We start from the raw sequence: 108,654 nt of genomic DNA, 5'->3' as shown, positions 1-108,654 counted from the left end.
TGCACGGGAAGGCAGTTCACCCATTGACTCGTTCACGAACGGGAAAGTCAGGATTCGTTCCCTCACTGATTCGTTCTCGCAATGAACTGGAAATGCAAATCACTCACTGACTCGTTCACTCACAGATCCATTCAGTTAGTCAACGGGAAATGCAATTCACAACTCGTTCGTGAACGGGAAGTTACGTCATTTTCTTCTTCGTTTTGATTTACGGCAAGGTGGCAACAGCTTCAATGCGCATTACTGACACTTACTGGTTGAAGTCATATGAACTGAAAAAAGAACCAATCACTTTAGGAAGTAATTTGTTCACTCTCGTTCACTGAAAGAAATTCGTTCTTTTGAACGTATCCTTCACTCACGAGCCAACACTATGCCAAACTGGCCGCCGCGCCCCATGAAATGGAAAAAAAAACAAAACAACAACAGGTGAATTCTACTGTTTAACTCAAATTCCATCAACGCAATATAAAATAGAATGACAGGTTTGGACTAATGAGGGCAGAAAGAAAATTTTCAGCTTGATTTCTTGACTTCATTGATCACGTTTGAAATGTTGACAGCATTACCTGCGACATTTATTTTCAAAAACAAAAACAGTAAGACACTGAGTGACACTTTTTTCACAATGCAGCTACCTACTTTGTGATGGTACATATGTTCTAAGATTTTTCTATTGAAAAAACTGTGCCTTCGTCTTAACAAAGGTTGGGAAAGCCTGCTGCACTGCATTTGTACTGATCAATGATGTTGATGGTCACTATAATGCAGGAGTATCAAATTCTAGTCCTTCTTTCTCAATGACCCTTGTTACTTTTTTTTTATTTTTATCTAGCTAAAATCTTGTTGACTTTCACAAGCCAACACCATCTTCGCATGTTTTTCTCTGGGACCTGATCATCTTTCTTCTTTCTTGTCGTTTGTCCTACAGGGACGGATGAAGATGTAGTCCTCATGCTGCTGGCGGCGCGTAGCAACGATCAGAGGCAGCAAATAAAGGAGGCGTACAAAACCGCCTACGGAAAGGTGAAGCTAGTTAATGGAAAGCCGAGGGACCGACGAGGGGAGAGGTGTTGGGGCGGTTTGGGGAGTGGACAAGTCTATGTTTTTCAAATGATATTACAAATGCTACAAAACCAATAAAACAAATTTGGATTCTTAAACTGATTTTTTAAAATTTGTTAGGTACCCTTGTATATGTTTTTTTATCAAGTCAAAAACGTAATGTATTTTTTTTTTAAATGTAATTAAAAAGTAATATGTTATGAGGCACCGCGAGTCAGTGCCTTTAAGCGCTCAGGTTGCGAAAGTCACATGACCAAACCCAGAAAAAGATGACCCGTGATTGGTCACCACCTGAGCGCTTGGGCGCTGTCACGTTATTCTCAACAAGTGCCAATACAAGGCAACATGAGATGAGATGGCTGAAAACGAGTGGATTTTGCTCCTTAATTCATATTTCACAAACCCAATAATAATCTGAATGCCATGAATAGACAAGCAGGGTGACATAGAACATAACATTGTCAAGAAAGTGTTTGACGTGACTTCTCCTTTAAGTTAGTGATGTTCCAAATAAAACACAATCCAGTTCGATCCAAATGCAATTATTTCCAAAACATCATCAATCGTTCTGCTCCCACAGGATCTGGTCAACGCTCTCAAGTCGGAGCTCGGGGGTCTATTTGAGAGTCTCATCGTGGCCCTGATGACTCCCCCTGTCTTGTACGACGCCATGCTGCTGCACAAGGCCATCAAGGTAACTCTCAAGTCATCAATTTGAACTAGGGTGGGGGAAAAAATGGCAATTGCTAACAGATGACACACATGCCTTCAAAATGCTCCCAAAATAAATGAACCGAGGACTATAAAGCTGATTTAATAACATCATAAATGTTACCTCTATTTTCAAAAACCAACACATTAAAGGTAATGCAAGATTTTACCTTTAACATTTTGGGGTGACTGATGACACATTTCATTTTCAATTTTTGTTGGTTCAATCTGTGCCGTAAGAAATGTAGCATTTCTTTTAGCAAACCAGCAATAGCGTGTCAACCACGGTGATCATCGCATTCTTCATCACCCAACAGCCAGTGAAAATAAATGCATTGCCAAAAAGCTTTCAAAAAATGCTGTGCTAATGATGGTGAAATGCATAATAATAATACCGGGGCTGACGCTGTCAGTCGGCTATTTACACCTAATGAAACGTGCCCGCGACAAGTGGGAATATGCACACTTTGTTGTTTATGCTTGACATCGATTCAGAGTAAAAAGCACTCACTGAAAATGAGCAGTCAATAGATTAGCATTCTTTCAAAAGCGCAAGATGTTCTATTTGGGCTTTTTATAATCTGCCATTGAGCTAAAACACAATAGATTACTACTCATTACGATTCTTCCAGGAAGCTCCACATGTAAAATCAATGTTATGCATATTACACACTGTTGTATTTGTATCAAGATGTATAATTATCAGATATTATAATGTACTACTGTTGAGGCTGAGAGCTGCTACTTGGGCCCTGATTAATGCAAAGGGATTCAAGTTGTATACACACTGCTGAAATACTGCATTTGCTCATATTACTTTGAATGATGTTATTATTGACAATTATCATTGATCGCTATTATCAAGATGCAATGCTTTGTTTTTCAGGATTTCTACAAGTCTTTCCATTTTCCAATGCTCACTTTCTACAACATTCCTAGACAATCACATATCGCACATTGAGAGAGAAAATAAAATGCAATTAAAATTCAAAATTGCCCAGCCCTAATATATGGGGTATTCACACTACGCTTACTTTCTCGGCAGATGCGGATCTCTAGGGTTAGCATCAAGCAGCTACACGACACATCATAACAGAGGCTTTGAGATGAGTGTGAAAAGAGTTAATTAAACACACAAAAGCTGCGATTGAGGGTGTTCCGGGTCGCCGTGGCAACCCGACTCGCTCACACAAAACGGGAAACCAACGAAAAATGTATTATCCTTTTCTTTTGTTCTAATAACGCTGGAGCCATAAAAACCACACCAATAGCTTCTTGATGATTCTTTCTTCTTGCACCGCAGGGCGTCGGGACTGACGATGACGTGTTGATTGAGATCTTGGCCTCCAGGAACAGTCAACGCCTTCGAGATATCGTTACGGTCTACGAGAAAGGTGAATGGATCGATCAGCGTGTGCTTTTACCACCATTAGCGGTGAATTATTGAGCCATTGGGACATCAACCAACACTGAGCATGAAAAAAGATCACTAGTAGTCAAACATTCATGTAGTAAGCGTAATTAGTAATCAGAACGCCTGTCGATGAAGTTAAAAAAAAATATTGATCATGTTACTTTCAAGGCATTTTTTTTCTGAACTGAGGCATGATCTACAAATGTAAGAAACATGACCAGCAAAAAAATAAACTGAATGTTGTGTAATGAGAATAAATTCAAAATACAATGAAATCCAACTATTTGCAGGATGGAAAGTGACCGAGTTCTTCCACAAATAGCAGAACTCCATTAAATATTTCTTTGTAATTGGGTATAGATGGAAACAAAGAACTCATTTTGTCTCAGTAGAGCTGCTAAACTCGTTTCAAATTGTTTCCTTGGCATCAAGATGCCACATTGTAAAGGAAAATGCAGAAAAAGAAGGATGATAAAATTACCAGGGGGAAAATCTGTAATATAATACTATAATAATCTTATCTTGCAGAGTTTGGCAGCAAGCTGGAGAAGGACATCTGCAGTGACACATCAGGATACTACCAGAGACTGCTGGTCATCCTCCTGCAGGTAAAGTCTATTTGAAACATTCCAAAGACGTGAAGGTTGAAATGCCTTTTTGTATTCACATTTACGTGAGGTCGCAATATAAGAAAATAAGGAATTTTCAAGTCAAATAAAGAATAAAACCCATAATAAAATCAAGTTGTAATTTTTTTAACAAAAAGATTTTCTACTTAAAGTATTTTATGATGCTTGTTCTTTGTCTGTGGTTGTGCCAAAAAGGGAAGGCGAGAGGAGGGAGTCAATGAGCCAAACATCAGCAATGATGCAAAGGTAGGAAGCAAAAATGATCATTATCTGTATTCCCCACGCACGCACGCACGTACACACGCACACGCACACACAAGGCAGGTGTTGCTGCAGGCTCACAGAAGCACGGTCTCCTGGGAAATGTTGTTCTTATGTGGCTGGAACATTCGCACTGTGGAAATTGTCTTTCCGTGGAATGGAGAGGAAAAAGTAAATGTAGTGAGGAAATAAAACAAATGTGCTTAGCTACCAATGTGTTTAGTCTACAATGATTTCAAACATTAAAACCAATTTTGAGAATTATTATCTAACACAGTGATAGGCAACTGAAACCACTCTCTGCAATTTAAATTTTTTACAAAATACTGGGAATTTTTTTTAAATGAATTTGCATGAAGAATACTGATGAGCGCAATTGCAGCAACACCTGCTGCTTTGTCATTAATAACTCAGAAGTTGTAATCACCAAAGCTGATTTACCGTGACCACAGGACTTGTATGCAGCGGGCGAGGGCAAGTTTGGCACAGATGAGGAGAAATTCATCAACATTCTTGGAAATAGAAGCGCAGAACATCTCTGTAAAGGTGAGAGCAGATTTATGAAACGACGGCTCAATGTTTAACTTGGAATCGCAGGTTCTGGGCTACTCTTCATTCATGGATTTTGTAAAATAACTTCATTCACACTGAAAGGGAAATCCTCTTGAATCCTGCTTTTCGTGCCTACAGAAAGCAATGGTAGAGATGCTATTAAAACATACCTAGGACATCTTGGATATGGTATTCGTACATCACAGATGAAGCTGGATAACTATTGTAAAAAATGTGTTTGTACGTACAGTGTTTGACGCCTACAAGAAACTGTGCGGTTCAGACATCGAGAACAGCATTGAAGGCGAGACCACGGGAAATTTGGAGAACTTGCTGCTGGCTGTCGGTATGACATTTTTCATCATTAATATTAATGACGTTTGCATGACTCACTAAAATATTTGTTTTCCTCGACAGTGAAATGCACCCGCAGCATTCCCTCTTTTTTTGCTGAGTCGCTGTACAGATCAATGAGGGTAGGGTGTGTGTACTTTCTATAATGTTATTGGTTTTTTTCCCCACGTAATTACGCAGCAAAGCAATTCCAGCTGAATGGATTAATTGGAGGACGTGTTCCCCATGCTACTTTTAGTGGACAGATAACCCAACACTCGGGAATTTAGCTCAATTTCATTACTGACACATTTACTTTGCATCATTAGCGATCATGGCGCTAGGTTCACACACACTCGCTGGAAACTTCATCAGCAACATAACTGTACAAGGTAGGGTTTCAATGAAGAATCATACTCTATATTATATTCTTAAAGTGGCATTGAGGTTTATAATTAAGGTTTTAAACCAGGGTTGGGATTTCAATAGTAAAGTTCAAGACAATTATTATGCTGCCAAATTAGAGTTTCATGACTTGGTTGGGGCTTCAGTGTAGGGCACAAGCGATGGATGGATGGATGGATGGATGGATGGATGGATGGATGGATGGATGGATGGATGGATGGATAGATGGATAGATAGATAGAGATTGATCGATCGCTCTCGATCTTCTAAATGTGTGTGTGTGTTTGTATTTTCTGCAGCGTGCCGGGACGGATGACGACACCCTGATGAGAGTCCTGGTGTCCAGGAGTGAGGAAGACATGTTAGACATCGTAGCCTGTTTCAAGGAAAAGTATAGAGCCTCGCTCTACAACACTATTCAGGTACGGTATGCTTCTTGAACTATACATGTCATGTGAAAAATTATAAAATAATACATGCACACACACACACACCAAGCCAGGGTTGAGTTTTAAAGTTAGGGTTTTTATTGTTATATTATTATTTTTCATATTTTTTATAATTTTATTATAATTTTATACTTAATTAATTTATGGTTCCAAGGCAGGGTTATGGTTTCAGGTTAAGGTTTCAAATGAAGATTTCTATTTGGTACAATTGCTCCAAATAAGTCCAGACAGCATATACTGTGAGCATATCCATTTCTATAAACAAGCCCATACATATCCTGTAGATAAGTCCATAAAAGCAGAGTGATGACAAACATTCCTCTTCAGCAGCTCTGCTTAGGTTTAAGATGGAAACACGCACGCACTCACACACAGATTGCAAGAGAGAGTCAGAGAGAGAGAAGAAGAGACAGAGAGATGCAATTTGCGTAAACACTTTGCTCTAAGGATGAGCTGATTCTTTTCAAACATGGAGGAGCCCGACATAATCCTCAGAGTGGAACATCCATCAGCAAAGTCAGCGGGCTTATCACTTCCTCGCTGATGTTATGCTCTTCAAGCAGCAAATATATTTGTGTGGCAGCACGGCCGAAAGTGGTTTGTTTGGCCGCCTCACAGCCTGGAGCTTTCGTTCCATTATCTTCTCCTGTGTGTGGAGTTTGTTCACTCTCAGGTACTCCAGTTTCCTCCCACATTGCAAAAAACCTCAAGTTAGGGTTTAAGACAAGTGGTATTGAGCCCACATTTTAAGGCATCGAGTACCACTGCACAACATTAAGTAGGAGCTATATTGTGGCAGTTTGATGGGATGAGAGTTTCAAATTGGGGTTTCAAACCACGTTTAGGGTTTGAGATTAGGGTCTTGAAATTATGGTTTTAAAACTGGGTTGGTGTTTCAAATTAGGGTTTCCAGTTTCAAGTCAGGGTTCTGGTGACAAAAGTCAGAACAACCCAAAATTTTTGTTTACAGGTTTACCCAATTCAAAGGTAAACATTTTGACTAAAATTGTATGTTTCTGTGTGTTTGTGCGCCCGTGCATCCATGTGTGCATGTGTAGGAGGACACAACGGGCGCCTACCGGAAGTGTTTGCTGTATCTTTGTGGCTCCAGAGACTGAGCCAAGCTGGCTACCTGACCACAAAAACAAAATCATCAACAAAACACAAAGAAAACACTCCTGATTACTTCCCCACACACATTCACTGAGTTAGCTATTGTAGGACTTGGAGGGAGAAAAAGTTAATAAAAGTTTGTTGTGTGTGCTACTGTCTGACTTGGACGGGGAAACCGTGATAAAAGCTTGTTGTGTGTGCTATTGTCTAACTTGGAGGGGGGGAATTAATAAAAGTTTGTTGTGTGTGTGCTTGTGAAATTATTTTGTTGTTGTTGTGTTAAGTAAAGTTAGGGTTTCAGAACATAGAGGTTTTAAAATGGGTACTAGAAAGAGAGAGAGAGAGAGAGAGAGAAAGAGAGAGAGAGAGAGAGAGAGAGAGAGAGAGAGAGAGAGACCAAAAATCGTAACTGTGGCGTTTAGTTGTCAGTTTTATTGAATTTTCCAACCCAATGATTACAATGTTGTTCAAAATCAGTGCTCCTCAGTGTCACTCAGATTGCTTTCATTAAGGCTTTTCCTGTGGGGTTGAACTGCCAGTGAGGAGGCCAGGTGTTTTTGATGCTTGTACGTTCCTTTAACAGGTTGTAATATTCTGCCACTTTCGGATAACGCTCTGGAGACAATCTGGAAAATGAATAGAAGATTGAAAAAACGTGTTTCTCAATTTCACCTAGTCAGTCGTTGACATATTTACCTATAATAGAAGAGAAAGGCAATAGATGGAAAAACACATACATCAGACAAGGAAAATGTCTTTCCTGACATGAAAGGTCCTGTTGACTGCAAGAGACAACAATTGTTACATACTTATGTACAGTAAATAGTCAGTCCCGATTGACCGCTTGAGGCTTGGATGGAACTGACGCTAGCAGAGGCACATCAAGGCAAAGCGCCCGTAAAACACGCCTGCGGTAGCCATTACGACATAAAGCCACACACTACCCAGCTGGGAGAAGGTGCACAGACGCTACCATCGCCAGCAAATGCACACAGCCACCTACAAAGCAACTCCGCTGGAGAAAGACCAAAATAGGCAGAGCCCAATATGGAAAACAGACAAAGAGACCAATGCCATCAGCTAGGAGAAGACGCACAGACGCAACCATCGCTAGCGGAGGCACACGGCCGTCATACCACGCACAAACCGACAAAGCGAGATGAGGAGTGTTCATCTTCACCTCCTTCCTATATCTTTCCCACAGCTTGACCTCTTGGCGTAACTCCTCGTGGATTTCTCCCATTGCAGAGTCATATTCCTCTTTTTTAGGTACCTTGGATGAGTGGTGGATTATGGCTACTGTAGAATCATGTTAGGGATGTGAGAATTTGAGTCATAGCTCCATAGAAGATGAAATGTACCATAAATAGAATCAAGTCTGGCAGATGTCACAGACAAAAAAAAAACCCAAAACTAGCCTACTTGACTTCTGAAAGAGCACGGTGCCTTCCATCATGCGCTGATACATCATGGCCTGCTCCGCAGAGCAGGTCGGGATCAACTGGTTTCCTTGCTCCTTGAACTGGTTCTGTGATTAAAACAGACCAGCCCATGTTGGCCCATGCCAACAGTCTCAAATTTGTTGACTTGCATGCTTAACATTTACCTCCAGGTACAAGCAGGCGCTTAAGGACTCGTTCAAGATTCGGTCTCCATGTCTGAAGGCAGGAACCTAGAGCAAACATAAGACTTTTAAAGTACACAGTTTCAAGTGAAATTTCAGGATAAGACCAGAATGCACTGTAATTCGTTTGAGTAATTTCACCCTCACGTCTTCAAGCAAACAAGGCAGGTTCGCATTGAAATTCGGTGAACATATATAGTCTGATCCCTCTTTAAACTGAAAGATGCAATTTTCTGAGCCTCCAGTTGCCCATCCTAATGTTGTTGTTGTATTTTTATTAATGTGCATTAAAAATGCATTTTTTTTAGATCGATATAATGAACTTACTTGTCCTCTGGGGTTAATTGCCATGAGCTCTGGGGTTCTGTGTGCCATATTGGTGACGGAGAGCCTTTTCTGGTGGTATCCATGTAGGTTCTTCTCCGCGAGAGCGATCATCACCATCCAGCACGGAGGAGACCCGGAGCACCACAGCAGAGACATGTTTTTGGCCATGGCTTCACTCTGGATAACTACGTGGAGCGTCAACGCTGACTAGTCTGTCACAGGTCAAAACTTGGTTAGCTTGTTTGTGTGATCAAACAAATGGCACGCTTCATTTGTTATTCTATGATCGTTTTTTTGTGAAACAGGCTCAACATCATTACGTTTTTTATTTGTTATAGTGAAAACGGGGTGCAGGTTAAAACTTAATAAATCAGTTCATCTTTGGAAATGGCACAAAAAATTTACTTGCATCTTTTTCAAAACATGAAGAAGGAACTCATCAACTGAAGACCTTTCTAGTTCTTATTAAACATTTGCTCTAAGCAAACATTTGCACTTACACAACATCACTTCAGGTGTGCCTGTGGTGTCAAAATCTCAAGTTCTTTTTAATTACAGGAATCTTAAGACACGCTGAAAACACGCCATGCTCCACTTTCAATTGTCACTCAAAAAACATTGTGGTTCTAGCTCAGGGATAGGCAACTAGCTTTTAACTGAAGCAAAAAAAAAATGTATAGAAAAAAAAAATATACACACATACACTTATTGTACGAACTTCTTTCAGTCTATGAAACCATATGGAGTATACACATACTATCAGCAACATGTCTATTTACTTTCAGCTATAAGCTAAATATTAGTTTGGTATGTGCATTTGTGAGTTTACTCACTATTTTAGTCCCAGTTCAACTTGATAGCTCAACGTTGAACATATTTAGTCAATTCGGGTCCGGAGCCGCACCAGTTCAAAGGCTGATGATGACCAAGGCAGGCTGAATAGTCCTGGCTCCAGAGTGCAATTTGAGGCGGAGCTCAATGTGGGGTGGACCTAAACGTTTGAATCCACCTACACGGTTGATCACCTTTTTTTTTCTTTACTATTCTTTTTTTGTTAGCTATTGAAAATTACATATGCTCACCAAAGTGTGTTCAGGGGTCATAGAAATCATGTCGCTATGTCTAACCATGAGTGTCTAACCATTGGGTTCAAAAGTTGTGTTCAAAAGATGACCTCCACATAGATATGAGTGTTATGGGTGTAGTACCACATGAAGGGAAGTGTAGGTCAAATTAACCCTCACAGAATTAAATGTAAAATATCACGACCTATAAACAAGCTTACGTAAAGTGTTTGTTTGCGTATCTTGGTGACTGATGAAAGAAAACAGACAGACATGACAGAAACAGCACCGAAGCTGCAGGGAGGTTGTGCAGTCTTTGCTTCTTTAAGTCAGCCAGGCAGAGACAAATCGATATGAGGTTTTCAGGAGTTGACGTGGGCCTAAGGTTGAGCCCCATTCTTTTGAAATTATAAGTGATGTCTGTAAAATTATTTTAAATGGACAAATTGTGATGAGTCCATCCAATGACTTCCACCAAATATGGAGTGAACAGAAGAGGGCGTGGACAGACTTCTTATTTAAAAGTGTTTTTTTAAGGCATGAGTTATTACATTGTTTCTCAAAATTGTAAGGGTAAAAAAATTAAAACTGTTTTCATTTTCCTGATCAAAAATACATAAAACAAGCTTATTAGTAAATACGTTTAAAACTCCAACCCTAATTTGAAACCCTACTTTGAAGCCTTAAGCCTAGTTTCAAACCCTAAAATAAAACCTTAGCCCTCGCTAAGGATTTAAACTAACACAACAAAGAAAAGACTCGACAATAATTACAAGCTGAAAGAAAACTTTATTCACTGTTTACAGATTGAAGAAAGAAGAGCCGATCTCCTACAAATTGGATCCTGTCTCTTATGCTAGAACCAAATTCCTAAGCCACAAAAATTAGCAAACATATATCCAAAAGCCTTTTAAATTCCTTTCTCAGTAAAAGTTACCCAGGGATATGTTTGTGTTTGCTTTGTTGCTGTATCGACAAATAATGTGGGTAATTATTATTATTCAAACCAAATGCATAAAAAAGCAAAAGCACTTACGAGCTCGTGTATAACCTGGATAAAAATGGGTGGCTAAACACTATGTAAATCGAATCAGGTCCATTACCTATGTCAATGTAATACAACCATTCTAAATGCATTTTATTTATATATCTCAATGTTTAATTGAAATACTACAGTGGTACCTTGACTTAGTTTGTTCTGGGACTGAGCTTGTAAGTTATTTTACTTGAAATCCTAAAATTTTTGTTGCAACACAAATCAAAATAATTAACCAAGCAACGGCTCGTAATTTTAAGTTGGGTCACTTGTACTGTCAAAGTACCACTGTAGCACAAACAGAAGCTAACTGTTGAGGAAAAGATTTCTTAAAAATGAGAGAAATTAGTTCAACTCAAGATGAGCTTTTGATCCAAACAGTTGTAAAGGTTACAGCGGCCTAGTTTATTTTGTTGGTACAAGTTTGGCAGTTTCAGACGCTAGCCAGGCACTCCCTTGTCAACCATAAAATGTCATTTTCTTGGATTTCCCTCATGTATTTTGTTTTTCCACGTCAAAATCACGTATTGTATCAGGGACAAATTGTTGAGTTTTTGTTTTGTTTAAACATCAACAGCAACTAGCCTGTACACATATAAGTGATGAGTCAGCAAGACATGTTAGCGTCCAATGTACAAAATGAAGAAAAACAAAGTGGAATACATTCTGTTGTTCCAGCTCACTATTAGTTAAATGTATCCATGGAGTAATAATTACAAAGAATGGATAACTAGAAAAAAATATTAGTGGGACAATCCTGAGATCGACTGTACTGCAAAAACATAAATTTGGCTTGAGAATATGTCACCTCTTGTCGTTCAATGTTAATTCACCAAAACACATACATGTTGACGAAATAATAAAGCAAAGAAATTTTAAAAGAAAGTAATTTCTCAAAAATAGTCATAAGGGACACATTTCGGCTTTTGATTGATTTGTGTGTGTACTGATTGTTTATCTGTGATTGTTCTCCATTTGAGTCATCAAAAAACCAGATGCTAAGGTTTATTGGAGGGATTGGATGTTGTTTTACTAACATAAAAAAAGCTTACGTGTTTTTCTTTACACAGCCACATTTTTTCATTATTGACATCTAATTAGTCATGCCAAATGTTTGATTTTACACAGGAAAAGTCACTCTTTGGTTCAACTGTACTCTGTTTTTTTATGTAAATGCAAAGAAAAGAGCTCGGAGGGAAGTTTAAACGCACCGAAATAAAACTGCTGACTTGTTTTTAAATGGTTTAAATATCTTTGTGAACTGAAGAAATTGATAGTTTTTTGGTCCATGTGGCGAGCTCAAGTACTGTCACGAATGTGGAAAATTTGAACATAATCTGAATAAAACAGTAAACTGTGTCGAAACAGGTTCGAAACTCGTTGTGCTCATCCAATGAATCTATCGCAACAAATAAAATAAAGACAAAATGCAGACAAAACAATTTCATCAACATCAGTTGAGTGTGAAGTCAAATTTCATCGTGGAGTGTGGGGTAATATTTGCAGCAGAATAAATTGAGCATACAGCTCTAGCAAAAAAAGGGCTCCTCTAAAAATATTCTGGCAAAGTTCATAAACCTTGAAAATGGCGTAAGCACATAGCAGGGCAAACGGTCCCTTTAAAAAGCCGCAAATGCCAACATGAAAGGCAACCAGTCTTTTTGCAAATGAGCCCCAAAATCCACAAGGATCACGTTACTTTGTGTATTATTGTAAACATTTATGTAAAAGCCATGCTAGCTCCAGTTGGTCCATTTTTTTTTTTTATCTTGTTGATACCAACATGCTGCAAACATAACTTTTTCTGTCGCCCTCAAAAACAAGGAAGCAAACATTAGCAGGTCCTTTATCAATCAATGTGTCGTTACCTTCCCATGGCTGCTTAGCCACTGTTGTTGTCCTCAAGAAAATGTTGCAGTCCCTTTTGGATTTTTGGGTTCTAAGAAATGTAAGCAGTTCGGTGGCAGCCCATGGATGTCTAGCAGGAAGGATGATAATGACACTCCCAAAGTGCTCAGAAAGTTCTTCATTGTGTCACGAAAATTCTGTTTTTGAGAATAGTTTACTTCAGTGTCTTACAAGAACAAACAACATAAAATATACAAAAATCAAGACCTAAGTCATATTTTTCTAGACGTCAAAACCGTTACACGAATGTTTGTAGAACAGTAAATACAGACTAAGCTTGCCACGAATAGCAAAAGATTAGGAATAAATGATGCCACCCATGTTTGAATTCAAAATCATTTTGATCTCATTTTACATTATTGCCCTAAAAAGAAATGGCTTGCAAAAGATTTAATTGAGAAACTTTCCCCTAAATTGCGCATATACACCCTGCAAAACTTGTTAAATGGCTGCGTGAACAGTGCAGCCACTGAAGGTTTTATTACCTAATATCGATCCAAACAATCGAATGTCCAATGAATCTATGTCAAAAAATAAAATAAAGATAAAGTGCAGACAACTCACCTTTTTTTTCCTTTTTTTAGTTCCAGTGAAGATCATGGCAGCTGCAAGATAAACATGAGAGAATTATACTTGGGCATCATGTTTCAAATGTGCATCAATATTTGCTCATGAAATTTGGGAGTAGAGTAGCTCAACTGGAAAGTGTTAGAAAAAAATAAATAAACAATGATTCCTCGCGGACTCAGTGAGGATTTCGTTTAGCCTTTAATCTGCTATTAGCCTTGGGAAAAACATGTCACTCTATATTTGGACAGCTACAAGCTAATAGTCTTTCCTTGTATTAATGAAAAACAGGTATCACAAGAATATTAGTCAACACAGGTTGGAAATGACAAAAATTTAAAAAAAAAATCAAACATTAAAAATAATAAACTAGAAATGAAAATCAGAAAAAAACATTCATCCATCCATTATCTGTAACACTTGTTCCCATGGGAGCCAATCGCAGGGGACACAGAGATGAACAATCATCCGCACTTGCACTCACACCTCCGGGCAATTTGGAGAGCTCAATCGACCTAGCAAGCATTTTTTTTGGGAGGAAACCCACGCAGGCACAGGGAGAACATGCAGAATCTGCTCAGGGAGGGCCGGAGGTGGAATTGAACCCACACCCTCCGAACTGTGAGGCGGACATGCTAACCAGTGTTTCACTGTGCCACATCAAAATCAAACATTAAAAATAGAAATGAAAATCAGAAAAAACAAGTTCTACTTTCTATAGAATATGGTTATACGTAGTGTTTGAAGAAAATATTGGTGTTATGAAAAAAAAAAACCTGCACTTTTACAAAAAAGTCATAATGCTACAAAAAATGATATAACATGGGAAAAGGCAAAATTTGTAGCACACATCCGCAGCAAAGTCTGTTTAATACTGCGGTTTTGCGAAGGCTAGAGCTGTAGTTCTCTTGGTACTTCTTCTTCTTTGCAGTCCAAAATTCAATGCATAAACATAAAAACACAATCATTTGGCTGCACGCGGACGTGTTCTCATTTATCTTTACGATGTTAAATGACACGAAGGCTCACTGAGTCATATGCATCATTTATGGAGTGTGAGTGTGTGTGTGTGTGTTTAATTCAATAGGACATTTCCATATTGGTCATGTAAAATGGCCCCCCTGGCTCTATGGAACTCACAACACAACATCAAGTTATACGAAATAGGATTCATGCAAAACAAAAGAAAGACAGAAAGAAAAATAGAAATGTCCTCATGCAGCGTTTACATAAAAAAAAAAAAAATCAAGACATGATTATGATTCTCACCATAATGTCACTTGCAAGAGAAGAAAGCCTAAAAAAAGCTTGAGTAAAGAATCAAGGTCAGTTTGAGGAAAGAGAGATAGGAGGATTAATTGCATAGAAAAGGATGATTAGAGGCTGGAACAATAAAATAAAATGACCAAAAAATGTAATGCTCCCAGAATATTCTTTTGTTATTACGGAAAAGAAAAAATGTTTAAAAAAAAGTCAAGAACATCACAAGAAAAGTCATATTTTTACATTTAACAGAAAGGTTAGTAGCAAAAGGTGGAAAATATCTATAATTTTACAAAACAAAAAGCCAGGTCGACGATTGTGCAGCAAAAAATATGATTTTGTGAGAATTTGTGTCTGATTTCTACATAAAAAAGTTGTAATTTTGCAGGTTGTCTTAAAAGAAAATTCACACATATAATGTTGGATTGTTTTGTAGATAAATGACAATTAAGTTAAAGCATTTTAACTTCAATATTGTCAGAATATGACATGTAAAAGTCAATATGTTGAGAAAATAATATAGTAGATAACATACTGCAGGGAAAAACAATGTTGGAATGAACTCAGCATTACGAGACATAATGTCATACTTGAGCGGAAAAAAGAAATGTTATTAAATCAGTCACGACTGCCCCAGTCAGAATGGATTTTTAATGTCTATCGCCATCAATGATGGTGAATGAATTATTTCATATTTTTAGTGAAAGAATTCTATTGGCAAAAAGACAGATCCATGTTGTAAGAAGATGTTCTTTGAGCCCAAAAATGCTATCAGACATAGCAAAAGAAGTACCTGTCGGGAGCCACAAGAAAATGTGGGCTCTCGGTCACCAGTCGATGTGCCTCGGAGGAGCCGAGGCCCGTGGGAACCTGTTCATGGTATCGTACGTTGGGATGCTAGCACAGGAACAACAACATTAACGACCATACACAGAAATAATAAAAAAATAATAATTAAAAAACATTTTGGGATTAAAACAAGGCGATCATTAGGCCAGAGAGCAAAACATGAAAAGGCAAGCGTCACCCAATTAAGCACTGCCACTGAAAAACACTCTCTACTTTCTTTTTATTTTCCCTTTCAAACTTGATGCCATGAACTGAAAAAAAAAGTGTTGTAATACAAAAAAGTGTGGCTTAAAAGAACTATTTAATTTCATACACCTTTTCATCTACAAACCCTGTCTCTCTTATGATGAACTGTGGACATTAAGAGACATTACATGTTTTGCTCTCTGCCTGAATTTCTGGGCTCATATTCAATCGTTGAGTATTAAAAAAAAAACACACATGCAGTTATTTATTAATTTTTGGGGTGAAATTAAAAAGGAAAAGAAAAGAAGCACAATCCCAAGCGTTTTGCCATGCTTGCCTCTCTGGGAACAAAAGGATCAGGTGCACATTCATTGGATTTTGGCTGACTCTAAACAAGAGGAAACAATAATTTGATGACACCGTGTTGCAGCTCTGCCACCTCGCAAACAATAAAGAACATTCAGCAGCAACCAAAAGTGAAGGACAGAATTACAAGAATTCCTTAGAGCACTATTTTATGTTATGTTCATGTTTTCTTCCCATTGGCAGTTATGCACTGCCTTTGATTGCTTCACAAGATGAGCATAAGAGAGAAAATTGCAGGATCTGGAAAACATTGCATACTCAAAAAACAAAACTAATCCAGATACATAAATGTGCGACTATGCAGCTTTACACTGTCACTTGAATTCCCGCTAAAATCAACAGCCGTCATCTGCTTTAAGTTGGTACCAGAGCCTTTGATTCCCTCAAAAGTCAAAATGAAGGCAGGTGAATGAATACAAGCTCTGAATAGTGCTATGTGCTTTTTGTCATTCAATTGAAACCCTGGAAAAAGTAATAAGCTAAAATGTGCAGTACAGTCTACTGAGAAAAAGTTAAGCGTGTTGAGTGCGAATGTGCGTGTGCATGCTACCGCCACCATATTGCATGCATTGGACTACCAACGAGCGTATTTACCTGGTCACGGGGGGGTTTAGGATGCCTTGTGGGGGCTCGCTATGATAACCATTATTACCACTTCCCATACTGAAAACAAAACATTGCATACAAACAAAAGCATGAAAGATGTGCGATGAAACATGTGGCATGCTTGTGATCCTTGTCAATGGGGGCACCATTTTCTTTTGTATTATTTACAGCAATGCGCATTTAAGCTTTTGTAAGGTCACAATTGCGAGAGCCCTTTAGTGAAAGCCGAGGGACACCCCAAAAACCAGCACCGACAATTAGTAGTTGTAAACTCTTCAATAGTTAAAAGCAGAAATGGGTGATTCATGGCAAAACATAACAAACAAATGTTATATGGAATGCACCAGGAAGTAATCTTCCCCCTCCTCCCGTTTACAAAAGGAACATGCCTTCCAAGTCACAGTATCTTTGTAAAGTGCAGAGTGCCAAGAGGAAGAGGAGATGTCAAAAGCAAAAAAAGAGAGGATGAAGGATGAGCCGGATGATGGAAATAGTAGAAATGGTTATCACAAAGTAAAATGCCAAGTCCCGGAAACGGAGGAACTATGTGGAAGGAGGAAATAAAAGCAGGAAGAAAGCGTTAGGGTTGGACAAAAGAAGCTTGAAAACAAAACGTCAATCTAATTTCCTTCTCGAACTATTGCTGGAAAGCAGCAGTTGTAACCCTCCTGTTATTTCGCTGGTCAAATTGAGCCCTTAGTTGAAAGTTTTTGGGAAACTATTTAATTCTGGACTGGCGAATTCAAGGCCGTTTCTCTCAACAAAAGACATCTTAGGTTAAAAGACAAATCATTTTGAAAAAATACTGGGAAAAAAAAATCTGTGAATATGAGTTGGGTAGTGGTGGCAGAGGAAACGTTTATAATAGAATACTATATTTATTTATTATAATTTTTTTTCCATCAAGGGGCCCCGCCAAGTGTAGTCGTAGGAGTTGTCCATCCCTGATTAGGATCGTTAACTTGCGAATCACATTTAACATATCTAGAAAACAAACCTAACAGGAGGGTTCAAGAGGAACTAGCAGTCAAACAGTAAGCATTTTGAATACGCATTTTTACTAGGAGGTACGGGTTACAAAAACAAATAACAAAAAGGCAGCAAAAACACCTACTCGTCATAAACGTCCTCCGTGTCCATCCTGCGGTAGAACTTGGCCAGCTTGACAGCAAACACGATGCTTGGGATGAGGAAGAGCGTACTGCAGCCCAGACCCATCCAGAACACATTCTGCACAAAAAAACATCCATTAGTATCTGCAATTAAATTTCATTTAGATGTGGGAGTGGGAACATTTTCAATTGTTTTTTTTTTTCCAGAAAATTTGATGAGATAGACTACCTACATGACTACGAAACCTTTTATCATCACACTTGAAAGGAAAAGCATATTAATTTTCAGCCCCCCAAATGAAAAAAATGCCATATTAAATTTTAGCCCCCACAATTGACACTTAATTTTTTTTCACACTCACTCACGTTTTCTGTGGCACAACTTTAAGAAACCGTGGTATTTTTATCTCATTTTAGAAGAATATAATATTAATTTTCACAGCCCCACAAAACATTTGAAAATTGGCAAATTCAGGTTTTCACACCCCAAGATTTTCACAAAGTTTTAAAATGGCCGCATCCCAGGTAACTTATTTATGTTCTAATGTAATTTGAAAATCTAGTCATATATACCTTTTGTAATCTCCAGATTGATTAAAACATTTTTTTTCTTTTTAAATTGCACTCCTTAAAACCATAATCTATCCTACACTCTAGGAATACATTTTTTTTTTTTAGTTTTTGGAACTATATATTCACTAGTATCTCATTTGAAAACACATGTATTGCATGTATATTTACCATAGAGTCCACCAGGAAGCTGCAGGTAAAAATTTCCGCTGTGTCCAGCACATTGCTGAAAGGCTTGCATGGCGCCACCTCCATTGCCAGCTGCATCAAGGTGATACATAAACAGAACAGTGTATTGCATATAAACAGTAGTAATGTTATTACATATTATCAGTGTGCTATTACAGTCTTATGACTTACTGATGTCTTGACCCACTCTATGTATTGATGGAAGTAACCCACAATGGTTGATGCGTATTTTGTGCTCTCCTGAAGGGGAAAACATTTGTTTGAAATTAGAAATGACATTAATACGGAATATCATGTCTGTAATGGGAGTCATGTTGTTACCTGATTAATAAGATGCGTTGCATTATGGGAAATGAGATACTGGGTTGCGTTGATGGCGTCTAGTATAGCTAAGACTTTGTTCTGTGGACAAGAAACAAATTGAGAGGCGAGAGATTCATTCTCATGTTTGACTTTTTGCCCATTACTGCGGGACTATCGGACATCTTTTTTGAATTTGGCTGGGTGTTTAGCTCGCTGACTTACTGGCAGGTCTGAGGCCGTTCTCTCCAGGAACCTCATGTTCTGGTTAAGTGAGCTCTTCAAGGGAAACAAAGCAGAATGGACAATCATTGAGCGTCAGGGCCAAACATCAAAGCGTGAGCTACACCTGGATTATGGTGAGTCAGCAAAAACCATCAAAAGTGACCATATTTGTGATATGTCACAGCACACATGCAGAAGGATTCAGAATGAAAAGAGCCCTCTTAAAAGTTGAGCATCCATTTTCTATACCGCTTATCCAGTCGGATAACGATTGGTTTTATTGGTAAACTGATGAGGACATGCGCTATGTAAAAATGGATGCATGTGGAAAAGATTAAATGGATTATGGTCCTTGCAACTAATTGAGGCAACGGCCACTAGTTGAGGAAATAAGGTGGCTGTGACATAAATAAAATAAGTGACCTTCACTTTCAAAGAGGAGGAAAGCAAAATGTCAAACCGCTGATTGACAAAGGATACTTGTTGGCATTTTGGACACAAAGTCATTCAATACGACACTTCAAAGCAGTGTGTCCCAACCAAGACACATTTTACATAAGAAAATCTCACGGCACAGCAAACAAAACTAAATTCACACAAAAAAATACAGTGCTTCCCTCTTCTAATGAGTGACTTGACTAATCGCGTCGCCTTTTTCCTTTTTTAAGCAAAAACAGCTTAGTTATGAGTGGTCCAGTGAATTCCTCAATAAGATATTGAGAAGATTTGAGATATGTTGTAAATTAGAGTTTTCTGAGCTATTAAAATTGAAATGGTTGTGGATAGGAGTCACTGCTTCGAAGGATTTACACCAAGACACACATAGAAGCATAAAAACACACACAGACACACAGGCGAAACCCACATTGTGATTGTATCCTTTAAAATGAGATACATTTTTTCAGGTGTGCCATCAGAAAAACACAAACCACTCTAGTAACCAGTTTACACCATGTAGTGCAGTTCAGAATCGCTTGTTTGACCTCCGCCAAGCACAAAAAATACACAAATAAGTGTGTAACCGAGTAAACAAAAAAAAATGACATGCTACCTGCACCACTTGTTGCAAACAACGCTTCTACATTGCACAAAGTGACAAAATGACAAAAACACATGATGAACACACCCATGTGCTTGCTTACCCTGGCTCTAACATATTTCTTGAAAATAGAAAACAAGCATAAAGATGTACATTGAAACAGATGGTGTGTCTTCTTAAAAAGCCCAACAGCTCATTTAAAATGTGAAATGTCAACATAACTAAATAAAGAACGGAGGGGCTGCAAATGGCGATGGCAAATGGGCGTGGCTCAAGTGGGAGACTTACCATGGCCTGCTGCATGGGGACCACCTGGTGGCTGTGGATCTGTCGCACGGTGCCCGCGTGACCTTTCAGAGACGTTTGCAGAGGACCTCGAGGCTGGATCAAACGCAAAAAACATACACACCTTGTTAGACATTACAGTGTTGGTAATATGGCGGCATCGGATCGCCGCATATTTTGCATTGTTATACTAAATGGTGATTGATTCTAATGTCATTATCTGTCGTTGCATTTGTTTCTGCTGTAAACAGCAAACAATTTTCCTAAATAAGGCCCTGAATGTAATTCTCCGCCTTATAGAACACCAAGATCTCAATTCATCAAGTATTTTGTTTGTTTGTCTCACAACTGTATACAAGTAGTAATTGTTGATTTCATGCAAAGCCCTACTAGGCCAGGCAGAGATGCTCCAGCGGAGACGTATTCAACATGAATAATTGAACTAAACGGACAAACGAGCGGGGTGTTAAATACCATCAGGTCTGTCTGAGCTTCCAGCTCTTTGGCAAATGAGAGCAGGTCCACCACTGTGACGCCTTTGTTGACCTGCGGGAGAGAAACCACATTTATACGATTTAGTTACACTTCATTCACACAAAATTTAATTTGAAGATCAATTCGAGGAATGTGCACAGAATTTTTGTCAATTAGAAAAGCTATGAATCTCATTTTGAGAGTAATGCGTCACCTCTTCCAGGTAATCTGCGTAGTTTATTTCCGACAGACCCGCTTCGGAGAAATCCAGAAGGTTCTGCTTGCTCTCTGCTTCCAGTAAGATGATCCCTCTCAGGTCAATCTTCACGCTGCTCAAAAGTGTTACCATGTCCGCTGTGAACTGTCAACAGAGAAAACAAGCCCATCATAAAAAAAGCGTAAATGTTTTATTTACTAAGCTGTAGAAGCTTTTAGGGAGAGTATAAAATAAATACGTTAGACAAACAAATTGTGGAACTAACTTTATTGGGTACACTTTCAACGAGCTACAAGTTGAAAATCAAAAATCCGATAATTGTGAATATAAACATTGAAAAAATGAAAATGGAAATGTGTTGTTTCCCACCCACATGTCTTCAGGGCATAATTTCAAGCTGAATCGTACGGTGCAATAGCACAAATTATCAGTAAATAAATATTTGTATTTTAATGTCCTATTAAATTCTTTCGGAATTTGAATGCCACATTTACATATGTTTTGAGATTTAACATTGAGATTTAACATATTTATATTTGTATTCATTCATGTATATATATTTATTTTACAAATTCTGCAAATTCAACATTAATAAAACAAAATTCTAAATGTTTTTCCTGCTTTTACTAGAGTTTCTACTACTGATAAATTAGTACAACAAATTACAAAATATTAAATTCAAATATCTATATCTTGTGTCCCTTGAAAGGAGATACTTCATGATTATTTGTAGTAGTATCGGATATCATCAATTACTATTAATTTTCACTTATTATTACCATTATCATTCTCACATTAAAGCAATGCCCCCGGGCCACATGTATTTATATTGATAAGATTCACAAATCAATTAAAAAAAACAGCTGTATAGCAGAGTGGTAAGAACCCATGTTGCATTCACTGACCATTGTGGTGTTGAGGAAAGATGATACATTAAAAACTTTGTCTAGGCGCAGGGCGGAGTAGATGCCTTTGTTTTCTTTGCAAGTGCTGCAAGACACACACATAGGGGACTATTAGTCAAAGCATTTGCTGCCACCCAGTGAACATATCAGGAAGTGTCTAATACACACTTTAGCGTCTTGACAGGAAGTTTATTCTAACCACTGATGCATGAAGTCTGCACAGTGTAAATCTGACTTCTGGTTTACACCACTATGTCATGTATGTGGCTTTAAATGGACACAATGGAGCTCAACATGTTTGGGAAACAAGGAATGATCTCACACAGCTCCATAGGAAAAAAAAAAAAAAAAATCTTTTACTCCCCCTCCTCTGAGGTAACAAAAACCCTCCACTGTACACATTATAGTGTACCAGACTAATGCTAGAAATATTACTAATCAAAAGTCAGGAGAAAGTCATTTCTGGTTAAGTCACGTGTATGTAGAAGTATATATTTTTGAAAATCAACACTTCATATTTTCACCTGTACAAGCTCTCTGCCGTGAGATCTAGCTCTGAGTCGTTGTACAAGTACCCCGGGATGAAGTTCCTCCATTCAGGATTCACCAGGTATGGAGCGTCCACCACCTGGAGGGGTTGGAAAGCAGTAAGGGGAGTGAATGGTGACAACCAATCACATTTAATAGTGTTAAAATATCGTAATGGTTGGTCACTTGAGCACTGGCCTTAAAAAGTTCCTTGGTGTGAAACGGCTCGCAGATGAGCTTCTCCATGTTGCCACCCACCAGGAAGATGATGGTCAGCAGGCCCATCAGAATCCAGGAGAAGATGAAGCTGAAACCCACGCCACTGGCAACCAGGAGACACATGAGTGAATCAAGAGTAATGAAGAAGCAGGGGAACGAGTTTTAAAATGGGGCATCATATTTCTAGAACCCCAGTATTTTTTATTTCAAGTGGTGTCAGTCAATATTAGTAGCGGTGCTATTTTTTTAATGTCCAACAAACAGCTTTCAGTCAAAAGTTGGAATATTTTTTTAATATGCAGAATTACTTTTAAGGCCAACTGAAGAATGTTTTTGTTACTCGTATCAGAAGTAGGGATTCGTTTTTCAACATGGTCTCTTTGTTTTAGGCCTAATAGCACTATTTATTTTTTCTTTTGTTAGAAATGTCAGTATCAACAGTGTCAGTGAGGCTACTTTTTTCAGAATTACATTTTAATATTTATTTTCTTAGAAGTGGTGTCAAAAATGGGGATCCCTTTAAAAACATGGATTACACTCATGTCAAATGAAAATATTTTTTGGGTGTAGTATAAACATGTAGGATTCGGGTAAACAAAGTATAGATTTCAGTTTCTTTTTATGGTTATGTCCAATAAGGCAAGTTTTTAATTCGAGATGTTATCAGAAGTGAGGATCTATTTCTTACGCCATGAGCATGGTGCCTCCCGTGTTGGAGATGCAGCCTCGTGTAGTTGGCGAGGCGTGCTTGTCATATCCTAGTGTGCCGCACAGTAAGCCCAGGTAGTTGAAGGCCAGCACCAGTACCAGAATGCAGCACAAAGACACGCAACCCGTCCACCTGATGCACCCACATGCAAGGTGCAAGGAAATAGGATCATTGAAATGCAACATGCACAGATCAACCTCCATTTGTGCTATAGTTAACATGGATGCAAGTAGTTATTTTTTAACTGTTTATTTCCACCCATCCATTCTCTGAACCATCATCACAAGGGTCGCGGGACTATTTATCCATTTTAATTATTTTTATATGTTAATCAAGCATCCTTTCAATTTGGGTAATCTTTCACACACTGATGACACAAACAGCAGCGGTCTGACCTGTAGAAGTCCAGCTTGTCAATTTCAGGGTACTGGTCCTCAATCTTGGCGTGGACGTGGCTGATGAAGATGGTGAACTTGGACAAGGAGTTTTGTACGGGCAACACTTTGGACAGGTTGCCTATGTTTTCACCGATGTTGTCCACTAAACTCTGCATTGCTAATACAGATTCAGTGAAAGCAAAATACAAGTTTTAGTGTACATAAAAATCAATCACATAAATTTCAAAACTTTCAAAAATCCCAACTTTTTTTTTTTTTTTACTTACGTTCAACAACAGGGCGGGTCTGTACCATCACCATGTAAGGCGTGTCGTTCAAGGATGCGTAACCCTAAACGACGAAACAATTATTATTTTTTTTCTTAAATGCATATTTTTATGTTCTTTTCCCCAGAGGTTATCAACAACATCAATGTCAAATAATGATAAAATAAAGACTTTCCATTCACCTTGTTGATGACGGTGCTGAGGTCTGTTTTTAACACATCATTCATCTTCTCCAACTGAGCATTTACGTTGGGAAGCTGAAATGATAAAAAATACAATAGCCACACATGTCGTTTGGGCGATTGCACTGTATTCAATCAAACATTCATTGATTAACAAAGCAAACAAAAATTCATTGAGCCTTATTTCTGTGAAATTTTGTTTGTTATATAAACACCAAAATACATATATTGAATTAATGTTGAATGGAATTGCATTATTTAAATGACAATAAATTATCAATGCAGGATAAAACTGTGCTATTAAACATAAAACGTCATTAGCGTTGGATTCATTTTAGTTAATTAAATGCAAAAAACTGCACGGAATGCTCTGTAAACACAAAAGGTAATTCCGGCTAAATAAATTAGGGTATCTAAACAAACAAAAACAATTGTTTGTTCATTTTTGTACACTCACTTGACGATATTCTAGAGATATTTCTTTAAAATGAAGGTCAACATTTGTTTTCAAATGTTAACAAATACATGTATTTTAAGAAATAGAACTGATTCATAAAACATACAAATATTTAATCAATATTCATAATTAATAATACATTTAATTAAAAATACACACATACTACATGATGAATCAAATGTTTAAAAAAAATCTACAATTCAAGAACGTTATATATTTTGGATCAACGTTGACACCTAATACATAAATCTGTTTAAAATGTGTATGCTTGGTACCCGTGTGAAGTTGGCGCTGATGTGCAGCTGCTCGAGGGACTGGCGAATGCCCCGGCACAGCTGGGCCGAGGTGGCATCTGACTCTTCATCGTGGCAACCGGGGTCGTTGAGGGAGCGCTTGATGTTGGCCCGGACCAGGCTCAGGTTAAAGTCGAGCTTGCCCGTGGCCTCCTGCAGCACTTGCAAGGACACGCTCACATTCTCCAGGGCCTCCTTAGTTTCACGCATGGCTGCAGAATGAGAGCACCATGTTAATATTACAAGATGAAAATATTTAGCTAGCTAACTAACCTATCGTTTATAAAAAAAAAATAAAGTTGCTCATTTAAATTGCTACCATGTTAGAATCTTCCATCCATTACTTTCTGTAGAGTTAATTCTCACTTCTAAGGGTAAATTTAAAAATGTCTTCATTGTCTTTAAGATATTTTTGGGGGCTTTAAATATAAATAAATGATCTATTTTAGGGAGGTCATATTTTGGCAAACTAATGTTCTGGCTATCGTGCTAGTCGTTGAGGATAAACTAAAAGATTAACTATCCAGCGAGCAAGTTTTAGAAAGTGAATGGAATAATTAACTCTGCCTCTTCATAAACAACCACTCTTAGAATAGTGCTAGTGCATGGGCATCGGAGTGAATTCCGGGGTGCGGCCTGCAGCTCAACTCAACACGCACCCTCCATCTTTAAATCAATAACTACCTATATCGATATAGTTATCTTGTTTTTATCTGTTTCACTAGCCATCTCTAAATCTATCTCTTCATCTATCTTTCTTGACCATATTTCAGGCTAGGTAGGCTAGCGAGTCAATCAGACATCTTGCTATTGATGTATTTTAACCATTACAGTATCGTTACATCTTTAAAGAAGTATTGACATATTGTTTATTGTTGCACTATATATCTGTATACTATGCAGCCCATGTCCTTTTATTTTATTATTTATTTATTCAAAATTATTTTATGTCTTCAAGGTACGTCTTTGTGTAAAAACAAAAAATTATAAATCTTCCCAGCAACTACTTGGACGAGAATGTTATGAAAAATAACATTTTAATAGCTTTCAAATGAGATGCAAATCTTTGTTCCTGTCCTTGTACATGGGGCAATTAAAAGTTTAAAAGCACCAGGGGACACAACAAGCGAGCGAAGGGTAGGAAAACGACAAACTCGCCCTTTGGGGGACATTTTATAATGGGATTGGGGCATGCATGAGTCCTCTCGCATTCTTGAATGTACTCAGCATGCAGGGAAAAAGGAAAAAACAGGAACTGACGTTGATATTTTTCAGATTCATTATTCATAAAATTGAATTAAAACTGCACCAAGCAGAAATTCTCAAGCTAAGTTTTCACTATCTATCATTCCATCTCCCATTGGGTCAATGTATATTCAAATTAAAAATGCTAAAATCATCATCAATATCCAAAAGCGTATCCTTTATTGACAAAATGTTGCCCAAATCCCACTGAGAATCTATCTGGGCAGAAGAAAGCAAGAAGCTAACTTGAAGCTGACTTCATCTTCCCTCAATCGAACAGCACACACAAAAAGCTCGTGAGTCCTCGCATCTCCTACTCCTACTCCTTCGCGTCACACAACACAAAGAGATGCATGATACCAGTGACAGAAGATGGAAATTGAAGTCTCTAAATTACAGTCTCTATTTATAGACTTGATAAGCTTGTGCAAAGTGCAGTTTTAATGTTCAAATGGGTCTTTAATTCGACATAAGGGGGCCATGAAGGGGGACTGAGGGTTGAGGTTCTGGGGAGGGCACACCACCAGGGGAAAACCAGACTTGAGGTTCAATTGGGGGTGGTGGTTCAATTCCTTTTACCTTTAATGGCTCGGTCGATTTTCACTTTACAACAATCCACCGAAATGAAAGAAAAGCAAAAAACAAGAGGCTAAACTATGACATCATCAAAATGTTATCACAGAATCATTAACTGATTTTGATTATAGCAGGCACCATTTGTTACTTAAAAAACACACAACAATCTCTATAGTTACTTTATTTTAGTTACTTCTTTTTAGTTACTTCCATTATTAAAAAAATCCCTTCACTTTTTTATTACATGCGATTTTTTTCACTATTCAGTTTATTTTAAACTTGATTCTTATTTATTGATTCACTTGATTTCTTCATTGTTTCATTACTTTTCATTATTTTACTATTTTACTTTTAATCTTTGTTTTTATTTCACTAGATTTTGTATTACTTTGGGTAATTTGTCTATTAAAAATTGTTTCATTCAAGAATTTAACTTGATACTTTTGTCAATACTAACTACATAATATATTAAAAATATATGTTATTAATTATTCTGTAAGATTTTTAATTATTAATTATTTTAGTTTTTTACATTAGCTTTTCAATTATTTTACATTTTAGTGAAAAAACTTATTTAGAATATTTTACCAGATTTGTATTTATTATTTTAACAGTTTTCCCACAATTTGACCTGCTTTTTAAATCATTATTTTACATGATAGTAAATAAAAAAAAAAAATCCTTGCTTTTTTTTTTAATATATTTTTTAAATAGATTGAATCTATTATTTTACTTGATACTGGTTCATTATTTTTACTTATTTTACTACTGTAGATGGGGTTTTTTTTCCCATTGTATATATTTGAGTATTTGTGTTTAGATGAATTCTCTTCACCATCCCTTCACAAAAAGAATACGACTTTATTTGTATTGCTGCCATCCTGATGGTATCACTACAGGATATGAAACTGGGAGCTCATACGCACCTCCTGCCATTTTAAGCCCGGCGTCCAAAGCCGGGTGCACCTCCTTATCCAACGCGTCACGTATCCTTCCACCTAATAGCGGACCTATGTCTGTGCAGCAAAAGGAAATAACCAGATATTAAAAGAAAACACAATACAGAAGGTCATCAACAGATAATCTTTTTGCAGTGCTGTATGAGTTTCAGTTGATATAATCAGGAACAAAAAGAAAGAAAGAAAGAAGAACATTTTGGCAAACATCTTGGCTTTAGGTATATGTTCTTGATAATTAACTATAAAGTAAAAATGATCACAAATATTTATAGTAGGCAAGGAATCAAACATATTTGGAAAACTCAAGTTAAATTGGCTGCCTTGCTGAAAGGCTCCAAAATGTTGTTGCTTTTGACTTTTTAAGGATTAGATGAAAAATTCTTAAAAATAAGGAATCAAATCATATTTTGGGATATCATTCCAAGGTATTGCTTATGTTTTCAGTAGTAATTTAGAATCATTGTAATGTGTGGTTATGTGGCTTGCCACTAGAGGGTGGAGTTAGACAAGGAGGGGACTTACTCTCCACATCGTGGAGGACTTGGTTTTTGGCGATGGCATACTGTGAGGTGAGGTAATCGATTTGCTGCAAAAAGGAAGCACAAACAAACGTGTACTGTACATGACTATGTATTTAAGAGGTACCGAACACCACTCAACAGCGCAAAAAGCATATAAAATTCAACCCCTGACAACAGTTTCAACGTGGATCAAATACAAGCGGACATACGAAAATTCTCAAGGACCCATGTGTGAAAGTGAACATTTTCATTTAATGACTTGAAATACGGTGTATAATTTTTAGCATGGCAGGATACAGAAAAAGCCTCGAAAATGCGCGTCAGAAAAACAAGAAGTTGGTTATTTTAAAAGTTTGGATATTGGGTATTTTTAATAGGATTTCAAATCCCAGGGCTAGAGTCCTATAACGGCAATTTTCCAAATGAAACCTGATCGAAAGCAGGTTACGTCATTTATCGCAGCCGGAACATGGAGTCAAACTTAATTTTGAGAAAGTGTAGTGAACCTGTCAAAGTTGTCATCCTACCATTGGCGTGTCGTTGGCGAAGGTGTGCAGGTCCCTCATGTTGCTGTTCACCAGACGTCGGATGTTCTTGACCTGAGCGCTGAGAGTCTGGTTGGCAGCGTATGCGCACAACACACCAATCCTGGCAAAAAAAACAATGACAACACACTGCCTGTGAGTGGGAGCAAGCAAGCCCCAGTACGTCATCACCTCTACAGTCTGCACGCGCACAATGAGCCGAACATTAGCCTCTTTCAGGCAGTTAGGGTTAGCAAATTTGCTGCATAATAAAAGATCCATCATTTATGTGCTTGTCCCTTTCACGCAGAACCCCATTTCCGCCCCAAAAAGCAGTATGCATCTATTACAGTGTTTTATTCTGAAACCTTGTCATCACATATAAAGGAAACTTGCAGTCCTTTTGCCCTCATCAGGCAGACCCGAGCGGCTCGTCTCAGGCTTAATTAGCTCCGGCAACATCAAGGCGACGGCAGCCCATAATATTAAGCTGCTTTCATGACTCACCTTCAATCCCTGCAGAATTGTCAGCTCAGCAGCTCACAGCTAGGACGAGATATATACGTGTATTTATATATTAAGCGTGTGTACATGTTTCCGAGCGCACAAGTTGCAAACGTCCAACTTTGATCATCTTGAATCTTATGGAAGGATGTAAAGACGATTGTGTTTTTCTCTCCGAAGGGGTACACAATGTGCAAAGCGAGGCCCGCGCCTTTCTTCTGTTGTTAATGAGTGTACAAAGCGCATTTCATCTTTTCCAGTCCTGAGATGAACACCCTGCAGGAAAATCCCCGTCTTCCCCTCTGTGTTTACAATCCCATTCATGCAACGTGTATAATCCTGTAGATGCTGTCGCCGTTCAGTCAGGGTGAAACCAAACAGGTGCCTTGTAACTCAGATCATCTGAATCATCCGCCTATCTCCTTTTGGGTGTCAAAACTCTACACACCCCTGTTGGAATGCCAGGTTTTTGTGCAAAAAATTAAACCAGAGGTAGCGGGACTGGATGGAGCAATTGGAACTTGATGCTCTCTATATCTGCCAGTTTAACACGTGCACTCGTCTAGGATTCATACATAGACAATTTAATAACTGATTTAAAATAGATGTGAGGATATAATTGAACTATCTCTCAATCGACCATTCAAAATGTCTACAGGAAATAAGAAATTAATTATTAAGTCACAAAATTAAGTCTTCTTGTCCTTGCCAAATCATCCACTAGAGGGGGCAACATTTACCTCCACCAATTTAAGAGAGGCTATGCAATTCCTGTTTGAAATCAGAGCCAACAGATCCATGTAAGTCAGAAAATGAAGAAGAAGGAGGGCATCAAACTCGTGTGAATGTAGGCCACTATTATGAATTGACACGGTCTGCCGGTTCTGAAGCTCGTAGCCAAGCTGACAATGGCCTGCATTCAGCAGCCCGGCTCCCCTCCCTGCTTTCACTAGAATGGAAGTAAACCTCCATCATCATCTGTACACAAGACAATAACGAGCACAGCCACACGGACAGTGCAGACCTCTGCCAAGGCTGGCTTTCACAAAGAAAGGTTTTCAACAATAAATCCCCCATTTGCCAAGATACCATCACTGTCACAGGCTTGCATTTCTCCCTGAGGGAAATGAATGGAGGAAGAGTTTCATATTCAGGTAAACACATCAAAACTGTTAGTCTCGACAATAATATAAAATCTACTGAGTGACCAATAAACCTTACTACAATTTCAGACTCGCATGTAGAAACATGTATGGTTATACCGTACGTGTAATGAGTTTATCTTTTTTTTTTCTCCACCTATTCCCATTGAAAATAGAGTTGGCGGCAAATGGCGTCACGCCGCCCCTCGTTAGTATTCCCATTGACGCCATTTTACCTTAACAGCGCTCAACGAGTGAAACCACTAAGTTTGACCCGAAATACTTTCAACAAGTTTTCTTTTTTAAAAACAAGTGCAGTCAGCCGCTTTGAAGCTGAGAGAAAGAGAAAAGTAATCCCCAAAGAAAAGGATTGTTGGAGTCAGAGATGGAAGAGAGCGCAAAAGTCAAAGCAGCTTTTTCGTTCCGGGTTCCTCTTAATCGCAGACTCAAGAAATAAAAGAAGGATCAAATCGACAGTATATTCTATAGTGGCGCTATTTATAGAGACAGAAATCTTCCCGGCCAAGAGAGATGAAAGATCATCGCTTATCCGTCACCTACTGGATGGCGCTCTCAACATTCACTTTTAGAATTTGTTTCATGAAATCGTACAGGTTACTTTAGATTTGTTGGTGTCAAATATGAATCATCAAAACATACTTGATCGATGATTGTAAACAAAATCCTATGCATGTTCTTTTTAATTCATTTTTATCAAGGGTCATCAACCTTTTTGAAAGTGAGTGCTAGTAGGCTAGCAATATACGTGTGAGACTTTATAAGATTGCCGTCACTGAAAAGCATGAACAGAAAACTACGGATGGCTCTTTTTTGCTTCACTGTGCTCTCCCACCCCCCTGTCTCGCCAGCACACTCCCTTTTCCTGCTATCATCCTTTATATTCTCCTCTCTGCAACTATTTTCTGCCTACGCTTGGACCCCTTGCGGGCGTCATTTAGTAGATTTCACCGCCTCCTGTTAGTCAATTTATCACGTTGTGAGTCACTGGAAGATGTTTGTCCTGCATTTGCACGCACAAATGACCATTCATGTGCAACGCTAACATCTTATTGGAATCTTTCATGCACTATTGTGTGATTGCCGATACCATTTCCACTTCCCAAGACCTGTACTTGTTTTTTTTATTGGGGAAAATTAAAACAGACCCATTCACATGAGCTCATTCAGGACACCTTCTGAGCTACTTTTCACCAATTTCTTTTTTTTGTGATATTAAAATAATAATAGTAATGTCATAGTTTGATGTTCATCTTGGATTACTACGGGGTTCAATGGAGGAGGCATTTAATGGATTTGAGGATGGGCAGGTGGCGTCGACATTATCATTAATTAGACCCCCGTAGGATTGTTGTGGTAGGGGGTTCGCCTAACTCGTCATGCTGCGACCTTTTGCGCTAATGGTGTTAGACAGCCCTCGACTAAAATAGAGTGTGGAAATGCATGCTGGGTAACAACGTGAGACAAGTTGTCTTTTGACGCATTTGCAAAAATAACAACAGTAACGTTGATGTCATTACGGTCTAGTTGTTTGAATTTCTTCAGTCATAAGAGGCAAATTAAAGCAGAAATTGGGTTGTGCAATTTGCACATAACCACTATATTCAATATATGCTCAAATCTGGATATTTTTGGAATATTTTTGGCACAAGTAAATATAAAACATTTACTTCTATGTGAGAATGTGGACATTCCGCATGGTTTCGTATGCATATCCACTGCATGTACTGTACTCTTGGGATTAAACCATTCCAAAGTGTGCAAACACATTCATATGGATTTTCTGTTCCAAAACCATTCCATCTTTCTGTCTATAAAAATAAAGAGATACTATGCAGTCACATGGACGGCCATCCTGATCCATTTGCTGCTGCTAAAGCATTCCAAAATGTTTACACTCATACAAACAACATACTGATGTAGTTTTTGGTATTAAACTAAAATATGCCCACTCACACTAACTCATTTGGATTGTAAAATGTCCATCCTCATCAATTATGTATAACCTGCATGGGTATGCAGTTTTTGGTTCTAAAAAGTTCCAAAATAGCACACGAACATAATCGAGTATACTAGTAGTAGCTTGACTCATGCATTTAATTCGTAACCGAGCCTGTAACTCAATGGATTTAATTTATCCATTCCAGTCAGGTGTTGGAGTCAATATACTTGAGTGGTGGCATAGTTGAAGCTCGCAACTCACATTTTGTCTCACGAAGTTAAAAAAAAAAAAGAAAGACTGCCTGTAGCTTGAAAAATGTTTAAATTCCACATCCATACACACTGGTAATGTGTTCTGGTGCCTTTTTGTCAGTGGGAAAAGAAAGTGTTGCCATGGCAATGCGGCAGGGGTGTATTTACTTTGACATGAGCTGACTTTCCTCCGTGATTGGAAAGAGTCTGACTTATTGGAAATTCCAAAGCACGACCAGCAGACACCAGGGAGCGTCATTACTTATTAAATCTCCCCAGTGACCGGAGGAGACGCTGGAGTGAAAGGAGGACCAAAACCAACCTCAAGGCGCCTTTTTTATTTTTTAATCATCCCCACTTCAGACTTTGAATCAAATTAAATCTAGATAGAACCAGAAACACCAAGAGTAAAAGTGCATGGTGGCCAGATGAGTAAAACTTGAATTTCTTTACATTCCACTGAATTATGTAATCAGTGTCTGTTAAGGACAATAATGTAGAATGCTATTGTTCCACATTAAAAAAAAAAAATTGTTGCACTTGATATTTTTTGGGAGACTGGAACAGATTAATGGCATTTCCATTTCAAAGGGGAAAGAAGATTTGAGATACTAAAGTAAATAATAAAAAGTAAAGTAAATCCCTACATGGATTATAATTTTGGAAAGTTTTACAACCATAAAATGTATGTGCTTATATGTAAATGTGGACATTTTTGTGACATTTTAGCACCCCAAAATGCAGCGCTGTGTAATTCTGTGGATACTCTGTGACGGTTTAGTGTCGAAAGACTTGCACTTGACGTGCGCTGTTTGTACGCCATATACTTGGCACACTCACGTGATGACCAGCGAGGTGGAGAAGAGCAGCGTTCCCAGCAGGCCTCGTCGACAGTCGGCGTTCTTCCTCTGCCGCTGGTGCATCTCGCCGCCGCAGTTGTCGCAGCAGCGGCACAGGCAGAAGAAGAGGCCCACCACAGGCACCAGGACGGTGAACAGGACACCCACCGCCGCACATACCAGGAATCCCACCTCGTAGTAGAGCGCCTGGGGGAGTGAGTCAGGGATGACAGTCAAGGAGGTGCCATTGAGTTGTAAGGAGGTGCCATTGAGTTGTGTACAAGAAGAGTGGTTCAGCACCATCCAGGTTTAGGATTATTTGTTGGAATGGTTTAGCACCTATTGTTGTTATGCAAATACGGACGTTGTATATCTCTTTAGCACCAAACAAAACATAGCCATACAGTAAATACCTGCGCACATATGGATATTTTAAATTGTTTATCACCGTGTGTTTGTATACAAGTGGAAACATTCTGAAATGGTTTCGCACCAGAAAATGCAAATCCAAACGTGCACATCTACAGGTGTGGACATTTTGGAATGGTTTAGCACCGCAATATGCATCCCCCCTATGTGCTTATATACCAGTATGGACATTTCAGGATGGTTTATCATCTGAAAACAAATATCCATTTGCGTTGGAGTGCAAGTGAGGAAAGAAAGGAGGGACGATGCAGAAAAGTTAGAGGCGCTTTGATGAATTAATCAAATGGCATCTCGATTGTGTGTACAAATGGGATTAGCGTACGCAGTGAAAAGTTTGCTGCACCTGTAAGAAAGCAGTAATAATGAACCATTCTGCGGTGTTATTAAATATGATCAATGCCATGCAAAGCCCATTATTGTCGGCGCACGCCTCGCAGATCAATGCATGCATGTATCCCTGCGGTGCTGCTGGATCACTAACGAAGGCAGCAAGACAGAATTTTTGATGAAAGGATGAACTTCCAGCTGAGCAACCGCAGAGAAAGTTGGACTTAAATATAAGGCTCAAAAAAAGAATTGAATAAAATAAAACCCATCAAATTTATGGAATGAATTGTATTGTAAATCATCATACCAAATCAGAATTTTCCACTCACTGTCTCATCTCGTCATCATAGCAAAAAAAATTTTCCCCCCTTCGTAGCTTACAGCTTATACTATTTTTGGACGATCGCTTTGTTTTGGCGAGAGCCCGAAGGAAGAATGTGACCTTCTGCAAAGATGAGGTGGCGGCGTGTCGCTGTAGTTAAGATTTTAAAAATCACCAAAACAGCCGCTAGTGCGTCCTCGGGCGGGAAGAAGGTTCCAGCTTCGTGCTTGAAGCGAACTCATTCAAAATCCGATGACACTTTGTTACAATTTGAAATAGTTTATCTCCATAAAAAGCATATTTACAGATTTTGTTATGCATGAATGAGGATAGTTAAGAATGGTTTATTGGTACAAAATGCCAGTAGGTCTGGGCATTGCTGCAGTGGTTTAGCACCAGAAAAGTGCAAACCCAGAAAGAGTGATGTGAAGATGACCAGAAATGCAGAATCATAAGTATTATTTCTGTGCAAGTGAAGACGTTTTAGTAATGTTTACAAAAGAAATGCATGCTCAGAATGTTTCTGTGCAAGTGTAGATATTTTTGGTGATTTAACTTTTGAAAAATAGCTTAAAACCCCCAAAATGCAAACTGGTAAGTGCTTTTGTACATATTTGGACATTTTTATTCTCGTAAAATATATGCATTCGTGCATAAAATTGTTGACATTTCTGGAATTTCACAAATCAATATTCTGACATATTAATGTGCAAAGTTGGATGCTTTGGAATGGATTAGCACATGCCATGCCAGAAAAATTATTATTACATTATAGAATACTTCAGAATCTGAGAATTCAAATCCAATGTTTTTCTTAGACGGGTGTCTTACATATTCGGATGGTTTAGCACAATTGTTAAATGTTACATAGTAGTGTTATTTAAAATGTCAAAATCATGAAATGAATGACATTAACTTTGTGTTAGTCAGTCATTCATAAGTTAAACATAATTCCTTTTTGCACATACGATTGTGACTTGGAATATTGCCTGTGCAGTTAATACACGCAGTTAAACACGCATTACAATATTCCCTCTGGTTAAAAAAAAGTGATTCCATTACATTTGAGCAGTTAAAAGAATATATCACTCCCTGTATGATGTTAAGGAGATGTAAAATTAAAAATTAAATTATTTCCTTAAAGGGATGAAAAGCATTTCTTCATTTTATGGATAACAATGTAAAACAAAGGGAGTGCTTTTCCGCGAGGGTAATAGTGAAGTTTGTTTTGAGCTTTAAATTTTACCTGCAGGCTCAGCACTATGTTCTCTGGCTGAAGGAGATATCAGATGGTTTCACGAGAAGAAGAAGATGCATGCAGAAGACAAAGAATTAAAGCACAAGCGTCAAAGAAAAAGCAGGCGCAAACACAAACAACAACATCAACCCAAAGAGGAAATCATAAAAACAAGAGACACATGGCTTGCGTGCAGGGAAACAAACTTTTGGGAATTTCTTTGACGCACTGCGGGGAAAAATTGGCATGTGGATCAAGTTTGTTTACGTCTGTCTACTCACCTTTTGATATTCAGTCTGAAGGGCTCCAAACTTGTCCTTGGCCAGTTTGATGAGAAGATCTGCCGGACATCATGGAAAGAGATTGGTCATACACAGTGAGTCAGAGGCCGTTGCTTGATTCAAAATGTCCAACCACGTAGAAAAATGTCGACGTTTTCACAAACATGAATATGCATCTCTGGTACATAACCATTACAAAAAGGTCCCACCTTGTACAGAAATGAAATAACAGGATTCAATAATACATTTCTGGTGCCAGACTATTTAAAAATGTGTTTCACATACAGTTATCAAACCGATCTTCTGGTGCTTAATGCATACATGGCAATGTTTGGGAAAGGTCAGTGTGTCCTATTGTATGTGGCAGTTTTTGTGCAACTTTGTAGGGCAACTTTGTATGGCTTTTGTCAGTGTCTATTGTCGGCTTGAGGCCAGGTGTAAAATGATCGTGGCTTTGGGAAGGAAAGGGAATCTTTGAGCCTTTTGTGTGATGGCGGGTTTCCCCTACAATGACAAAACAATACCAGTGTTACCTAACCTACAATATGGAAAATCAACCAAATAGGCAAGAGGCAAAGTAAGCCCAGAGAAGGCGAGGCAGCATTACGTATTTCTACATTCACAAACCAAACAGTTAACATTCAGAAGCAAAGCGGAGAAAAGAGAAGTAGCTTAACAAAATTACCAAAAGAATGGATACTGACAAGATTAAAAGACTGGAGCTTTGTTTTTTGGGCTGTTCTAATTTAAAACAGCATAAATTGACGTAAGCAAACAAACAGAAAAACTTAAAATAGCTTTACAGAAACAAGAATTAGTCTTCTTTGTATTTTTATTCAGATTTCTAAACAATTAATATGATGGAATAAACACATGAATGTACTTTCCCACTAGATTTTATTGTGCGTTAAATAATTGAAAGGAAAGACACACAATAACAACCATTCTAAAAATATTCCCAAATACATTTTAATATCACTAAATGGAGAAATATACAAGCAAGACAACACAACCTTGTGTGAATAGAGGATGAATTGACTGAACCAAAAATTCCTCTAGCTTTCAAATACTGATGATAATCATTTTTTTAAAAAAATCAACCAACAGTATATTCAGCTACTATTTTCTGATGATATTCGAAGCCCTTAAACGAGCTCAGCTCAAACATAAAATTAGCATAGCGACGCTCAAAGTGCTGAACATGGCTCTTTGGTGTTAGGACTGGGGCTTATCCTCTCGTCTTATGACTCGCTCGGCATTAGCCCCCATGAGCTAAAAGGCTGAAAGTGTACCAAAAAATAAATAAAGAAAACAGGCAATTCAGACCGAGGGAAGAAAAAGAATGTCAGTGAATGTTCTGGATGGCGGATGAAGAAAAGCAGAAGCAGGAGGTGAAACACGACATGAATGAATGCACGGATGCGCAAGGAAAAGTAAAAAAAAAACCCTAATCAAGTTGCTCTAAACACCACCAGACTCTAATATCAGCCTGCCCGCTAAGCTCCGTACTAACCGGCTTACGGAACAAAGTCAGGAGAAAATAAATATGGAATATGTAAGCCAGGCTGGGACACGCTGGCACGCCGCTAAACTTCATTCAGCCTTGCGTCGCTTGTACGACGACAAAGCAAAAAAAAACGCTCGGGGATTTCGGCTGCGATGTTATCTCTGCCAATTTGATGTTTGGAATCACAATCCACGTGGAATTGGACTGTGGGAAAGGAAGGCCGCTCGGCATAAACTGGCAAGTTTGCTGACGCTCTCATTTTTTTCCAATCCCAGAGAAACTTTTGAAAAGCAGACTTGAGGCTCTTAACGGCACCAGATTCTAATATCAGCCTGCTCGCTCCCCCAGAACACGAGTTGAAAGGCAGGGGCTGAGATGTGGATCTGTGACAAAATTGTGTCAGAAGTGGGACCAAACGTTAGGTTGGAAACAAGCTACCAGTATCTTGAGTTCGATGGTCAATGTTTAGGTGTTTCGAACCACTACATTTATGATCAAATTGAATTTTGAGGTACTCAACTTTCATTTTTATATCGCTGGTGTCAGAAGTGGGTCCTCAAGTAGATAGGCCGTTTGCGGCAAGCCTAGTTTGAAATTGGAGACCATACCAAAACAGCATATTATAGACATACTCGCCAACCAAGCGGAACAAACATATAAGTACGAGTTGTAGCAGTATTTGGTATTGATATCAGTGTTAATACGCGTACTGGTATCGGACTGAAAAAGAGTGGTATCAAAGTCTCCTAATCAATGCTTACTTCAATGATAATGAAACATCTATCAATAATGGCCGAAATATGAGCGAAAAACTCAATTCCGAGAGTCATTGGACAATGGCCTCAACTAAGCAAAACAATATGAAGCAACAATTTGCCATTCTGCCACCAATACAAAGAATAGAGCATGTTTCAATATTCCTCCTCTGCTTCATGAGCACTGCTAAATAAACACCTCCGCACAAGGTCAGAACTGTTACCATAGAATCTGTTACTATGGAGAGACAATCTGCCTTTTACACAACACAAGTTTTTTCCTACCTAGCCACATGTGTGTGATTAGTTAGGGGTGCAATGGGACAGATAACCCACAGTCCGTCTGTATGTCGATTTTTGCGCCACGGTTTTCAATACACCGATTTGTGCGTACAAAAAAAATGAAAATTTTCAATCGAAATGTTGCTTTTTAACAGGACTTCTTTAAATCTGGGATTAATTTAGCTAATGATTTCAACACTCTGAACCCTAACTTCTTACCCTCGCCCAACCATAACCCGAGTTTGACAAGTTTGATTTGAAACCCTAGTTTGAGACCCTAACCCTAGTTTGAAACCTTAACATTAGTTTGAAACCCCTCTACAAAACCCAAACTTAAGTTGAAAACCATACTTTGAAACCGTAACCCTAGTTTGAAAAGCTGGCTTTAGTTTCAAAGCCTACTACAACGCTTAACCAATAACGGCGACGCTAAACCCTAACCCCACCCTAACCGTAGTTTGAAACCCTAACTTCAATTTGAAACTTTAACATTAGTTTTAAACTCTTCTCTGAAATCCAAACCCAAGTTTAAAACCATACTTCAAACCCCCAACCCTAGTTTGAAATGCTGGCTTTAGTTTGAAACCTTACTACCCAATTCAAGCCCTAGTTTAAAACCCTACTTCAAAACCACAACCACAGATTAAAAAAACTGACTTTGGTTTGACACCTTATTAGGAAATGTAACCAATTACCCTCAAATTTAAACCCTAACCCAATGGCTGCACAGACCCGCCTTCAGTTACAGCAAGCAACGCGAGCGTGTGAGTGCTGACCCGAGCGCCACAGCAATTGGACATGACCTCGCAGAGGAAGACATGCTTTTTACCAGCTCAGACAGGCACATACACATACACGGTGGCCTGTAAATGCATCCGTGTAAAATACCAAAATACCACGGTCCATAAAGGCGTATTGTCGCGTGCATCGCGGACCAAAGGGTTCAATATTTTGCCGTGGACTGTCGCACCCCGAGCACTTAGCATGTTCACCAGATGCGTCCTGCCTCCCGTGTAATAGTAAAAAAAAAAAAATGTGCTCAATTGCGCAGCTGCTAGTGCGCTCGGCTGACCGCATGAGCATCTGGGAAGGAGGAAAAAAAGAAAACGGTGGCATGTTTGCGGCATGACAGCCTCCCCCTCGAGTGGGAATCACATTGATGGGCGTACGGACTGCACACACACACACACACACACACACACACACACACACACACCAAGACGAGCTGCCATCCCGTCAGCTAAGCTCAAGCAGGACACTGGCTGTGACATGGGTGCGAGGTGACACATCGTAGTAGCTGCGAGTCACTACTTGCTATGATGCAACATTACAAACCAATGCAACGTTGAATGAACCCATACGCCTCAATGCAGCGCTACGCTACCATACAAACAAACCCAAGATGACGTTAAAGAGGTTGAAAGTTGACAAACGGTGTCAGAAGTGGGATCATTAGTGGTGAGGTAGGTCATCCATGGCGCTTCCAGTTGTCCAAGCTGCTGAGCTGGCTCTCAGGCATCATTGTTAGAGGTTACGCATTTTTCGAACCCGAGATAAGGGTTGGGGTTTCACAGAATCCATTTTCTTTTGTTAACAATTTACCCCCCTCCCCACCCATTTAAATTATTTCTTTAGTTCAACATCCTTGGCCTCAATTCAAGTTTCTTGGACCATGTGGTTGGCGCATCCAAAAAGGAAGCGGTTTTGGTGACGGAGATGAGTCAGGCCGTTTATCGTCCACTAGTGAAGAGAAGGCGCTGCACTCGCCAACCAAGCGGAACAAAGGAAGCAGGAACGCATGACTTGCTATCTACGCTCGCCTCGGCCGCCTCGCTTCTCCTCCGATGACCCGAATGCAGCCCCCCAAGCCAACAACGATGAAACAATCCTCGGCAGCACCCGGAGGAAGGGTCCGATCTTTCTGCCATTTTGAATGCATCCGTTAATTGAGTCGTCCCTTTGCTAGCTTTTCTATTTGTGACGTCGTGATCAAGCTTCTTTCTGTTGTGGTTGCTCCGATGGCCTTTTGTCTGCTACTAGGGCCCAACCAATGGCAATTTATTCAAGCCGATGTCGAATCCCATGTTTGGCAGAATAGAATTGCAACAACCGATTAATCGTCCGAATAATTTAAAAACATACAAGAGAGAAAATAATGTATTTTTTTGGGGGGGGGCTTTAAAGTTTACAACAATAAAGCTGTGAGTTACATCCAGAAAATTTTACTGGTTATGTTATCAAAGGCTGTTGTATTGACATTGTACCCTGACTGATAATGATGCAATACCATTTCATGGTCATTCTAAAATACCGATATCATAACGTACGCTGCGTCATTCCCAATGATTCTATATATGACAATATCTATGCTGTGACAGGCAAACACAAAACGTGACATTAAGCAGCATTTAATTCACTGCTGGATCGTGTGAACCGCCAAAATAGCCTTTAGTGATAGAACATTGTTCCTAGAGAAATGGATCCCAATCCGGGATTAAACTCTCACGGACGGGCTCATGTTTAGAGCAACCACAAAGATGCGGTGAAACTGACTGAAATACAAATATGCTTAGCTTTGGTTTTCAACCTTATTGAGCCTACGCCTCATATTTTACAAAATACAAAACAACGCTCATGGCAAACCACACAAATAAGTACACGGTGTTCTCAAATTTACAGAAATAGTTGTTGTTATGACTACATGCTGTTTCTTGTATACGTGTGTTGCTGCTCTGCGTGTGTTAAAATATCGGTTGCTCAAAACTTCATGGTTACTGTAAAAATAATTCCCATTAGCCAATCGATGGCTTTTCACATTATATCTTAGCATTGAGATGGCATAGTGGACTTTCGTTTCACGAACTCTTATGTTTTGGTTCAATATAATGGTTTTAAATGTACTATGTCAAATTGTCTTTTGGTTTTTGGCCATTGCGAGAGTCTGAAAACAGGTGCAAAGGAATGCTTTTAAAAAAGTTTTTTTTAAAATAAGTTGAAATGTGTTCAAACAAGTTAAAATGTGCTCAGAAATGTACGGTGGTGGTAGGGGATCTATGAGTTTATGATGAGTGTTATGCGATACTAAAAGATTTGTTATTGTCTGGTACCAAGAACATTCAGAGCCTGTAATGAATTTTCATGACCGTCAAGTTTTATTTGGCCTTGTTTCCTTTGGATTATATTGATTCGTCAACAACTAGGAGAATAGTTCAACAACAATCTCGGTAAATTCGAAAATACATATTACCAACATCATAGTAAAAACTTCAGTGTTTTCATTGTCAGTTACAGTCGTTAATGTTTGACTTCTAGTATTTCGACAACACTTCTCGGCACAGTATGTCAATTATTGATATGACTGCACTAAATTGAGGGTTAACACCAAAAGTTACAACACTGTGTCAAGACACGGCAGGAAGCCGTAATCAGACGGCCGAAAAGGTCGGAACCCCCTGTTGCCTTAACAGCTTGGCACTCCGGCAACGCTTGTTTTGACTGATTGTGCCTCACCGTGGGAGTTTGTCTGAGAGAATGCAGATAGAAATGTCAACGCTCCCTTGTCTGATTGCTGCAAGCTGCTCATCTCTGTTTCGTGAAAAGGTCGCTTTGCGTTTGCTATTTGGAAGAAAAAAATAGCTTTGGCTGCCATATGGCCAGTGCAGGAATATCACAAAGTTGAACAAAGTCACATTTGTGACGATCAAATAAATTAGTAGTCTAGAACAACAATGATATCAGATTGGATAACCTTTAGAAAAGAAGGAAAAAAAAACAACATTTTTTTTCTCAAAAATGTCTGCAATATTAATATCCACAATCCATTGTGAACATCATAGTCACAAAAGACACGCTGTTGATGCATTCTAGGCTTCAGGGCAGGCAGCCAACTATTCAAACAGAATTTCTTAATAAAATCATCAACACCAGCCTGCTTTCCCTCTCTTCCCCTCAGGGTTAAGTGAGCATCGTTTGCCATATGAAAGCGAAGGAAAAACATTTGTTAATGAATTATTGGTTAACGACTTAAAATAACTAGAGCGTGTCGCTCAAAGTTGAATCGCAACAAACACAATTAATGACAAACTACTTGGACCGTTTCAGGACTAAAGTCTACAGGGGGACATTAAAATGAGAGGTGACTAGATGATGTCATGATATTAATATTTGATGGTGTTGTATTGATACTTTACTATAATCAAATAGTGATATCAATATTTTACAAAAAGATACTGATTCACCGCACTACAACAATCATATCAGATACAGTATATCAGTACTAGGGCTCCATAGATGTGGAATTTTTTAAAATTCCAATTCCAGATTAATTGTTCAATCAATAAAAAAATAAAATGAATAAAATAAGTGTCAGTACGCAAACTGCATGTTACGTATCAATACAAGTCGGTTGATATTGCATCTTGAGAGATACTCATACAATACAGTATAAAGCGATACCGATAGTTGACGCTGGTATATCATAGAGCCTTCGAGATAACTATACGCATTGATATCAGTGCTTCACAGATCTAGGCTGATCTGGAGTCAGATCATGTGCAGGAATGATTGAGTTGCTTCCTGATGATGGTAGACAGGACAGCCTAAGGTAACATGGAGACGGATGAAGGCACCACTGAATATTTGGGTTTCGTCACTCATACACACTCACAATGGAACAGTGGGCACACTATTCAATGACTCAAGCAGCAAACAACAACAAGTCCCACTCGTACATGACATGAGTGGTCATTTGTAAAACAAAACCACAAGCAGCCATTGTATGCAGCCGCAAAGTGTTGTGTGGCTTCCCGCGGTTGGATGCCCCATTAGCAAGCACATGGATTTTTCAAAACACAAACCAGGAAATGCTTTTCTTTTTCTTTCTTTTTTTTTTTTTTAGAAAAATGATTATTTCAAATCAAGACACAAATTGAAATACTTTTTTTAAACACAAAAAATATGGTGATACTATGTTTAAATTTGCAATGTTGATATTTAATGCAGGTGTATCAATACTGTAACCTGAGAGATAACGATACGGTACAAATTGATAGCTAATGACGGCGTATGTTAATTCAGTAATTTGCGATAATTAATTCTTGTCTAGCGATACTGTACCCCGAAAGAGAAAAATACATGACAAGACTAATAAAATCCTCGTGTATTGATACTATTCTCTGAGATATTACAATACAAATCTATATCAAATACTAGTGTATTGATACTGTCTTCTGAAAGCTAATAGACGATACATAATGATAAGGCTACTTTCCCCTTAAAACTAACTATAATATTAATATATTTTATCAAACTGGTGTATTGATACAGTACCCCGGAGGATAACAACAATACAATATATCGAATGTTGATGTTATGATAGCAATATATGAAAATATGACAATACTGTCACGTAAGAGACAATGATAAGATACATTGGTATTGAATGTTGGTGAGTCCGTACGCTTCTCTGAGAGTTACTGACATCATCAATACACAGTATGATAATTTGTCAGTATTATATCTTGAGATAACAATTCACTGCAAAATCAATAGCTAAATATGATAGAGCTAATGATAAATGATTGATAACTAATGCCAATGTACAGATAGGATACATGGATACATTATGACGTCTTTTGGTTACCTCATATATTGAGATGTGAGGTTCCAAATACTGTATTAGAAAAGTCTACCATTATAATATTATATACTTTCGATCACAGCGTGTGTGTGTGTGTGTGTGTGTGTGTGTGTGTGTGTGTGTGTGTGTGTGTGTGTGTGTGTGTGTAGCACTTGCATGGAATGAAGACTTTAAACAGCATATGGTGCAAGGCATTATGAGATTTAGCCAGTTAACAAGGTGACTCACCGAGCTGCTAATCTGCAAAATGTCCTGTAGATTTAGACAAGGAGGGCATCTTTGTACAACCCCAGACCCCCATTAAACACAAACACACACACTTTCGGCACAATTAAACACATACACATGGAGTGTGTGTGTTTAATTGCATTAAGTGCAAACTAATACCATCACAAAAAGAAAACATGTTACAATGAATGGAGTGAGATGCAAATGTTGGTGAACTGAAAACTCAACTCAATGTTATTTATTTATACACACAAGAGCTAACCCCTGTGGCAATGTGCCACTAGATCAGCTTTTTATTTTCCTTGGCCTCCATGACTTAGCATTTGCAATGAGCCTCTCAAACACAAAATGCCACATTTTACAGGGAGATTAGCACATAGTAGCTTTTATTGCTATGTTAGCATTGAGTCATGACGAACAGTCTAATTAACCCCGTGCACTACTCTGAGAGAATTTTCAAAAACTTTTTAAACCAATCAGCAGTTTGTGTTTCAACTCTTTCTACCTGTAGTGCATTGTATGTGTCCCCAATCGGACCGCCTACGTTTTGGTGCACTGTGAATAACCAAAGGGCGTTTTAACATTGTTCTGAGTTTCAGAGCAGTCTGAGTGAAGCAGTGCACTTAGAGTGTATTTCTAAAAATGCATTGTTATTTTAGCATTATCGGCTACTGAAGCTTGTCACACAAAGCTAACATTTGTTGGTAACTGCCATCAGAAAAGTATGCCACACGGTTCATTGGTCACACTGTTGGATATTTCTAAATGCACTATTTGATGAAACATTGAATTTGTTAGATTCAATTCATTCAATTCAATTCATGTTAGACATGTTAGATTAGCATCTGTTTGCTGTGTCAGCATTAGTAACTGCTAAGGTGAATCCATTCACCGTGTTAGTTTAGCATCATCACGGGTAACTAAACCTGTGAAAATTACAAAAAGGTGCAAAAAATTTCAATTAAGAGAGTTGAGAAAAAAATAAAACATGTATCACTAAACATTCATTTCGGGGCTACTAAAAACAAATAAAAGTAGGCATGTTGACAGTGCAGGGGGTATCTAGTTCTGTTTTAATTTTTTTTGTTAAAAAAAAACCTGTTTATTAGTGTAAAAGTTTATTATTAAAAAATTACAATCACTAATGCTAATCTAACATGGCAGTTAGAGGCCAGCAACTGCTGGCACATTAGTGCTGTTTTTAAATAAAAGAAAAGAGTTGTGATTTATAATCAGTAACATAACCTATGGAGGTTAACAAATGAGAAAGTTGATATGTCGAGACATTAGAGCAGGGGTTAATTAGTTTCTGTTTTTTTAAATAACATGGCACTGGTAGGATAGCATGGCAAACAGACAAAATAAAAGACAATGCGTAGAAGTAGCTTTACCTTTTTTAAAGCAAACAAGTGGCTAAATACAGGCAAAAATGAGGAAAAAGCTGATGGACCGATGCATTAGAGAACAGGTTATATCTTTCCGTTTTTTAATTAAATAAACTCAAGCTAAAATGGCAAAGCAGAGGGTCTTGCAGTCATATTTGGCCCACGTGCCTCAATTTGCGCACACATGCATTTTAAATATTAAATACGGTTTTATTTATTTAATTGGAGGGGTGCGTTAAACAAAAATTTTGACTTTTACATTTGGCAATGGTTTATTCAAGGAATAAAACAAAGGATCCTTGGTCTCAATCCGTCCCACCCCTTTCACATCAAGTTCATTACTAAAATAATTTTGTAATTAAAAATATTGCATAATGACAAAGTGTCTTGGTGCTTACCTTTCGGGAAGTCGTTGGGCTGGACCGCGCACAGGAAAGTGTGCACCATGTGAAACAGAATGCCGATTGGTCCTGGTTCGTAGTGGGCCACCGTCTCGTACACTCCGGCGGGCACATAGCCGAAGTCCAACTTGGCTGGCGGGGGTGGCAGCCTTCGTGGCTCCGGTTCTTGGAGCTCCCCGGAGCCCAGCAGCATGCAGAGAAGAACTAGAGTTCCGCTCTTAGCCATCATGAGTCCGCTCGAAGGCAGCGTGGACCTTCCGGGTGGTGGCTCAGGTGGACGGGCTGAGATAAGAAAAGGTGTCCGGGTAGCAAGCGCCGGCTACCGGCAATTGGGCATCGTTGTTCCCCCCGATGTGGTCTGCGTCTCCACGCCGGGAGATCCTCTCTCCGCCGTCTCCGCTCCGCTTCAAGTCCCCACTCAAGCACGCACTCGCAATGGGCAGCGCGCGCGCTGCCGGCCTAGCAGCATCCGTGCGTGCGTCGCGGGTGCGCGCGGCGACTGGAGGAAAGGGCACCACCTGTTGAAAAGAAAGGACACTGCACTAAATTTTTATTTGTCGAGTACTTAGTTAGAACCGATTCTATCCATCCATCCCATTATCTGTACCGCTTGTTCCCACGGGGTTCGTGATCGTGCTGGAACCTATCCAAGGATATATATATATCTACATATATATAGATATATATATATCTATATATAGATAGATAGATAGATAGATAGATAGATAGATAGATAGATAGATAGATAGATAGATAGATAGATAGATAGATAGATAGATAGATAGATAGATAGATAGATAGATATAGACATATATCTATAGATATTGATATATATCATAGTTACAGCTCACACACACAAATGCTGTACACCTTCCATAAAATGTCTGTGCGAGTTGAGATTGTATCACTTTGGAGGTTCCAGCGCATTTGACTGAAAGGACCTTGTCTTCAGGGGGCCCCTGACCTCAAGGGAGCAGACAATGATGTCATTGTGGCTCGTTGGCAGGTATTGGATGTCTATAGCTTCGCCTTGGGCTGAGAGTGATGCTCATGAGGAACACGGGAAAGCAGAACTGAAAGTTGGTCATTAGCACAAAAACATACTTTGTGGAATACACAAATGCTTTAAATCTGAATTGTCTAAAGTCTAGCCTTGGGGTCATTTGTGGACTCAAGAATGTTTTTAATGGTCCACCAATTTGTCACCAATAAAGTAATGTATATACTATATTTGTTTAAATGTTTGAACGTCCTTGCTTTAAACGATCTCGACGTGACCGTCCTCTCATAAGGAGCTTAGTGGTCATCTAATAAGTGTTAGCGTACAGTGTGACACACAAGTTCGTGGGCCAGACAGGTGAGGTCGTCTGGGGGGTGAATCTCAGCTTACTGGCACTTGTTGAAAATAAATGACACCGCAAAAAAGATCAAATTCGCAGGGTTTCTGTGTGAAAGAGGCAGGATAATTGCACAATATCTGTGCGAAAAACAGGCAGTATTTCTGCAAGGTCTCTATGCAAAAGTGGAGGTAGTTTTTGTAGTTTCTGTTTTAAAGTATAAAAAAGGCAATAATTTGGCAGGATCCCTGTGAAAGGTGTACATTTGACTATTTTGTAATTTGCCAGATAACTGATCAAATAAGTAAGAAATAGAATGTTTCTGTGTAGAACACGTCAGTTATGCACAATTCTAAAAAGGTGATACATTTTCAGGGTCTTGCTGGGTGTCTGTCAGTGAGGAAGTAATGATTTTACAATGTTGCCGTGTGAAAGGGGGAAACCCTGGAATTTATGTATGAAAAAAGTAAGCAATTTGCATCGTCTGTGTTGACGAGGAAGTATGAGTTTTGTTTGTGACAATGACAACATAAAAAACAAGGTGCTCATCATTCAATGCATGACAAAAACTATACAAAGAAAAACAAAAGATCAGGTGAAAACATATTGCTAAATTAGGGAAGTATTTTGTGTTTTATTGCAAACGGTATGCCAGGATCATAAAAGAAGCTGCGTTATAATCACATCACAGGCGGCACTTCCGCAAAAATATTTTATTTCATTATTATAATTACAACAAAGGCAGTAAACCATATAAACTTTCTCTTACGTACTCGCCCTCGCCGACATGGCGGGAAGTACCTTAAATAAAATTAAATAAATCAATAAATCACACCTGACATGTCACATCTTATATCTGAATAAAAGAGGATAATTCATATTTCTGCAGGGAACAAACAATAATTTCATTGCAATCAAAGTCAAATCTGAAAACATTCCAGATCAAAAGGCTTTCATTGTGAAAAGCCTTCTGACTACGACAAGGATGTAAACATGGCAGTGAAGGCTAAAAAAAAAAAGGCAACAAGCAAGTTTGCTCCATCAGTGCTAACACTAGATGGACAAAAGTATTGGGACAGCAGGCAGGACATCTACGTACATGGAGGATCAGAATTGGTCCAGCTATTTTGGTTCACTCTTCTGAAAATCGATTGCTCTTTTGTGATTTGACTACGAAGCAGAATCATTATTATCAAAAAGGGTGGGTGAAAAAGGCATTTTTATTTTGCAGAGTCTCTGCGTGAGGAAAAATATTGGGAGGTTTCTGCGTAAGAAAGAGAGTCTTTATGAAGTATCTGTGTTGGAAACTGACGTATTACATTACGTGTATATGAAACCAATTTTGCAGGTAATTTTCATGGTAATTTTTCAAGTCTCATGAAGGCTATTATTATTTTGCATGGTTTTTGTTTGTAGGATCTCTGTGTAAAAAAGGCTGCAATTTTGTAAAGTCTTTATGAAAAAGTGGTGGCCACTTTGCAGATGGTAACTGCATGGTCTTTGTATGAATCAGGCTAAAATTTTGTTTTCTTTGTTTGAGAAGTTGTAATTTTGAAAGAACTCCGTATGAGAGACAGCACTGAGCAAAATGTCAGCGACTAAGGCTCTGACTTTGCAAGTTGTCCGTATGAACGTGATGACAATTTAGCAAGAGGTGTGATTTTTTTTCAGGCTCTCTCTGAGATAATGTTTGCAATACTGCAAGATCAGTGTGGCAAAAAGGTAGTAATTGTGCAGGGTCTGAGTGAAATAAATTCCAAAGGTTCTCTGTGTAAAAGGGGCGGTTGTATTCAAAGGGATGAAAGTGGTCCTAATTTTTCTGTATCTGCGAGAATAAGGCTGTGATTTTTCAGGCTCGCTATATTAAAGTTGTGGTAATTTTGCAGGATTACCGTGTTAAAGAGGTAATCATTATGCAGGGTTTCTGTTTTAAAGAATGATGTATTTAGCGTGATCTCTGTGTGAAAGTGGCTACAGACATGCGAACTGAACTCAACTCCTTTCTCAAACGTTAGCTCATCTTTGAATTTGAATCAAGAAAAAGCAACATAGGCTTTACAATTGTAAATCATAAAACCAAAAGAACAAGCGCAACATTGTCTTGGTCTTGAGGAAGTTGTAATCCCCATTTTGTGCAGCATTGTGACAATCAGGACGGGAATCCTTTCTCATGGAGTGAGAGTCCCCACTACACCTTTTGTGTAGGCTTCAGCTGTGCTCTTCTGTACCTTTAAAGATTCGTTCAGATCCAGCTTCCCTGCATACTGATTATCAGCACGCTTAATCTTCCTGTCATGAAACGTCTCAAAGCGACAGGAAATGCGCCTCCGGTAACTTACTCGTGTCTTTTCCCTCAGTCTATGCGGTTGCCACAGATTGTGAAGCGGTCAATCTCCAGAAGGTCCTTTTTAGGAGCCTTGGGTCTAACCTCGGGCTCATGCTCTTGCTCCACCTTGGGGGGCAAGGGAGCAGGCTGCAGGGGTTCGAGTACAGGAGGCAGCTGGCCAAGAGGAGGGGGAGGTGGCGATGCAGGCGCTGAGGCCGAAAAGTCGCCAGAAGGTGGAGGAAAGTCCCACCTTGGTGCTGGCTGAGTGGTCACTGAAGAAGAGGAGGGTGAGGAGGAAAGACGGACGGAGGGCAGTTTTGAGTTCGACTTTGTGTCATCTGTGGAGAACAAGACGAAAACATAATGTTGGGGTTCCCCTTGATATGGAAAATAGCACAGCACACTAAAACCACTATAGAATAAAAATTTTATGGATCAAGACTACGTATGGCGGTGCGGTAGAGCGCTGGTTAACAGATGAGTTAAAAACAACAAAAGACAGGCACTTGAATATAATTGTGCGGTGGTGTGGCACTTAAGTAACCAAGAGGTTGAAAGTGAGGTGAACATGGTAGCTGACGTTGTGGTTTTAAACTCCAGCTGAAAGATGTGGCGTCTTGTCGCTTTTGTGACTCTATGAAACGCTGACTGGAAATGACACGCCATCAGGATCTTTCGTCAATTCAAAGCTCCCATTGAGAAGTGTGGGTGGGACCACGCGGGGAGGTGAGAACTGAGGGGATTTGACTGCAAATGACAACGAGATGGCACCACCTCCAGGAAAACGTGACTGGCGGTGTTTGGCCGCTGAAAGCAACAATGGCCCCAAACTGCACCATTTGTGCAGTCATACAAGAAGAAAAGCAAGTGTTAGTGGGCGTCCGCCACAGTTTGTTGTCATGGAAGCGATGAAATGACATTTAACGCTTGGTCTCGTGTTGACGTGGGCCACTGTGCTGAAGAGCTGGTCATTTAGTAGAAATTTCCGATGAAAGGGGTTGTCATTTGAAAGGATGACCTTGTGGAATAGGTTTTAGTTTCATATGGTCTCTGTGTAAAAGTGGCAGCCATTTTGGGGGACCTGTGTCAGTGTGGTGGTTAATTTTCAGGATGCTTTGAAATGTCTCTGTGTAATTCTTTCTGGCGTTGCCGCGTGAAAGAGGCGGTCATTTTACCAAATCTCTGTATGAAAGTCACGGCAAGTTTATTGGATCTCAGCGAGAAAAGTGGCAGTTTGACACAATCCCTGCACGAAAGAGATTATCATATTCTGGAATTTTTACATGATTACGGCATGAAAGAGTTACAGTAGTTATATCACAGTTTGCTCTGGGGTAAATCGCATCAGTGATAAATGCATTATGGAGAAGAAAAAAACAGCGCTGTGTATAGAGGTGGCTATTTTTCAAGATCTATGCGGCAATCATTTTACTGGACCTCTGTGACCTTTTAAATGTTGTTAGTCACCTGAATGTTGATAGTTACTTAAATGCTGTACAGAAGCTGAGATCAACCGGAGTCAAATTCCTTGTTTGGCATGCACAAACTTGGCCAATAAAGTTGATTCTGATTGCACACAGACCATTCTAAAATGACAGTCTCTCATTTTAGAAGGGTCTGTTTGAAAGAGGCTACAGATGCATGAAGCCAATGATTTCCAGGGCTGTATTACCTGAGGGTGTCGTGGTCGTAACGTGGTCGGCCTTCTTGTTGGGAGTCTTGGCTGAGGAGGACGAAGCCGCAGCACGTGGCTTCTCGAATAATTTGCCCTCCATGTTGGCCCTCTTGACGTACACGCATGATTTGCCCAGCAGCACAATGCTGTTCAGAACTTTCAGTGTGACCAGTCTGCGGAGAAAGAAAGGTTTATTTTATAGGAACTCTGTGTGAAAGATGCAAACATTTCACAGGTGTCTCAAGGCAAAGGACATCATTCAACAGGATCATTTGTAAAAAAACAATCAACTTGCAGGGTCCGGTGAATGAGGTCGATAGTTTTGCAAAGTATCTGTGTGAAAGTGGCTGTAATTCGACAGGGTCTATTAATATGTTAACATACTAGACACATTCTCAGTTTGTTGTTTATGTGTCATGTAACGTTAGCATACCGTACAATTATTCAGCCTGTTGTTGCCTCTATTCTATTTTTATTTTAAATTGCCTTTCAAGATCACATGTCTATTCTTGGTGTTGGATTTTGTCAAATAAATTTCCCCCAAAAATGCGACATACTCCAGTGCAACTTATATATGTCTTTTCCTTCTTTATTATGCATTTTATGGCTGGTGTACTCCAGAGCAATTGATAATCCAGAAAATACGGTAATTCATTTAATTATCCATGGAAAAAGGGGGACCATTTGACAGGATTTCTGTGTTAAAGAGGTAGAAATTCTGAAGGGTCTCTGCAATAGAGACACATTTGCAGAGTCTCTATGGAAAAGGCCACAGGTGTGGCGCTTTGTGTAAAACACACTGTAGTTTTCATACCATTTAAACAAATCAAATTTGGGGAGTTTCCCTTCGTTTCAAAGTGAATGAGTAACAAATAAATATTGGTGGTGATGACTCAAATTAAGATTATTTAGCCTTCAGTGAATCAAAGGTTTGTGCCGTTTTCCCTTTGTCTAACGTGTACTAAAACATGTAGTGCACCACATCGGTCAGTAGGTGGGGGACACCCTGAACTGGTTGCCAGCCAATCGCAGGGCACACAGAGACAATCAACCATCTGCACTCACACCAACACCTAATTGGGAATGTTCAAATCGGCCTACCATACAAGGTTTTGGAATGTAGGACAAAGCCGGAGTAATTGGAACCCACGGAGGCATGGGGGGAACATGCAAACACCACACAGGAAGGATTGAACTGGCAACCTCTGCACTGTGAGGCAGATGTGCTAACCACTGCCTCACCGTGCCGCCCCATTTCAAAATCAGGTAACCGAAATATATTGGTTCTTAGTATGAAGCTAAACGCTATTTTGGAGGTCTTGAACACATGTTCAGTGGTGTGTATTACTCCTACAGGTTCCATTGTGATACATTTGTGGTCCAAGTGTGCCATCATCAGGGCTAAACGGAGCGTTGCTGATGACGGGCAGACAAAATTAGGTCTGCGGAGCTGCTGCTACTGCTGCTGCATGTGATGAGGTGTTAAATGCGAGCGCATGTCAGTATGGCTGAACTGTTGCCAGGGCACGGCAGTGTGTTCCAGCAAGGGCTATTTTTAAACCACTGAGATGCCAGCCGAGATGACAACATGGTACTGTTCACCCCGAAGGGGAAACTCTTCAATGGCGCCGGCCCGATGGGATATGGCGAATGAGCACAGGGAGAACGCGAGGACAAAATGTTGATGCGTGTTTAACTGTGTAGTCTGTGAGAATATTTGAGTCAGTTTGATGACATACATAAGTGTGCTATGATTAAAAATAGATGCAGATACAAAATATGTCAATGGGCATGCAAAAGCTTCTACTGCATACCGGGAAAAAAAAACAGCTCTCTGAGAAAGAGGCGGTCACTGTGGAAAGAGGCGGTAATTTTCAAGATCTCTGAGATGGGGTAATTTTGCAGAGTCTGCATGAAAGGCGTAGTAATTTTGTTTTTAATCTTAAATGTGAGTAAACCAGGCGGCCTTTTTACAGGCTTTTTGTGTTAAAGTGACTAATTTTGCGGGATCTGTTTGAGAGGCAGTGATTTCACAGGGTCTCGGTGTGAAGGACGTGGTAATTTTGGGGGATTTCAGTGAAAGAGGTGTTCATTTCCCAGTCGCTGTATGAAAGAAGCTTTAAGGGCTCTCCAAGTACAAGAGGCGCTACGTGTGTGAGAGGAGTGTCAATTTTCAGGATAACAGCGTGAAAGAAGTGGAAATGTCATTGGTTTTAAGAAAGACATGGTAATATTGACACTGTAAGAAAAGTGGAATTTTATAGGACTTCAGTGTGAAACAGGTGTTAATCTTAAAGTGTCTCTGTAAATAAGGTGGTACTATGTGAAAGGGACAGTAATTTTGTAGCATGTCTGTGTGGAAGAGATGATACTCATGCCTGTTCTCTGTGTGAAAGAGGTGCTTCCGTTTGAAGTGAAAGGTCCTTTTGCCGGATATCAATGTGACAGCGGTGGTCATTTTGCAGGTTCTTGGCGTGAAAGAGTTGATACTCTTGTATGGAAGCACAGTATTGAAAGAGGTGATACCGTGTGAAGCTGGCGATAATTTTGCAGGATCTTAGTGTAAAACGTGCTGTGTAAAAAAGGTGGTAATTGTACAGAATGTCTGTGTGAATGTTGTGTAATTTTTGTGTCATTTTGCAGGACCTGTGTAAGATTTTATAATTTTACAGGGTTACTGTGTGAAAAACTTTGATTGAAAGATGTATTTTTATCTTAACCAAAAACAAAAAAAAACTCATTTTAGAATTGTTTTAAGCTTTCCAAGCATCTTAAAGCTGTGCTAAATTGCACACTTGCAATAAGAACAGGTTTAGTAATAGTGTGCTCCGAGAATACTAGGCGCTTAAAACAAGTGCATCAACTTCAGACCATTATTGCTTCAGAGAGACAACACACATTAAAGATAATTGGATCTTACCCGAGATAAAAGAGGAGCACACACGTGTATGACAGGGCTCCTTGCACCTTTACTGAACTCATGACCACCCGGATAAGCTGTCCAAACACAGAATACAAGGTGTTGACATAGAGTATTTGCAGGTCAACAGCATTTAGAAGGTGCGGCGTCTTACCAGTACGGCCAAAGGCAGCGGGATGAAGCCCATCCGGCGGGCCACCGAGTCACTGTAGTCCGTGTAAGCCTAACATAGAAAATACTTCATGTCAACAGATTGGGGGCGTGGTCGGAAGAAGTCGTTGCTTACGTTCTTCTGTCGACTGCTGACGAGATCAAAAGCTAAGCTGGCTCTGTATTCACTGTAAACCTGTCAGACAACAGAAGAAGACGTCAGAGGAGGGAGACTTATCAAAAAATAAATAAAATACAGTCCTTACATCTGCCGTGATGTCATTGAACTTGGTGATGAAAGCATGTTTGATGGCGTCAACCGCCACTTCGGAAGTGAGGACCATGAAGACGTCGGGGAACAACACCCACAGGTGCTCTGCAGCAAAAGAAACAAGCGCAATCACTTCATCGGATTGATTAGAAAGTGAATTGCTTGTAAATGTTTCTGTATTTTTTGTATTGCCTTTTTTGTGTGATTTGGTTTTTTGCCATTTACATTTTCATCCCAGTTTTCAGACATCCTATTATTTTTTTGTACAAAAAAACATGACTTAGCCATTCATGTCCCAGAATCAATGCACATTTAGCTAATTCATCTTCCTTGCGCTATGACGACAAGGCACCAAGACAATAACTCTCCCGGTGTGATCGGCAAATCCGGTCAAAAATCAAACCTTCAAAATGAAAGTATTCAATATAACAACCGTTTCACCACACAAAGGCAGTAATTTTAAGAAATCTTAGCATGAAAGAGATTGCAAAATTAATTTTACGGGCTCTCCATGTGATAAAAGTGGCAATTTTGCTTGATTTTTTTGAGTTTAATGTTCATCCACGATTTAAATATTAGAAACACCCCAGTATGATGCAGTGCATCACAAAGTAGTTTTAGTATAAACTTAAATTTACATGCATGCATCTACTATAACACTTTAAACCTTACTTCACAAGTGTAATGTCTCTACTAATGGAAAACCTTTCCTAGTAGAAGACATTGTTAATAAGTCTTCAAGGGATGTTCACACCGCACTACAAAGAAACTCCAGTAGTAATGTAGTTTAATAATAAGCTTCATGCCCATTTTCACAACGAAACATTTGACTAACAACACGAAATATGCTTTGAGGCTCATTCTGAGAAAATCTTGTTACTAGCTCATCACAAGCAAGTATTCAGGAAAGCAACAGTGACTGATGGAAAAGGGGCTGAAATGAGCGCGGCGGTGTCACAGTTTGCTTGACAGGCTGCGTCTGTCAGTCAGCGCCCACGCGTTTGCCTTCAGGGGCGTCTCGGAGAGATGACGCTTGTCACGGAGTTGTCAATCGGGCTGTCACGCTGTGCCCGCTCAAGAGGACTCCCCCTGGAGAGTAAAACTGCTCACGGCGCAGCAGGATTGTTCCAACTGTCCAGCCATTTGCTGACTGCGTATGACTTCTCTGTAATATTTCATGCATGTGCGTGCTTGTGTCTAAATGCTAGAATGAGGTCAAGGTTAAAAAAAAAAAAAAAAAAAAGGTGCAAATTTGGAATGGATCTTGCGTGACGATTCTTCAACATGGTTAGAAGGGCTGAGGATCAAGCCCACAATATTCAGGTTGGGAGATGACCACGCTACCAAGTGAGCATCCACTTCCCCTTTGAAAATGACAATGAGGTATACTTGGATAAGCCCCACCCTAACTACAGTTTTCAAAATAATTACCCAGATTCCATGAGAACTGCTCCATATTCCTCAGACACACGATGAGCATGAGAACATAGCTGGTGAAGCGCTCTTTGATATCTGGAAGACAAAACAAATGACATGTGAAAACACGACGACAAGTGCTGCTAAATTCTAACAACGTGCCATATCAAGCTCATCAAACAAAATGTGATTTGTTTACTTTTGCCTTTTTTGAGCACAAGCTCGTTTTACACAAGGATAAATAATATAACGAGGTTATTTTAGAACGTATATTAACTTTTATCTGTTCACTCTTGATAAAATGCTAAAACACATCTTACCACTGTTGGACATTTGGAACAGGTTATTCTTTTCAAATTTCTTGAAAACGCTGCCTTTGATCTCCACGAACTGTGAAATGAGAAGCAGTTTCATTCGTTTTGCTCTACTCAAGAGTCATCATACAAAATCCCCGTGTACTTTTGTCTTGCCCAATGACTTGAGTGTGTGAGTGTGTGTGTGTGTGTGTGTGTGTGTGTGTGTGTCTGTGTACTAACGTTACTGGACATCATGATGGTGAGCAGAGACTTGTTATGCGAGTTGAAGGCGACGTTTAGCGTGGAGGCTTGGACCATGATAAGAATGGCGTGGAGGACTTTGGTATGTGATGCTCAAGAAAACAAGTTCAGCAATGAAAGACATAACAAAAAATGCAATAGTAAATGACTGTGTAGTCCTTTAAAAAGTATCTGTATCCACGTGAGGGAATCGAAATATTTCTCCCCTCCAAATGGTCCCCTAGCCTACACCCAAAATGCAAGAGAACGTGGAAGGATACAAACATAAAAAACAGCCATGAGGAAGTGAGGGATGACTCCGATACTGTCCCTCTTGCGCTCTTTAGGCTCTGTGGCTGTCCAGTACAAAGCGTCCAGGATGTCTTGGCCGAAGGAGGAGAAGAGGCGATCTGCCACCTGTTGTCACGGGTGAGGAAACAACGGAAATAGATCAGCTTTCGTCCAAGGTCAAATTGTCACCAAACTTATAACCAGGATAGAATTGTTAACTGTCACAATACAAAAACAAAGCTGACCACAATAAAACGCAAAAACAACAAGTTTACCTGAATATAAATAAGTCTTCATGACTCATGGCCCATCATTTATCAAAACCACGTGGCGACCAATAGTATTGATTGGTGAATGAATAGGAAATGAACCAACTTTGAGAGGTTTAGCCCTAATGCCTGCAAAACTGAAATGCTGATGATTTTCTCTCAATTGAATCACAAATGTACTTTACTCAAATCTTTGCCTGTTTAATTGAACTCAAATTGTGTGCATTTACTGTTTTGTGAATAACACAGCTCATCATACCTCCAGCATGTTGTAGATGAGGTAGAGTTTGATGACGGACTGCCCTCTGATCAGGTGGTACATCATGGCGTAGTCCACGTAGTGCATCATGAAGAAGCACAGCACCAGGATGAGTCCTTTCAAAATGTCACACACCTGCGCCGGCTGCAGCAGCCTTGATCCACTGTAGAAGAACACAATCACTTCATTGACTTACACTAGATACTACACAATACATCCAGCATATATTCCACTATTCCATGAAGTCCTGCATGCCAGAAATCAAGATACAAACTACTAAACATGCATTATTGAATAAGACACATTTTGCAAGCCCAGTGTGAAGATGGCTGCTTACATTTCCAGTGCTTATGGATCAAAAATGCAACTTTGCAAAGTAGCATTAAGGTGCTGTGACAAATATAGCCCAAGGACTTAAGCGACATCACAGGTGAGTAGAAATCCAGCATATCAAAGGCCAAGGTGTTTGTTGGCGGCATCTGTGTGTAAAAGATGCACTCTTTGAATGACGGATTATGATTTAAAAAAAAAAAAAAATCACTGACACGCTCATACTATATGTGATAATATTTGCAAAAGAGACAGCCTTGGTATGTCACCCGTGGCGATTCGTTAAGATTTACGTAAGTTTTGAGCATAGGGCCTCCCACTACACATTATTAATACTGCCTGACTCAATCCTGTCCTGCTTGCTACTCATCAGATCACTTCCTCACAGGGTGTATGGAGCACATATAGATCTAAAAGGGACGAAGACTCGCAAATGCCATGCTGCTCTTATTTCTAGGGCAAACAAGTTGTGACTAAAACAACAGCACCTCTTGCTGGTTGTAGCCAAGTAGTGCACGCTATTGATCGTCCTTGTTTTTCTTTCGTACATACAAGCAGCATGTTTGTTGTGTTTGAGCAAACACGGAGAATGAACATGCACACTCGGCAAATCTCCGCTGACCTGGTTGAAAGCAATACCCACGGTGAAAGAGGAACAAACCACTAAGGTGTTGCTAAGTGGAGCATGATGATGAGCAGCTGAACATCTAAAGGACAAGTCTAAAGGACACGATGGAGATGAGGATGCAGGTAGAGAGATGATTGGTAGGCACTGGCGAGTGAACATGAATAAAGCCGGAGGGAGCATACCTGCTTCTTCTGCAGTAGGGGCATGTGCGTGCCCTACAGTAAGAAAGGGAGGAGGACGGAGACAAACATGGAGTACTTGCTATAAGATTTACTGATTAAATAAAAAAAAAAGTTATGTAATAGCACATGTGTACCTATAGTTCATGTAATATTTTTATAATAATGATAAGAAATTGTATAAATAATAATATTGGTTTTTTAAAAAAAATGAAGTCAAGTAAAGATAGTTTTCTAAAAAAGTTATTCAGACAGACAGATTTTTTGTTAATGTTTGGGGTTGCACTGACACTTTCAATAAATCAATAAAAATGGGGTGTCCGGACACGCAGTTCAGAGGGTGTGGGTTTGATTCCTCCTCCAGCCCTCCCTGTGTGGTGTTTGCATATTCTCCCCGTGCATACGCAAGTTTTCTCCAGGTACTCCGGTTTCTTCCCACATTCCAAAAACATGGCTGGTAAGCTGATTGAGCACTCCAAATATCCCCTAGGTGTGAGTGCGACAGTGAATGGTTGTTCGTCTCTGTGTGCCCTGCGATTGGCTGGCAACCAGTTCAGGATGTATGTAAAATTTAGCTATTTGTTGTTTTTATTTTTGAACAAATGTTTCAGTCAGTGATTATTTTTATTAGTTCTTTGTAATTTATCGTGGCGTTCAAGGAAGTGCATTTGCATCAAGATAATTACACGAAGAGGACCTAAAAACGTTTCATTGCTGTTTTGGTTCTACCGTGAAGCCAACAGCAGTTTCAGCTCTGTTTTAGTTCTACCGTGAAGGCAGAGCGACAATATGAACCTGTTAGCGTGCGTGTGTGATGTTTCTGACCTGAAGCCAAAGCAGGGCAGAGTGAGGAGGCGGAGCACAGCGAGCAGCACCCTGAGGGGTAGCAGTGTGAACACGTACAGGAAGGCGTCCACGCACAGGAAGAAACCAAAGATCATCAACTGTGGAAAAAAAAAACGACGAGAACAACAATTGAGAATGAGTGACAACACAGATACAAGTAAAGCAACAATCTAAACAACATACCTCTACATGTGCCCTTGCTAAAAAAGTCATTTTCTCCTCACTTTGGTGCTGTGCGTTAATGGCGTCTTAAAAGTAAAACAACATTGCAGTGTTCGAATTGAGGGAGCTGTGAGCCTAGTGGACCCTGGTGGGAGGGTTTCCTCTTATTGGTGGAGCTCGTGTGAATTTTCATGGAGCAAATAGTAAATATTTTTACAGAAACACTCTAGGAAGAGAAATAAATGAATGTGTGAGTCAAGCTGTTCGACACAGTGAATGTACAAGAGATCTTCTATGTTTGCACAAATTCCTCTCCTGCCTTCCTGCAGTTGGAACTACACTCAAAACCGCCATCTGGTGGCTCAGGACAGAAACAGCAAAAAAGTTGAAACTACAGCTGGTCTCATTTTTCCACATGGATTTTCTACCCATCAACAATGACAATAACATATAAAGAGTTGCCCTGAAATGTCAATGCCTTGACTTACAAGTTTTTTAAGATATGATCAGAAATTGGAGATACAAGTGTGCTTTGGACCTGCGCTGTCAGATTGGCAGAATCCATCCAATACCTTTTCCAACTCCTTGGGGATGCGCATGCACGTGTACACCCTCTCTCGACGTTCGGTGTACTTGGCTTCGTTGTGCTCCAGGAAGTAGCCTCGGGTCAGCTCCGTGCAGATAAAGCGGGTCAGCGACGAATCTGGAATAATGCAATGAACACAGGTGGCATTGTCATGTCTGCTGCCGTGACAATAGCTATTCACAAACATAAGGCATGTCACAATGACCGTGTTAGAGGGTATTATGATTCTGGCTACCATGACATGTGGAACTCTTCTACGATTGAGTGGATTCACATTTGACTTGTATGAAATACCATTCATGCCCACAATCTTCCCTGTGTGGAGTTTGCATGCTCTCCCTGAGCCTGTGTGGGTTTTCCCCAGGAACTCATGTCATCTGCTAAAGTTTTCACAAAGCAGAGATCCTTGATGAATGAAAACCATTATTTGGCGTTTAACCTTGAACCCCCTTGGGAGTAAATGCAATAGAGCACTTGACTGAGACTCTAAGAGGCACAAATCGTCTTCGACTTAACATGTTTATATGTAAATAATGGCCACCTTTGGGATCCTTTCGAAGCAATGTACTTAATAAAACACCTTTTTGAGTGACACTTCACGTGTTTACACTAAGGCAATAGGAGAAGCAGAATAAAATCATCATACATACATCCCATTCATCCTATTTTCTCAATTGCTCTGCATTAGGCAACTGACGTAAGGCTTGCTTGTGTCTCCCAGGAGTACAGGCAACGAAAATAAACTCGGTTTCATGGTGCGTTTATAAATTACCTTAAAAGTTACTATTTATTAATCAATTCGGCTGATCAAATTTGATAGTCTTTGACAACTTTGCTCATTTAACTTGCAAAACGTTTAAGGAGTATGATCATATGTGAAATGTTAAAGTTTTAGTGTCACAGTTGAAAACAAAATAATGGGGGGGGGGGATGTTTACCTGCCGAGTGGTCCCTTCGCTCGCGCCTGATGTCAGCGCTAATGTCGTAAAAGCCCAGCGTCTCGGGCAGGGGTGAAGAAATAATGCCTTTTCCCGACTTGTTTGCATCCTGCCACACATGCGTCTGTTGTTTGTTTTTGCGATCGGAGTCCGATTCTTTTTCTTTCTCGTCTGACAACTCTGTCCCCGTCGTGTCGGCCATTTTTCCCCGTCAGTCAGACTTTTCTATGTCGCGTAGTTTTGACGTCACGACACCAGCGTCGACCAAGGTAAATACGTGAGGTAATACATAAAAACTTGATGACATGACGTATTTATCTAAGCGAGTTGTTTTTATAATTTATGTTTTTATTATAAGGCAAATATGTGTTTTATTGTAGTTTTTACCCTTTATTTCTTTAAATAAAGTTTATCAATTAATTTTTATGTTGCGACAAGGATTTTCGTAAAATGTTTACTTTAAATATAAAAATGTAACGTGTCGTTTGTTACAACGCTCATGTCATATAATTTATTATTATTTCTTTTACCAATGAAGATGAGCGAGAGAGAGAGACTAAATGTCCCTTCTGGTTCTGTTCACAAATTATAAACAGTATAATAATGTTGAAAACTAGAAATATATTAATTCCTGCGTTTTCATAACAGTGACAGTAGAGTAAAAAGTAAAAATTGTGCATGCAATGAAAACGTTTTGCAGTAGTACTCAACATAAGCCGCATGGTGTAGCTAAAGATCCACCGACTGTTCTTCCTAGTCAATTCTACCCAACAACAGAAGCCAACTCAGAAAATCCACGTGTTGTGGGGTAGAAAGTGCAGGTTATTTCAATTTAAATGTGAAAATACTCGCACTTATTTTTTCGTTTACTAATCCAATGATTGGAATTTTAAATTTACTTCCATATTGGTTCCTCATTCTGGCATTTACCCCAATTACCAGTTTTAAAAGCTACAAAATAGCTACATTACATTGTTAAAAGCCATAACCCTATCCTCAAAATGTTGCTAATCAACATAATCTGCAGGAGAATCGTTTCCAATTTAGTTGCAAGTTGATTTTCCACCTTATTAAACACCTTATCTGCTTAGAAGGAGTCGTCCTCCGTGTTATTTGTAAGCACGGTTTTATTGGCACAAGTTAATGGTAAAGCATACATACCAGACATCAGATATGACACAGAACACCTCTGCTATATAATGTACAAACGGTGTCTAATAATACTAGCCTCAAACATATTCAGAAATGTATGTGTTTTGCTTCCTCACAAAAAAAATAAAAATAAAAATGCACAAGTAAATAAGCAGTCATGTGAAGACATGCACCTTTTGTCTTCTTGGGAAAAGTTCAACCGAGAAGCCTCCTTTCATATGGAGAGCCTGCAAAATGGCCAAATTGGAGCCTTAGCAGCGAGATATTATTGCTGCGGTTGTCTGCAGTATCCTGCGATCTGTCGGGTTTCTACCCTCATTTGATGTTGGTGAGAAAAAAAAGCCTGCTCTTTGTATTCAGTGTACACGGGGGCTACTGGTTCACAAAGTTAGCAAAAATGTAGCCCATTTCAACACAAAGATACTGCAATATTTCAACATCAGAGCTACAACAGATAAACTGACAATTATCCCCTTTTGGTGTTTAGAAGAACCACGCAAGGGTGGGATATTGCCACGAGATTCCACTCCTGGACCACAGAGATGTCATAACAGAGCTGCCTTTCCCTTTTACACATAACCCGGCAACGATGGCACATGTTCATGTGTGTTGTGGATTTCTTAACATGCTGTTATGGAGCCGATTTTACCTGCAATAATGTAAACTTGCCATTTCATTATGTCATTCTTCCGCTTTTACAGAATAAAGACAAAAAAAGGAGGTATAATTCAGCTTTTAACAGGCCGTATGAAAGAGGATACTGGGTTTTAAGCTGTGCTTTATTGTATCCTCTTTCACACAGAGATCCTGCAAAATATCATAACAGCAGAACCGATTAGGTTGATTGATGGAACCCAGCAAAAACTGGAAGTTGTGGTATCCCGTTTGTGTTAGACTGGTGTGACGTAAAAAAAAACTTGACAATTGTTTTTAACACAGTGAACCAGAGAAGTGGGCATTAGGTGTTAAACTTTCCAACACTGTCCCTCAATACAGACTTCCTATACATGTGCGTTTTCACGTCTGTGTTACGGCTCTGTTGGTATATCGTAAAGATGGAAAAATTGTTGTCCGCAAGTGATAATTGCTTTTAACACATCCATGTGGGAGAAGTGAGAGTCGGACATTCTGGCGTGGTGGAATTCCCCTACACACAGCCAGCGACACGTCTGTGACGGTTCTGATACTATGGTTGACGGGGGTGGGGGGTGGGGTGAATCCTAATTTATGCAGGCATAGTAAATCGCGCCGAGACCAAATTGAAGAAGTCTTGTGAACACAATGAAAGGGACAGCGTGGCATTTCTGCAGGATGGCTTTGCTTTGATATGCACCTGCGGCCGTGTTGTATTTTTGCTTTGGTTGTGCACTAGCTAAAACAGCTTGGTGGAGGGTAGGATTGGGGGCATTTCGACCCATCCTGGAATAGTTTGGAACCTCCCATAGAAAACAAAACAGCTGCTGTTTCCCAACTGCTTTCAAAATAGACTTCTATTTACACTTACAAACCTTGCCAAACTGATAGAGGACAATAAGATTGTTGCATTTTTTTTTAATATAAAGCACGTATATGAAATTAACAAAAATAATCAAATCAAATAAACCCTATAAAATCATGCAGTTTGGAAGTATTAAAGGGAGAAAAGCCCATTTTTTAAAGACAAATCCACAGAGTGGGAGACCCAATCCAACTGCTTTGCATGGAAATGGCGGCAACCATTGTGTGTATGGGGGTGGGGCTACCCCAGCTGACTTTGGGCGAAAGGTGGGGTACACCCTGGACTGGTTTCCGTCCAATTACAGGACACATATAGACAATCATTCACACCTATGCTCAATTTAGAGTGTTCAATCAACCTAACATGCATGTTTTTGAGATGGCAAGATTTGAATCCAAGCCTCAAAAATGCTAGGCGGATGTATCACGTGCTCTGCTGCTTAAACAAAGGGACTGTTCTTTCCTGCTAATTTGAAACAGAAAAAAAGCAAGAGTGACTGCAGTGGCTTCAAACAATGTCAGCTGGTGCTTTTAAAAACAACAAAACTTTCTTCCAGTTCCACTTTGTGATATCATGTGACGCTAGTCCACCAATCACAGCGGAGATAGTCCACCAAACGCTTTTCCAAGTCCACACCTTGCTATTTTTTTTACATTTACATACATTTTTTAAAATGTCCTGGCAGGGTGGCTATTGCTGCTGTCAATGTTCTGCATGTGTCACTTCTACTGCGAGGCCTGCGGCGCTGCATTCTCCGCTTTGCCGTCGGGGCCGCCGTTGGACGCTTTGCCGCTCCATGGCCCGTTGTTGGTCAGTGCCGGCGAGCCGGTGAAGTCGTCGTCGTCGTCCAGGCCGTTGGTGGCGTCGTACTGCGTGTTCTCCAGACGCGTGATCAGGCGCTCGTCCTCGTCGCCAAACTCACCGCCCATCAGCGTGGGCTCGCCCACCACCATCACGTCCTAGAGATGATGCAAAGAAGCGGGATTGAGCTTGTTCCATCTTGTGTGTGTCCTATTTCCATAATTTAAACCAGTGATTCCCAACAATTGAGCCAGTTATCAGAGATGTAAGGTAAAAACTCCAGATTTTGTGTTTATCTAGTTCTATCTCTGAGTTTGTTTAAAAATAAAGGTGACCTTTTCACTTTTTGTGTACTTTCTGCGACACCCTGAGATCCCATACGATAGTGCTAAATTCCACACTAATTGGTGTCAAGAAAGTAAGCTGAAGTGATACATCTGGACCAGGGATGGGCAACTGGCAGCCCGCGCCCACACTAGGGGTGGCACTCAATTAAAAGAAAAAAGTTTTCAGCTGAGCAGTTTAAAGCTGTAATAACAGTGTTCACCACTAGATGACAGACATAGTCCAATATTGTACTTCTGCATCAGACGAGAAGAGAGTTGCTGTTAAATGTAAAACCTATCAAGAGAAACAGAAGCAATTAAGATTGACTAGAAGTTTTGATGGGAGAGCAAGCCATGCAGAGATTCAACTATTGCATGCAAGCAATTTAAAAGACCATTGTCTAAAATATATTTATTTCAATCAAAAGGATATTCAGATGCTGAAAACCCTACCGAACAGCGGCTCCACTACTGTAACCTGGGGGGGGGCGGCACCACTAAATAGAGCGCATGCTTCAGTAGTCATGTGTGTCAACGCCGCCTGGCTCATTGCACTACACATACACATACACGTGCACAACACAACACAACACAAACATGTACACAACCGAAGATATGCCTGCCGATGCAATCTTTTCATAACAACAGAAACAAAATACAGGTAAAAGAGCACCGGAATGCATATTTACACACACTTTATTTATCAAGAACCATTTCCAGTACCGCTTAATCTCATGAGGGTCACGGGTGAGCTGTAAAATATCCCAGCTGATTTTATAGTACATGCACATGCATGAGTTTGGAATGTAGGAGGAAGTTGGAGTACTCTGAAGGAGAACATAAGAACGCCACAAAGGGCAAAGTGTGGAGCTGAGATTCAAACCCTGTACCTAAGTACCATGAGGCCAAAGTGACAACCACTTGTCCACTATGCTTGCTCATCCAACCCCCCTAAAAAAAGATCCCCCGACAGAAACCGTTTTTCCACCCAGCTATGCCTTAATCGGGCTAATTAATTTAGGTGAGCTTTTCAACTAAATGACAATATCCACACTGATTTGTCCATTTGCATAGCTAATTAAGTCATTAGCTCAAAAACACGCTGATTGCCAACAAGCGCGCCGCGTTCGCCATCTGTTCCCATGAGGAGGCCCGTCAACCTTCCTCTGGACCCCCCACCCGCCCACTGCCAAAAACTCCTCTGATGATAACAGCTGGTGGCGAGTGCGAGACTTGGCGGTGTGTTAATTGCGTGCTAATTACCGCTGCCTACTTGACTACTCATCTCGTTAAGAGTTAGCCTTGGTGCTAGTCGAGGCAGAGCGCCCGAGATTTTGAATGGGCCCACACTATTTGTAACTACTGGCTCATTAGCGTATTTTTTTTATTGCAATTACCTTTAATTTTGCAAAGCTTTCAAAGGAAGAAACGTGATGATAACCACAGAATAGGAAATAGACTAAAAAGTGTCATGTGTCTGAGCATTGTGGCTAGAGTTGCATTCGACTCCCAGATCCCAGAGTGTGTGTGAGTGTGTGGGGGGGTATAAAATAAGCTCTCTTAAAGTCAAGAAAATGTTTTTCACTCATGGAAACAGCTCTTTCCATGTACCCTACATTGTGTGTCTGTGGCACAGGGGCACATCACCACCGCTGCCACATCGTCAAATTCACCAAGCAATCAAGACGCTTATCAGGCGCTAACTGTTTTAGCTAACATTAATCTGTGCTTCCCCCAAAAATCAATGCAGCTCTGCTCCCTGCTATTAAGTCACGTGTGGGAAAAACTTGTTTAAAATGTGTCCTCTACAAATACTAACCATTCAATGATGATGTGGGAATGGATTTACTCAATGTAGTCCATTTTCCTTGCATTACAGGAGGAACCGAGGCCTGTCTCTAATAATTAACGACCCTTATAAAAATGTTGCATATTGCCTATATTAATAGTTCAAATGGAAAATATCCCACAAACTAAGATCTGTAATTAAGTGAACCTTATTTCAAAATCAACTTTACTTTTACCTTACAGCAAGCACTCAATGAGTCATTGTTGCAGTGTTCACAAATGGAGTAGCACATGTAGACAGATAATATAGCAATACTCACAGGCATATATTATTTAGTGGCCAAAGTACGACTAATATTGCTGCGGCGAAATGAGGAGCAGATACTCCTGCCTCCACCTACATTTTATCCATATGTCTGTTTTGTATTGCCCCAATTTTTTTGACTGGAATGTATGACAGCATTTCTATTAATTTCAAACAGGAAAGATGATTTGAGAACAAACTAAACTCAAGGCACCACTGTAAATTTCTGACTATATTTTAGTACTCCCTACATTATTATAAACACGCCACTAGAGATCACTGTTGTACACTGTAGGCACCCTTTCTTCAACACACGCACACACACACACACACACACACACACACACACACACACACACACACACACACACACACACACACACACACACACACACACACACACACACACACACACACGCACGCACGCACGCACGCGCACGCACGCACACACACACACACACACACACACACACACACACGCACGCACGCACGCACGCACGCACGCACGCACGCACGCACGCACGCACACACACACACGTTCTCTACTCTAGCGATTGCGCAGCACCCCCCCTATTCCCCCATTACTCCCCTCCACCCCCACCAACAGAACCCCTCACCCTCCTCCCCTGGCGAGGGTCCACCGCTTGTTGTCATTGGGCTCACGTAGGCTCGCGCTCAGACGCACGCGTGCACGCACACATATACACGCACACACCAAAAAGCCCAACAACTTCTCAGACAAAGACACCAGGCGTGCAACATATGTATCCAGCGTGTTAGCATTGGCGGTGCCAATGCCTGCGTGCGTGCGTGCGTGCATGTGTGTGTGTGTGCATGTGTGTGTGTCTGTACGTGTGTGTGGGTGGGTAGGACTGTGGTGGGGTATGTGAGGCAGTAGATGGGATGGGGGTGTGGGATGGGGGAGGTTCACATAGGCAGTAATGAGAGCTGGCACCAATCCAGACTGCCTGTTTGAGAGAAAACAACTGCACGCCTAGTGTGTATGCATGTGTGAACGTGTGTGTGTGTGTGTGCATGCATGTGTGCGTGTGTGTGTGAGACGCCTGTACGAGTGGGAGAGAGCGACGAGGGCAACAAATGCGAGAAGATGACGAGACAGCAAAGCGTGGCACAGACAGACACGGCAGCAAAAGCAAACGAGGACACAGTGTGTGGGAGACAGACGGAATACGTTTAGGTTTTTTCTCTCTCCTCATACAGCAAGCGGCAAGTGAGAGAGAGAGAAAGAGAAAAAAGAAAAAAGTGAAACAAAGATTTGTTTTAGAGCTCCAACTTTGCCAAGAAAAGTTTTCTTTGTGAATTTATATTTAGTTGACTGTGAGTCAGGAACACAGAGTGCAGAACCTGTGGCCTGCTCAGTGGCGTGAAGTAGGGGGGCCGACGGGGCAGGTGAGGCCCCGAGCATCCACATACTAAGTGTCGGGTGTTGGGAATGGGAATTCACAGCAATCACCACAGTTGAAAAAATTACACTGCACAGCAAAACGTCTTCTGTCGGGCAATACACCAGACACATCAAACGGACAAATGTGTCTTGCCACATTAGACATTTTGTTTTCCTTTTTTGCCTTGACTCAACCCAATTACTCGTTGACTGGTAAAAGTGGCATTGGGGGTTACTTCTAACTTTTGAAGAATCTTTCCTAGAAATTATGAACAAACTGATGAAATGCGCCGACCACATTAGCCTGACACAACAAAACAAATTCTTTGTAATTTATTACATTATAATTTTGCATTGCACATTTTTCTAGGACAGCTATCACCTTTTAACTTTCGAGAACTTTCAACTTGCCATTTGCTGCCACCGTCAGACAAAAAACGAGGAGCAGCTAAATTTCCGAGCAAAAAAACTACACTGTCTTCGTACAATTGCGCTGGTCCAACAGTATGAAAACGAGCTTGTGGATGAGCTTTAGCAGTTAGCCTTGCTAACTGGCTATTCTGATAGAATATTAAAATATTTGTACTAACATGACCAAGTCAGAGGAGTGAAGTGAAGCTACGTCTTTGTTGCCACCTGCACCTTACATGGGTATTTTTTTCAATAAAAGTTGGGAAACACTGGCTTGCACAACTGCCAATTAACTTCTTCAACAACATTTTTGCTTGCTTTCCAATGAAAAAAAGTAAGAAGAAAGAGTCAAACCAGGATGGAATCGATGCTTACAGGTACCTGACTGGAGAGGCTGAAGTTGGTAGCCGGGCTGCGCTTCTTGCCTGTGGCGGCGCCCACGCTGCTACTGGCGCTGCTGGCTGAGTTCTTCCGTTTCCGCCGCTTGGTGGTGGTCTGTCGGGCGGGCTCAGCTTTGGCGCGACCAGCAGACACAAACAGAGGCCATGCCAGGGACATAACGCATACGGCCGGGTAAAAAGGGGACGGCGGCTGATATCATGCAGAAGCTTTATAGACAAAAATCTTCACATGCACTAATATATATATATAGCTATATGTGTGTGTATCGTAAGGAGTATAGAACGTATATTTTTGGATTCTGTTGAGACACAGGTGACATTCATGCTTGAATCTGCTTGTCCGTTATTCTGTGTCTCATCATGAGCTTTTAGGAGATTCCATCATGCATTGAGTTATGTATATTGCAGCCCTTATTTGAACATGCGGCAAGGTCAAGGCGTTCGACGGGCAGGGAGGCTTTTGTCCATCTGGGAACAAAAGATACCTTTTTTGTGATTGGTGGGGAATATTTCCGTTTTGAAGTTCTGTGGGTGTCCAGCTGAAAGCCAAAATTGTAGTGATTTTTATCGTGTAGATATTTTATTGATTCATAAAAGCATTGAAGAGAGTGTGAGGAGTGATGATCTAAATTCATTCAACTTGTCAAACTAAGAAAGGAAAAAAAAGATGCGTCATGCACATCTGCATCATGTATCTTTGAATTAAAACTAACTTTGACTGTTTTTGTTGCTTTCGTATGGATAACAGTTAACTTTTTTTTTTTTAACACAGGTAGTTTCGAAGGTCTGAATTGTTATTTCAAACATTGCCTTCACAGTTACCGGTAGGTTATTTTTTTGATGATGACTTCCATGATTTCCTCCGGGAACAATGGTGACCTTACAGCTTCCTTGTACTGTACTTGACTTCTTTTTTTTCTTATCCGCATCTTTCCTCTTTGCATGGCTGACATTGACAGATGCGTGTGCTGCTCGGCAAACTATTGTCACAGATTTGTGGTATCCGACGGCTTTTTCCTGCGCCACTGACGCAGGGCAATCACTTCCTGTTTCCCCCCCGGAAAAAAAAAAAATCCCAAAAAATAAAAGACTTATCAGGGAGCGCAAATGCTGCGGATGCTTCCTTCCTGGCGCGAGAAACATGGAAAAGAATGGCAGGAAAGAAAAGGGGGGAGCAGCAATGTGGAAGCTGGAGGTGGACGTCTTCATTTTTAAAATATATATATTTTTTGGTTATGGGATTGTATTTTGTAACATTTTAAATCATACCTTTTAATGATAAAAATATAATTAAAAAAGTACTACTACTACGACTTCTAGTACTACGACTACTACTACTACTACTACTACTACTACTAATAATAACAGTAATAACGGCGGAACACTGGTTAGCACGTCCGCCTCACAGTTCAGAGGATCCGGGTTTGATTCCACCTCTGGCCTTCCCTGTGTGGAGTTTGCATGTTCTCCGTGCACTCTGGTTTCTTCCCACATCCCAAAAACATGCTTGGTAGGCTAATTGAGCATTCCTAATTGCCCCTAGGTGTGAGTGCGAGTGTGGATGGTTGTTTGTCTCTCTCTGTATGCCCTGCGATTGTCTGGCAACCAGTTCAGGGTGTCCCCCGCCTACTGCCCGATGACTGCTGGGATAAGCTCCAGCACGCCTGCGACCCCCGTGGGGACAAATGGTACATATAATGGATGGATGGATAATAACAACAACAAGACAGCGATTTATTTTAACATAAAATACCAGCAAATATTTTACTAACTTTTGTATCACCAATTATCAACTGAAATCATTATTTAAAAATACTGGATCCTACTCTGGATAATACCGTCCACATCACCCCAAAATAAATCTACATCGAGATGGCGGTAACTCAGAGCCTTCAACTAAAATTGACTTGACAATGTAAGTAGTATTAGTGGAATAATATTATCTTGTCTTGTGCATTCCCAAGATCGTTGAATGGTGAATTTAAGACTCAAGCTAATTCATTTTGAAGAAGTAATTTTCTTGATGTTTATCCTCATGTGGGCTGTGTGTGTGTGTGTGTGTATTCCATTGAGAGCACAAAGTGTGGCTTACCTGGTGGCGCCACCATTCTCTGCCACTTTTGGAACAGGCATGTCTTGAGACAGTCGCGTGGGCTGAGGTTGTACGTCTTGTGTCGGGACATGAGCTCCTGCATGGGCTCCAGGATGACACACAACTAAAAGAAAGACCCAAAAATGCTCATAAATGAAAAAAGAACATGCAAATGAGCCACGTGAAGCGCTGCCCCCATTAAAAGAAATCCATAAAAAGGCAGGCTTTGCTGCTCTGCTCGCTTGATGTGTTAATTGCCCCATAAATCAGACTTTTATGCGCGTTTATGAAAGAGTTGGAGGAAAGGAGTTTATTGTCATGTGCACCGGAGCAACTCGGAGTCTGTTAAAACACACAAATAAATGGTGCAAGACTATTTCTTATTTTAATTTTAATATGTGCAACATTTGTTAAGCTATTTACACCTTCAGATTTCATTATTTATCGTTTAAAAAACTGATTTTTTCCCAGCTGTATCAAATAAACAAAAATAAAAACAATATCCATCCATCTATCCATCCGTCAGTCCGTCCAACAACTCATTAATCCTTCAGTTAGCTATGAATATAACTTAAATATCATTAACTTAACATATTTAGTTTTGTTAGCTATAATGTCAAAACAGCATTGGCTCTCATTCTGCACCCCATGTCTATTTTCAGAATGAATAGAAGGAAGCACGGCTACATGCAAAACATGCTGATGTATTCCCAAAGAGAAAGCGACAAAGGGAAGGTGTCAGGACATTTTCCCCGTCTATCGTATGAGGAAAGGGTGTATTGTATGGCCTACCGAACTAAGATAACAGAAGGGAAGCTAATGTTCATGTGGCATGGTGGATAAAATGGTCTACACAGCAATAAGAGCCAACCAAACGGCTTATATTTGGGGAAATTTTTGGTCTACTTTTGGCCAAATTGTGCAATTGTTACGGTTCTCCCATTCACAAAAGATCAGCCCCTGAAATCACTTGGCAACATGAATTTTGTAGATATGTCTATCATAAGCAGACCTACAAAAAAGTCTCAAGACACTTGGGGGGGGCTGTCATTTTGGCTTGAAGTAGACATCTTTCCAGGTGTCCTTTATTGACAAACTTGTGCTTGGGATTTTTTTAAAAACAATTTTAATAACCAGTTGTTCTTGACAACAAAGCGATCTTGTTTAATTACTACCAAATTTGAATCAAATACACTTGACAGATGTCTAACCCTAAATTCCTAAATAATTAAAGGTTTGCGTTTATTCTTCAAAAGCAGCCGTAATTGGACAAAAAACAGTTGTGTTGCAAATGCTTTTGTGCAATGCCAATTATTGTGACAGAAAAAAAAGTATGCAGCGGCGTATAACCACCTTGCACCCACTCCACCCTCCCCAATTCCTCCATTCCCCAGCCCCCTTTGTGTCTCCCTCAATTGGGTTATTATAAGCAGCCGAGGTGCCCTTACCGCCTCTCCCGACCCCTCACCAACACCCCCCTCCACCCTTCCCGAATTGCGTTCTGCCATTTCGCAATTACGCGTCTCAACAGGGAGCGTTCATTAATGTTATGGTAATTTTCTGTATCCAATTAATTCCTCCGCCTCGCGCTCACTCGCTTTCTCGCCATTTGGAAAAATACGAGCATGTCAGTCAACAGCGGAGTTAAAAAAAAAAAACACACACACACATACAACCTTCCTGTTTGTGGTTATCATATAGCTTAGACACGCTACATAAACAGGCATAAGTTAAGAAGATTGTCTTGTTTTTCCACAAGAACCAGCATAAACTTGATCTAAAGAAGAGAGGAATTATATTCCTTTTACATCAGCAAGTGCACGTTAATATTATGCCCAATAAAGATTTTGGAATATTATAAAAGAACATTCCATTTTATGCTCTGCTGCAATATTTTTCATATAATCCGAATAATACATCCTTGTTCTTGGATCAACTGAATGCTCTTCCTCTAGACGGCGCAAGGTATAATTAACAACATTCATTATACAATTATTGAGGACATTATTATTTGGTGGTGCTCTCTGAGATTTTTTCCCCCATTTGAAATATGTGTCTAGGCTCAGTGACATTGTACACATATACAATATACACAAAATACATTCACCCCCCCCCCTCCCACGCTTACCCTGAGGTAGTTGAGGGTGAAGTTGGTCAAACCCATGCGCGTGATGTTTTTAGACAGTTGCTCCAGCACCTGAGGGTCTTGTGCCTGCAGTGGAAAAAACATGCAGACAGACTTTAAAGGCCACAAACAACCTAATACAACACAAAACAATACTCACTAAAATAATCTAAACACAAAGCAATTATCCGCTACCAATTAGGCTTATTGGCATTCATACGCATTTGAGGGACTGAAGTAAAAAATGTAACAAAAAAGCACACAACACAAGTGTTGTCATTTAATGCCAAGTAGATCTTTTTTTATTGTAACACTAATCAAGCCATATAATCAATATCGTTATTACGTCCTAATCTTGATTTTGTTGACTGATTCCCTACTTATGACTGCCACCTACAGGACTGGAATGCCACTGATGCTTTTGATGTAAAAAAATATTTTGACTTAAAAATTGTTCAATTGTTTGCCTTACAGTGGTGTATTCACGCACTACATTTGTTCTTTGTGCATTTGCATTTTTCACACTGAGCAAAGCCGCTAACACTTAGGTGATGATTTATTTGACTTTACGGCTACTGTGCATTCCCACGCCACTAAACAGTCATCACTTAACAGCTTTAGATACTCTCACAGAACATAACGTACATTGTAAAATGTGATTATAGCCATCATTTTCTTATTCTGAACCATAAGTAGATGCTGCACTGGGTAACTTGGGGTGTATAATCAAGAGTATTAAAAAAGTTACTCTTCTGGCTAATCATTCATAACCTTGCATCACATAAATAAATGCAATTTAGTAATCTATAAAGCTGAAAAAAAAAAAACGTTGACAGCACTGTGGGTCATGTGTCATATGATTAATGTGATGGCTTCTCTTGCCAAAAGCAGAATGACTAGAAAAAAAATCCTAGAGTCAAAAAAGGTCCACGTCTCTCGAGTTTTAGACTATTTTAGACTGATTTCCCAGCGTGCGCTGTGTTTGTGTGTGTGTGTGTGTGTCTTTGCCTTCATTAGGAGGCGCAGCCATCAAAAAGAGTGAACACTGCAACAAACACACAAGCATGCAAACACAAAAACCAAAATGCACCTCTTCAGAAATTAGTGGAGTAACACCCAGGGGGGCTAATTTATCAGTGAGGTAAAACTCATATAAAGATTTAGCCAAAAGAAACACACACTCGACACACACACACGCACGCACGCGCACACACACACGCACACACACACGCACACACACACCAACATGTCGGCCTAAAGTATTAGGACAAGTGATACCTTTATTTGGACAAAAGTAAAATTGGTGCCTTTGCCTTGAACTGACTGGAAATGCCATTATCCCGTTTGTACTCCTTCATTCGCAGAGGTGGTGAAAAGACATTATATTATCTAATTATTACTGCAAAAGTCAATCAAGGATGATATATTCTGAATAGATTCTATAGTAGCAGCCCTAATTGGGACACATGCCACCTGCAGTAAATTTAATACGTACAACATACCGGCAAAAGAATATTTGGACACATGCCACCTACTCGTGGTGAAATATAAATTACAGGCATTGGCACTGGGACACATGCCGCCAACATGAAGAGGAATGCAACATGTGGCAAAAGTAATGGAACACCAAAGGTATTGGGACACGTGCCACCGAAAATATTAGGACACAAAGAGGTCATCCCAAATGTGTTTAAGTGTCTAGGCTTTTCCATATACGAAATTCATCCTAGCACGCTCTCCTCGGACCTTGTTTTGTGCAACAGAACAGAAAGAAAATGGGCTTTCTCCAGAGCTGGAAGCATTGAAAAGACAATTAATGTCCTCTCATGGACTTTTGATGAAAACATTTTTTGATCGACAAAATTGTCAATACAGAGTTAAAATAGTTTGGTGTGTTGCAATTGTGGAGAATAATTAGATTTGTGTGTGTGTGTGCGTGTATGTATGTGTGTGTGTGAGTGTGGGGGGGTGCACAGCTTGCACGTCTAGACAGTCACGAGATAAAGGGACTGAATGTCACTTACTCGCATTAAGCCGATTATTATTATCCAACCTCTCCATCAGACAATACCTCTCCCTTAAAAAAACAATCTTTCTGCTTGGATGACCCTGAATGTACGTGTTGTGTTGCAGTCATGTGTGTGTCTCAATTCAACTCACATGCATGGCCAGTATGCTGCGAGGGATGAGCTCTCGGTACTGCCGAATGGTAAAGTGCCACGTCTTGATCCTCATCAAGTCGTCAAAGGCGAACTCTACGATCAGACGACCTTCCGTGCAAACCTGTCGTTAACATTGTTATTTGTTAGATTCATTCAGAAAACAAAAAAACTTTGCCAATGCTTCAACATTGGGAAATGAATTAGTCAACGACTGTAAATCAGGATGGAAATATCCAAAAATTAGAATGTCTTTAACAGTCAACACAGTCAAGAAACCTATTTATTTACAAAGAAGGCAGATGGAAACTAAAGTGGATGTAAAAAATCTGTACACCTCTGTTAAAAAGGCAAAGGCTTTTTTGTTTTGTTTTTATTTATTTATTTATTATTATTTTTTACATGTATTGATGAATGAAGAAAAAAATAGCTTCAAGCAAAGAGCACCTTTTCACCATCCAGCCAAAAATGGACTGAATTTTATTGATTTATTTTGTACAAAACAATCGAAATTTGGGGTTGCTAAATGGGTGTTCAAATTGATCAGAGACGTTTTGACCCATTATTGGATTATTCTTGACCCAACTGACCTTGACATAAAACTTTGATCATTTATAATAATTTGATCATTTTAAGGATTCACAATGGAAAAGGCACCATATTTTGTATGGTATGTGACTGAGGCATGGCGGCACAGGGTTGGGGTCCATGAGGGGTGCAATATGGCCAGCAGCATCGTTCTTGTTGATCCTCAGGAGAGCATCTGCGCTGGGGGGGCATTGATTAGAGCGAGTGTGTCTGCTGGGATTACATCTTGGCCGTTGCCATGCCGACTAATCAGCTGATTTTTTTTCCTCCTCTCTCTGGCCCTCTCTCGGCTGCCGGTTGTCACGGCAACGCGGCACGAGGAGAAGCTGGAGCGAGCGAACACCCCGGCGAGTGCTGGCTCCAGCTAAAGGGGGCTAGAAAATGTTCTCTTCCTTCATTGTTTCTCTCTCTCTCTCTCTCTCTCTCTCTCCCTCTCTCTCTCTCTCTTGCTCAGTCTTTCGCTTTCTCTCTCCTAATTGGCAACTCTGCCTGACCTGAACTTCTTTTGTCTCGAGCGTCTGAAACAGCCTTGCTGGATGATATACTGTTATTTTCACTTTCAAATAAAATAAAATCTTTTTCCAGGAAAGCGAGGAGGAGGAGGCCCACACGCAACAAGAAAAATAGTAATTTCATATCTTGCAGCAAAAATAGCTTCATTGTCTTTTTTTTTACATATTTTTATTGATCCAAGTTAAGTGTCACTTTCTTCAGCATGGAGAAACGTTGTAATAAGCATTTTTCCATTCTGCTGTTGTTCATAAACACCACTGACATAACTAACTGTGTTACATTAATGTTGGGTCAAGTTTTGAAATGATTTATATGAGTCTCACTTCTTAATAGCACAAAACGCTGCCATTTGAAGAGGGGTGTGTAGACTTTTTACATCCACTATGCATATGTCTTCATGCACTTAAGAGCTCGCTTGTCGTTGGCCAGATTAAATGCTTAAATTACACTGTGAAAATAATATCATATTTTTCTTAATTTCAAAAGTTATATTAAGGAAAGTACAAAATAAAATTAATAAATTAATAAAACAAATCTCCCATAAAGGTGGGACAAAGTCTACAGCTCTTACCAAAAGTTTTAAAACAATGAAGCCCATTTTGAAAATTGGCTTTAAATCAATAACAATACATAATTTTTATCACTTGGTGCATTTTTTAATGCACAACCAATGGGACTGTACTCAATTGTTTGAAATCATCTTAGCTCTTTTGAATGAATTTAAATGCTATTAATCTATTCCAGCTAGCTGAAAAACACAGATGAAATGTTTGTATTGTCATAAAAACATGCTGAACTGCAGCATTTCTTCTGAATGTTAAAAAGAAAAAAAAAACACCCAGGTGATAGCTCGTATTTTGACAATTTGGGTCACTCGTTAGTTGCGGTACCACTTTCATTGGTGTATTTGATTTGAAATTTACAACCTGACATGTAAACTTAATCTCCGCTAGCGCTTTAAACGGCCACACAAAAAATGGCCACAGTGCTTAAATCAGAATAATTGCCCAGTATAATAAAGCTGCTTGAATTCTTCTTGGTGCCACTTTTGGGCGATATATCACGCCCTTGAATGGAAGTTTTTTCCTACTAAATCTAGCATGGATCTGATCACACGCTCATATATTTTTGTCACGGGCTAATGCACAATGCTTCCCAATCAATTTATCTCACGATAAATAGTCATTGAAAAGTTGAGGGAGAATACCCCAAACTAAAAAGTGCTCTATTAAATAGTCGGGGCCCCCTCGCAGACCGCCCTCCCTGCCCCCCCTTCCTATTGATTTAGGAACGAGGGGGTCATAAATCTTGAGCACGGCGGCGCTGAGACGAGGGCATCTCCGATGCCGAGGAGCGCCAAAGGACAACACGGCGACGCTCAATCAATTAGTGACACGCGAGCCGAGTGTGGTTAAATCAATTTGTATGATGGCAGACATTGGCGGCGAATACAAATGACAAGACAAAAGTTGACGGAAATGCATAGCAGTGGGTACATAATCTTGTTTGATGATTTTAATATTTGCAATGTGAAAATTAGAGGAATTGATGAGTGAATCGTACACTCAAAAATATAAAAAATGAACATGTATGCTTCTATGTGTAATTGAATGTAACTTTTGTAGTAATTAGCATTGCTGAGAACATTTTACATACAAAAGTTAGCAAAGAAATTACAGCTATGCAGGTTTTCTATGCAATTTAGGCTAGAATCGGTGTGCTTTAATTTTAAGAGACATAAAAACATGCGTTACGTACGTTTCCCACCAATTCAAGAGTTTCACATAGGGCTGAATTCAAAAATACGCTTTTGGCACTTTTTTTGTACAAGTTATATGATATACATTGAAAAAAATATTTCAAGTTCACTTTAAAGGGTTTAATTTAATATAAGGGTTATTATTATCATGTTATCACAGACGTATTTTGCAAGTATTATTCTAGTTTACAAACACTATTGTTACCACTGTTATTTAGGAAAATGAGACCGGCGTAAATCTCAATAAACCTCAAAATGTGATCGTCCCATTAGTGTGGAATTGTGTGCGAGAGACATTCAAAGAATGAGACAGACAGCGAGAACGGGCAAGAGAAAGAGGGAGAGAGAGCGGGTGGAGGAGAGGAGAGAGCGAGATGGGAGCTGGGGATGATTTCTCTAGGGATGAAGGATGCATGTGTGTGCGTCTGAGTATGTGTGTGTGTGAGTGAGTTGAGGGAGGTGAGGGGTGTAGGCGGCGGGGGGGGACGTTGGAGGAGAGAGCGAAAGGAAAATGAGCGAGCAAGGCAAGGGGATGAGAGGGGGGGGGGTGAGGTAGGGTTGGGGGGGTGCCTTTGCTGGTGGGGGTGGGAGGGTGGGGTGCGTGAGGGAAAAGCGAGGCGAAGCAGAGCTGATTGAGATTCGGGCCTCCGGAGCTGCGAGGCTCAGCGGCGCTGCTGGGAGCTGAGGGAGAACACGCTCGCTTATTGGAATTCTTCTTTTCTTTTTTTTCTTTTTCCTAATAAATTAATTATTCTCATCCAATTTAGAGCCAGATGAAAAGAGCGAGAGAATCACGACGGGCAGAAAAATGTAGCTTTGTGTTGACCGGGCCCGCGGCGCCTTGCTCGTGTCTGAATGGTAATCTTATGTATTCTGTTATTTATCATTAGATAAAATTGCTGCGTCGCCACTATTCTCAGGCCAAATGAAAAGCCATTTTGAAGGCTACTCCAAAACACAAGCTGTTTATTCATGAATCAAACCCCAGATTTCAGAATTTAGCTTCCAAAGTGAGTTTTAGATAGCAATGCGAAAATTGGTAGGCATGTTGATTGTGGGTAAACTGACAAAAAAAGTTCGAAGAAAATTCAGCTTTTGAAATCACTTTCATTGGGCATCCTGAAATTTGGTAGGCACATCTATCATGAATAGACCTATAAAACAGTATCATGAACCCATGCCAGAAAAGACCGGGAGTTTACCATTTTGCTTTCGAGCATACAATTCAAGACGTCATTCCAAAAGAAATTCTAATTACACATTATGTACTATTATTTAAATGGAACAAGAAAAAATAATGAAGTGCAAATCATTTTTGCCCCTGGGAAAACATTGTTTCTCTCATGAATCAAAATTAAAGGCCTCTCAAATTCATATATTAATAATGTGCAGGTGGAAAATTGTAAACAGCAGCAAAGTGAAACACAGATTATACCTGCAGTATAACGAAAAGGGCATCTGGGTGACAGATAAAGCGACTAATTCGAAGTTCATCACCTCGTCGACTGTTGAATGGTCTCTTATAGTGCGGCTTTTGCCATAGCAGGTGTGCTAAACCTATCAGGAGTTTGCTGTACCTTGGTGAACATGGGCTTGCCATGTTGGGTGACCATGGTGCACTGGTCGCAGTCCAACGTGATGCAGGAGTTGTGGAAGGACTCCTTGGAGTGTTTAAGAATGTAGTGCAGCTCGCTCACGCCACCCTCGAACACCGTGCTGAAGTAGCGGGGGATCAGCGTTCGGCCAATCGCTGCAGCAGAGAAGGGTACAGAGGACAAGGAAAGAGGTGGTCAGTGAGTTTCTGTGTGCAGGAGACTCACATGCTAACACATTTTAACACTTATAGAAGCTAGACATTATCTGGAATACAAAAAAAAATTGGATTTGACGCAAGGTTTTGTGCTGTAATTAGAATACTATTAGAATTGAGAAGCCTTATTCAGACAAAAGTAGTGCTTTGCCACTGTGTGGTATGTTTTTGCTTAAAGCGAGTTGAGAGCTTCATTTAGACAAAAGTAGGCCTCTGATGTCAAGCCGTGGCATCTTGGTACCAGAGAATTGCGTACATCAATTTGAGTTGAGAAGCATCAGTTAGACAAAAGTAGTGCTCTTCTGCTTTTGTGGCATTCATAGGAAATTAGGGGCTTCAGTTACTGATGGCTTTTCACTACTGGCGGCAGGCCTTGGTCGGGCATGCTGTATAGAAAGTGTTGGGGTTAGGGTGCGCTGTAATCATAAATTCAAAGTTTGACATCAAACTCTGTAATTCGATACCCTTTTCTCAATGAATATGATGCTAACAGTTGCTATGCTAAAGTGATATCTCATTCAAATCAGTAAGACTCCAGCGTCACAATATGCTTAATAATATGCTTTAACGGCGGTGGCGGCTGCAGTTTTACTTCAAAACAGATGAATTCCATTTCCAGTGTTACATATGGTAAAAAAGTGTGTACCTATGCATAAATATGACTGGCATGTTTTTCCAACTCAATACAGTCAGGCATGGCTAAATAACGCATACAGTGTTTGGCATCATGAGCAGCAATTGGACACTTCACTCTCGTTCTCTCCATCTCCATAACCCTCTCACTATCTCTCTTTGTGTCTCCCTTGCTTGTCCCGCACTGCAAAACAAAGTATGTCTCATAGTGGAGCAGACTGCTAATGAGCAGGAGCTCCGAGGTGGGGTGGTGGGGAGGGTTTGGAGGGTGGGGGGTGGATGAAAGATGGAGAGAGGGAGCGGTAGAAGGAGGGAAGATGAAAAAAATAGGGGATGTCAGCGAGCGAGGGAAAGGAGGAGGTGGCGAGGGAGGGATAGAGATAGAGAATGAGAGAGAGCGCCGTGGCAAGGTGGAGCGAGGCCTAGAGTTTGTCTTGCCAAAAAAAAGCGTCCCAATCAAACCCAGCGTGCGTCGCCAGGGGTGACAGAGTGATAGATGGCGAGTAATGGCGGCCATGCTGGGATCGTTTCAAGCGTTGCGGTTGTCGCTTGGCTCCGGTCGGCGTTTTTATTTACACTCAAGACGGCTGGACTGAAGAACGAGCAGCTTGGGGTTCCTTGTAAAAACGTGTCGACTGTTGACAAGTCAGCTGATGTCCATTCATGGACGTTTTTACACCAACCGCTAAAAGTGGTTCATTACTTGATACCGAAACCTCAAACTTTTAGCATCATGACTAATAATCCCAGATTTTTTATGACAATATTTGGGATATTATGGGAAAAAACATACCAAGGTTTATAGAAATAAAGTCAAAACATGGGAAAAATACAGTGTTTTGCGACAGAAGACAAAATACTACAAAAAATATTTTTAAAAATCCATCCATCCATTTTCTGAACCGCTTAGTCGGGGTCGCGGGCGTGCTGGAGCCTATCCCAGCCATCAACGGGCAGTAGGCGGGGGATACCCTGAACCGGTTGCCAGCCAATCGCAGGACAATTTTTAAAAAAAATTCAAATAGAATTTTCAAAATAAATGTCATTTAAATTACATTAAACACATTTGTAATTTCTGACGATAAAGTAAAAATATAACAAAAAAAATTGAATTTTACAGAAATAAATTCGAAATGTAATGCTAAAACTAATTAAAAAAAACACAACGCAAACTTCAAAACAGTCACCACCAATTCATATGATTTTCCTTGGAGTGGAAGGAAAATGGCGCTAATGTTTGACAACCGTCATGACACCCCTGAATTAGAACAAGGACAATACATTAAGCAGATGTTTTCTGTATTTGCAGGTCATGTGGAGAGTAAATGTTGTAACTGTGTGTTTTTATACAGTACGAAACTTTTGAGTTTGTTGTGTGGGCTGGAACAGATTAATTGCGGTTCCATTCTATTCAATGAGGAAGGATGAATTGGGTATATGTGTGGTCATGGAACGAATTAAACTTGTATCTCAGGGCAGCACTGTTGATGATATTAATTAGATTGGTAGAGTACATCTCACTTTCTGTGTAGTCTTTCCTCTGGCTGGCTTTGGCTGGCTGGCACGCCTTCAGAGATGCGCGATAGCTGGCACAGGCTCAGGAGGGAAGACAACGAGCGGCATATGCCTCTCAAGTAATGTGTATCCAAACATGCAATTTACAAATAATTAACGCCGTGTTAATTAGTCACATTAATTCACGCCACTTTGTCGAGATTGTTCCCCCCAACACCCCACCCTACCACCGGCGGTGCCCAGGACTCCTGCCAGCAATGCCAGCCAGCCAGAAAAGACGTCAGGAGCTCTTTTTTGTTTGTGCTGTGAATAAAGGGGGGCCGCTGGCGCGAACGCTCAACACACACACGCACACAATCTCAGACACACACAGACACAGTCATACGCACACAGCACACAAAAGCTTGTACAGTCAGTGCACATATAAAGTGTATGGAAGCAGAAAACTCCAAAATAAACTGAGACAGGTACACAGAGTCTCCCTGCCAACAAATACAAATCATTTACAGCGATCTGTTTACTGTATAAAATGTGTTTGTTCAATTAACTCATTTGCTGCCCATCTGAAGTAAATGATTAGTGGGAATTAGAATTTTTATTTGGTAGCAGTCTGACTAAATAATCAGGACATGGTTTTCATTGCAGGATGACCAGAAATCAAATCCAAATGAGTATTTTCGGGATCAACATCTTTCGACTTTTTGGTGGGTTTCCTCATACTGGACATAATATATTCCTCGGGTGACGACAAAAAATACATTTCCACCGCGACACTCCTTTGTAAATAATCACTATTTACCTAAAAGCCAAACATTGGAAATTATTAACTGATATCGTTATTGTTGTTGTGTTGTTTCTTTGGGTCTTTCTGTCCTTGTTGTTGTTGTTTTGTTTCTTTTGGTACTGTGTAGCTTTCCTTGTACTTCCGCCTATGCTTTTTTTAACCATATATGGGACATAAACAAGCATGCACAGTGCAAAGACCATCGTTAACACTACACTAATGCTTTGAGCTGCCCACACAGACCGCCCACCACACGCACACTTACACACACATATAGGTAGAGACGCACACATCTATGGGATGTATACATTTAGAGTCGTAATGATGCACAGAGGGAGAGGGAAGGCTTCTGGGCAAACAACAAGCACACCCACATGCAAGAACCACATCAAACACCAAACTGTACAACCCATAATACACAGTATAGTTTGGAATTTATCCCCAGATAAGATTGATTGTTCCCCAACATCTTACTATTTGTATGAATTATTCGTGACATATTTTAATTTGTAACATTTTGCCATCTCATATCATGAGGGAGTCTGATCTAATGGACAATTTTGAAGGATTTTGCACAGATGCCGAAACATTGCTCTTACCAAAAAAAAACCGAAAGGTCACAGGCATACAAAGATGAAGAAAGATTATTCAGAGTATATCATTTTTAGATCAAGGAGAAATATGATAAGGCAGAATAGTTGGGAACCACTGATCGAACAATGAACTCCAAAAGTGTGCTTGCTATTAGCTTGGCTTTTTGGGACATTTTCACACTATACAAGTTACTTTTTAGATGTTTTCATCTAAATCTAAATATCATACAATGAGAGCAATACAAATACTTTAACATCATTGAGATACATAAATACATTTTACTAAAATAATGTAAATAGCATGTAGCTGACAGCATAATGGCTAATGACTAGCATTGACTTATATAAGGAAACGCATTATAGGAGCAGGAACAACAGAGTGGATCAAGCATCTGGCTGAGCTATATTGATTTCTTTACAGTGTGCAGCGTTGTGTACAAACCCGCGCTCTGCTCGACCTACGGTGTGGCCCGTGATCAATATGCTAAGCTAAAAATACTATCGCAATCGATGATTACCCTTTGGCGTTTGCTAGTGTTGATGATTGGCGAGATGAGAGAGGCACAGATGAAAACCAAACTGACATATTGATCAGCCCCGGCTCGATCATCGATTAAAATGGTTTCGTTGTCGCGGGAAGAAGGGTCTTAGCGTCATTGGCAAAATAATTAAGTGCACTCAAGTTAAATGTCTTTCGTGCAGATGCGCGGGCCATCAAATTGGGCCACTATAGTCCGGCCAAATCCAATTTTAAAACTGAATGTCTTAGAATTTAGCAAAACAATTTTATTTATTACCAATTGTGCAATATTTGACCCTAAGGGACCAAAAAAAAGGAGAATGACTTCTTGAGAACTTAGGATGGATCATAAACAAGCTTACCAAATTTCATGTCGCTTAGTAAAACTGGCAATTACAGAATAGATTTTCAAAATTGTGGCGATACTATGAATCTCAAAGTGACCCTAAAATGGCTGCTTCAAACCTAAATGGCACACTTTCTGTCTTTTCACACATGGCTTCAGAGACTTTTTTGAGGGTCGACTCATGATAGACATGTCGACAAAATTTCAAGTGGTGAGGTAAAACTGGCTTTGGGTGGTAAAATTTCATTTTTGTTTTTCAAATTTTGCTATGGAGAAGAAAACCTCAAGTCTGGAGGACCATTGACAACTACGTAGTGGGGTCTTCCTCTAACACGCACATGCACGCACACACACACACACACACACACACACACACACACACACACACACACACACGCGTGCGCGCGCGCACGTGTGTGCTCAATATATGCACCAGAATGTGGGAATCACTGCCCAGAACATGAAATATTCATGGGTGATAAAAGTTTAATTCCATCTCTGGTCGTCCTCTCTGCATACTTCCTGCCATCAAAGCTGGAGTCTTGTGTTTTTTGTCAGCTAAACAACTTTCCTGTTGCCTCCCGCCGTGGAAAAACAACAGCGGCTTTAATTCAACCAATCAGAAGGTTTTCTTGTGTACTCTGGATGGTGACTTCGTTCAGACGATCACAACATCAGCACTAGAAAGAAGGATATTTTTCTTCATTAAGCATTATCAAATATTTATATTTATAAATACTCTGGTTTGAAACCTTAACCTAAAATCAGAATTAGTCTTGAAACCCATGTTGAAATCCTAAGATTGTCCTGTAACCTTAAAACTAAAATTCCAAACTCTAAACTCGATTCATAAGAATAAGTTGAAGCCCAACATTAAAACCGCACCCATCCTAAAAATCCATATTTAAGTCATCCCCCTGATTTGAAACCCTAGTCTGGGTTAAACCCTGTTTTGAAACCCTTAATTCGAAAATGTAATACTCCTTATATGAAACCCTAATCTTGCATTTCAATATATATATTTTTTGTGGAGAACAGCGAATACGAATGCAAACATTACAAAACTTTTTGGGAGATGTAACTGGAACAGATTCACACTATTTTCTTCAGTATTTTTTGTCATTAGGTCCTGCGAGCTGTACATTTAAAGGGTTTCTCAAGGGTTAAATAGCACAACGCACGTTGCTGACAAGTTTCATTTGAGTGGACCAATGTCGGCGGAAGGGGAGGGATGAGGGTGAAGTTGTGATGAGGAAAGGACAAAAAAATGTGAGGAAGAATTGAAAATTGAGGGTTAGGCTGGAGGACAGAGGATGAAGGTAAAGTAAAGTGTGTGTGTGTGGGGGGGGTAGCCCCCTCGAGGCCAGCCCTCATCCCCTCTTCACCTCCATCCATAATTCAACAGTGTGTGTGTGTGTGTGGGGGGGGGGGGGCTCCTGCACTAACCCCCAGGGAAACAGGAGACATAGACGCCCCCCTGCCGTCCCCCCCTTACCACCTTCCCTGATAAGCTAACAGCAGCACCACCCAAACACTGTAACAGCATCTCACTTTCCCCATAAAACAGACATTGCGAAGGACTGCTGTGATGAGGCGTCCCCACGCTGTGTCGTTCAATACCAATGACACACACACACACACGCACACATATCAACAGCACACACGCATTCCTGGGGAGTCCGAATCAATGGTAATGAGCATCGCTTGTCTCTGTTTGGCCTCTGATAATCAAGCTCTAATCTGAAACGGGCAATGATACCTGGAGTCTGACACCTATTTAGTCAGGGGGGAAGGGGGGGTGGGGTCTCGTGTGTATGTGTGCAGCTCATTTAGTAGATGAACTGCTGCCGTTTTCCCTTGAATCAGAAAAATATTAAAATTAAAAAAAAAAATGCAACAATGTTTGCAGGCAGGCCAGCTCGACATGGTCAACAATGTGAGTCATTACTGTAACCACGGCAACGCAGGTCAACATAACCTTTCAGGAAGTGACGCTGTAAAACCACACGTACACACAAGTTTGACTCAACCTGACTTGGCCTCAAAACCCTAATTGGGAATGAGAACTTTGCTTTGAAACCTTAAATCCTAACACAGGTTTTAAACCCTGATTTGAAATTATAACCCAATGTTATTTGAGACCCTACCCTAAAAACGCTAACCCTGCCTTAATGCCCTCATTTCAAACCCTAACCCTTTCTAGAAACCCTAACCCAAGTTTAAAACCCTAGATTCAAAAACCTTAACTCAAAATCCAAACCTACTCTTGGAATAATCCATACTAAAACCTTCATTTGAAACCCTAATCCCGTTTTGAAACGCCAATTTCCCAATTTGTCTTAAAACCTTTATTTGAAAGTCTAATTGGCAGCTGTTGCAAATGTCAGCAGAGGATTTATTTTTGAGCAAGTATTGATACATGTTTGGGGGGGGGACCTTAAAGAAGCCTTAGATGAATTAAGTAATAAAATGAAAATATAATAAGAATAAACATTTGTTTGTGTGCATGTGTTTTTGTGTAAAAGGCCCACATAAACATTTAATGCCTTAAGTAAACCCTCTCCCAGACCGGCGAGGTTGATGGGTCTCCTGCACACTGTATTATATATAAATATGGATTTTTCTTCCATGTGTCAATAATTCTGTGTGTCTTGTGTATCTCTTCCCGCCAGTGTGTGTGTGCGAATCTTTTCTAGGTGGAACGTGTTGCCGTCCGACCGACCGTCCGTCCGTCCGTGCATCGGCTTTGCAGATGAAGCTGCTATTCATTATTAATCCAGCTCTCGTCTCGGTGCGCTCGCCTGGCCGACCTTCCGCCGGAGTCTTCCACTGTTAAAAGCTCAGCCGCTGCACTTTGCGCGTCACTTTTTCATGAGCGCCCTGTTTGTCGCTGTAAAAAGCACCGGGGCTAAATTACATCGATGCACGAAAAAAAAAAGAAAGACGAACAAAAACAAAATGGCAGATTTGTTCGGTAACGGACCTGCTTAGGCCGGATGCTTTCAAATGGGAACGTGTGCTGATAAGCATGTTGTGTATGGAAGCAGCCTCACACTGAACACACAGAAGGTGTGTTTTTATTTTCCCAAAGAACAATCTTGCCTGGGCTACATTTGAATTGAAGATGATGGGACAGCATGGTGGAATGCTGGTGAGCATGTCTGCCGAGCACTTCCAAGATTCTGCATTTGCCGTTCCTCGGCTGAGCTATTTTCTTTTGGGGAGAGGGTAATATTGTTTTTTTGAAAATGCATCATCAAGTCTCTAAAATTGAAACATCAATAGTTTGTTGTTTTTGGAAAGTGTAATATTGGTAGTTTGTCTTCTTTAGATAGTCAACATCAACAGCTTGACTTCTTTGCAGGAAGAAGCATTATCAAATGTGTCTTCTGTTTTAGACGGCGCTAAATGAAAGTTATTTTCTTTCACTGGATGGGGCTAAATGCATTTTTTTTTTTTGGGAAAGTACAAGAGTCGTTTGTCATTTACTTTGGAAAGTTCAACATCAATAGTTTGTGTGCTTCATAAGAAAGTGTACCTTTCAAATACCTATACTATTTTAAAAGGGCAAAAATGATAATTTGTCTTACATTTTGGAAAGTAAAAGATCAAATTTTCTTTTCACATCCAAATCTTCAATGCAGCACATTCAGCGAGCCTTAAAATCCTCATTTTCTATTCAGTGAGCCAAGTAAATAAATACAGTCTCACATCTTAATAGAGAAATAAAATTGAAGCCTGATATTGTGAACTTGGACATGTATGTGTAACAAAAAAATATATATACATATTTCATCATTCAAACTATCATTCAGGTTGATGACATCTTTTCCAAACTGTTGTAAGAACCGGATTATAGAATCCGCAAATAAATTATTTACGTAGTTGAGCTTATTCGCCATCGAAATTAAACTGTCCAACTAGGTGCTGAAAATTATCATTTTGCTACAAACTTTTAACTTACATTCTCTCCCACTCCATTTCTACTTAAAGAAATGTGTTAAGCAGGATCGCCATTGTTTTGCCACCCACCCTTTTGCAGGTCAAAGGGTTCAACACTAATGCTTGGGACATACACTTTAAGAACTCATACAACTTGTGATATGAAGAAAGTTAGCGCGTTCACACTACTTTGACGTGTGGCTCGCCACTTTTCTCAGCTCCAGATGGCCGAAGAAAGTGCGGCAATGACGGGCAGAGAGGAGGAAGGAGGCTTTGGTGGGCATGTAATTGATCCTTTTGCCGCTTTCTCCCCTTTCACGCACTAATTCACTCGGGAGATTCGTGTCGGTGACAAGCCTCCTCGCCGCTGAGCTCACTTGTTTAATTGGCCGGAAAAGACGCCACCGAGAGGCCGAGCGGGACGCGGCGGAAACGACCCACGTCATACGAGCGCGCGAGTCACTTTAAATTAGGTGTGTGTGAGTGTATCAGACATGGCACACTTCCAGCTAAGTCACTCTAATTTTTATAGAATTAAGATTGGAAACATGTCAAACCAAAAGAAAGGACTGAGTGAGCTGAACTTTCCTTCATTAGGATTTACAGTAAGTCTAAAAAAATTGTTAGGAAAACACGCATGAAAAAAATCGGCAGCAGGTCATTCTGTATTTAAACATAAATCATATCAATAGTAGTGGTAAATCCTGCTCAGAAGCACTTACAGATTACAAGACAACATTTTTGACACAAGATGGTCAAAATGATAGAAATACATTAATCAACCAATTGTTAACCCGTCTCTGACAATAGCTGTTTTTATGTATGCCGTCGTGCAAGTGCAATGGTTGATAATCACACGAGCATTGATTTACAGTAAGCGACTGCGTATTCACAAGGGAGAAGAGTTGCGGGAAGGACGACAAGCGTGCTGGTGTTGGACTCATCTATTGTTTGCGAGGCCACCATTGTTTTCGAGTCGCTTCGGCAGCGGGAGTGAGAAGCAGGAAGCCTGAGGAGCGGCCCATCCTCGCGGACGGCTGGCGCCCTCCGATAGCCGCTGCCCACCTTCCTGTTGGCACCATTCCCACCCTCTGCCAGAGGCCCACTTCATTAGATACACTTTAGATGTCATTTGATTGAGTACAACAAGAGGTAACACAAAGTTTACCTGTCGAATGATTGTCGCATTAATCCAGAGCGGCATACTGAAAGACTTTTGTTGGTGCTGCTGCTTTGGTTTGCAATAGAGTTCAAAGGAACTGAGCAGTTAACGTTTAACCCGCTTTCCCTTGCGAAGCATCGTGAAATGGACAATTGCTGACCATTATACAATCGCATCGTGAAATGGAGTTACAATTGCTGACCATTATACAATTGTAGACAAAAGTGGATGGAATTTATCCATAAATTGTTATTGTATATATGATTTTATTGCGACAATTTGAAATGTATAGATTGATTGTTTTATTTCAAGTGATTATTTGTCATCTAAGCAGTCGCCTTCTTCTTGGTTATGTGTCCTGAAAAGCTGAGAAAATAATTCTACCTGGCGCTAACCTGGATTCGGGAAAAATAAATATTCCTAGTGTGCTCATGTCCACTTGAGTAACGCAGGCCGCATGAAAAAATCATCAAAGTCAACCCACATCAATTCGAGCTTTTATTATTGATTGGCAGCACTCCAGAAAAAGACTCATGTCTCTTGTCTTCAAGCTGACTGGATGAATTGATCCATGATTAAGCAGGAATTTGACTGATTTATATGCGACATAAGATGTCTGATGTAGTTGAGGTCAAAGGTTAAATCTGTACACGTGACCTTAACTCAGCTGCAACTCTCAGACAAGCATCTTTTACTATTGATTTTGTATTGGACTTTTTATGATTGTCTTTGCAATATTTTCAGACAACAAATCATTTGCTTTCCCATATTGATCAAAGGTCACCCAAACAATCGGCCATGTTTGTAATGTACTATTACCACTCGGGCTCTCGTTTCACACATGTGAGGGCACTACAGCTTATCACAACATTGCTGGTTGGAAACAAACTCAAAGCAGGCCACAAATGGCCTCCAGGCCAAACTTTGGACAATTTTCACATGGAAGGATCCTCAGCCCAACACGCCATCATCGGAAGGTACACAAAGCTCTCTTTCAGTTAACTCCACCCCCATTCGTAATCTTCCGCCGCTGTGGTAGCAAGGATGAGCTCGGCTGTCAATCATCAGTGAGGAGAAGGGGGAGGGGGGGTTACATCTCCGCTCTGCAGCTGAGCCGCCACCACTACCGCCGCCGCATCATCCCACCTGTCAGTCATGCCGTGGATCTTCAATCTCTCCCCCCGCCACCTCCTCTTTTCCAAAAACACCCTCCACCTTTTCTCCACTGCTTCAACACGCACACTCCACCAGCCGATTCAATAAAAACACCTTCCGTTCCCGACACGCTTGCCGCTGTCATTTCTTTGATTCGCCAGAAAGGGAATCGGATGGCGGCCTTCACCTCCGAGCTCCACCAATGCCCCCCCCCCCCTTCTTTCATATTTACAACTCCACAAAATGATATTTTCTCATATTAAACACTGATTAAACACCAGCAAACGTGTTAAAACCTGTGTTTGGTAAAATATGTAAGGACAGGACTAACACTTTTTTTTTTAAGGTTTCACACATATTGACAACAATGAAAAGATACCACCACAAAGTTTTTTGTAAAGTGGATTTCAATAAAAAAAAATACAATACTTTTTGCCCTAAAAAAACAAACAAATAAAACACTCTGAAGAATCAAACTGTTTATGGGTGTAGCTGGAGCCTGTAAGAGGGAGCACATAACCCCAAATCTGACCTTCCTCTACTGGCTCCCACTACATTTTGCAGTGCATTATAAGATACTTGTTTTCAAATCTTTAAATGGCCTCACCCAAACTTACCTTTCTGAGCTTCCCCACATGTCCTTTTTTTGCTATAGCGAGGGTTGACTGTAGTACAGTACTAATAACTCTAAAGTTCCACTGACTCCTTAATAAGTGGTCATCTTCCTGGTGCAATGATTGCATCAAACATTGTTCTTGTTTGGGGGGGGAAAGGAGCCTTGCTCTTTGGTTGCATCACGACGTTTTCATCAGATGCCTCAAGCCAGACGAAGGCCTTGGTGGCGACTGGCGGGGTGGTGTGTAATCGTCTGTGTGTGTGTGTGGTTGTGTGTGTCTGTGCGTGTATGTGTGTGTGCTGAATATTCGGCACAATAATTGTCTGATGGAGTGTTGTTTGGCATAAACAACATACCCATCGCACACTCCCGCCAGACCATTTTTGACACTCAGGCAAGCATTAAAAATATTAGCAGGAACAAAGCAATATCGCGTCATGGCTGTAAAAAGACTAATGTGCTTTCTTACGACGTGAGGGAGACTCTACGCGAACCCCTGAATTGTCTTTTAAAAGCAAGACGAGGACGGCTGTAACGTGATTGGACGAGCTGCTGGTGTTATTACTGGATATGTGCAATAAGTGTAAGACAGTAAATAACAAGTAGCTACCTACTAAATGTTTTAACAGATATTCGAGACAAATGTGAAGGGCTAATGTTATCTAATTGAAAATAAAGGCATTCAATTTGATGCTAACCAAATATACAGTGCCGTATTTTCCGCACTATAAGGCGCACCGGATTATAAGGCGCACCTTCAAGGAATGGCCCATTTTAAAATTTTGTTCATATAAAGGGCGCACCGGATTAATAAACAGAATAAATAACTCATCGTTGCTCAAACATTAATGCAATCACAATATAGTAATACTCGAAATAGTGAAAACAATAACAATATATCAATAACTCAACATTGCTCAAACGTTAATATCACACAACAGACAAAATAAACACGTAAAGCTTACTTTAATAAATTAGTCCTCATCCACGAATCCATATTGGTCCATATATAAAGCGCACCGGATTATAAGGCGCACTGTCGGCTTTTGAGAAAATTGGAGGTTTTTAGGTGCCCCTTATAGTGCGGAACATACGGTACATAAGCTTGAGCCGTTTCTCAATTGCCATTTTTATCTGTTCTTCCAACCGTATTATCTCGTAAAACGCCATCAATTGCGGTATTATTTCATTTGTAAGTACAAATAAAACGTACGTTGTCAGGAAGACCATCTAAGGTGAGTTCACGAGACCATATTCTGCATTATTCATATTAAGATGCTAGCTTGTCTTCCTATTTTGGTCAAGTCAAATATTTGTTTTTATTTATTTATTGAGCGCTTAATGACAATAGTTCAGAAATATGTAAAATGAAAAGCTCTCTTTTGCCATGATTAGTAAAATGCTGCTACCCCTGCGTCTCACGCTGGTTTCTCCACAGATGTGGATACGTAATCGGAAGCTGGTAAGCAGCCGTGAGTCATTTTCCATCTTGGCTGCCACTAAGTTTCACACTTCTCGCGAAGAAGGAGGTTTCTGCTTCAACGCTGTTTGTTATTTTGCTTATTTTTACATTTGAAAAGCAAAAGCGAGACAAGCCTCGTCTCCTCCATGACGGAGCAGAATCACACATAGACCGTACCCTTATCTGTGTCAATATGTCTGCAGCATGCAGATGAGACCAAGTGGGACACGATATCAAATAATAATCACAACGCACTACAGGTAGCCTCACCTTTTAATAAATGATGAACAGTACTATTTCTCCACATTGTGGGGCAACCGAGTAGATTGATTTTACTCTGAAAATGGAGTTTGAAACTAAATAAAAATGACTATAATTAAAAAAACACCAGAAGTGAACCAGCCTGGATTGAACAAATAGGTTTTACAGGAACATAAACATGGGCATACACAACATTGTGGAGCGAGCACCTGTTGGAGTTGAATGAATATGGAATCGGTGCTGCTGTTTTGGTTAGCAACTGAGAATTCTCTTACTGTATCTCTTTGGTCCATCTTCTAGGCAGAAGGACAGCGTGAGCATGGCGTCCTCCTCGAAGAACTCTGTTGCAAAGGCATCCCACCACAAACTGTCGCTTTCCTGTCCACAACATAATTGAGAAGCTGCATTAAGAATCTATTCATTGTGTAGAATGTAAGTTGTTGAGTAAGACAATTGAAAAATGGATGCAAAACACATCTGGTTCATTTAAGACTAAATTGTTATGGAGTTTTACAAAAACATATCCCGTAGGTTAATTGGAGACGTCAAAATGGTCCCTTAATTATCTTTCATGTTTATGTAAACATTTATGCTTGGTTAACCGATGACTAAATTGTCTTATTTTACAAAACACACAAGTTCAATTATTTAATGCTGAAATGTTATTTCAGCGAGGCTCATGAAAAGGACATTGATTGATTGATTTTATGACTAAATTGTCTTATTTTACAAAAACACGTATGTTCAATTATTTAAATGCTGAAATGTTATTTCAGTGAGGCTCATGGTATGGACAGTCGTTGATTTTTACAAAAACATGTTAGGTTCATGGGAGACTCAAATTGTCTTTGATAATTAACAAAAGCTGAGAATTTGGACAATTCTAAGTTCTAAAAATTAATTACAATTAATTTGATACGTGATTAAATTTTGCACCTCTACATGTACATTACAAAAATATACAGTGGGGTCACTGAAGACCACTATTAACTGAACTAATATGTTGTGTTCATGGAAGCCTGAAATGTTTTTGATGTAAAGAAAAATATTTTAGATTCGACTTGTCAAAATGACTTTGATGCTTCGTTAGTTTTATTGAAGATGTCTTTGAAGTTTACAAAACATCGACGTGAGGTCAACTTAAAAACTAAATTGCCTTTTTGCTTTTTCAAAACACGTACGTTAGTTAGGCTCATGGAAAACTGAAGCACCTTTGATGTTTCTAAAATCACGCATGTCGGCTCCATCGAAGACTAAATTGACTCTGATAATTACCAAATCATGTATGTAAGGTTCTTGAAAGTCTCTAAAATCTCTTTGATGGTTTCTTAGACTCATGAAGATTTATAAAAACTTGGAAGATTACAACAACTTGTCTGTAAGGTTCATTGGACGTTATGGTTTGACTGTTTATATTTGTACACACATGCATTATCTTCATGGAACACTGAATCATCAATCAGTAAAATATCCATGTCACACAGACTGGTGTAAGATGCCGCAGTTTAGCCGCTTTGACTATTCTTCATTGTGCTCTTTGCCTTGTGCTTTTAAAAATCGTACTTAAGTCCAGCCGATTTGAATGCTACAAGCTTCACTCCAGGGGAGGACGCTCTGTGCTGCCTTAAAACACACACACACGCTTAACTATTGGTTCTCCATCTTGTATGCTTGTCATAAATAACACTCCACACGCGAACATGAGCTTTAATGATAATGGGATTACGTCGGAGACTGGCAGCTCTTCAGTGTTGTTACATTCATTCCCAGCAGTCCAGATGGGATTTACTGACTCTCTCTCGTCGTTCCCCCCATTTAGGACTTAGCATTGATGCTAATGTGCTCTGACAAGTTATGACATATCACCACCTTTCTTTAAGCGCGCCGAGCACTTCCCACATGTTGACAATTAGCCAGACCGCCATCCAGATGTGTCCGACAAGCTTGGCCATCATGCATAGAGAATGTAACTTCCACATATTAAATTAGCGTTGGGCATCCTATGGCCTACGAGCCCCACAAAATCATTGGAATGGCCCACCATGAATTTCCAAAACTAAACATTCAGTCCAGCGTCGACCTTGTGAGTTTCCTGTTTTCCTGCGAGTCAAATTTCACCAAAATTCTAAGCCCACACAAGATGAAAATTGAACATTTCACAATTTGATAAGGTCCATTTGTCTATCATACTTGGTGATAATTTGCTATCAGTTTGACAAAGCCACTTTTAGTAGGACAAAATTAAGCCAAAACTCTGCTTTGAATCAAAAAGGCAGCCCTGTGTTTTTTAAAGGTTGGCTTCTTGAGACTTTTTGAGGGTCTCTTCATGCCAACCAAATTCGATGTTATCAAATCAAACTGCGGTTGAGCTGTATTCAAGTTTTGGTTTTATGACGAGTCGTCAAATTTCACTACATTGCTCCTTCCACTTAAAAAGACTCTTGACAAGTTTGAAAAGAGCCAAAAGTACTTTAAAACGGACGTTTCAAACGAAAATGGCAGATTTCCTGTGTGTTTACGGGCATGGCTTCCTGGGGCTTTTTGGGGGGTCTTCTCATAATGGATGTGCCAGCCAAATTCCATGTGAAACTTAGCATTGGCAATGGGCCACATAATGAGTCACCAAATTTCAAGATACTTAATACAGAACAATGACCCCCCCCCCAAGATAGTCTGAAATTATTTGTTTATTGCCAATGCAAATACAAAGTTTTGTTCCAATGTCTATGCCATTAATGTATATTGCCAGGCAAGAGAAATAAAAGCTCTTTAGAGACCTCTGCACTGAAAAAAAATATAAACACAATAGTTTTGTTATTGCTTCCATTTTTCTCATGAGCCAAACTTTTCCCAATTATTGTTGACAAATGTATTTAAATGTGTGTTAGTGACCATCCGTTTTTTGGGGAATTTTAAAATTAAATTATGAAATAAAGGTATGTACGAATTCAAACAAACAAACAAACAAACATATAAATAAATAAATAAATGATACAAACAGCTTTGTAACATTTTGGAGGGTACAAATTCTGATCTACAACTACAGCACCCCCCTAAGGCTGTCATCAAACCAACACGGTCATTTGTAAATGATACATTTAGCGTAGTCCACGATCCCTGCGGCCTTAACGTGCTGAGGTGAGCGGCGCCGCTCGCCTCCCTGCAGCTGGCTGACAGACAACATCCTCCCTTCATTCACGCCTTCAGCCTCCCTGACGAGTCGCGTGCCGTGACCGTGTTTGTTGTCATATGCTACAAATCAGGCACACACACCCGCCAACTGGAGAGAGTGAACCCGCTCGGTCACAGGCGGACACGGCGACAAATTCAAAACAGAATGCGCCCCCGACAGAGTGCGTCATCTGCTCAGTTTTCATACATTTGGAAAGGGTCACTACCAAACTCATCCACCTGCCCGTTTCACTCAACCGTCTCATTTCCTGGAATCAAGCTCCACTCAGAACACCTCATGCACAACTTTATAGAGTGTTATTTTGAGTCAGTCACCCCACACAGGGTTGGAGCTAGAAAATTTTAGGTGGACTGGCCAGAGTGACAACATTTCATTTGCATGCTCCTAATGCACACTGTAACTGAGAAGTTATTATGTTTAAAAATACTGAATAAATCATGAAAATACCCAACACATTCGTTCAAGCCATATCCAGAACCTTGCTCAACCCATTCACAATGCAAGCAGGATCAACTCAAAGCAAAAAGTAGCCTTTTGTTAAGCTTAATTCACTCGCTATTTTATTAGTCCTTGTTTGCATTGGTATACGGTCTCAGAGTTTATATATACCATTTTACCTGTTAGCTTTCATTCGTCTACGTGAATATTTTTTTTCCTTGCGATTGCTTGCAGCCTCTTCCAAGAGAGTAGTGTGGGCGTTTTCAAGGGCCGTGATCTCTGAGAAACATTTTATGAAAGCCTGTTTGGCTCCCAGTTAGAGTGCAGCAAAGCGACTGGTGAAAAGCAAGTTTGACTGAGACTCAAGAGAGCCTCGGGTTATACGCTACATATGGCATCATTACACGACTGAATGGCAAACATGTACAATGATTGTTTTGCAAGTCAGCCTCTATCTGATGGTATTTAAGGACAACACATACAGGTAATCTATTCAACTCTGGAGTCACCAAAAATCTCTGGGGAAAAAAAAAAAAAAACCCACTAATTTTGGCCAGTAAGAAAACCATATAGGAAAATCGTATGTGAATGTTCAAGGTGCAAAAACAACAAAAGTAAATGAAAACACGGAAGATGACGATATAATGACTTATCAAGCATGCACTCAAATTAAACCATGACTGGATATAGTTATGTCATAACTCGGGACATCACACCTGCAAAACGGCTCTGGGAAAGGCCAATTTTAACAGTGCACTGAAATGACCCACATGCAGCCGAGAGGGATTTCCTTATTGTTGATGTGACTTTGTCTTGTGACTGCCACGCTCATCCAAAAGCTAAAAAATGAATTGATTTAATTGTGACACAAATTTGCTACAGAATTGCTACAAAAATGTTCACATAAGCGGTAAACTTCAATGCCTCCCAATGCGTACTTCTTTGCACCTGACTTTTTGTTGCACTATTTCAAGAAGCAAAAACAGTCAGACTTATTTATATCTCAGGTATGATAAATCACATTGCATATTTCAAGATCTCCCACAATGTGCTAATTACGTATAACACAGGCAATTTACTACAATCCTGTTCGCTCCTGATCGGTTCAACATCTCACCCTAAATAAAGAAGGCAAAAATGAACAGTAACACATCAAAAGTGAGATTTGAATATTACAATTCATGTTTTAAGAACCACTGTGCGTCCATTCGGTGGTCCTGAAACTGCTATGTTTTCACTTCCCAGTGTTTTAATCATGTCCAGATGTTAAGCGAGTTTTAACCCTTTTGGCCCCAAAATGTTGCTTCAGTTGGCTAAAGCGCAGCCGCCACCACAGGCAGTCGTGCATTATGCAAATGAAGTTAAATTAATGCAGGAAAAAAAAATAACGCTTTGCCCTTGAAAAGGCTGACTTTCACCTGAAAGTCGTAACATAAACATGACCGCACACAATATGGAAAGACCCATTACGTCCTTAGTGGTGCATTCGTTCCGACTGAATCTCCCTGTTCTTTATGTGATATGTGGTGTAGCAGAGCCAACAAAAAATTGCCTTGTATTGGGCAACTATGCAAACATTTATTAGATAACCACAAATTATTTTTCCTGAGGATTTCTGCCTGGCACCAAATAACTGACAATATCTCCATTTCGTTGCCAAACAAATTCTGCCTAGCAACAAGTGACCTCAGAAAAGAACCTCATCACAGATTAGCCCAAGAATTCTGTGAATACAATGACCACTCTAACTACCAACAAGTGGACATCTAAAAGTTTAAAATGTCCACTTTGGCCAAATGAAAAGTTTGACACAAATGATTTTGCCCAATGAATTCTGCATGGTAACAATCTTGCTAGTTTGTCATGACCACAAATGATTTGGGCCAACAAGTTCTGCCGAGCAATAGCCACTGCACTAGTTTTCCGTGAACAGGGTTGATTTTGCACTGGGAATTCCACCGAGCAACACAAGAAAGCACAGAAGTTTGCTAATGATTTCAGCCTAGCAAGAACTGAACGCACGGACGTTTGACATGGACGCTAATGGTTTCAGACAGGTATTTCCACCTAGCAGCAATCCACCAGGCTAGTTTGCCTGAAACACGAGCGATTTCACCCAGCAAATTCCACCCTGCAACAAGTGACTGCGCAAACGTTTCACAAGGGCCCCAATGATCTCACCAAATAACATCCGCCTAGCAACAAGCCACCAGCACTTAACTTTCCATAAACACGAGTGATTTTGCCCAGTAAATTCTGCCTAGCATTGATCAAACGAGCAAGTTCAACATGGTCACCAAGGTTTTCACAAAACAACTTCTGCCTAGAAATGAGCAAATGCACAGAATTTTGACATGACCACAAATCAATTCCGCCAAGCAGCAGGCAACCATGCAAGTTCGACACAACCACAAATGATGTTTAGCCAACTACCACTGCCTGGCAATAAGCAACCGGGGAAGTCTGACATGACCACAAAATTAATCTCTGTCATTTCTGTCATTAGGAGAAACATCTTCTTTCTGTCATAAGGAAAAATTGGACATAAAAATAAAACTGTTTTGGGGACTTCACGCTCATTAAGCGTTCCGAGTGTGAGCTCCGAAATAAATAGACGCACGGGAGGAAAATAAACAGTCGTCAGCAGCCATATTCTGCCCCCTGTTTTTATGCAGAAGAGTTCAAGCGAGTTCATCTCCACAGAGAATATCTGCAAAATGATGAAACATGTGGAAAGTGCAAGCCGAATGCTAACTAACCTAATGCTGCTTTTTTTTTAATGATGAAATATCATTTGGTTGAATATTTTACATGACAACATATGAAGTGGGGTGGGGATTTGGGGGTTGGGTGGTGTGGTTGGGGCGGCTACTGGGTTCCAACTAAATCTCCAGCAGCTAGCTCTATGCGTGGGCAGAAAAGGATGAATAAAATCTACTTTTTCCCTGCTAATCAGCTTAGTGAAGTTAGTTCTGGCTAGCATGTTGGGAATGTAAAGCATCCCACCACACAGCAGCTTCCAGCTACTTTTCCTACAGGGGGTGTTGGGGTCCTGCATGGCTTATTCTTGCAATCAGGACGTGTATGCAAAAAAAACAAAAAAAAAAAACAAAGTTAAGTCAATAACTACAATACATACATTTACACCAGGACCTAGCCCGAAGTCTGGCGTGTTATTGGATTGATACCAAAAGACTGTGTCGGAGCGGGAACGGAAAAAGGTGCATCTATTGTGTGAGCATCCTGCTGCTTTTTAGGACTTTTTGTCGGAATCCTACTCTGGAAGCATCCTCAAAGGTGACCACCTTTGACTGACACAGAGTAGTGATGCTTTGATCAGCTATATACCGTATTTTCCGCACTATAAGTCGCACCTAAAAACCTCCAATTTTCTCAAAAGCCGACAGTGCGCCTTATAATCAGGTGTGCCAAATATATGGACCAATATTGAGCCACTACAGCAGGCGTGTCCAAAGTCCGGCCCACGGGCCAAATGTATATATCTTATATATGGACAAATGGGCCATTCATTGAAGGTGCGCCTTATAAACCGGTGCGCCATACAGTGTGGAAAATATGGTACACAGATAATAAAAAGCTATCACAATACCACGCTAGGAAAGAATTATAAGTATTGTTTAAAAAAAAAAAAAAAACATATAGATGCACTTTGTGTCATCTGCAATTATTATGCCAACATGGTCAACAGTCAAGGGGGTACCGAAGTGTTCAAAAAGAATTAAAGTTGTCATTTTTTGTCAAATTTCTATTTTAATAAATTTTGAATTGTTGTGTCAGCTATTATTCTGTTAATTTGCTCATGTTTTAAATTTTAATATCTGTACCAAAGTACTGTTTTAGTTGGTGACAGACACCAAATAGACTCAGCACTTAACACTTTAATGTCCATGACAATGACCTGAGGTTAGGGTTACTAGGTGTCATTTTGTGGGAGGCGTTTATTCCCTACTTGATGCAGATGATCTCAGGGGGGACATTTTTTGCTCTCTCGACAGTCCACCTTAATCCTTCCAGTTCAGCTTGACCCCACATTGTAAGCCCTATTGGTGTCAATGTGACGCTTGTGGGAGGGCAAGGGGGGGGGGGGGGGGGGGGGGGGGCACGTCCACTTCTAGCCATGACAGGAACAAGGGATTTGGTCGTAATGAACACTTCGCAGAAGTGCCAGACGACGAGTCAGGTGGCTCGTTTGAATGCAGAATAATAAGGATGGTAATATGACGGGGAAGTTCCAATACAGTCGGGTCAATCTGTGCCCACTGAGGGCGAGCATTTGAGCATTTAGCACAATTGGTTGCTTTTGATCACACTCACATCTCTGATATCTGGATAATCCACTTATTTGTTGTATATTAACTCGTAAAGTACAGTTTGCATGTTCTCCCTGTGCCTGTGTGGGTTTCCTCCGGGTACTTCCTCCCTCATTCCAAAGACATGCATCACACCACAATCAATATTTATGTAGAGCTCGTCGTTCACATCCATACACAGGGTCGTTATAATTTTTGTAGTTGCCCCACTAATAATGGCTAATTCAGAGTCAGAGCGATGTGTCATAACAGCGCCCCCTCCTGAAAAAACCCCAACAAAGCCCCCGAGGCTTTCGTCTTCCTGCATTACTTACAGCGTTATTGTGCTCGTGCTGCATATTAATACCCTCTATGCTAATGGCCTTAGTGCGGTGGAGGTCGCAGCAAGCTCCTCCTCTGAATGCTAATCCACTGCCTCATTTGCATACGCTTAAGTGTCAAATTCGCCCCGTAAATCAGCGCAGAGAGAGAAACAACAACGTCGCGGCGTCGCATCAAAGCCACATCAAAGCCCCGTTTAAGATTTTCGCGGGTCGCGGCAGGGTCGCGGTGGTCTAAAACGAAGGTAATGGGATAGTGGCGGCGGAGGTGGTGTGCGGTAGTACGGACGGCAAGTAATAAGCACGGACTGAAGCAGTAATAAGACGACGATGGAAACACGGCCGCTGTCATCATAGGGCCACAAGCCCTTAAGTCGTTGGGGTTGGAAGGTCAATCCCGACAGGAGCCCGACTCTTTGGCTTTTTGCTCTTTTCATTTCCATGTGAGCTTTTCCAATCGCCGCTTGAAATGACTGAATGTGTCCCACTGTGGAACAAGAAAGTTTGATTTCTTCTTTCTTTGAAAGATTCTGCAAAATTCATCCACCCATGCTGGTTTCACCTAGTAAAATAAAGTTTGGTAGTCATGTCTATTACGAGTAGACCCACAAAAAAGTCCATGATGTCATGCCCGGAAAGACAAAGAAATCAACCACTTTGATATGAAGCCACGATTTTAGGATTGTTTTGAAATTCTAAAAGTAAGAACAACAAAAATCAGCCCATGAAGCCAATTTTGCCGAGCAATATAAAATTTGGTAGGCATGAATAGATGCACAAAATGTCTCATGAAGCTTTGCCCCAAAAAGACACAGGAAGTCTACCATTTTGGTTTGAAGCAGTTATTATTGGGTCAATTTGAAAATTGCAAAAGCAAAGACCAATTTTCCAAAAATAAGTCCAATTTCCAGCAAGCAAATTGGTGGCTGACCATACACCTCTTGGTGTACATGTTAAGTTAATAACAAGCATTCATTGGGAGATGTGGATGAAGGCGTTTAGGCAAAACGCGCAACAAACGACACATGGCGGTGACGCCAACTATACTCGCCGAGACGAAGGCGTTCTCTCGGGAGCGAATGAGTCTCCTCCAAATGTCAAGTCCTTGAGTGTGAGCGGCAGCCGAGTGCGTTCAAACGCTTGCTCATGAATAAGACAAATGGGAGGGTTTCTATCAGGGGAGGGGGGCAAGGGGCTGAGGGTGGTGGTGGGGGGGTTGGTGTGACTTGAGTCGACTTTCATACAAGGTGGCGTTGCGCTGAGGTCGGTCACCTTCTCCGGTTAGAGATGCTCCAAAGATGACAGAATAGCTAACAAGTTAGATGTTTTGCTTCAGTGGTCTGTTGGCCAGGAAAGAAATCAGCTCAGGTGGGTCACAAAAAAAACCGAAAATGGATGGACTTTTGCGGTTACTTGTTTAAGCCAAAACAATTGGTGAAATAAATTGTTTGCAAAACAACCTATAAAATTGTGTTGCTTTCTACAAGAAAAGAAACTGAACCAAAAATAATTTAAAAAAAGAAAGGTTGTTTGACAAGTTATGCACTTTTCTCCGTGTTTTTGAACGCAAAATATCATTATCATTGTATTTATTTAATACAAATTTCAGATTTGACTCAAATCAAAAAATTTAAACAAAATATTCAATTAAACATTTGCACTAGTTTTCTGAAAAACACAATAAAGGAAAAAAGACTATGTCATGTTGAATTAACAATTTAGTTAAATATAATAAATGATTCATTTTAGTTTTTTTTAAAAGACATTTGAAATTAGTTTTATAAAAATGTAATTTATCCATATAGAGAATGGATATAATTACTGTGAAAATAATCATCATGACGCAAAGAGTATTATTTTATCACTTTTAAATGAACAATTAAATTTCAGTTTTAAAATGCTACCAAGGGGACACAATATTTTACAATTTATCTTATTGTAAAGCAATATTAATTTTATTATCATGCCACAAAATTATCAAATTAATTAAAACCGAATGTTTTATTTAATACATTTGTATTAAGAACAAAAACAAAAACTGTAAAAGAAAAATAATGTCAACAAAAGAGCAGACTGAGTGTGCCATAGACACCATAGTGGAGACGCAACACTTCAATTCAACTGACCGACCATTTATGTGTTGTTGTTCTGAACAACAGAGTTCAAATGGGCTCAGCAGATAACGCTTGTCAGCGTGTGAATGATAGCATCAATGAACCACATTAATGGAACAAGTGAGAACTAGGTTTAGTTCCAAACTTGACACTTTAGGCAATAGTCCATTATTCAGCAACTTTTTTTCCCACTCATTCATTCAAACCCATGCAGGCAGGGGGAGAACATGCAAACTTCAGTTTAAATAACCGTTATGCATTTTCATAGATTTATTCAAAAAACGCAATCTCATTTGCAAAGCTGACCTGGCAGTACATATACAACAGTTATTTGTTTGCATCTTTAACGAAACGGTCAGGTTTTGATGGCTTGTTTGGATTTAGACCAGTATTGCACTAAAAACATTTAGTGGCAGTGATAGAACTTCAGTCTCTTACAAAATGGCGAAATATAGCCCAGCTTCTAATCCTTTATTAAAAACATACACAACATAATAAATTAAATAGAATGCAATGGTAATTAATTCATTGCAGTTCCTTGTGATGGCCAACGGGGGCAGTACAATACACTCACACAGACACATAAGGACGACTTTCATAACTACTGGACGTGACTCACTAACTGCAGTCATTTTTTCACAGAAGAATATGAATATAATGGTCATATCTGTCTACGTGTGTTGCTGCACCATTGAAATCCAATTTCCCCACAGGCTTTCTGTATTTCAAGATCATGTGAAAGAGGAATGAAACACATGTACAGAAAAAGTGTTCATTTGAGTCAGCAAGGGGCTCATAGACACAATTAGAGTGTCCGTGAGCCAGGTTATTTAACATCTGTCACTTTTTTTTTCCAATGATGGTAAAAGCGAGGCGTTTATTTGGAAGGGGTATTTATTTCCAAGTCTTTCTGACAGGTGTCAGTCAAAATCAAAACCTCTGCATTATTATCTTTGAAAAGGCAGGATTTTTAAATATATCTCAGACTGTCCACACACACAAGCGTGTTTTATGGTGTATGCGTGTACTAGGTTGGTGCGGGGGGTCTAGCGGGAAGGGGGTGGGAGTTAGGGGGGCTGCTCGGACTGAGCGCTCTGCGATATATATGAATAATGCATCACGCGGCTACAACGCGCCGCCTCGCTTGGCTTTAAGTTCCTCTTAAGGGGGGGAAAAAAAAAGTCACCATCTGCAAGCTGCTGCTGCCTGGCTTTAAAATTGAGTTTACAAAAAAAATAATAAAGTACCACAAGCAAATTTCTTTCAACTGCAACCATAATGAAAATTATACATAAGGAAGGCTCATAAGTTAAATGTACTCATTGTCTTTCATTGGGCACCAACAAACTTTTTCTGCACATTTATTGACAGTCGCTCTTAATTAGATAAGGAAAAGGTTGACAAATAATGGGCAAAGTGTTTCCATAAACTAAAGGCATCATTCGTAATTAACAACGGGTGCATGAAAAAAGTTGTTCTGCTTGAGGTTGTGGTTTGTGTTTGGTTTAAAAGAGGGCAAAAATATTAGAAACATGCAGTTTTGTATATAAATACATGCAAATGAAGACACTGCATGTGGGGAATGTGTCTTTTAATTGAACATTGTGAGAAAAAAATTGTGCAAAATACTTGAATGGAGTCAAATAAATTCCATCTTAATTCACATGCGAGATGACTAATTGGGTACTTGAAAGCATCATACTCACCACTTTATAAATTGCGGTCATTACAATATTGAAATTCAGGACTTCTGCACACAACTCCCTCTAGTGGTAAACAAAAGAAACACTGAATTGTGCAAAGTACACTTATAGTTTACGTGCTTTATTTATTTATTTATTTATTTATTTATTTATTTATTTATTTATTTATTTATTTATTCCATCTATTACAGTACATTGGTGGTTACATGCAATTTGGTTGTATTTAACTTTTAAGTACAATAATTATTTTTGAAATGTTTGTTAATTTAGGTACAAATGTATACTTTTAGGTGCAATATACTTTAATTTTAATTGAATCTTTAAGCAAAGGCTTTAATTTTCTTAAATTTAAGCACAGTCATAATTTCTGTTCACAGTAGTGTTTTAAACATTTGCCAACCACTGCTGAAAAATATTAAAATGTGGTGAGATTCATCTTGAATGAAACTAATTAGACACTTGAATGCGTCATACAATTACTTTGTTACATTCAACTAGAGCTTTGGATTCCTGCACACAACAATACCTTCAAATATGAACATACATGTGGAATCCTTCAGTAAACAACATCGTATGAATAAATCACTGCAATTTAAAAAAACACTTTAAATAATCTGAATTATTATAGAAAACCTAAAAGGAAAACTGAAAAATACTAACCACATGGAAGGAGAGTGCAAAAAATAAAATAAAATAAATACTTTCACCAAATTCAGGTGTATCATTCTTTAATTGGGTACGCCAACCTTACTATGTCCCGTCATCCCAATAAAAGTAAAAGTGGAATTACTGCCTTAAAATGTGAAAATACAGTGTTGTTTCTGGAGTAATTTATACAATAATAGCAGAAGGTTCCAGAGTTAAAAAATCTGAAACATAGTATGTAGATTCTTATAAATATAAACATAATGGGGGGAAATAGTATGAAAGGTTGCATGTAATTTGCAACACCATCAACATAGAATTTATCAAAGAAGACAATTTTCCATCCATCCATCCCTTTTCCATACAGAAAAATACCATCATCATAAAAGAAAACTGCATAGGCCAACGACTACATCTAGTGGCGTCAGAGTACAAACAAAACAAATCTCAATAGAAAAAAAGTGGCTTGGCCTCGTTTAGCTGCATTTTGAATCTAATTGGCTACTTGAAAGAATCACTTCCCACTGTGAAACTTCAAACTGGGGATTTCTGTCTTAAAATGGGGTAGAATTTTTTTACACAGTTTAAAAAGTTGAACTCCTAAGAGAAAAACTTAGTTGATGAGGAACACAAATAGTAAATCTGGAACGAGAGCCCAAACACATCAAAGCTTAAAATCCCGATTCAGGGTACTTGAACCCATCATATCTTCCGCATAAAACGTTCATCTTGTGATTACTGCCTTTCACTTTGAAAACACAACAAATCTTTTACAGTTATTTCAGAAGTTAATGTGGAAAAACTAATATTACTGCATATTGCTTTACAAAACAAATGATCCCCAAAACGTCTTAGTGTATTTAGAATCCAATTGGGCAAAATTGCTGCCTTTATTATGAAGACGCAGCATAAACTCTGAAGTCAACTACTAACAAAATCCTTTACACTGTTTTTAAAAAGCTGGTACAGAAAACTTGTTTGGTGCACAGTCCAAACAAAACAAACCTTTTTTTTTTTTCAAGTCTCCCGCACCCCACTACAATTAAAATCCACTAGGCTACTCGGGATTTGTGCATTAAAATACAAAGAATGATTTCCGTGAAAAAAAAGTTTTTGAAAGCTTAATTCTCATGGACAAGTTTATAGATGGGAAAAGAAGTATTACGGGTTCACTACAGAGAATCAATACAAAACATATTTTATTCACCTAATTCAGGTACCTCTTCATCCTAATTAGGTACCTGAACGCGTCTCTCCCTCAACTTAATAAAACAATGAACTCTGAATTCTTGCCTAAAATTGTTAAAATACACCAAAAGTCCACAGTCGAATTCCGTTCGAAAACTTTATAAATGACGGAAACTAGTGCTGCTGCGCATTAATACGCAATTGGCAAATCCAGGTGAAGCCAACTCATTAAGTCAACTAATTGGTTACGTGAACGCAGCACTCCAGCGTCACTTTTGACATCGCACTTTGACTCCTCCATCTCCGGACATCCGCAGAGCACCGTTACCCCGCTCCAACGCCAAGCCGTGACATGCAGCTCGCTGGCCGGGCACGGCGGCTCACTCACCTCGGTGCGCGTCTGGAGCCGCTTGTTCATCTCATAGATCCGGTACTCGGGCTGCACCACGTAGGGCGAGTGTCTCCGGTAGAAGGGTCCGAAGGGGGACGAGTAAAAGGGGTCGTGGTTAGGATTGGACATGGTCAGTTCCGTGCTTCGTTTTGATGGAGGGGGGAAAGGGGGTAAGGGAGGGGGGACAGGCGCGATCTCAGCACGCAGCGGACACGCACATGGAGGCTGGCGGGCGGGCGGGCGCTCCTCTGCAGGGACCCCCGGCGTCAAGCGGCAGCCGCGCGGTCGAGGCTGAGCGGCACTCTGCAACTTGGCCGCGCTGCTCGCACGAGGAAGAGGACGAGGAGGAGGAAGAGAGCGAGGGGGGAGGAGGCAGATGTGGAGGAGTGTGTGGAGGAGGAAGTGGGGGGGAGGGGGCGTTTCCTGCAAAGACACCCCCCCATCCAAATTGGAGAAGATTTCCTCTTGACTTTTTTGCACTCCTACAAAGTTCACGTGCGCCTTTTTGGTGGGGAGGGGCAAAAACTTGGTACATTACCAGTCGTTTCTTTACTCAACTGTAGGTGGGGAACGCGTTTGCTGACAATTTTATCACTTCTCACTTATTCTGTTACGCATCCCCCTAGGAGGAAAAATATTTTTGCGACAAACACCCCCAACTCTCCACTGTGACTATAAATAG

At 40.0% G+C, this 108,654-nt stretch overlaps 5 protein-coding genes across 25 annotated transcripts; 1 reads left to right on the top strand and 4 right to left on the bottom strand.

Moving 5' to 3' along the window:
• Nucleotides 1–247: 247 nt before the first annotated feature.
• On the top strand, nucleotides 248–7,180 carry anxa5a (annexin A5a). Of its 2 annotated transcripts, none has more exons than XM_088362951.1 (11): nucleotides 248–429; nucleotides 932–1,026; nucleotides 1,646–1,759; nucleotides 3,080–3,170; nucleotides 3,719–3,798; nucleotides 4,015–4,065; nucleotides 4,533–4,626; nucleotides 4,883–4,978; nucleotides 5,050–5,108; nucleotides 5,670–5,792; nucleotides 6,878–7,180. In XM_088362951.1, exons 2-11 carry the CDS (start codon nucleotides 955–957, stop codon nucleotides 6,935–6,937), a joined length of 840 nt encoding a protein of 279 aa, XP_088219077.1. In that variant the 5' UTR covers nucleotides 248–429; nucleotides 932–954; the 3' UTR covers nucleotides 6,938–7,180. The 2 variants fall into 2 exon arrangements, with proteins under 2 accessions (XP_088219077.1, XP_088218996.1); XM_088362870.1 differs by lacking the exon at nucleotides 248–429 and adding an exon at nucleotides 526–599.
• Nucleotides 5,875–10,581, bottom strand: LOC148403991 (glutathione S-transferase A-like). Of its 2 annotated transcripts, none has more exons than XM_088363078.1 (7): nucleotides 9,717–10,581; nucleotides 8,884–9,095; nucleotides 8,539–8,604; nucleotides 8,355–8,460; nucleotides 8,113–8,231; nucleotides 7,629–7,714; nucleotides 5,875–7,558 (listed from the first exon to the last, which is right to left on the bottom strand). In XM_088363078.1, exons 2-7 carry the CDS (start codon nucleotides 9,049–9,051, stop codon nucleotides 7,426–7,428), a joined length of 678 nt encoding a protein of 225 aa, XP_088219204.1. In that variant the 5' UTR covers nucleotides 9,052–9,095; nucleotides 9,717–10,581; the 3' UTR covers nucleotides 5,875–7,425. The 2 variants fall into 2 exon arrangements, with proteins under 2 accessions (XP_088219204.1, XP_088219288.1); XM_088363162.1 differs by having other exon boundaries at nucleotides 8,884–8,973.
• Nucleotides 10,582–10,716: 135 nt separating this feature from the next.
• On the bottom strand, nucleotides 10,717–46,959 carry prom1a (prominin 1a). 13 transcript variants are annotated; one of them, XM_088361797.1, is made up of 30 exons: nucleotides 46,407–46,957; nucleotides 36,214–36,272; nucleotides 35,942–35,968; nucleotides 33,619–33,824; nucleotides 28,925–29,045; nucleotides 28,399–28,462; nucleotides 27,844–27,933; nucleotides 26,921–26,944; nucleotides 25,079–25,308; nucleotides 24,347–24,421; nucleotides 24,165–24,228; nucleotides 23,896–24,055; nucleotides 23,480–23,632; nucleotides 22,759–22,894; nucleotides 22,569–22,672; nucleotides 22,045–22,129; nucleotides 21,137–21,283; nucleotides 20,923–20,994; nucleotides 20,452–20,544; nucleotides 20,267–20,284; nucleotides 19,125–19,178; nucleotides 18,921–19,001; nucleotides 18,771–18,839; nucleotides 18,582–18,671; nucleotides 17,843–17,958; nucleotides 16,717–16,785; nucleotides 15,515–15,618; nucleotides 14,728–14,765; nucleotides 13,456–13,496; nucleotides 10,717–13,028 (listed from the first exon to the last, which is right to left on the bottom strand). In XM_088361797.1, the coding sequence occupies exons 1-27, from the start codon at nucleotides 46,636–46,638 to the stop codon at nucleotides 15,549–15,551; spliced, it is 2,709 nt and encodes a 902-aa protein (XP_088217923.1). In that variant the 5' UTR covers nucleotides 46,639–46,957; the 3' UTR covers nucleotides 10,717–13,028; nucleotides 13,456–13,496; nucleotides 14,728–14,765; nucleotides 15,515–15,548. The 13 variants fall into 13 exon arrangements, with proteins under 13 accessions (XP_088217923.1, XP_088218588.1, XP_088218018.1 ...); XM_088362462.1 differs by lacking the exon at nucleotides 16,717–16,785 and having other exon boundaries at nucleotides 46,407–46,959; XM_088361892.1 differs by lacking the exon at nucleotides 14,728–14,765 and having other exon boundaries at nucleotides 22,771–22,894; nucleotides 46,407–46,956.
• A 1,467-nt stretch (nucleotides 46,960–48,426) lies between these two features.
• Nucleotides 48,427–61,772, bottom strand: tapt1a (transmembrane anterior posterior transformation 1a). The gene is made up of 14 exons (XM_088387533.1): nucleotides 61,529–61,772; nucleotides 60,577–60,707; nucleotides 59,822–59,940; nucleotides 57,860–58,022; nucleotides 57,322–57,457; nucleotides 57,041–57,138; nucleotides 56,825–56,894; nucleotides 56,520–56,600; nucleotides 55,084–55,193; nucleotides 54,954–55,013; nucleotides 54,822–54,890; nucleotides 54,668–54,744; nucleotides 51,745–51,920; nucleotides 48,427–50,410 (listed from the first exon to the last, which is right to left on the bottom strand). Exons 1-14 carry the CDS (start codon nucleotides 61,728–61,730, stop codon nucleotides 50,100–50,102), a joined length of 1,803 nt encoding a protein of 600 aa, XP_088243659.1. The 5' UTR covers nucleotides 61,731–61,772; the 3' UTR covers nucleotides 48,427–50,099.
• An 865-nt stretch (nucleotides 61,773–62,637) lies between these two features.
• On the bottom strand, nucleotides 62,638–108,343 carry ldb2a (LIM domain binding 2a). Of its 7 annotated transcripts, none has more exons than XM_088381436.1 (9): nucleotides 107,970–108,343; nucleotides 93,925–94,027; nucleotides 80,428–80,600; nucleotides 75,992–76,114; nucleotides 73,835–73,918; nucleotides 71,707–71,830; nucleotides 70,100–70,153; nucleotides 69,595–69,725; nucleotides 62,638–65,137 (listed from the first exon to the last, which is right to left on the bottom strand). In XM_088381436.1, exons 1-9 carry the CDS (start codon nucleotides 108,099–108,101, stop codon nucleotides 64,904–64,906), a joined length of 1,158 nt encoding a protein of 385 aa, XP_088237562.1. In that variant the 5' UTR covers nucleotides 108,102–108,343; the 3' UTR covers nucleotides 62,638–64,903. The 7 variants fall into 7 exon arrangements, with proteins under 7 accessions (XP_088237562.1, XP_088237545.1, XP_088237553.1 ...); XM_088381419.1 differs by having other exon boundaries at nucleotides 69,595–69,738; nucleotides 70,101–70,153; nucleotides 107,970–108,342; XM_088381427.1 differs by having other exon boundaries at nucleotides 69,589–69,725; nucleotides 107,970–108,341.
• Between the last annotated feature and the right edge of the window lie 311 nt (nucleotides 108,344–108,654).

The sequence above is a fragment of the Syngnathus floridae genome, chromosome 1, assembly GCF_059516105.1.
Source record: "Syngnathus floridae isolate MCC-2025c chromosome 1, RoL_Sflo_1.0, whole genome shotgun sequence".
Lineage (NCBI taxonomy): Eukaryota > Metazoa > Chordata > Actinopteri > Syngnathiformes > Syngnathidae > Syngnathus > Syngnathus floridae.
Note: the sequence above shows the minus strand (reverse complement) of the source record. Positions and strands in the feature narration are given on the sequence as shown.

Coding starts and splice junctions, on each gene's coding strand:
- anxa5a (XM_088362870.1), top strand. CDS start 554: ATGTTGACAGCATTACCTGCGACATTTATTTTCAAAAACAAAAACA. Junction 3,171..3,718: donor CGTTACGGTCTACGAGAAAG/GTGAATGGATCG, acceptor CTTATCTTGCAG/AGTTTGGCAGCAAGCTGGAG. Junction 3,799..4,014: donor TGCTGGTCATCCTCCTGCAG/GTAAAGTCTATT, acceptor TGTGCCAAAAAG/GGAAGGCGAGAGGAGGGAGT.
- LOC148403991 (XM_088363078.1), bottom strand. CDS start 9,051: ATGGCCAAAAACATGTCTCTGCTGTGGTGCTCCGGGTCTCCTCCGTGC. Junction 7,715..8,112: donor GGGAAAGATATAGGAAGGAG/GTGAAGATGAAC, acceptor TGTCTCTTGCAG/TCAACAGGACCTTTCATGTC. Junction 7,559..7,628: donor GCCTTTCTCTTCTATTATAG/GTAAATATGTCA, acceptor TTCATTTTCCAG/ATTGTCTCCAGAGCGTTATC.
- prom1a (XM_088362770.1), bottom strand. CDS start 46,638: ATGATGGCTAAGAGCGGAACTCTAGTTCTTCTCTGCATGCTGCTGGGC. Junction 35,969..36,213: donor TTCAGACTGAATATCAAAAG/GTGAGTAGACAG, acceptor TATCTCCTTCAG/CCAGAGAACATAGTGCTGAG. Junction 21,284..22,044: donor CTTTCCTCAACACCACAATG/GTCAGTGAATGC, acceptor CTCTGTTGACAG/TTCACAGCGGACATGGTAAC.
- tapt1a (XM_088387533.1), bottom strand. CDS start 61,730: ATGGCCGACACGACGGGGACAGAGTTGTCAGACGAGAAAGAAAAAGAA. Junction 56,601..56,824: donor GTTCCAAATGTCCAACAGTG/GTAAGATGTGTT, acceptor TTTGTCTTCCAG/ATATCAAAGAGCGCTTCACC. Junction 50,411..51,744: donor TACGACCACGACACCCTCAG/GTAATACAGCCC, acceptor TGTTCTCCACAG/ATGACACAAAGTCGAACTCA.
- ldb2a (XM_088381410.1), bottom strand. CDS start 108,101: ATGTCCAATCCTAACCACGACCCCTTTTACTCGTCCCCCTTCGGACCC. Junction 80,601..93,924: donor AGATGGACCAAAGAGATACA/GTAAGAGAATTC, acceptor TCTCTGCTGCAG/CGATTGGCCGAACGCTGATC. Junction 73,919..75,991: donor GCAGCATACTGGCCATGCAT/GTGAGTTGAATT, acceptor TTTCCACTGCAG/GCACAAGACCCTCAGGTGCT.